The sequence below is a fragment of the Rhipicephalus microplus genome, unplaced genomic scaffold, assembly GCF_043290135.1.
Source record: "Rhipicephalus microplus isolate Deutch F79 unplaced genomic scaffold, USDA_Rmic scaffold_15, whole genome shotgun sequence".
Lineage (NCBI taxonomy): Eukaryota > Metazoa > Arthropoda > Arachnida > Ixodida > Ixodidae > Rhipicephalus > Rhipicephalus microplus.
Genome location: NW_027464588.1, coordinates 1,984,533 through 2,126,451, shown reverse-complemented (window position 1 = coordinate 2,126,451; position 141,919 = coordinate 1,984,533). Strand labels below are relative to the sequence as shown.

At 48.0% G+C, this 141,919-nt stretch overlaps 2 protein-coding genes across 4 annotated transcripts; one reads left to right on the top strand and one right to left on the bottom strand.

The window, feature by feature from the left end:
• Nucleotides 1-24,257: 24,257 nt before the first annotated feature.
• LOC119173747 (cytochrome P450 3A24) lies at nucleotides 24,258-132,551 on the bottom strand. Of its 2 annotated transcripts, none has more exons than XM_075883128.1 (14): nucleotides 132,433-132,551; nucleotides 106,212-106,308; nucleotides 105,082-105,134; nucleotides 103,240-103,336; nucleotides 96,881-97,006; nucleotides 94,248-94,485; nucleotides 92,180-92,304; nucleotides 91,954-92,041; nucleotides 66,837-66,906; nucleotides 52,473-52,581; nucleotides 34,423-34,520; nucleotides 33,410-33,550; nucleotides 27,867-28,029; nucleotides 24,258-25,320 (listed from the first exon to the last, which is right to left on the bottom strand). In XM_075883128.1, exons 1-14 carry the CDS (start codon nucleotides 132,492-132,494, stop codon nucleotides 25,231-25,233), a joined length of 1,557 nt encoding a protein of 518 aa, XP_075739243.1. In that variant the 5' UTR covers nucleotides 132,495-132,551; the 3' UTR covers nucleotides 24,258-25,230. The 2 variants fall into 2 exon arrangements, with proteins under 2 accessions (XP_075739243.1, XP_075739244.1); XM_075883129.1 differs by having other exon boundaries at nucleotides 34,423-34,514.
• LOC142784670 (uncharacterized) lies at nucleotides 97,830-100,281 on the top strand. Of its 2 annotated transcripts, XM_075883126.1 has the most exons (3): nucleotides 97,830-98,030; nucleotides 98,653-98,746; nucleotides 99,142-100,281. In XM_075883126.1, the coding sequence occupies exons 2-3, from the start codon at nucleotides 98,717-98,719 to the stop codon at nucleotides 100,192-100,194; spliced, it is 1,083 nt and encodes a 360-aa protein (XP_075739241.1). In that variant the 5' UTR covers nucleotides 97,830-98,030; nucleotides 98,653-98,716; the 3' UTR covers nucleotides 100,195-100,281. The 2 variants fall into 2 exon arrangements, with proteins under 2 accessions (XP_075739241.1, XP_075739242.1); XM_075883127.1 differs by lacking the exon at nucleotides 97,830-98,030 and having other exon boundaries at nucleotides 98,597-98,746.
• Nucleotides 132,552-141,919: the final 9,368 nt, after the last annotated feature.

Sequence of the window (141,919 nt, the reverse complement as noted above, 5' to 3'; positions counted from 1 at the left end):
ACGTTATGCGGTGGTTAGACTACAAAGGGGACACGTTGCGCGCACAAATATTATCTACAGTTTGTTTATATACTTTAGCTTATTGGCGCAGATGATGTCCTGCCATGAGAAAGGCAAACTGACACTCATTCGTTTTTAGCATGAAGTAAGGAAGTAACAACAAGAGAAAAGGCAGAGAGGTTAACCAAGCAAATGCTGGATTGGTTACCTTAAGCTGGAGAAATGGTACCATGAAATCACAAGAAAAAATATTTACGAATTCCGCAAAAAAAAAATCTTAGATGCCGCAAGTCCCTGGGTCGCTTGGAACTAAACCTGGGACGAACGCTTTTACGAGGCGGTCGCTTTACAAAATGATCTCCAATAATGATGTACCAGTTGAGGTGCCCGGCTGCTCACCCAGAGGTCACGGGTTTGACTTCGGCCACAGCGGTGAAATTTCATTGGAAGCGACGTACTAGAGGCCGTGTACTGCGTGATTGCATACGAAGGAAAATAGAATGCTTTGATTCCTCTTCGTCACGCATGTAAATATATATATTTTAAAAACTGCGCGATCTTATAGAGCATGATAAAGAACACCAGGAGATTGAAATTTCCGGAGCTTTGAACCACGGCGTCCCCCATAATCCAATAGTGATATTACACATTAATATTATTATTACTTTACCAAATGAGCCGGCAAGACCCGGACCAGGACAACTTTATTTGCATGTCTGTTGTATAAAACTTGGTTGTACCGAAGTCAAGGTGTTCGTCCCTGTTGAGAAAGCGCAGGAGCAACGTTTAAGCAGTAGAACATAACGTGACGTTATTCATTCGTCCCTGTCGTGTTCGAGCGCCCAAGAACTGTCACCGGTGACTCGGCTGCGTGAAGCCAACTAATTGATATCTTTGTCACTGCTGAGAAGCTTTCATTGTGAAATTCAAACAGCGTAATATCAAATCCAGACAGTATAAAGAACATACGCACAAAATACGAGTGCATCTCTTGTCTTTTATTCCAATCAATGGCGTTTGTTGTTGGGACGTTTGTATTTTCATCGCGCCTCATCTGCTGACCCGCAGGTCGCGGGTTTGAATCCCGGCTGCGGCGGCTGCATTTCCGATGGAGGCGGAAATGTTGCAGGCCCGTGTGCTCAGATTTGGGTGCACGTTAAAGAACCCCAGGTGGTCGAAATTTCCGGAGCCCTCCACTACGGCGTCTCTCATAATCATATGGTGGTTTTGGGACGTTCAACCCCACATATCAATCAATATTTTCATCGTGCATTCACACCAATTTACCCAGATGTTTCGTTTGGTTAACTTTCAGGTGTTGGCTTTAAAGGCAACATGCAGTAGAAGAGGAGGAATTTGCGCGGGGCCTGAACACCTTTCTCATACGCGTTTTAAATGCGAAGCATTTATTAGCGAACTTCGGCCTCATTGAGCGATCTATCTATCTATCTATCTATCTATCTATCTATCTATCTATCTATCTATCTATCTATCTATCTATCTATCTATCTATCTATCTATCTATCTGTCTGTCTGTCTGTCTGTCTGTCTGTCTGTCTGTCTATCTATCTATCTATCTATCTATCTATCTATCTATCTATCTATCTATCTATCTATCTATCTATCTATCTATCTATCTATCTATCTATCTATCTATCTATCTGTCTGTCTGTCTGTCTGTCTGTCTGTCTGTCTGTCTGTCTGTCTGTCTGTCTGTCTGTCTGTCTGTCTGTCTGTCTGTGACTTTTCGCTCTCCTGGTTCTTTGGATAATGGTATCAATACTACACTTGGTATATGGCATAACATGACTGTATGACGAGCGTATTTGACTAGTCATAACATAAAATACATGACATGTATGTCATGAATGTCATTATTTACATTTCACGGTCTTGCTGGTTTTGCGGTGGTTTTGTTCACATGACATGTTGCAAAACTGGTATAGTACGACATGACTGCATGGCGCACAAAAGCGACAGACCCTAACATGAAGATCATGACATGAGTGTCATGTAACAACATGACTAAATGCCACGCTCATGATGCGCTCGCGGCAATTTCGCTAGCGTCACATATACAAAATTTGGTATCATGGTAGGTGAAGGGGCGACGAAGGTATGTGACTGGTGCAAACATGACAACGATGAGATGCGTGTCATGTAACAAGACTACATGCCACTCTCCTTATGCGCTGGTGGCCGTTTCGCTACCTTCACTTGTACCAAATTTGGTATTACGGGACCTGAATGGATGACGAAGGTATGTGATTGGTGAAAACATGATAACCATGAGATGTAACATGAGATGTAACAACATGACATATATGCTACGCTCAAGATGCGCTCGCGGCCATTTCGCTAGCTTCACATGTACCAAATTAGGTCAGCCATAAACGCCGTTCCCCTGTCTGTTATTAGTACCTCATGTGCGCCATGACGGAGGAGAGTTGATTCGACAAAAAATTTGGCAAGTTCTACGGCTGTGCCGCTCGGAAGGGCCTTAGCTTCAGCGTATCGGGTAAGGTAATCAGTGGCCACTATGATCCACTTGTTACCGGATGTTGACGTGGGAAAAGGTCCAAGCAGGTCCATACCAATCTGTTGGAATGGTCTCGACGGGGGTTCAATTGGCTTGAGAAATCCAGCTGGTTTTGTTGGAGGTCTGTTCCGGCGCTGACATTCACGGCAACTCTTGACGTACCGCGCAACATCTGAGGAGAGGCGAGGCCAGTAGTATCGTTCTTGAATTCTTTGGAGTGTGCGTGTAAAACCGAGGTGGCCTGCAGTGGGTTCGTGATGTAACGCTTGTAAAATTTCTTCTCTGAGGCTGCTTGCAACGACAAGAAGGTAAGCTGCCTCATTCGGTGCGAAGTTCTTTTTAACTACCACCCCGTTTTGCACACAGAAGGAGGATATCCCACGCTTGAACAGTTCAGGCGGTATGGAGGTCTTTCCTTCGATGTAGTTGATCAACTCTTGTAGGATCGGGTCTGAGCGCTGCTGTAATGCAAAGGTGCTGCGGCTGATAGGCCCAAGAAAGGCATCGTCGTCTTCATGGCTTAGTGGTGCGCCGACAGGGGCTCTCGAGAGGCAGTCTGCGTCGGAGTGCTTACGACCAGACGTGTAGACTACCTTCACGTCAAACTCCTGAAGCCATAGGCTCCATCGAGCGAGGCGGCCAGAAAAGTCTTTCAAAGTGGCCAACCAGCACAACGCATGATGGTCCGTTACGACCTTGAAGGGTCTGCCATACAAGTATGGGCGGAATTTTGAGGTGGCCCAGACTATCGCAAGACACTCCTTCTCAGACGTGGAATAGTTCACTTCCGCTTTCGACAGTGAGCGGCGTGCATACGCGATGACGCGCTCGCTGCCCTTGTGCATCTGAACGAGAACGGCACCTAAGCCTATGCTGCTGGCATCTGTATGTATCTCAGTTTCGGCATTTTCATCAAAGTGACCCAGCACAGGCGGCGACTGTAAACGTTGTTGAATTTCTTTGAATGTCTCACGTTGCGCAGCTTTCCATTTGAAAGGGGCGTCCGACTTGGTGAGCTGCGTCAAAGGGTCGGCAATGTGTGAGAAGTTCTTGACGAACCGCCGGTAATAGGCGCACAGTCCTAAGAATCGGCGCACTGTTCCCTTACCTTGCGGCTGAGGAAACTGTGCGATAGCGGCTGTCTTCTTGGGATCTGGTCTGACGCCTTCTTTGCTTATAACATGGCCACGAAACTGTAGTTCTTCAAAGGCTAAATGGCATTTTTCTTGCTTCAGTGTCAGCCCTGATGACGTAATTGTGTCCAGTACTGTCCAGAGCCTTTTCAGGTGGTCGCTAAAGTTGGAGGCGAAGACGACCACATCGTCCAGGTATACGATACATATTTGCCACTTGAGACCTGCCAGTACTGTGTCCATTAGACGCTGGAAGGTTGCTGGAGCGGAACAAAGTCCAAATGGCATCACTTTGAACTCATACAATCCATCCGGCGTGATGAAGGCGGTCTTTTCTCAATCTCTTTCATCAACCTGAATTTGCCAATACCCTGTCTTCAGATCAATGGACCAGAAGTACCTTGCATCACTAAGACGATCTAGGGTATCGTCGATCCTTGGTAAAGGGTACACGTCCTTCTTGGTTATACTATTTAACCATCGGTAATCGACGCAAAATCGAAGACTTCCGTCTTTCTTTTTGACAAGGACGACTGGTGCTGCCCATGGGCTTTTTGATGGCCGAATTACATCGTCGTGTAACATTTCCTCAACTTGCTCTCGGATGGCCTGACGTTCACGTGCCGACACACGATAAGGGCTTTGATGGAGAGGGCGGATGTGTTCTTGTGTTATGATTCGATGCTTTGCTAGAGAAGTGTGTTGGACCTGTGAAGAAGTGGCGAAACAGTCGACATAACGTCGAAGGAGGTTCTGGAGCAGTTGCTGCTTGCATTGAGGCAAGGAAGGGTTAATGTCGAATGACAGTTGCGAGTTGTGGGTCTGTGGGGTGATGGTCGCTGGATTGGTAAGGGCGAGGATGTCACTGAATTCCGCGATTTCATCGAGAAAGGCAATGGTCGTGCTTTTGGTCTGATGACAGTGTTCTTGGCTGAAATTTGTTAGCAGCACTGGGCCCTGTCCATTCCGGAAGTCCGCAATGCCTCTTGCGATTGCGATATCGCGGCCACGCAAAAGCTGTATGTTACCTTCGACGACGCCATGGGCATTTTCGGCAGTACCAGTGGTTACGGGGATTAGGGTCGTTGATCGGGGTGGGACGCTCACGTCATTCTCGAGCACACGGAGGGCTGCGCGATTATGCGGTGCCGAGTATGAATTTATGGCTTCATCCGAGGAAAGTTTGATGGATCTGGACGCCAGGTCAATAACCGCGTGATGTTGAGTCAAGAAGTCCATGCCGATAATGACGTCACGGGAGCACTGTGGGAGCACCAAGAAAGTGGCAAGGTATGTGTGACCATCGAATGTCACCCTTGCAGTACATCGTCCCGATGGGGTGAGGAGGTGGCCTCCCGCTGTGCGGATTTGCGGGCCGTCCCAAGCCGTCTTAACCTTCTTCAGTTGTGCTGTCAATGGCCCGCTGATGACCGAGTAGTCAGCTCCTGTGTCAATGAAGGCAGTTACCGGGTGGCCGTCGATAGATACTTCAAAATCGGTGGCACGTGGGCTGGAGTTGCGCGTTGGTTTTGGGTTCGGGCCACGGCTTCGTCTTGTTGCTTCGTTTTGCTTCGTCTTGCGGCTTGGGTTGTTGTGCGTTGTCGTCGTCGTAGATGATGTGCTGTCGTCATATATGGTCGTCGGTAGAGAGTCGTCGGCTTTTCCTCTTGAAACAACCTCACCTCCAAAGGTTGCTGGTTTTAGTTTCCCCTACGGGGGCTTGGGGACCTTCTTCGTTCGTTGTTGCTGCGGTTCGGTGACGTGAAGCGTGGGGATGGCGATGATGGAGAACGGCTGGACAAGTACTCTGTATGGCGCAAGTAGTCTTCGATTGCCGGAGGTCGTTGTCCAGGGCGTGGCCGTAGTGCCCGAGATGAGAAGCCATCCAGTCCCAGCCGCCTGTAGGGGCAGTGTCGAAAAATGTGGCTGGCCTCACCGCAGTGAAAGCAGAGGGGACGGTCGTCGGGAGTTCTCCAGGTGTCGCATTTTCTTTGGCTCGGGCGTCTTTCGTATGTAGGGTGGGCGGAGAAGGGCGGACGGCTACTTGGGGCTGCAGCGTACCGTCGAGGACTGGGCTCGTTTCGTCGGGGTGGCCTAGTGTTCACTGCAGCGGCGTAAGTCATTGCTTCGGCCTCTGTTCTAGTCGTCGCTGATGAAGAGCCAAGCGCCTGCTGGACTTCATCACGAACTATGTCCAAGAGAGATGCTCCTTGGGGGGGCGGGGAGGGGGGGGGGGTAAGAGGTAGCAATCGGCGTAGTTCTTTTTTAACCACTTCTTGAATAGCTTCCCGCAGATCGTTGGTGGTGAGCCCACCTCGAATCGGTTCCGAGTAGAGCGAGCTGAGCTGAAACGGGCGGTTGTATTGCCGAGTCCGGGCGTCCAGGGTCCTTTCTATGGTGTGCGCTTTTTCAGTAAATTCGGCGACTGTTTTAGGAGGGTTCCTTATGAGACCGGCGAAAAGCGACTCCTTCACCCCTCGCATTAGGCATCCGACCTTTTTGTCTTCGGTCATGTCTTGGTCCGCTCGCCTAAAAAGACGTGCTGGGTATGCACAAAAACGACCTTAAAACATCTACTGCAGAGAACGATGGCGCTGAAGACACAGATACTCGAAGCAGTCGCCGCCTCGGAAACCTGCCACCTTAGCTGGGACCGCTACCGGACCCCACGCGACCACGAAAGGACGCTTCCACAGCCACCATGAGTACGCCGCACCTCCACCAGATGTCACGTAAGAGTGAGGGTAGCCTGAAGACAGGAAACCGGGAGGCTAGTACAAATAGAAGGAGATCCGTTTATTTGGCGGACTTGCGCCCACTAAAGGAAAACACACATCGGCTTAGCGGGTGGCGAACAGCGTGTTCGACGGCCGTCGGGGAAAAGAATGTCCCACTGGATCGCGAGGCGCGTTCACCATCCGAGATACAGTCGCCGTAGCGTCTGGCGCTATCTCGTTATCAACGAATGGTCGACGTGCGGGCCATGATCTTCGCAGATGAACCACTGTGCATCCTGGACCACGATAAGGCCGCGTGCCGGCGGTATCGGCATGCGCAACACTATCCGCAATATGCCTCCAAAACGGTCAACTTACGGACGTCTGTCCAACTCCAAATGTCAATGTATGCCTGAAGTGCGGGGCAAGAGAACCAATGCAAGGACACGGATGCATCCTCAAGTGTGTCATCTGTGACGGTGAACACCCCTTAGGAGATAGTCTGTGCAAGAAAAAACTTAAGAACGTCGCTCCTCCCCAGAAATGGAGGACAGATCAGCCAAAAGACTGGGTTAGCACACCTGAATGTACCAGTGATGCTAAGTCGTCCAAAGAATTCCCTCCACTAAGGCTGGACATGCCTCTATGGTTCACCATGAACCGGCAGGAACAGCGCCAGTCAAGGTCAAGTTCACGATCCCGATCGAGATCCCAGTCAAGGTCACAATCGAGATCTCGTTCAAGGAGTAACAGACAACATCACACTAACATGGCACCTCCAGCCGCTGGGAAATCCAGCTTAAAGAACCAACGAAAGCATCGCGGACCTCCGGCCGAGATGGGTTGCTGCGAGGAATCACAAGACGCCCTAGCCGCCGGCCGGACAAACATAAATCAGGTGAGCTTTGCGGGGGCAGTGTCTTCCAATGCTCTTATAACAGAAAATGCACAATGTAAGAAATCATTGCAAGAAAACAAAAGATTGACTCAAGAGGTCAAACAGCTAAAAAACAAATGGCCGAAGAGTGAAACAACTTACAGGCAGCAATATCTTCATCAAACAGACGGCTAGAGGCTAAAATACGCCCACAAAACCCGACAGAAATAGCTGGAGGATGTAGTCAGAAAACGACATATCAACAGTTAATAAAACCCACCCTTTCGCGGAGCAGCGCGGCGTCGGCTGAAGTTGAGGAAGGGTTGGAGTACGCAGGTACAACCACCCCTATCCCAAGCATGACAGTAAAGAACCACAACCAAATAACGCAGCAAATAACGGCGCAGTAGACGAAAACAGGGAAGGTATAGCTAACGTTATTAAACTGCTAGTCGACTTCATTAATGAGATAAAATCTTTCGTCTACGAGGAATTAAAAACTCAAAGGCAGTACGGGAATGACGCTGTGATCAGCTTGCAAAGGGCGATAAACAAGCGCTCTAGCTCGACCTCCGCTATAAATAGCACACAATCTAAGGAGAATCGCGACGACGCGGAAGCACTCATGCATTAGGGTCAAATATAACTAGAGAATTGTGGAACAATTAGAGATATGGCAGTGTAATTGCCGCACTTTTCACAAACGCGCCGCAGCACTCCAGAGTTATATTATTGTGCACCAATGAAACCCGATGTTATATGTTTGCAAGAAATATGTGCCAGAATAGTGAATCTTCAGGGTTAATATGTTTTTCAGAACCCAAATTATCCCCACGTAGTGCACTGGTGGGCAAGATGATTGCGGCAAAAAATGAGTATTTAGGAACACTACATATCAATCACCAAATTATTAGTTTATTCCCCCAAAAGAGAGGCAAAGCGAACAATATTATAGTGAACCAATACAGTCCTCTAAAAGACAAAAGGCGAAGACTTCAAGAGCTCCTTGCTGAGACGGTTGAAATCGCAGGCAACAAGAAAGGCCTATTGGTTTTGGATGATTTAACGCACCCAGCACCATATGGGGTTACCCAAAAGACTCACCGAAGGGAACGCGTCTCTAACATGCTGCGTTGAGGCTGGGCCTGAGTTTATTAACTCTCCCAATCGCGCCCACGAAAGTGGGCAACAGCGTATGTAGACACACGTTCCTGGACCTCACTTTCACCTTCAAACTCAAAGACGCATCCTGGACAAACCTGGAGGAAAATCTAGGAAGCGACCATTACAATATAAGTGTCTCCATATCGACTGTCGAACTGCGCAGATTGATATGCGACGCGGCGATATCAGATTTGACTGAGTTTAGGAAACGAGATCCTCCACCTGACTCTGTACCGGACTCAATAGGGGCATGGTAGGAGTACATAAAGTCGGTACACGCCATCACTACGATGAAAATAGTCAGAAACGTAGAGACGCCAGTAGTGGACAGCCGTCTGCTACACCTATGGGAGAGCAGGCGCAGCCTACTAAAGCGTTGGAAACGCCAACGCCTGAATAGGACACTAATGCGTAGGATCGCTGCTCTTGCAGAGGAAGCAAACGTCTATGCAACCAAATCGGCTACCGAGAGGTTGGTCAAGTTCTGCATTTCGCTTCAAAACACACTGAGCACCGCGAAAACTTGGTCCATTTTAAGAAATATTCTTGATCCAGACAGGTCCAAATCCACAACAAGCAGAAGACTGCAGAAAATCGCAGAAACATTTCTGGACACGGACGACTACCTCGTGAAAGCCCTCAAGGAGAGATATATTGGTGATAGTCAACCAAGTAATTCGGCTAATCACATGAGTTACAGCGGAGCTAGAAATGAGAAACTAAACGAGCCTATGAGAAAGGAGGAGGTCTTTGCAGCAGCCCAGGCAGACAAGAGGAACACAGCCCCCGGTGCAGACCAAATTACGAATGCGATGATAAGAAACCTTAGCGACAAAGCCATCGAAGGCCTGACGAAATAATTCAATGAACACTATTGGCTTAAAGGGAAGGTCCCTGCAGAATAGAAAACCGCCAAAATTATAACCATTCCGAAACCCCCCCAAAAAAAAACCCCGCCTGCAGGCGCTCAGACCTATATCACTTCCGTTATATATGGGGAAGCTATTCGAACGGGTCGTTCACACTAGACTTCAGAATTTCGTAGAGGACAGAGGGCTGTTTCCGGGAGCTTTTGACAATATCTCTCATGAAGCTATACTCTCAGAGCTAAATATAATTGGTTTCGCGGAAAAGATATATAACAATATAAAGGATTTTCTCACCGATTGGGAGGCGACGATTGGTATCTCAAGCGTTAGGTCTGAGCCATTCCGAATGCCAAACAAGAGAACGCCTCAAGGAGCTATAATATCTCCTCTGTTGTTTAATATCGCCATGCGTCGACTCCCTCGGGCCTTGGATTGTGTACCACAGCTAGGTCATACCCTCTACGCGGACTACATTACTTTGTGGGCCATACGGGAGTCCCTGGCCAGCAAAGAGCAGACTCTGCAAAAGGCGGCACTGGCTGTCGAAAACTTTGCTAGAACAGGCGGTCTCAGCTGCGCACCCGAAAAATCTGAGGTGATCAGAATACACAGCAAACGCAACAAAAGTAATGGAAGAATATAAATTGAAATCGAAAAGCCGAAAATTAAAGAAGTTACCATCGCCCGCATCCTGGGTTTCTGGGTCCAAAAGCAATGGTAGGGCAAATCACACTATCGGTCTTCTTAAATCGGCAACTAAGCAAGTGGCTAGGATGATTCGGAAAGTCACCTTCCACAAAAAAGGCATGAAAGAAAGTGATACTGACCGTTTAGTGCAGGCGCCCCTAATGAGCAAAGTAACATACAGCTCGCCTTTCCACACGCTGAACAAGAGCGAGGAAGAGCACGTAGACTCTATCATCAGAGGGGCTTACAAGGCAGCATTAGGCTTACCGATAAGCACTTCGACATAGAGGCTTCTCGAGATCGGCCCGCATAACACGTACGCTGAACTGAAAGCAGCAACATTCATCTTTCCGCGCAACCGCCTCCGCCAGACGAAGTCGGGAAGAGAGATACTGATGAGTGTGGGTATACCACCGCAACCCCAAAACTTGGACGAGAAGCTGGTAGACGTACCAGACCCAGTCCGACGACATATATCGATCGCCCCTATCCCCAGGAACATGACCAAAGAGCGGCATTACGAAAGGCCAGAGGAGCGTGTAAAATGGATCAGAAAATTAGTCAGAGGCAACGAGAACGTGCTATACGTTGACGCTTCCAAGTATAACTGGAATCGCTGTGTCGTCACAATGGTAAGCAGCGACACGAGAAGCGTAGCGTCCAGCGCATCACTGTACACTACATCGATCACCAAGGCCGAGTGTTTCGCCTTCGCATTGGCGATTAAAAGTCGAAAGCGCAGTGACGGCCAGACGTACATCACCATACTGTGATTTACAAGAGGCATGCCGGCTATTCACGAAAGGCCGCCTTTCATTAAACTTATGCAAATTTTCAGGCGGCGAATTGAGCAACACTTAGAGGTTAGTCTTGTGCCCGGGACATGCAGGCCTACAGGGTGACGAGAGGGCGGACGCTCTAGCTCGAGCGCTCACGAACCGAGCGGAGCAGCAGCCTTTCTCGCTGTCACCACTACCCAGCAACGACGGCTTTCGCGAGGAAGAAGAAAACGACCCGGCTCGGATGGCTCCGCGAGAGCTTCTTGCTCACCAGCGGTGCACGCGGCAGAAATATGGCGCTCCCCACAAATCTCCTAAAGGGGAAGACGCCATAGACCTCCGTAAAATTCAAACAGGAATTTATCCATATTTATTACGACAGCTAAAAATTCATTCAACTTTGTATGGGCGCGATTGTCCGTGGTGTCGCGACTCGCCACCGACTCTTTACGATATCTCGTGGAATTGTGCTAAACGGCCAAATGAACTCCATCGCTTACAGCGTATGTATAGAATGAAAAACTATTTAGGCTGGCGCACACCGGCGACTAGCAGCAGTCGCGCGACCATTTGCGACTGGTCGCAAACAGTCGTGAACGGTCGCAAGCAGTCGCAAAGCGACTGCTTTGGCTAGTCGCTTCCTGACCGATTTTTTAGTCGCGCGACTGCAGTCGCAAAGCTGCTGGAACTAATTAGCGATGCTCAATTTTTGTTGTTTTGTTTTTTTTTCATTGCGCTGGCTTCCTGCCGCCATATGCAAACGAGTGCGTTCCTCTGGGTCTGTGGCACCATGACCACCACGGAATACTTGGCTTGGAGATGGTGGGGTACAGCAGCTCGAGCGAAATGTTGAATTTACGTGGCGGTATTCATAAGAAGGTAAACACCGTCAAAGTAAAGAGAAAATAAATTGTGCACTATCTTTTCCCTGTATTCAGCACCGTTTTATTCTCTTGAACTTGCTTTGACACCGCCTTCAATGCAGCGCGTTTGGAACGCGTTTGTGCCACTAGCCTTGGCAACGACTTAAGACACCGCGTTCGCGACGTGTTTGTGCTGAATTGTAGGCTGTGGCAAGTCAATTTAAATTCAAAGACCGTTTATGAATACGTATGACTCTCGGAAACACTCCTCGTCATCTCAGCGCAGCTCGGGAGGCAGGTGGTTTGCATGGCCGGCCAACTCCCGCGATCGAAAGGACGCTCACAGCCGCTGCCGGCTTTTTTTTTTCTTTGGAGGCATCTGTGATGTCAGCGCTTACACCATGGCACAGCACACCAGCACCATGACAATGTCTTCTTCTTCGCTTGAATCGAACTTGACGCTGTTGGGAACGCTGTGCGAGAACGGACGAAAACAATAAATGCGGCGCGCACGGTTCGCTCCGCTCACTCAGCTGGCAGTGATCAGCTCATCGGCACCGGTCTCTAGGGTTCTCGCTGATAATGAAATCCGGACGTGACTCTCCGCTTTTGCGACTTCCGGTCGCTCGCATGCCGCTTCTGCCGGTGTGAACATCAGTCGCTCTTTGCTCGCCAGTCGCAAATGGTCGCGAGACCACTGCAAGTCGCTGGTGTGCACCAGCCTTTTGGAGCAATGGAAGGCACTCCTCGCTAGCTCCGACCCGGAGGTCCATCTAGCACTCCTGGACCACGTCTGGCAAGCGGCGCAAGCCAGTGCAGCCTTGGACATGGGGCCCCACTCGTCTAGCTCCTAAACCCTCTTTTTTTCAACACAATAAAGTTATTTTTCTCTCTCTTTCTCTAGAGCACTGTACTCGGATTCCTACGATTCTAAATGCAAAACGGCTCATGGTCGAGCTCGATGCTTTCCGTGGCGTGACCATCTTTACTGCGTATGCAAACCCCCTATCTTTCCTCTCCTACGCCCCCCCCCCTTCTCTTGCCTCGCAACGCCGACACAGACGGCGTATGCTAGTCTACGCTCTCCCCCTTCTCTCTCCTTTAAACCCTTGCGTTTCCTATAAATGCACTAGAGGTAACTCAGGCGCTAGTCTTTATTGGAGCTGCAACACACGACGCTTCAACAAGCACGGGAATAATAGGTAGTACATGAATTTGCACGATTTCTGCCTCTGATTGGCTTCGCGTGGCTTGAAGTTGCTTTTGGATAAAATGACAATCAACAAATGTTCAGCAGTTACACTTCACTATCTTAACCTTTCAGGCTTACCAATTGAAATAGGGTCATAAAGTTCAAAAGGCCTCGTTCTTTCCTTCAAAGCAAAACCGTGACACAGCAATAAACAAAATTACAAGTGCGATTTGAGGTTCACAAGTACAAAGACCAGGTAAATCCGAGTACTACCCATTATTACCATGGCCGCTGAAGGATCGAAGCACCAGGGTCCCCCCTAGTTATTTGAAAACTCTATTTTGTAGGCAGCTCTTTCCGAGTCATTTACATATCATAGAGTTTCGTACAATAATACCTAGAGAGAAATCTGGCACTGCGACTGTGTACCCCCATAGGATTTCATCATCATTATCATCATCAGCCTCACTACGTCCACTGCAGGACAAAGGCCTCTCCCATGTTCCACCAGTTAACCCGGTCCTGTGCATGCTGCTGCCAATTTATACGCGCAATATTCTTAATCTCATCTGCCCACCTAAACTTCTGTCTCCCCCTAACTCACTTGCCTTCTCTGGGAATCCAGTTAGTTACCCTTAATTACCAGCAGTTACCCTGTCTACGTGCTACATGCCCGGCCCATGTCCATTTTCTCTTCTTGATTTCAACTATGATATCCTTAACCGCCGTTTGTTTCCTAATACACCTTGCTCTCTTCTTGTCTCTTAAGGTTAAACTTATCTTTTTTTTCCATTGCTCGCTGCGTCGTCCTCAAATTCAGCTGAACCCTTTTTGTAAGTCTCCAGGTTTCTGTTCTGTAGCTAAGTACCGGCAAGATACAGCTGTTATTTACCTTCCTTTTAAGGGATAGTGGCAATCTACCTGGTATAATTTGAGAGTGCTTGCCAAATGTGCTCCACCCTATTCTTATTCTTTTGTTACTTCAATCTCGTGGTACGGCTCCGCAGTTACTACCTGGCCTAAGTAGACATAGTCTTTTACAACTTGAAGTGCTGTATTACCTATCTCGAAGCGCTGCTCTCTTCCGAGGTTGTTGTACATTACTTTAGTTTTCTGCAGATTAATTTTAAAACCTACCTTTCTGCTCTCCTTGTCTAACTCCGTAATCATGAGTTGAAATTCGTCCCCTTAGTTAGTCAGCAATGCAACGTCATCGGCGAAGTGCGGACTCAGGGCGTCGATAAAGTATATATAAACATCCTAGAAGAAATCTACAGAGGATCAACTGCTAGCAAAGTGCTTCATAAAGAAAGCAATAGAATACCGATCGAAAAGGATGTAAGGCACGGGGACACATTCTCCCCATTGCTATTTACCGCATTCTTACAGGAGGTTTTCAGAAGCCTAGAATGGGAACAGTTAGGGATAAGAGGTTATGAGGAGTACCTTGGTAACCCATAGGAATTATGGGGAAAAAAGGCTTCGAACTGGATTGCTTCAGCTTGCGAAATGTCTACGGAACTTTTCCTCTGCAGTTTCAGTTTTGTTTTTCGCAGCTTGGGTAGCGGGGTGCGGTGAAAGGCCTCTTTTGTTCAAAGAAGCTGAAGACCACTCGATATTTTCATTCGCGCTGAGGCTGGAGCTTTACATAATGCATTTGACAGTTTAAGCGAAGCGTCGTCCACTCACCACTGCATATAGATGGAGCGTCTTATGTCAGTGCAGATTATTACATTGAGTAGCACAAAGAGCCACTTGCGACCGTCGGAAAGATAGTTGCGTCAATAAAGAAGTCGTCCCTCAGGCAAAAGGTGCATGCATAGTGGAGGAGAGCACGAGACGGTAAATAAGTGAGAGGATCAGAAAGAATGCCGATGACACCACTGATCTGGGGATCCTTCCGTTGTTTCACCGTAATGTTGAGTAAGGCGGGTGACATAAGTGCTGTCTCCATGGAGGTGAGGCAAGCATCATCATCTCATACGGGTGAGCGAGAAAAGGCGTCAGCGTCCATGATCTTATGACCGGATCTGTAAATAACGCGGATTTCGTACTCCTGAAGTTGGAGCGCCCAGTGGGCAAGTCGTCCCGAAAGATCCGTAAGAGTGGACAGCCAATAAAGGGCGCATTGGTCGGTGACGACGTCAAGTACGTGACCTTACAGGTAAGGGCGAAATTTCCCAAGGACCCAAATAATGGCGAAACACTCTTTCTCGGTCACGGAGTAGTTAGCTTCGATTTTCATCGGAGTTCAGCTTGCGTAGGCGATTGCATAGTCACCCCATCCTGCTTTTCGTTGCTGGGGCACGGCGCCATGTCCAACACCACTGGCACCAATGTAAACCGTTGTCGGTGTGGCAGGATAGAAGTGACACATTATGGGCGGCGAAGTTAGAAGGCGGCGTAATTTGGTAAAAGCGTCGTCGCAGGGTGGTGACCAGGCGGAAATGTCGTATTCGACGCTAAGGTTGGTCGGTGGGGCACATAGGGAGGCGATATTTTGAATAAAGCGCCGTAAGTATGATGACAAGCCGACAAAACTTCAGAGTTGTTTTAGGGTATTTCGCTTGTCGTGGTGTGTTGGGATGTCAAACACCAACTTAGGCAAAACTCGCTCATTCTGTTCAATATGGGCTGAACTTGTTACATTGACTCATGTTTTCAGTGTTTCTAAGTTAGAGCTCCTCTAGGTTTTCCAAGACGCATTGTTTTTGTTATAGGTCGTTCCTGTTGCTTTTTTGCATTATCAAATGTAATATCAAATGTATATGTATATGTAGCCACTTCTGCCTACTTGCATAAAAGTCGGCAGTATTGACTAAATAAATAAATCAATATTATTTCTGTATAATTTCTAATGGAATGTGCCCTATATTATGTGTTGAAGAAGCAGTGCCTTTATGCGTCGCCTCACTGAGCGGCTGTGCAATCAGCGCGCAGAAGTGCTTATTATGAAAGGAGTGGGGAAATACGTATAACTCAGACTGGAACGGATCGAGTTCTTTTCATTGTCAGCCTTCTGTATCTTTTTTTATTGAAATAGAAACTAATTTAAGGAGTTTTTGTCACCGTTACTTGCCGATGGCCACCCCTTTCCACATAATTCGTACAAATAAAACTATGAAAAAACAATAGCATATAAACATATATACAGTCCTACATGGGTGAGAGCAAAAGTTCTCCTATATGGGCAGAACAACCACGTAGACGACACGCTCACTTTTAACTTTTGTCTGCTCAGTATTCGTCACAAATCTTCGTTTCTTCGAAGAACTGTTGCAGCACCTTCATTGATTTGCCGGTTTTGGATGGCCATGGACCTAGTATTTCATTCAACCCGAATGGTCGCTCAGGATCTAACCTATGCAGTTCTTGTTCTAGTCACATTCGGTGTGTGTCGTGTTTCGGACAGTCGAGCAAGAGGCGACAAATATCCTTTTCGTCGTGGCCGCATGAACATGCTACCGATGTTGCACAATGAATTCGAAGTAGGAAGTGCTTTGTGTAAGCATTTCCGAGTCGTAGGCGATGAATTAGTGTGTCGATACGTCTTGGGAGGTCACAGTCTAATTGGTATTCAAGATTGGGATCAACAGAATATAGGATCGATTCCTTTGTTTTGTTTGTGAACCAGGTAGAAAGGCATAATTCACGTTTTCTTGTTCCTAAATTCTATTTGCATCATATTGAGATACCAGAATGAGGCACGTTTGCGTAGAATTATGAGCGGTTTTCGCCTACTCATCCGCCATTTCATTTCCCTTAATTCCGCAGTGACTGGGAACCCACTGAAATGCCACTCGATGATTCGACTTCGTAGCTTCTGAGAGCTCTTTTAGTATAGCGTATACTATACGCACATCAATGTGTCTTGAAGTGGCACTTTCCACACATGCTAGTGCTGCCAGAGAGTCTGTTTTACCACCCATTTTCTTGGTGTCGTTGCCAGTTTAATAAAGCTTATGGCTATCAAAATCGCTAAGAGCTCCGACGTTGTTGAAAAAGAGAGGTGGCCCAACCGACACGCGGAATTCGTGGAATTCCGGAATTATGAATGCTGATGTCACTGTCTCTTTGGTGACGGAGCCGTCAGTGTACACGTGAGTGTATCCTTGGTACCTGTCAAACAGATGATGTCATGCCAAGTGCTGAGCGGCAACGGTTGGCACTTCATGTTTGCTGCGAAGTCCTTTACTGACGTTTCAACAGTTGGTAGCTCAAGCCGCCATGGACGGTAGTTTTGGTCCAGTGGCCAATGTGTCGACACAGGAAGCCGGGAAATGTACTGTTGGTACACATGTTGTATTTGCGCTCCAGCACGGTTCACGATGTTGGATATGAGCAAATGGGAAGGGTGTTGCGTGACTAGATGAAAGAGGTGCCGACATGTCTCCACATTTCTAATTACTATAAAGTTAGGTTCTTTTGCCTCTGCCAGTGTCAAAGAACTTGATGTTACCTGTGGAACCCCCAGACATATGCGTAAGCTTCGTGCTTGTAACAGCTGAAGTCGGTGTAGCGACGTCAGAGGGATGTTGTGGAGAATTGGCGCAGAGTAGGCGATTATCTGTCGGATTAGTGCACAATGGACGTGGAGGAGAGACGCCGATGTACCGCCCCACTTTCTTCCCGCGATGCGACCTATAACATTTATGGTGCTGTTCACTTGATTTTTTAGATCAGCAATATGCTGACTCCATCTGAGTTGGCTATCTAAGGTAACGTCAATGAATCAATGCTTTCGTGCGATTTCGATTCTCTAGCCCTCCACAAAAAGCTTCAAGTTTTTCACTCTTTTTCTCGTGAATGGCAGAACTACAGATTTGGTGTGAGAAATCGGCATGCCTCGCTCTTTAAGGTAATCACTCATTGCGTCTAGTCCTTGTTGAAGCCGATGTTCGATCACTTCCAGTGATTTGTGATACGTTCATATGCATATGTCATCTGCATACATGGATATGTTCAAGGCTTCGGGCAGTACTTCTGGAAGACCTGCCATTGCAGTATTGAAAAGAAGTGGACTTAGAACGCTTCCTTGAGGTACACTTTTGCTCATGTTGAAGCGATCGCTGTCTCCGTGATTTGTTGAAATGTATACTTGTCTGTTACATAGGAAGTTGGCGATCCACCGAAGGATACGACCGTGAACCCCTAGTGATGTAAGCCCGTGCAGCACAGAAAGGTGGCTCACAGAGTCGAACGCCTTTTTATTATCTATGAAGGCCGCAACAGCCATGTTTCCACAGCTCATCTCATGTTCTACAAATGTAACGAGGTCGAGCACGCAGTCCATCGTGCATCGCAGTCGTCTGAAGCCAGCCATCTGTTCTGGAAGTGAGTTGTTAGCTTCACTTCATCACTTTAATCTTCTGTCAACCATTGTTTTTCATTACTTCAGATGCACAGCTAGTGAGGCTGACTGGTCGGAATGAGTCAAGCGAAAACGGCGATTTACCGGGCTTCAGTAGTGGGACGATTCTCGCGACCTTCCAATACATTGGAACGTACGCCTTCGTCCACATGTCGTTATATATCCGTAGAAGAACTGGCATGCCGTTGGGTCCTAGATTTTTCAGAACACTGTACGATACGTTGTCGGTACCGGTTGCCGTTCTTACGCGGGTTAGTGATAGAGCAGTACGCAACTCTAGTAGAGAATACGTGTTGAGCATGTGATAAATTGTATGCATCTTGGATTTGCTGCTCTAGAACTAAGCAGTGCAGCAGTGTTGTGAACCAATTGCCCAGTTCCAGTCAGCAATGTGCAAAACTTATTAGAAACATCACGTTAGGATAACCCAAGAGATATAGCGAATGCTCTGAATGGGTTTCGCTGGGATACTGGATGATTTAGAGCAGTTATTGTTTGCCAGATTTTCGGAAGTGGAGTAAATGGGGTCAATGAATTGCAGAAATTATGCCACTTTTTTCCGACCTAACTTTTGCATGTGTCGGTTAGATTGAATGTGTGTGGCCTGACTCTTCTTATAATCTTCAAGCCTGCCAGTGCGGCGATAGCGACATTCTGCTCGCTTTCTAATAGCTCGTAGGCGCTCATAGTCTGCATCTACACTGGAGTGGCCTGCTGGGACAGCTGTAAACCTTAACGCACGGGAGTAACTGCTTTTAATGCAGGACATACCTGTATCCAATTCATTGACTCCCATCAAGTCACGTCCAGTATGCTCGCGAAATAGTTTCCAGCCAGTTAGCTTTAAAATAAATGTGGTCGTTTGCACTTGCATTCTCGCGTGTTGCATAAGAAATTGGTAATGATCACTCCCTCGTGTTCCGAGGTCTGTACACCAGTTCATATCTCGTGCAATGTTAGAAGAAGCTATAGCCAAATCTAGATGGCATATTTATTACTTCTCAAAAACGTTACTGATCCATCATTCAGTACAACAAGACCACATCGATCAATTGCTTTTTCGAGTGTTCTCCCACGTGAATCGGTATGAGTACTTCCCCACGTGCTATTGTGCGCATTGAAATCTCTACAGATGAGGGCAGGTCCCTGGGCTTTATCTAATAAATGAGCAACAGATGATTCGGAGATGCGTGTCGATGGTTGCAAATAAACACAAATTACGGTGATGGTAAGTTTCTGGAATTGAATTTTGCACCCTACAAATTCTGGCACGTCCGAGTCCGTCGAGTATAAAACAAAAGAGGGTATGTCGTGCCCTACGCATAACAGTGCCCTGCTTAAGCCTGGATTTCTTCTTATTGCATATGTGACATAGTTAGAAGTCCAAAAGTCAGAGTCAACGTTGGTTTCATTTAGACACTGTAGCGCCATCATCACCATCATCATTTCTTCATCACCGCGCCGCGCCTCTCGCGCAGCTGATGCTAGCTCGAGCTGCGCGAGGTTTAGAACGAGCTCACGCACCTGGCGCGTCGGACGTGGACAGCCACCGCGGCTCCTCTTCAGGCGTGCAATAAAGTGGCGACATCAGCACGGCCCCGTCTGCCGCCTTCGACGCCGTCTCACGTCCTCTTCTCTCGCCGCTACATTGGTGACCCGGAGAACACGCCCTTCGCCGAACGGCCCGCTGCCATGTTCCCGCAACTCTGCCCGCCAGTGCCGCCGTTCCAATCGACCTACCCCAAGGTATGGTTCATGCAGCTCGATGCCGTTCTGGCGCTGAATGGCGTCACGGACCAGCTGCTGATGCACGCCATTCTTCTCGACGCCCTTCCGGTAGAGTTGCGCCATCTCGCTGCCACTTCAAGCACCAGCCCGCAGCCTTAGGATGCACTCTGCACTGCGGTGCTCGCCCGCAGCGGCAACACGTACCGTCCGCTTCCGTTTACCCGCACCAGGCAAGTTTCCCCGGCGTCGCAGAGCAAGGTACGAACCGGTCCGCAGCCCTCCATTGACCGCTACCTTGGTACCCCTGCTTCGACTACTTCAACACCTGATCCGGTCGCAGAAACGTCCACTCCTGCACCTGATCACGACCGCGAGGTAGAAGACTCCCCCACTGCGACTGACCTTCCCTCTGAGAGGTACATTCCCTCAGAGCCCCCGTGCGGAGCTTCATCACACGTACCTGCCACCTGCACGTTTTCCACGAAAGCGACGGCACGTGACACCGTGGCCCCACCAGACTCCATGACGACCTCGGCTGGGTCAGCTGACATTCCTGCAGACTCCCCGCCTGTCCCGGCGCCTGTGGAGGCCCGCGGCACCACTCGCACTGTGGACCCAGAGCCCGCTGTGACACTCCACGGCATCAGTTTCCCCTGCACACCGGTGCCTGCTGCTCAAGGCCTCGTGGACTGCCGGCGCCTTCTGACATCATCCTCGATGTGTCCTGCGGGGGCTCGGGCCCCTGGGCATGCACAGCTGGACGTACGTGAGGCTGTGGCGAGGTCAGGGGGTCCCGAGGGCCGTACGCCTGGCTCACCGCGGGTGGAGCACACCGTGCGTGCCCCAACGAATGCGCATAACGGGAAAGCTATACTGAGCAACCAGCTTCCTAAAGTCTGCGCTTTTGGACCTAACGCCATTGGCATTCCACTGAAACACAGCTCTGTTGCGGAAACGGTTGGTCATTTGTAAAGCCACTTTGCTATACAACAATTTTTTGTTGTACTGCTAGAGGCTCTAATGAAAGGACTGCGCTCACCTCTGGTAGGTCATTGGCCTGTGGAAATACATGCAGGATTGCCTTCAAAGCAAGGAAGAGCCTCGACATAACTATATCCACATCACTTGTTTTCGGTGCACGTTGCTGTTGTGCATTTGGCTTTGGCGAGGTGAAAGGTGTAGACACTTGCTTATCCTGAGTGGCTGACGCTTTCGGTGTCCTGCTGTCGCTTTTCTGCCTTTGAACGCTTGGTGATCGTCCTCTACGGTTCGTTTTGGCTGTACTTCAGTTTTTCTGAGCTGAAGCACGCTTGGCTACCGTGGCATACGACAGTGGTGTTGTACTCTTTTGTGATTGTGAAGTCACAGGGAGTGGATGCACAGTTTCAGGATTCGGACAAGGTGATCCCTTTTTTGGAGCTCTTCCAAGCAAAATTTCTTGTCGCTTTAGTCGAGCGGCTGCCTGGTGTTTCGGACAACCAGCATATGGCACTACGTGGTCTCCATTGCAATCGGTGCATTTTGGATGATTCCTTGATGTACATTCTTTGTAATCATGTGCTCCTGCACAGATTTTGCAGCGAAGTTGTCCATAGCACGATTTGGCAACATGTCCATAGCATTGACAGTTCTAACATCATGTAGCGGGCTGTAGGTACTCTTCCACTGGATGACTTCTGAAACCTAGGAGAATACGAGGCGGCAGTGGCTTGTCGGGGGGCAACTCAAGAATTGCACTGCCGAGTAAATGTGGCTCTGCTGAACCATCTTCACAATGGAGCCATTTAGTCTGTCTCCTGACTGAGCCCAGACAATACTCGATGTCCTGAGGTCATCCTGATATGGCACATTCGCCCTCTCACAGTTATCATTGACCTTAGTACTTACTGAGGACGACACAAGCTGGCTTGACCCGGAAACTTTTTTTCGAGTGCTTTCTGAGGACAACAATTGGTCCGGAAATGGTCATGTCAAGGATCTTTTGAAAAACATTACACTGAGCACTTAGATGTATTTCCTCAAAACATTTGTGCACCAAGTAGATGCATTTCATAAGTGTAAAGTTTCTCCCCACATTCGTTTCATACAGTTATAAAGTTATTGTAAATTTTTACCTTGTTTGTTTCTTTTAGTTTGGGCAGAAAACTATCAAATTATGCATTCCGCTTGATGAGACACGCGTAATAAATTGGCTTGGGTATTGAACCTGGAATTGCGAAATGTACATTTGAAACAGTGTGTTCCTAAATGTCGCACCCTAAATTAGTCATTATACGCCACTGTAGCACGTAATAACAAACTAGCAGCTGGCAACCATTGACCATGCGGCACAATTGTGATTAGGCGAGTAGCCAAGCCATTCCAAGCCAACTGACTGTCAAAATGGGGTCTTTCAGGGAAAGTGCTGTGTACTAGTGAAGGTTCGTGTCCTTTGTTGTTTGTGTGCATGGTTAAAAGTGAGATATGTGTGAGAGTGTAAGTCGTAGGTGACGGCAGGAGGTAAATTGCCGTGTTGATGGCTGCACTGGGCTGCTCAACGTTCAGACTGATTTATTGTCATCAGTCAACCGCGGCGAGGTGTGGTTCGAAGCATTCTGGAACACCAGCCAATCGCGATCAGTTGTGCTTTTGAAGCAGCCTGGTCCCACCGTGAAAAGGATCGACTTCTGCATCTGACACATGGCCCGACCTCGGGCAGGTCAAGTGAAAGCCCATGTCGAGTGTACTGGAAGGCTGTCATAGCGGAGCCTCTAACACTAGTGAGTGTATTGGGTACGATACACGTGGTGATGAGGACACTGTGTCAAACTTTTGAGGAAGATTACAAACGTGGTTGATTGAGCTGTGTTGACTGCCTTGATACTGCTTTTCATTTTCAGATTATACGTGGACTCGAATGCCTGACAAAGCTGTCAGTTGTGATTAATTACTGTTAAAGAAATTTCAGTCAACGACTTTGTTTTGTCACCTCTCTGTTCATTGATACAGTATATATACATGAGACCTCACAAGTATTTCTCTTTTGATGTATGAAAATATCATAACAACAAGTAAATCCTATGCAGTATCACTGCCCACAGTACCAAACCGGCCAAGCACTCGTTGTTCGGAAAAGATACTGAAAAAGTCCTGAAGTGTTGCTTTGAGGATGTGCTGTGGTTATTATGTGTATGGACAAAGGGACAGGATTAGTGCCATTCTAGTACCATAAGAGAACATTCTGAGGGCGTCATATTGTCCTCACGGAGGCATACTGAGGACGTCCTGAGGTTGTGTTTGTGTTGTCTGGGAGATAACACCGCTGTCTCTTAAATATTCAAGCAGCCCCGCCGCGGTGGTCTAGTGGCTAAGGTACTCGACTGCTGACCCGCAGGTCGCGGGTTCGATTCCCGGCTGCGGCGGCTGCATTTCCAAAGGAGGCGGAAATGTTGTAGGCCTGTGTGCTCAGATTTGTGTGCACGTTAAAGAACCCCAGGTGGTCAAAATTTCCGGAGCCCTCCACTACGGCGTCTCTCATAATCATATGGTGGTTTTGGGACGTTAAACCCCACAAATCAATCAAATATTCAAGCAGTTGATCTTCACTGTATTGCACTAGTACTTGTCTAATCTTTCCTAGGTTCCTCACGTACGACTGCAGTATATACCGTGCCACTTCAAGACCAGCAACATGTGTTGACTCAAGAAGTCTGGAGGATGCAGTAACTGTAGACACACTTACGGAGAAGTGGCCGTCTATGTTGACACGAAACGACTCCACTTTCTCTTGAGCAGCAGATACTACTTCATTGGCCAGTTTGTTCGGATTGACTTTCCAAAACGAGGTGCTAGGCTCTGTCAGCTTGAAAAGTACGGGTATCCCCGCTGGTCGGGCTTTCTTGTACGTAACTGTTGTGAAAGGCCTGTCTGCTGCTTCTACATCACAGTTCATTTCCGCGGAGTCGATGATTGTTGCATCGCTGTAATCCTCTAGATTATCAGGACGCGCCTTCATCGGAGTAACACACTCGTCGTCGGCGTTAGGTGTCGTCGAGGGGCCGTCACAGTCCTTTTCGGGTCCGCGAAACACGTGATTATCGTGCTGTTCGGACGCATTCATCACTTCGTCTTCATCTGATGGGCGCCGAGAAGAATGGTTGCCACCAGTAGCCGAAGCTTTTGGACGTCGTGGCAGCCTAACATAAGGCTTCGGCGCCTTGAAGAGTGCCGCCTGGTGCACCGCGAAGGTGGTGGCCGAATTTTGGCAGTAAGATGCAGAAGACGAGCAAGAAAACTTACAAAATTGGCGAAAAAACAGCAGCGCTAGGAAACTCACGCCCAGCGATTCTTCACTTCGTCTTCCTTCTCCCTTCTGTGTCTTTATTAGTTTCTTTCTAATGGTACAAGTTAGCGCCATCTACCAGTCCCTTCTGTGTCTTCATTAGTTTCTTTCTAATGGTACAAGTTAGCGCCATATACCGGTGCTAGATGATAGTCGTCAGGACAGATATTGACGACCACGTAACGATCACTACGGTAACAGTGTGGAATTCAGAAACTCAGTTAAACTTCTAAATGTGGTGGAACTAATTAGATGCTGTATATATACTGAGATTTTATGTTACTGCTTCTCTAAAATATGCCTTCATCAGGGAAATGAGGCAGCCCTGTTTGGAAAGCTGGTTTAGAAGTTCCAACCAGGTTGCACCGGTTATTGCGTATCGGCTTTGCACTACGTATGATTGGCACAATGCACATGTCAAAGGTTTCGGATGAAACAGCATTCACTCGAGTTGGGCAGCTTAATTAGTAATGTGAGTTTGAATGCTTACCGTACCTCAACGCGTACTATTCGTTAACAGCGCGGATGCTTTCTAACTAATCATTCTAATAAGTATATTGATTATTACAAGATGATATTTTGTGCAGATGATCTCGATTTCTGTTGTCTGACGTGCTACGTATGCGCACTTCTTTTTGGCTGCAGCGTGTCAAATTATGATATGAGCTACTGCCAAACATGCAATGAAACTCTTTTCCTTTAGTGCAGGTGTAACCACTCACACAAATAGAAGCTTACGGCACATGGTTAAGCAGACGGGCTGGCATTCTAAAACAGTGATAGCGTTGCGTGCGCCGGTTCTTATGTGTTCACGACACACTGTGATAGATAGCACGCTGTAGATGGCAGCCAGAGTGTGTGTATGTATTCCCTCTGTCATTTGTCGTCGTCGCGCCTCACTTCTCAAAATGCAGAACCATTATCCTATCGATATATAATCTTGCTACACGGGTGGTATGATCGTTGAAGAATGTTCGAGTGCAGATGTTGCTATCGGTGGCTGTTGTGGTGGCGGATGATGACCCACGGGCCGTTCTCAGGTGTCGACACCATCGCACGTGAATTTATCTGCATTTCGCCCTGTGAGCAGTAAAAAAAACAAACAGGGTAAAACTGTCAGAACATTGTCTCGCTTGGCTGCAATACACTGAGTTATTAAAGCAAGAGTATAACTTGGGTTATTGAGCGAGCATATCTTCGCTTGAAAGCTATCGCGGGAAAACTCCTGACATTGCCCTAAACGACAACTGTATAAAGCTCTCACATTTACACAGCATAACAAGTGCGTCGTCAAAATTGACACCGTAGGTTTGATTTCGCACTTTACGGCCTCGTTGGGATTGCAACCTAGATATTGCGGGATACCAGAGCCTTCGAGATCGCGTATTTTGCACAGCATTTTTTATTGTCGTGCATGCCGACACTTTTCTAGCCTTTGCTTCTATGATAGCAGTGCTGGGCCTTTTGAAACCTGTTGTCCAGGTAGTTGGAAACTCGTCATGTTGTAAGTACTTTAGCGCGATGTAGGAAGCGCTACAAGCACATCACTCGTTCACACATGCTTCCACTGAAAAACTTCACACCACAAAAGCTCAGCTACTGTTGGTCTGGCGTGAGACACTGGTAAGCAATGATAACGTTTCCAGATTTCCTATACCTAATTATTAAGCTTGTATGAACTTTTTCTCGCAATAAAGGCCTAGTAACATGTGAGCGCAGCTCCAACTTGTTTTCAGACAATCTTTTGTGGTAACTCATTGTTATTTCGTGACGCGGCAAGATGTGATGCTCTCAGTCGTGGACGTGCATGAGCTAAAATTTTGTATTTTTACTTCAATTTTTTCTATGCCTTTACACGTGCTATGTTACATTTCAATATTTATTTAACACAGACATAGCATTCTTTGGGTTAAGGCACGGCTACACGAGAGAACAAAGGAAATGAAAGCAAGTATGAAAAAAATGTTCAAAACTTCTTGGTTGTTCTGACTACGTGCTCCACGTACGGATCCTAAGCAAGGATCATAAGCTCAAACGCAAGTTTGTTCAGATGTTGTTGAATAAGACGCACGACTTCTACAAAAATGCTGAAGTGGCCTCTATGTATCACCAACGGGCAAAGCACTTTCGGTTGTCACTCCCCGTTTGCGGGGATTCCAGGCTCCCCAAATTCCGCATATGCATGCGCATCTTGAAAGATGCAGTAGTAGCACGTCTGTGCAGTTGGTTTGCCTGATTAGAGGGGAGACGCGATGTGCGTCAATAGAAGCATTCGTCACACCTCCTCTTTAGCTCAAACAGCGCAGCCCGTGGCGATTCTCGCTTCGCTGCAATTGTAGCGAGGACACACCGCACATACAGAGCAGTGATTGGCACGTCTTATAGAAAAAAACTTATGCCAAAAAGATCAATGTCTATTGACCTAATGTGGGAATATATGAGGGCACAAGGTAGAAGGAAAAGCAGTTGACAGGAAAGATGCTGTCGAGTGCTTTTCCTACTACCTTGTGCGGTCATATAATTCCACGTTATGCAGCACCAACTGGCCCAGCATTCCACTTTATTGTCTACTGACCTGGTCGTTATTTATGCAAATGAATGGTACAGCTGTTGCGTGATACGTCACTTATGATAGCTGCGACTGCAGTCTGAACGCAGCCTTATTGAAGCGCTACTAAAGCTTATTACTGTTAGAAAGAACCTGTTACGCAAAGCTTCCGTATAAAAATAAGGGAGGCAAAAATAAACAAACGGACGCGCCTCTTTGTATACCAGATCACGTATGTGAGCTACGGCATTAAAACAAGATAATGAGAAAAAGTGGGCAGAAGAGTGTCAATTAAAACTATTGTTCGAGAAAATAACTCTCAGGTCACCGCAGCTATCACTAAGGTTCTCATAACAATAGGCTTGCCTATTTCATCTTTCAGCAGCGCTGTTTGTTTTCCTCTCAGAAAGATATCTTAGCCCGCTGTGCCACTGTAGCAGTTACGAAGCTCAGCTGCTGACCCGAAGGTAGCGCGTTCGATTTCAGACGGACGTGGCGGTCGCATTTTGGTGCAGACTAAATGCTGTACAGCTTCACGTGCACTGTGCAACGTCAGTGAACATTAAAGACCACCAGGTGGTAAAATTTTTGGAGCCTTCTACTGAGGCTTGCCTCAAAACCACATCAGAGCTTGGCACGTAGAACTACAGATGGTATTATTAAGATATTTTTATCCACGCGTAGTCAGTACTTCTCATTATAGTTTTTTTGTGATTGTTGCTGCGTGTGTGTAGTGAGAAACGTGACAAAACCGAGCTTATTCGGGAAGTTCAAAGGATGTGCGAAGACTATTTGTATTTATTAGGCTTAATTTGTCAAGCACCAACGATGATGATGATAACTATGGCGATCGTGATGATGATGATAGAGATGAAGGAGAGAGAGAATCGTAAAGAAGGAAAGGTAGGAAGGCCAATCAGTCGAGGATAACTGGTTTGCTACCCTACATGTTGCACCGCGATGGGGGCTATGGAAAGAAGGAGAGAGACGGACGAAGGTGTTTAATAATGAGGAGGAGAAGAGGGAGGAGAGACACAGAAATATGAAGGAAAAAAAACCACGAAGCGTTGCTTCTCACCATTTGCGAAGGGCCGAGCTCCAGGCGGTACTGGAGCAGCAGCTTCGCCATCGCCAGTTTGAGAATGAGCGTGGCCATGCTTTTGCCGACGCAGTTTCGCGGACCCAAGCCGAAAGGCATATACGCCACCTTTATCAGGTGGGCTTCGTTTTTTGAGCCAAACCTGGAAGCGTCAGACATCAAAACACTGAAGTTTATCGCTGAACGTTGCCGCCCTACGATTGGTCACATTCTAAATATACGTTGACGTCACTAAATATGATATGTGAATGTTGCTAACGTGTTTATTCTTTATGGGCGCGAATTATGGGGTCTCTCGGTAAATTGGTCAAATAATATTTACCGCCAGCAAGTTATTTTTGGTATCCACCATTATTTGTTGTCATTTATGCAACAATTATCACAAATAGTATTTTATGTGCTTTCCTTGGCAGGATTATTCGTTAATTTCAATTATTCTGGCTAACAGAGCAAAACGACCTCTTAATGTTTCTTTCCGCTCATTCGTTCATACATTGAGAGTTTCCTGACAGGTATCATGCCTTTCGGTAGTATGTGAAATACTTGACACGCATATCACGATTAACATGTTTGCATTACATGATACGCATCTCATGATTATCATGTTTGCACCAGTCACATACCTTCGCCCTTCATTCACGTCACGTAACACCAAATTTGGTATATGTGAAGCTAGCGAATCGGCAGCAAGTGCATCATGATTGCAACATGTAGTCCTGTTCTAACATGACACGCATCTCATGACTATAATGTTTGTACCCGTCATATACCTTCGTCATGCATTCAAGTCTCGTAATACCAAATTTGGTATATCTGAAGCTAGCGAAACGACCTCGAGTGCGCCATGAGTGTGGCGTGCAGTCATGACTCATGAATTACATGATATGGATGTCATGATTTTCACTTTAGGGTCTGTCACTTGTGTTCGCCATGCATTAATGTCATACCACACCGGTTTTTCAACTTGTCATGTGAATGAAACCACCGCAAGAGCAGCAAGACCATGAAATGTAAATCATGACATTCATGACATACATATCATTATAATCATCCTATGGCTAGTCAGTTGGGGTCGTCATGCAGTCATTTTACACCATACTAAATTTGGTATCGCTATTATTGCCGAAAGAGCCAGGAGAGCTTCAAGTCGTAGGCGGCTACATGGATGGATGGATGGATGGATGGATGGATGGATGGATGGATGGATGGATGGATGGATGGATGGATGGATGGACGGACGGGCGGACGGACGGACGGACGGATGGATGGATGGATGGATGGATGGATGGATGGATGGATGGATGGATGGATGGATGGATATTGACGGACGGATGGATGAATGAATGAAAATGGACGGCCGGACGGATAGACGGGTGGATGGATATGGACGGACGGACAGATGAATGAATATGGACGGACGGGTGGATACAGACGAACGGACGGATGAATGGACGGTTGGATACGGACGGACGGTTGGATACGGACGGATGGGGGGATACGGATGGACGGGTGGATATGGACGGATGGATGGAAGGATGGGTGGATATGGACGGACGAACGAATGGACGGGTGGATATGGACGGACGAACGGATGGACGGGTGGATATGGACGGACGGATATGGACGGACGGATGGTTGGGTGGGTGGGTCGATGAATGGAGGGTCGAGCGGACGGATGGATGGGTGGGTGGATGGGTCGATGGATTATTGGATATGCTTAATGTCGCCGAAGTTCGCTAAGAAATGCCTCGCATTTAGGATTCCATATTGGCTAACACAAACATTACCTCTCCTCGAGATAGCACGGCCAGGGAAGTAATGGAAGCCTTTTATACCTAGAGCGAAGGTAATGCTTCTGTTAGGCAATTCTCGTTCTCTTTCCTAGATTGTGAAATGAGCATCTCGCGTGACCTATTGTAATCTACAGAGTGTGATAATGCGATGATTATTGATGTGCCGTAATTACTGACAACGAACAAAAGTAAGGTTAGTTGTAAGTTCGCGCTCGTTCATGCCTGCCATTTTCTTGTGATGTAAGTACGCAAGCATAGTTACCAACCAAGTATAAACCAACTCGCCCAGCAGCATGTTTTGTTGAACCATGATTCATGGCGGGGCGGGGTGCATCAGTTTCAAGACATCTGGATGTATTATTGAACATTATTTACTGCACTGAAGCGATCCGCCTTGATGGAACAGTGCTTATGGTGATTGGCTGCTGACCCGAATGTCGTGGGTTTGACCCCGCTCGTGGCGGTCGCGTTTCGATGGAGGCACAATGCCAGATGCTCACGTACTTTGCGATGAAGAGAAATGAACCTTCTTTTGTCCTGGAGAACTGGTCAGACGCGCCCTTAAGAGGGGTCCTCAGTTGCGAAATGATGTGCGAAATGATGCGACTGGTTTGCGTTGGGCGCTCTCTAAAGGTTGTCGTCTCTTGCTTTTCTATGGGCGCCGCCTCCACTTAGCGTGGCCTCTACTGCACATGCTCTTATCAGACTCCTGATTCGGGAAAGCACAAAGGTCACATTGCTCGCTGCCACGGCCACATTTGCGAAAGAAGCACGCTGCTCACATACGAGGAAGCAAGAATTATGACAGTTGTTCGCGCTTGTCTTGTGTATACTTGTGTGTTTGTTTTGTGCGTCTTTTTGTTTGAACAGCGCTCTTTAAGTGTAGAACTGTGACAGTTTTTAGTCCGTGCTCGTCCTGTGTGGGCTAGTTTTGTGCGTGCTTTCTGCTTGGAGTGCGCACTGCAAGTTTAAAGGTGCTTGCGGCTCTTCGCGTGACTTCTCAATTCGTTGCTGTAGCATTCAATCTTTCGCCCTTTAGGCGAAACAATTGACAATAAAAGCTCAACTACCTGTGTGAAGAATCTTTTCACTTTCGTGTTATACCGATGACTAGAAAGAGGGATCAGCAACGTTTTTTTTTTCATCTGAAACGTATAATAAATAAATAAGAAATACGGGGTCTACAGTCACAATGCTTGATATAAAAAAACATTATTTTATTGGGGCTGCCGAGGCAGAATGATCTTAAAACTCGGTTTTAGAAAATAAACAACCAAGGTCAACTCCATATGTTCTGAAAACAGTCACAAACGCAAGCGAACGTACAGTCGTTCACAAACGTTTTCAAACCACGTGAGCGTGTTGTGAAAAACCTCTTCCATCCGTTAATCGAAGGTCTGACTTTGCGGCTCTTCGCGTGACTTCTCAATTCGTTGTTGTAGCATTCAATCTTTCGCCCTTTAGGCGAAACAATTGACAATAAACGCTCAACTACCTGTGTGAAGAATCTTTTCACTTTCCTGTTATACCGATGACTAGAAAGAGGGATCAGCAACGTTTTTTTTTATCTGAAACGTATAATAAATAAATAAGAAATACGGGGTCTACAGTCACAATGCTTGATATAAAAAACATTATTTTATTGGGGCTGCCGAGACAGAATGATCTTAAAACTTGGTTTTAGAAAATAAACAACCAAGGTCAACTCCATATGTTCTGAAAACAGTCACAAACGCAAGCGAACGTACAGTCGTTCACAAACGTTTTCAAACCACGTGAGCGTGTTGTGAAAAACCTCTTCCATCCGTTAATCGAAGGTCTGACTGTTTTCTCACTAGGCATATTTTTTACCACTATTTAACGCCGGGTACTCTTCGACAGCCTCGTCTACGTGCTTCTGTCTCAATCAACATTGCTTATGAGTCGCAATTGTGATTAAATGATATCTACGCAACGGCACACCATTCCAAGCACGCCAACCACTATAAAAGTAGAAGTGTGATGCTCTTATCACAGCCTAGCGCATTGCGTTAAAGTAACGAACGTGGACGCAGAGGTACAAAACTGATATACCAGTGATTAAGAAGAAAGCCTGCTTCCATAGAAGTATTTCGGGCTCTTACGTTTACACATTTTTCAACAAACTTCAGCTCGATGCACCTAGCGCAAATAAGAAGTCAAAACAAACCATTTTTGTGCCTTCAACAATTAGGCAACTTGTTTTTTGAAGGCGCGTTGAGTGTAGAAGCGCGCCCGATCTCGTGTGTTCGCGTGCTGTACGGAGCGGCGGACGATGGCAGCGCCACCCTCAAAGGAGTGGCGAGAGGCATGTACTACACCCGTTGCGAAGGTCGTAAAAAGGGAGCGCGCAGGTGGAGTCTAGCCAGGCCGTGATCATCAACGAATGATTGTTTCCCTCGCCGCGAGATGACGTTAAAAGAAACTGTGGTTGCTCTCACTTCCGCTTAAACGCGTTGCCAGCAGCCGCGAGAGCGTGCAGGCCACGCGTTCCAGTGTTCCTGTCATAAAAATTGACGCTGTACATCTCAACCGTGTCGCGAGAAAAAAAAAGGTTTTTACGTGTATCGTTGCTTGTTTTAGACTATTTCATAATGCCTATCGTAAGTAAAGTTCCGAATGGTATGTACCGTACGTCAAAATTCATTGTACTGCGAGTTAGCAAAATACCCACCGAGAGTTCACAAAGCTCCACACGAAGCAGCACGCTTTTTCGCTGATTCTAATAACGCTCGAGCACTTTGTACTCGTTGTTACGCAGTTTTCATGATGTGACGCATTCATTGCTTTTCTACACTTCCGCTACATGTTTTAACACTACATGTTAAAACATGTACACTACATGTTTCACATGTTTCTACACTACATGTTTCAAACATGTTTCTACACTACATGTTTTAAGTGACTCTGCGAATTAGCTAACACCAGAATGGGGTTTCTTTTTTCGAAGCTGTCTGATTGATTGGCCGACTCTGGGGTCGTTCGACCAGTGGTGTAGCCAGAAGCAAGCTTGCTCAAAACCATTCGCCCACCCCCTCCCAACCAACAAATTTTTCGCCATAAAATATCGAGCTCGAAATGACACCCGATCACATCTGCGTCCCCAGCCACCACTTCACATCTCATTGGCGCCCCTCCTCCTCCTCCTCCCACCAGAAAAACTTTCTGTCTACGCCCCTGCATTTTACTGCTATGCAAACGGCCTGCTTTTGATTCTGTCTCAAACCACGAATTTTATTTGCTGTCATAGGTATAGTTCGCTCATAGACAACGTCAGCGACGTCGGAACAAGATTCTCGGCAGCACCATCTATTTAAAGCTATCGCTTTTGTGTTTCAAGTCTATATTCTCGCTGTCACTGGTACCAATACAGAATTGCCTGTGGCGCATACCCACAAACTATGGGCTGCGGTGTGCGAGTGTGTGCCACGCGTTACAGGTAGAAAGAGTTTCACGATCTATGGAGCAGGATGTGAGTATTATTCTCCTCATAACCTGTGAATCGTGTTCATCATATACTCGTGTCCTGCTCGGCCAGTATTGGCATATGCCAAGAAAACGCGGCCACAAGAGTGTCAAAATGTATGCGGTCAGATATAGTATAAGGTAATGTAAAAAAAAGGACCAAAGCGACTTTGTTTCGCTAACAAATATTAGTTTATTTATTTATTACTTTCGCACAAAACACACACACAAAACACGTTTTCCCACCTTTCAGGGTTGAACTGCAGAGGGTCAGGCCAGAAGCGTGGGTCCCTCTGGATCTGGTATAGCGGCACCATGAAGCACGTCGCGGCCTTGAACTGGGTACCCCTGTACGTGAAGTCTTCTTTGGCTTGCCTCGTCACGAAACTGCGCAATGTTCACGCACAAATTTGTATAGGTACGCATGTCGGTGGATCATTTTTAAAGCGTGCGCCCGCACTTCAGGAGCGAGTACTCTGGTGCCTCTGCTTCGTTTTACGATAGTCATATAAGAATCCTAAAGGAATAATCGCAGCAGAAAATTTGCCGCACAGTTCACGTCGCTTTCGAACGTCGAATAACCTCTACATGTTATTGCCTAGAAAACTGTATCGTGGTACGTTCGTAGGACTCGATTTAACAGTGCTGGCACAGTGCAAAGCACACAAAGCAAGTTTGCGCGACTTTATCTGCTCATTGAAAGTTAAACTCGATGCTTCATTTTTGATGATATTCATAGCCATTGGAAATACTAATACGGCGCAGGGGGTTTGCCCGAAAGTCCATTTTACGAGATCTATTACGCTATCTAATTCGTTCGGGGAAGTTATTCCATCACGAAAGTCTCGCCGAATTTGTCGAAATGAGAAATGTTCGAGCTTGCGAGTGTGTAATGCGAAACTTCTGGTTCCTGATCAAACATAGCGATGAAAAGAATTCCGCATTGATTGCGAATATTTCAACCGAGGCAACAAATAATTTTGAAAGGCCATGGACAAAAAAATTTGGATTTTCTAGCGCAACGCTGCTCTAAAAGTACATAATAAAGGAGAGTGATGAGCCCATTTATTTATTTATTTATTTATTTATTTATTTATTATACCTCATAAGCCCCCTGCAGGAGGCTTTGCATGAGGATTTGGACAAACAACATAAGGTTCAATACACAATGATTCTATGGCATATGAAAATTCATTCGTGTTAGAATGATAGATAACACGAGGGCCTTTTATAAAAGCTCAGAGAAATTAAAAGCTCACGTGAGACCAGGAGGGTAGAGTCGACCCGTTTCCTTGATTACTTGTTCCAGGTAAACCAGTCTTCTTGTAACAGTCTCGAAGTCCAGTTTACCCTGCGCCTGAAACAAAATTACACACAGAAAGCATTTTCTTACCGAGCGTGCTCTCTGATCCTGACAGTCAGAGTAAAATTGTCACGAACGACGTCAAGAACAACTTTACGCATCTTTTGGTGGAACGTGTTCATTATACGTACATGGTATGTGTCCCACCATATACCTGAATTTAAAGGGACACCCTATTTTGGAACCCTTCGAAAGCAGCGAATAAATGAATACTTAATATTTATTTCTTTATTTACTGATATTGTATCTAGGTTTCTGATTGGTGGTGATTATGTTATGCTCATATATGAAAAGTAATGTAGTACTAGCACCTCCTATTAAATGCTAATCTGAATTTCTTGTGGCCAAAGTAGCCACAGCTTTGGCAAAAACGTCTGCATTTTTATGTTTATTGCGCTTTTTTCTAATGAAGATATATAACTAAGGAAGCACTACTGAGCACGGTTATGACTGGCTTTTTTTTCTTTTTTGCAATGTAGACTTGTCGTTGAGGCTTAATATTTTGTGCGTATATGTGTAATAAATGTGCGCCGTTAGGCCTTTGTTGTGTATGAAGTTAAGAGAGTGTAATCTGGAATGTTTTGTTCATGTATGCAACGCGCATAACTTGTCAACCACCTCCTATTTGCGCTGACTCGCGTGCAATGCTTCATATTGAAGAAAAACGATTCAGTTTCGCTGCAAGGGCATTCAGTGCGATAACAACATATTGAAATGTTATAAGTAGTACAGAAAGTAGATAACTCCAGCAGCAGGGGCGAAGGCACTTTTTTTTTTTTTGAGGGGTGGAGGGAGCACCATCTGTAGATGAAATCAAGGCTTCGATGGATGACCGTCTGGTTGGAAAGAAACAGTGAATAAAAAGAATGAAGACGCTCACCAGAACAAAATAAAATAAGAAATTATATATATATATATATATATATATATATATATATATATATATATATATATATATATATATATATATATATATATATATATATATATATATATAAAAGAAGGCATTTCGCCACCCAAAATGGGAACCTTGTTCGCAATAAAAGTGAAAGGTCGAACTTACGCGTTTGAATAGTTTATACACTCTTGATGACCTCCGGCTCCTTCCTACGATGTGCCATAATAGCATCGGTGGGCAAGAAGCCCTTTAGAAATAGCCCTCTCATATTTCACACTTGCCTTACGTTATTTGCCAAAATATATTACAATAAATGTTTTCTTGAGCTACGTAGAAAAGATAACACATTTTTTATTTTACGCGCGCTCCTTTCATCATAAACACTAAAGAGAGATTTTGCTTACCAGTGAAAAACAAAAAAAAACTTGAGAACGTGCTTTCAGTTCCGAAGTTAGAGGAGGAGGAAAAAACCTTTACTGATGCTGGCTGTGCCAGATAGCCCTTATCCCCACCGGGCTGGTTGACATCCCTAGTCCGGGACGTCATTAGTCGAGGCTGCCACCCGAGCCTGCTGGACTAGAGTTCGCTGTTCCTCGAGTGTGGAGCTATTGAGTAGGGTCGTCTCCCAGTCCTCTTTGGTGGGGTTGGGAAAGGGGGTTAATTTTGGGTTCATTTGGCAGGCCCAGACCATATGGTAAGTGTTGGCCACTTCCCCACAGTACTGGCACTGCCCACTTGTTTTTGGGTCGCAATATTTGAGTATGGCTGGACAGAGCAGCGTATTTGTCTGTAGGTGCCGCAGGATGCGCTCCTCCGTTTTCGAGAGTCCCTTCGCTGGTGCGGGATACAAGCGGCGTTGCTCAATGTAGTATTCTTTGATTTCTCGAAACCGTAATAAAGGTGTGGGACGTTCAGGTCTATCAGGGGAATGGGGAGTTTCCCGGGAAGTAAGCACGCAGGCTGCTGCATGTGCAGCCTCGTTACCCTGTAGACCCTGATGTCCCGGAGTCCATATAAGACGTTTTGGGGTAGGATCGCGGTTTCTGATGCTGAATTTTAAAAATCTATTAGTAAATGAAGTGATTTCTCCTGCAAGATAGCTCTCGCAGGCTCTTCGAGAGTCTGTAACTATTTGTTTTGAGTTTGGATGGGATACTGCCAGTGCAATGGCCACCTCCTCCGCCTTACTTTCCGAAGTTAGAAGCTAGTAAATGAGGTGACGGGATGTTTTTTAGGGTAAAACGCTTTCAATCTTGTAGCCGTCTAAAGCGCGTGGCCTAAACACCTTGCATATGCGGGGTACAAATTACTGTACATTAGCTTGAGCGTTATCTTGTTTTTCCTGTTGATATTGTTAAAGTTTTCAGATTCAATCTAGAAGTCAGGTCATCCTGTTCGGTTGCGACGACATGTGCCCCGCCCCAGTTTATCTCGTGATTTGAAGCTTGCGCATGCTCGCCGAGATTGTTTGATGATACCCTCTCAGGTTTTACGTCATCACTGCGCTGCTTCAGCTGGTCGCTCCAAGTTACCGAATTTGCCGTTGTACACACAATGGCAGTTCGCACACAGAACCTCGTAAACAGCACCAGGAAAGTGCTCTTGTTTTTGTAATTGGTCTTTCACATTGACGAAAGTGCTTTTGTACGGCATCTTTGTCTTTTTTTTTTCATTCACCTTCCTGAAATTTATTTTTCGCTCAGTATACTGTGAAAAACATTTGGCGTGGAGGAGGGAGGGGGGGAGGGGCAGAGGTTCAGCGTGCCACCCCCGGGCTACGCCACTGTCCAGCACTTACCCATACTCTAAAATACGGGCGTAAGTCTATAGTTGCAGGAACTGCAGCGGGGGAAGCGACATTTGTGCTTCACCTCACCACTAACTTAGCGGTGAGAAGTAGACTTGTACACGTTACAGCAAATAAGCAACCGACTGCAATAAAATTAGTTTCTTTAAGACCGAATCGACAACAATGGGGATTATTTTCCCGGAAATGTAGCTGAGCCGTTACATAATATAAATAATATCTAGGGTTTTACACCCCACAACTACGGTATGATTGAGGGATGACTTTAGTGGCAGGCTCCGGAAATTTTGACTATCTGTGGTTATTTAACGTGCACTGACATAGCACAGTACGCCGACCTCTACCGTTTCGACTTTATCGAAATGTGACCGTCAAGACCGGGATCGTACCCGTGACCTTTGGGTCAGCAGACAAACACCTTAGCCACTGATATACCATGGTGGATGAGGAGTTACACAATTGTAATTCGTTACTTTTGCGCTACGAACCCACCACGGCTATGTCACTCGGCTGCTGACCCGCACGTCACGGGATGGAATTGCGGCCGCATTTTCGATGGAAGCGAAAATGCCTGATGCCCGTGCGCTTCTATTTTGGTGCACGTTATTTGACCCCAGGTGGTCGAAATTTCCGGAACCCTCCACTATGGCGTCTCTGATGATCATACGGTGATTTTGGAACAATAAACCCATACGATTATTATTCATTTTGCGCTACCTTCATTTGAAAATTTGTTGGCGTAACGCAACAAGACGTGTGTGCTCAAACTACAAAAAACTACAGTGACCTGCATGGCAAGAGAGAAAGTTTTCATAGCTACAGGTATTCCACGACGCTTAGGGACATTAATCCACAGAATTCGATAGGAAGTAGCATACACAAACAGCTTGCTGCACAAGATACATCGATCCTACTCACCGGAATGTAAATGCGGTCATGCAGAAAGAAATGTTCGCCATATTCTTTTTGAATGCGTTAAATACGCGAATCAAAAAGAAAAATTGAGGAACAAATTAGCAAGTTTGGACAGATGGCCCCTCACATTAAAGAAATTACTCGGGCCATGGCCTCAGATACATCTTCAGAAAAAGCCGAACACCTTCCTGGCAGACTTTTTAGTTGAGACCGTACTGGATAAGCGCCTGTGATATTGATTGATTGATTGATATGTGAAGTTTAACGTCCCAAAATTACCATATGATTATGAGAGACGCCGTAGTGGAGGGCTCCGGAAATTTAGACTATCTGGGGTTCTTTAACGTGCACCCAAATCTGAGCACACGGGCCTACAACATTTTCACCTCCATCGAAAATGCAGCCGCCGCAGCTGGGATTCAAACCCGCGACCTGCGGGTCAGCAGCCGAGTACCTTAGCCACTATACCACCGCGGGGGGCCTGTGGTAGACAGCCAGTGATTGATATATATGAAATGTGTTAGGGCATATACTCACAGTAGAAAAGGAAGGTGTGCGTGTAAACAGTTTATGACAGTTTGAAGTGCTGTAAGCAAACTGTGTATTGACATGATATTTCAACTGGTTTCAGTGCGCTATCATGTTTTTATCTTGGATTGTTTATTTTTAGGCACCGCTCAGTATTATTCTTTTTTTTCTTGCTGCAGAACTACGTGATATGGGGTAGCCGAGGCAATGTGAACCTCAACACCTCTCCACAGCAAAACAGTTAGAACAGAACAGAACCGAACAGGGAAGGATGCAGGCTTGCGCGATGGCTGGGAGGCATACTGCGGCTTCCGTGTTATCGTTATACACGTTGGTAACTATTACCGGAAGTTGTTTTTCAAGTTGTCGGTCACCTACTCTCCTAGGTTTTCTCAATAAGAAGGTACACTAAACACTCACTCATTGTATGCGCTAGAGGGTGAGGAGTGTTGAAGCGTAGAAACACCTCACGCACCAACTTGTAGTGGAGAAGTGCTTCAATGATATAGTGTCCACGTCCCCCACAAACCCTTGCGCTTCACTGTTTCTGGCACTCAAAGAGGGCGTTGTAGGGAAAGCCAAGAAAATGCTAAAAAGGTAAAGTCTGTAGGCACCGCCCGACTGGTCTGACAGGACGGGGCTCTCTACAGTGGTCACAAGTTTTAAATGTGAAGCATTTCTTAACGAACCTCAGCGACTTTAAGCGTATCTATCTATCTATCTATCTATCTATCTATCTATCTATCTATCTATCTATCTATCTATCTATCTATCTATCTATCTATCTATCTATCTATCTATCTATCTATCCGCTTACGTTTGGGTGCTCTCATGGTTGGTCACCACCACTTCGCGTTAACCAAAATTAGCATGGAAGAGTAAGATGGTTTGCCGAATATCACACGCTGGTCAAGACATGAATAACATCACAATCCCGTAACGTACGTTGTCAAACACTTCCCGCCAGACAGTGGCACATGGACATGGTCGGGTATGTGCCGCTGAAATGTGGGTATGTGCCATTGGTGATTGACACTTATCTAGCCAGGAACGACAAGAACACACATGGGCAATTTTAACGCACGATTATTAGAAAATACCCGACAGCGGTAGGGTCAGCCCGACGAATGCAAAGAATAAATGTCAGGGTCCCAGCTAGAATCAAATCCAAGCATTGTGCGTGGCAATGAAGCATTTTACCACAGAGCTATGGCAGGTCTGAGAACTACTTTTCGAACAGACGGTAATTTTCGTGAAACGTCAATAGTGGTAGCAGTGCTTCCTACCCAATTTTGTAAACATTACATATGTGTTCCTTTGATACAGCCGTCACGTTGGGTTAACGTCAGTTGTGGTTAGTTGCCGTGCGCTGAAGTTGATTTATGTAGCAGTGTCGAGGGCCAGCACTTCGTATCAGCTTCTCGTGTTGCTAATACGCATGTTCCTGTTGGCATCGTTGCTAAAGTACAACATTCTCCTTCCCTCCACATGCTTCACACAAGATCGATTCCGCGGTACGTGGGATCTGCTGAATTTTTTTTCGGAACGTGAACTGATGCGAAGGACTGGCTGTATGCTGTTTTGAAATAAATAAATGAATGAATAAATAACTAAAACAAGAAATAAATAATGTCATAGATACAGGAATGTTACAATAAAATTCAACTAAACGAGCCAAAACGTTACAGATTCAAATAAGTGATACAAGAAAATGTAATTTATTACAATTACTCACTTATTTATAACACGTTTCAAACAACTCTGGTGACAAGACATCACGGATGCAGGTACGAGTCATTTACTGATTTTTATGAAGATGGTGCACAAGACACGGCTGAACAAGGCCAGTCATGTTAAAGTCACGACTTTCCTCCTCCAGCGCCCTCTTTAGGGACTTTCATGGCCATATCGTGGGACGGCGGACGGCTGGAGCGTTCCCTCGGTGCTTTAGACGCGCTCAGTGATGTTCCGTACTACGCCGAAGAATTCTCATTCAGCGGCAGGGAAATTTTCTATTTCGGCGATTTTCCCCTGCAAACGTTGACGAAATGTTCAGCATATTTCCCTGCACGACAGTACTAATTTCTGCCCCCATCCACGCGCACACATACTATATTTACACGTGTCTGACGTACTGGCGACTTTTGAAATCATGAGTGGCCCCTCCACTTCCGCACAACAGAAGCGTGGATGCATGAAAAGTTTATTATGGTCCTTCGGTGCGTGCGTTTAGCACGCAGCAGGCCACTCCCACGTCGGGACAGAGAGACCTTGCACCTCCACTGCGTCGTGGGCCCAATGAACAGCCCAGAGCTGTGCTTCAAGGTCCGAGCTGCGTAGCGCTTGGTCCCACTCTTCCTTAGTGATCCTGGCCCCCGGTGCCAGAGGGCAACCTCAGAACATGGAGCTAAACTAGCTGTATCGTCACAATAGCCACACACATCGTGAGGGTGTGCGTCCAGAAAGATTTTGTGCAACACCGCAGGGCATAAATATGTGCCCGTCTGAAGCTGCCTGAACGTGATTTCTTGTGCTTTATTGAGTGCTTTGTGTGGTAGTGCCATAGTTCTCTTAATAAACTTATAAATAATAAACTAAAAACAAAATCATGACTTTATTATTTCTCAACTGTTAATACACTGCACATTGTCGGTTTCAAGTGTAACATGAACTAGAAATCACTCTACGTAAATATAAGAAAGAAATCTCACGGGCTATGCCATGCGTGGCGAATGCACGAGAACTGATTACAGCAGGGGATGGTGGTGGTGGTAAAAACACTTATTTCAGAACAAGTTTATTAGAGAGTGCCGACGCAGAAGGGGAAGGCGCACTGTGACCGTCATGAGTCGTCATAAGAGAACTTAGCCATTCTTAAAGTTCCCTACAATATCACGAAGATTCCCCTTTTTCTTTTGGCTCAAAATGAGAGGCGAAAACTTACTGAAGAAGGGAAATTATTTGCACGGAACATCACTGGCACGCGCTTTGTGGATCCCGTGCTGAACCGTTGTATCGTCCGTGACCTCCGACGCCAGTGTAGCTCTAGCCGATCGGTGCAACCCCCCTTGAATTTCTTCGATCATGCCCCCCCTCTCTCCTATCTCTTCTCTCCGCCCTCTTAACTCGTGTACGGCGAGTGCTCCGTCTTCCTTATTTATCACTTTCTACTATTTTTTTAGGGGCGAAGCTTCTTACGCCGAGGGTCGTATGTACCGTTTCGTCGTACAGTAGCCAGTTGCATTTCATTGCATGTCAATAAAAACGGTGTCGCAGCATATTCACAGAGCAAATGAAGATGGGTGGGGCGAAGCGTCCGTCAGTCCGTCCGTCTGACCGCGTCGCCCCACTCATAATTTACCTCGTGAATGTGCAGCGATTATTTCATCCACCATCACCCAGTCCCTACAAGAAACTTATCCGTGTCGCCAACTGGGCAAACAGAAATCTAGCTCTTTTTTTTCTTTTGCTTCAAGGACAACTTATTATTACTACCTTTCCGCTTGAACCGTTTGGTCGGCTGCCCTTGTATTGGTTCGCCCATACATTGAACATAGCACACGCGAAACATTATCGCTCCTGCAACGGTAAAAAGCTTAATCCGTTTTAGGGGCGAAGCTCCTTATAGCGGCACTTATTCGTCTCTCGTAGCCGTTGTAGTGTGTAACAAGTATAACATTTTGACCTCCAAGATAGTGCCGGTGAGAGATTTCTTTTGTGCGTTGTTAAACAATAAAAAATAGTTGTCAATGTACATGCCAATTGCTGCTAATGGGGAATGAGAGACAGGAGCATTCGTATTTTAGTTACCACGCACGCTTTGATCCCCATTAGCAGCCATTGGCATGTACATTGAGCACTATTTGACACGAAAGGGTTGCTACGTTATACTTGCTGGCTGTAACCTCCTTAGTTTTAGAAAGGTTTCGCGAGCGTTGAGCCGCAGGGCCATGAATACAATGAACTAGTATATACCATGAATGAACTCGGGCTGGTTAAAGGTGGGAAGTAGATACGAAGCGCAAGCCGTAAGAAAGTAAAAACCGAGTTCTCCTGTCCCATTTTCCATTAGCAGCCATTGGCATGTACATTGAACACTATCTGACAGGAAAAGGTTGCTACGTTATACTCGCTGGGCGTAACCTCCTTGGTTTTAGAAAGGTTTAGCGAGCGTTGGGCCGCAGTGCCATGAATACAGTGAACTAGTATATACCATGAACTCGAGATGGTTAAAGGTGGGAAGTAGACCCGAAGCGCAAGCCGTAAGAAAGTGTGAGTGGGCCACCTCTCGTTTAGTCCTTAGAATGTCCGCTGGATGGCGGTGCTTCTATATGGGGAATATATGCTGGAAAGATGCGAGATGGTGGTACTTGGAGTGTTGAATAGATGGACGAACGGACACACAGATAGAAGCATGGATAGACGCATCAACGGACGGGTGGATGGACGCATAGACGGTCACACTGACAGACGCATGGACGGATGGAAGCAAGAACGAATGGATGGATGAATGCTTCGCTCCACTCTCCATCATTCACTCCGTGGATATGCTGCCAATTTTTTTAACCTGCACTGCTCTTGTACTGAAAAGAAGCGTAGTTTTCATGCGTCATATTTCCGTTTTATGACACGTTCTTTTCGCCGAAACAAATAATTTGATATAAAAAATATTTTTCTCTAAAACTTTCAAGACCTATTTGTACCCTCTTCAGAAGAGAATATTTTGGCTCAGAACTACACGTACGGCTGCTCAAGCACCACATTGCAGATCTGTGGAGGTCTGCTAGGTGAACTCGTAGCTTTTCTTCATCCACTCCTTTGACAACTCTCTAAATGTAGACGATCTTGGACTCTCGGCTGCTGACCCGCAGGTTCGGCATAGCTCACTGCGGCTTTAGTTGTCGGCTCGGTAGAGTACCTAGTACTCTAAATCGTTCAACACTTGCCCAAACACACTACATAACAAAGTGCGTGTCCCCTCTCCCTACCTCTCCTTCCTACGCTCCTCCTCTTCCACCCCGCAGCACTAAACACTCGTGCCTCCCCTGCACCTAATTCTGTGTGGGTGCAGTGCCAGTATTTCATCATCGTCAACTATACGCTCAGGGAATCGAGAGCACCCCCCTACCTGGCGCCTCGTTCCCCAGCTGCCGCGCGCGCGCCGGCAGCGTAGTCCGGGCGCGCATAAGCGACGGCATCCACCAAGATGGCTGCCAGGTAGCCTCTTGGTCTGGGCCAGTCAACCGTCGGATCCTTCTCGCGCTGGCATGTCCGGGCACGCTACGCTGGCGTGCTGCGCGGGCCTACGGCACAACGCAGCGCCCTTTCCTTTTGGGCACGCGTGACAAATTCCTCTCCTACGAGCTGTGTTGCGTCCGACAATTCGCTCGTCGCGGCAGATGCTCTCAGGCCTTCACGAGGGGTTGACGTGTTGCTAAGCAGGTGGCTTCTCGTTCGTGCGTTCGACTTCGGCCCTTTTGTGGGAGTCGTCGTGCCCTAGGCAAGTGTACTTGCTCGGTCTTGCGGAGTTCCCTATACGGCCTGCAAGGCCGTGAGTGTCGCACTGCGCTGCATCTTGGGTTAATAAACCAGTTGTTGTTATCCTGCCTCATGCGTGGTTTCTGTGCCGTGCCGGAGAAGTCAACGAACCAGGCCGCAGCGTCTTCGCACGCAGCGGCTGTGGAGGACGTCGCATCCCTACACGGTTCGTTGTCCAAGCGGACGCGAGCGACCTGGGTATCGGCGCGGTACTCCTTCAGGAGCACGACAGCGTCCTCCGGCCAGTCACCTTTGCGAGCCGGTCACTTAACGCCGCCGAGCGTAACTATAGCGTCACAGAAAGGGAATGTCTCGCTATAGTTTTTGCTCTCCGGAAGTTCGACTGCTATGTCGATGGCGTGCCATTCGTGGTGGAAACGGACCACATGGAACTCACCTGGCTTAAGCGCTTGCGCGAGCCCTCGGGCCGCCTCGCGCGCTGGGCGTTGACCTTGCAGCGGTACAACTGTGTTGTGCGCTACCGGAAAGTGAGTGCGAACGTCGTGGCAGGCGCTTTGTCGCGTGCCCCCGTTTTGGCGTCCGGCACTTGTGTCCGCCACTTCCGAGAGCAGTCGTATTAAGTAGATTCCGGGCCCTCTGGCTCCAAAGGGTCGAAAGCGCGAAGCTCGATGGCGAAGTGACTTTCGAGTCGATAGCCTCGGGTGAGGACGTATACCTGGTAGACCCTGTCACGTCCGCCGGTATCGTATATAGCAGAGAGGAGCTGCTAAAGGCACAGCAGGACGATTCGTTTTGTCAACACATCGTTGACGAGCTCAAAGAGCTGAGCTCCCAAGTGGAGCGGGGCGGTCAAGCCGCCGGGCGCAAACAGACAGCTGGTATTTCTGTCGGCGCCGAGTGCCGTACACAGGCTGGTATTGCTGCGGGCACGTTGAACTCGTACCTGTTTGATGGCAACGGCGTTCTCCTGCCGTACGTCCCATCTGAAGAAGCTCCCCAAGAGGCTTTCAAGGTGGTGATACCCCACCGTCTAAGGAAATCCACCTTAGGTTATCTCCATGACTCGCGGTCAGCCGGACATGCGAGTGGCCTTAAGGCTTTTCAAAAGTTGTGCCGCTCAACTACCTGGCCTGGCATGAAGCGCGACGCCCTTCACTACGCCCGCTCATGCCGCGTGTGCCAATGCGTGAAGCCTGGCGGGGGCAAGCATCCCGGGCTCATGCAGCCGATCGACAGCCAACAACCTTGGCAAGTCGTGGCCTGCGACATTAAGGGACCTTTCCCAAGAAGCCGGAGAGGCCATGTTTTTCTTTTGGCTGTCACAGATCACTTCGCGAAGTGGGTCGAACTGTTTCCCCTTCGGAAATTAATGACATGCGCAAGCTGGGACAAGTTGACCGAGGTCTTTACCTGCTTTGGCTTTCCGGCGGAGTTGATCACGTACAATGCGTCCTATTTCACGGCCAAGGTGTTTGTGGATGCGTGTGCTGCCTTTGGCATTAAGCACCATAAAACAACCACGTATCACCCACAGACCAACCCGACCGAGCAGATCAAACGTAACCTCAAGCCCTTGCTGACAGCCTTTGCGCAGCAACACAGGGACTGGGATGCCTGTCTCAACGAGATAGGCTTCTCCTTGCGGTCTACGGTCACTCGCTCGACAGGGTACATGCCCGCCTTCCTCAACTTTGGGAGAGAGCTGCGTAACCCCATTTACCGCGTCCTACGGGGCGGTGGCAGTGCAAGCGCCGCGAAAATCAGTCCGTTTGGCTGCGCGGTGGAACTGCGCTCACGGATGGAGGTGGCCCTCGACATGGCACGTTCCAACCTGGCAAAAGCGCGAGCTGGTCAGAAGGCTCAATACGACCGGTCGCATCGGGATGACCGTTACGATGTTGGCGATCTCGTCCTCAAGCGCAATCACGTCTTGAGGGACGCCGCCAAAGGCATCTCGGCCTCCCTTTTGGCCAAATGGTTGGGCCCATACCGAGTGCACACCAAAGTGTCACCCCTGGTAAACAAGCTGGCTGACTCCCAAGGGAGACCAGCTGGCGGTCCAATTAACGTTTCTGAACTCAAATCTTTCGTTGCCGGACGCAACGACTTCGGTGAGGGGGAGGCGGTCACCGAACCGCAGGGAAACCGGGATAAGGCTGGTTCAAAACCACGCCACCGGTACAACCTGCGAAAGCGCACTTAGGCTAATTTTCGTCCCCGGCGTGTAGCGGGACGTTATCCCCTCCATGTAAGGGAGCGGAGATTATAGCTGCTGTGCGAGAGCCCATCCAGCAGCAACAGTAACGGCTACCTGGCGAGCTTTCTCCCTGGTAACACCATTACACGCACTGCGCGCGGAATATCTATCCGGTTCCCAGCGCTCCCGGCTGCTCGAGAGAGAAAAGCCCTTTCCCAGGTGGCTCACTTTCTCACTGGGTACCTTCCGCACAGTCGGCGGGAGAAGTGAAGCGTGCGCCCTATTGGCTCACGCAACCTTCAATCCGACGGAGTAGGCTCTCTTTATTGGGCCAGCCTGTCGCGCCTCTGGGCCGCACCTTCAGTTGCGTTTCTGCTTTTCACCGACACCCCAGCTTTCGTTATGTCCTCCTCGACGACCCGTTCTTCCAAGAAAAAGCCCGGGAGACCAGCCGCACGCTCGGTCGTTCCGCAGGCACCGGCCGCGTCCATGCCGCCTCCGTCGAATGCTACCCGGCCCCGGCTAACAAGAACCCGCCTCGTCATGAAGTCGCTACGTTGACGTTCCAACAAGGCACTGAGGCCCCGGTCGCCTTCGTGCTGACTCGTCGCTGTTCCAAGCAACGCAAAGTCTGGGTGAGGGTTAGACACCGAGTCCGTCTCGCGTCCTTTCTGCGGACGCATCCTTTTGGGCCTGCTCGACGCTTCCGGAGGTGACTCGATGCCACCTGTTCCTGAGGCCTCCTACTGTGACGTTTGCGGTGTCCTGCTGGTGCAAGAGGCTACTTACCTCCGTTCGCGGGTTCACCAAGTGAATACGGCGGTGACCCTGTGGTCCTGTCCACTGCGGCGGTGCCGCGTGGCCCGGGCCTTCCACCGGCCCTGTCGACCAACTCCGTTCAGGCGGTCGTGCTGGTGCTCGTCACGGACTCTTCATTCAAGTCGGCCATCGCGGCTGCAGTGTCTGCCGCCCTCCCGAGGCCCCAGGTTCCTCATGAGACGCCGGCGAACGAAGACACCGGGACCCCCGTCGATCTCGTGGACGGCACTGAGCTGGACCTCAGTTTTTTCGGTGTCGGTGGATGCTTTTATTACGGCGTCTTTAGGGCGGCCTCGGTCTAGGAGGGGGGGTGTGGGAATCGAGAGCGCCCTCCTACCTGGCGCCTCGTTCCCCAGCTGCCGCGCACGCGCTGACAGCGTAGCCCGGGCGCGCATAAGCGCCGGCATCCGCCAAGATGGCTGCCAGGGCGCCTCTTGGTCTGGGCCAGTCAACCGTCGGCTCCTTCCCGCGCTGGTATGTCTGGGCACGCTACGCTGGCGCGCTGCGCGAGCCTACGTCACAACGCAGCGCCAGTTCCCTTTGAGCGCGCGTGACATCCTCCTCTCCTACGAGCTGTGTGGCGCCCGACGATTCACTCGTCGCGGCAGATGCTCTCAGGCCTTCACGAGGGGTTGACGCGCTGCTAAGCAGGCGGCTTCTCGTTCGTGCGTTTGACTTCGGCCCTTGTGCGGGAGTCGTGCCCTAGGCAAGCGTACTTGCTCGGTCTTGCGGAGTTCCCTATACGGCCTGCAAGCCCGTGAGTGTCGCACTGTGCTGCATCTTGGGTTAATAAACCCGTTGTTGTTGTTATCCTGCCTCGTGCATGGTTTCTGCGCCGTGCCGGAAAAAACGACGAACCCGGCCGCGAAGTCTTCGCACGCAGCGGCAGTGGAGGACGTCGCATCCCTACACGGTTGCGCTTAGTAGGCAAGCCTAGTGCAAACCTATCTCCACAACGCGTACTCCGTTTCAAACAAGGCCGGCAAAGAAGAGTTCTTGTTGCAGATGTGTTGTCAGTAAGAAATAGCTTCAATGCCCTTATCACCTCAAACAGAATTATAGATGCCAAGCATCTAACTGTTTGGGGTGGTAAGGACATAGGACACAACCTGGTGTGCGGTGTGCCCACGCTCACTGCGCTGCACGTCTCCTCCCTCTCTCTATCCTCTCCTACGCTCCCCTTTCTCACCTCGCAACGTAGAGTCTCCCAGCGTCTCTCGTCTACGCTCGCTCCCCTCTCTCTCCTCATGCATCCTCCTCCCCACGCGTTCACACCTACAACGTGCATACGCACTCCCTCTCCCTTTTTAAAAAACTAAATATATTTAAGGAGAGGTCGGTGCCAGTGCATCGCACCTGCTACTGCTCTTCTGTTGCACAAAACTTGACAAAGCACATTAGGTAACACACACAAGGCTATACATAGATACATAGCAGATCACCTACGCACTGCGCCTAAGTTTTTCAGTACAGAAATGTGTTCACATTACACAGAAATGTGTCCACACCACACATAATCTGTAAATACACAAGTAATCACGTAAATTGAAATGTCCACATGAGACATGAAAGTTCACAAAGGTGATCATGTCTCTTAAATATTGGACTGTTTTCACAAAAGTTTTCACAAAGATATTGTAGTGAAACGCAAGAATATTGTGAAACATACCGGTAAAAATAACGCTAGTGCGTTTTCTTTTTTGGTTTGGTACTTTTTGGATATCTCTGATTCGTCCAGAAAACGCTTCTGCACGCGCAGCAGTGGCGTGTAGTTTCCTTTTGGCCATGGGCCCAAGATTTTTGCTACCGGTATTGATGGAAGTCCAACGCTGCCTCCTAACGCCGATGCAGGCAGCGTCTGCAAGCGAGTTTCTTCATTGCAAAAACAGACTGATTACGCTTCACAACAGTTCACTGGCCGCACCGTATGTATAGGCCCTTGATTTTTAGCTACAATATAATGTCAGTGCGGAATTTTTCCTGTGAATTGTTAAACAATAAAAATTAGCACTGTACGCGGTAACTAAAATCTGACTGCGGGTCTCTGTGTCCGATCGGAGACTTCTGTTTCTCACTGACCATTAGCAGCGAATAACATCTTTCAGTGAGAAACACCGGTACATCCCTGCGTGCTTGGCGCCTCCCCAGGTTTCTCTCGTGCGCAACGCCGCGGTGAGCGCCAGTGTGAATGCCACCGCCAATGTAAGCATTAGCACTCGCTGCTTCGCATCTATACATGGTTCCCTTTAGGGGGATACGGTGTATATGTTTATTAAAGACGACAGTCTTTCTTGAGACCTTCGATGGAAAAGTCTTGGTCTGTTTCTCTGTATATTTGTCTGTTTGTCCACCGTAACCATACCTCAAACGACACCAAAGGGCCAAGCCCATCCGCAGCACCCACCAATATTGCTCAAGGTTTAGGCGTTCATAGTTGTGCTATTGTCAATTAAAAAGCAATTATTGCGCATATCTGAGGCGCCACAACAACGCTTCGATGTTTTTATGTCTGCCTTTATACTGGAAGAGCCACACACAAGAAACTCTAAGGAACGTAGCGTTTAATCGCGCTGCACTGACAGTTCAACGCGATGCTCAAAAAGGTGCTTCCAACGCTTTGCTACGACGTCACGGTTGTGGCACCTGCCCGTCGCTTTGCGTTCTACACCTTATCACCTCCGAGACTGGCGTGCATCTTTCTACGTGGGCTGCACGCCTTCGTTTTCAAAGATAACTACAAGATGACACTTGTGTCTAACGTGCCTAGATGCGCTCGTTCGCCTCCGCCACACGCTCGCGGCACTCTAACCCTTCCTGCAGAATACCTGCAGAATGGCCTGCAGAATACCATTCACCGATTTTCTTGCACAGAACATCAAATAAACGTTTTGTTCACTGTCTCCAGACGCAAGAATATCGTCTTCCGACGACATTTACAGTGTAACATGTAGATTCGGGACAATTGTTTATTCTTTATTTTGTACTGCGTTAAACCTGCCCCTCTGCTGGGTCAGCCGGACCGCTGAGCCGCTCAGCTATTACTCACTAATAGCGAGCATACTCGTTATTACTCATTATTATTCATTATTGAGCGAGTGCGATATTACTCACAAATAGCGAGTAATAGGTATGTATTATAATAGCAAGTAATAGCTATTACTCACAGATATTGAAATACAAAATCTAGATTGGATCCGACAAAGGGAAACAACGCAGTAGGTAATCATTGTTAACACTGGAACTGCCTCAGACATGCTGGCCCACGTTTCGGTAGGAGGACCTATCATTTTTAAAAGCGCCATGTCATCCTTGGCGTGTTAGTTTTGAAGGGGTCAGTGATCACAGGGGTTAAAATGGATAGTGGTCACAAAGACACGCGCCATCACCAGGAGTTGACGTCATCACTAAACCCTTTAAAGCTAATACGCCAAGGATGACACAGCGCCTTTGAAAAAGATAGGTCCTCCTATCGAAACGTCGGTCAGCCAGTCGGAGGCACTTCCACTGTTAACCCTGATTATCCCCTCACTGATACTGAGTAATATCTCGACTGCTCAGTGGGCCAGCGGACCCAGCGGAGGAGCCGAGGAGGCCGCGGCGCGCAAGACGAAGGGAAAATTAATAGCTCAGTGATTATTTCAGCGGAGTACAATGGAGTATAGATACTGTATATATGCTATACAGTAACTCTACACACCTCTTGACGAGGTTGAAACTACGGTTGATCAAGCAGAAGCTTTGCTTCGAGAAAGCTCGCACGCTGGTCCGCTGCACGCGATCCGCTGAGAGGACGAAATAAGCGGGCGAGTGGCTCGCTCCGTAAATACGCTGGCCATGCCAGCTTGCCGCGTACACGCAGTTGACGCCCCACTCGTTCGCTGGGTCCGCCGTACCACTGAGCCGCTCAGCTAATACTCTGTTGCAGGCGCGAGCATCTGGTTTCGCAGCACTTCGCATATCTGCGCCTGTCATGCGTGTTGGCCGTGGTGCGTGCTGTCTTCGACCTCGAATAGCGCTCAGCTTCGGTGTAAAAGACCATCCCACGTTTTCACTGAGAGACTTCTTAGGATATTATAAAAAAACAGTTGCTGCAGCCTATATGGCGAGTCGATCGGAGTATCCGTGTGCAACAGATGAGCCAACTTTGAAGTTGTCGCCTAGGTGTCTGGAGGTGGTCGACTATAAATAAATTATTTGTTATTTGCGATAAAATTGCAGCGCAAGTGTCTTAGTGTAAGTTGAAACAATTCACGTTTTTTTCGCATGTCCATACAGCTATATATTTTCCACAACCTTACGTGTGTTATTAACTGGTTTCCAATTCAATAACGTACAGTAAGGTTCACTGTTAAAGGGAACACTTGAATGCACGCCATCAATATTCCTGGCCCTTTGAGGGCAAGTGAATAAGGAAACAATCTTCATGCAGCTCATAGTTTGTCAAGACAAGTCAGAACTTGCAACTACTAGTAATAGTATGCTTATTTTAGCCACTATGCTTTCGTAAGATAGCGAAACAAAAACATACTGCTTATGCAGGAGTTCCTTTTAACAGTGGACCTTCCTGTACATTTAGCCGCAGATTTGTCAAAAGGGAAGCGGGGTCGACGTGGTGGATTAAAAATAGAAATTTCATGGACAGTGTCGGATCGAGATGAGCTGTTCGGAGAGTTAGATTGCATTAGCTTTCAAGTCGGAGATATATAAGCTCGTCGGAAACATCAGCAAACGCTTAAATCATTAGCTCGTAATAAACAAGGGAGGCAGAAGGAAGATGACTTACACTGACACAAGCGCTCCTCATTTCTTCGTATATTCCATCCCCTTAAATAACATCACGCATCGTAGTCATAACTCTGCATTCTATACACTCATTTTACGTTTCTATATGGCGCGTGGTGTTAGGCCTGTATACAACCACAATACACCGTGTCATAGCAATCATTGGCTATCGCTCACATCGCATAAGAAACATGGCACTCTTTCTCTACCCATTACCCTTGCCCCACAAAACTTCACTAATCAACATTGCCATTTTCAAGTGTCTTTTAGATTTTCTCCGTTACTTACGTAGTCCGTACTTTAAGTCGCTTATTGTTACTCCCTTCTCAGCCAGCCGCACTCGTCAGGTTGCACTTACCTAATCTTACATATATCTTTAGGTTGCAAACGAGCAATAGGCAAAACGAAAGAATGCCACGAAGTAGAGAAAAAGATGCAAAGAGAGACGCGAGTGCCATAATGGCAGCTAAAATGGCGAGCGCTGGGGTTGTTTGCGCTTACCTGCTCAGAAATAGTGTCGACGACCTCTTGGCGCACCTTTTCCTGGACATCCGGGTACTTGGCTAGTACAAAGGTCAAATAACTGAGCAACGATGCTATTGTTTCGTACCTGCGGCGTAGCATCCGAAGAATACTGCAAACAAAAACTGTCACCCTTTGCAGTGAGAAAAAAAAATAACCCGAATTCCCGACGTATAAAGCGTGTGCCTCACTCACTATGTTGTTCCTTTAACTACAGAGACAGATGCACAGAGCACTCGACGCGTAAAGAAATAAGTGTATTTATTCATTTATTAGTTTAGTGTAATCGGGCACCATTCGCATTGTCTCCAGCCATAGAACGAGAGAAATAACGTTTATGCCAGTAAAAATGGCCTATTCAAACAATCCTATAATGCGTATTCAATGTATGCACGTTTACGAAGTGCCCACTTCGCCATAATTATTTTTTTTTGCAAATTGGCGAAGTACCCGTGCAGTACGGTACTCTGTGATATTGCGAGCACTTGCGCAGCTGCAGAGTTTGTGATAGGTGGGTGGCTTCAGACCAACATACACAATTTATCACTTGGTGTTATTCAACGATTCTCCCACGCATTGTCACATGCCTCAAGGAGACTCTCACCTATTTTCATCACGCAATATAAAACACTGATGTAACTCCGTATGGTAGAAAACCTGCTTGCCACACAGAAGGCGTGGCTTTGGTTCTCACTCAATGCGAATATTTTGTTATTAGTCATTTATTTACCTACAATTATTTCAAGTTTTCGCTCACGCACTACGCTGATTTTCCGCTCACAACCAACGACACCAATGCCTGTGCTGCCACTGGAATTTCTGTGAAACGATCCCTTTACTGCTGTAGCGTTGAAAGAGCGGGTGGGCGTACACGGATTACAGCTTAACACAAGTAACAAATATTACTTCAGAAACACGTGTTATCAGCAATACAACAAAATGACGGTTGCATACATACATACATACATACATACATACATACATACATACATACATACATACATACATACATACATACATACATACATACATACATACATACATACATACATACATACATACATACATACATACATACATACATACATACATACATACTGTGGGCGTTTGTTACATCGTTCTCATCCCTGCATGATCATAATCACCATCATCCACTTGGCTCTTCCTCATGGCCACTCTGTGCCATCATCATCGTCATCATCTGTGTACTGGCTCTGCCCGTACGTTTTGCGAGATTTTTCCTCAAACGAACGCTGTCGCCATCAAGACTACCAAGACCTCATACGTGGTGGAGGTGGATTTTCGGTCCTCTGACCTCCCGCAGCCCGCTCTACCCCCTGGAGCTTCGTTCAGGCCGCCGCTTGCGCCCATAGTCAGACAGCATGTCCCAGACCGAGCCTGCCAGCGCTGATGTCATCAACCACGCAGCACCGGAGCTGCCCCTCCTATTTACAAACACGGACATCAGCGGGAACTCCCGCTCTTTGCTGGTCTTTGTGAAGAAGACGTAGAAGACTGGCTCGATAGCTACGACCGCGTAAGTGTCGCTAATCGGTGGGATGAGGCCACCAAACTGCGTTACATCCTTCTTTATCTGACCGGAGTCGCGAAGACATGGTATTTTAACCACGTCATTGACTTACCCGACTGGGCTACCTTCCAGCAGCAGCTGCGACACGTTTTTGGGACACCAGACATTCGATCCGCCGTCGCGAAGAGGACACTCGATACTCGCCAACAACATCCCGGTGAATCGTTCACTTCATACATCGAGGATGTCCTCGCACTGTGCCGGCGTGTCATACAATCCATGCCGAAATCGGACAAAGTGCGCCACATATTGAAGGGCATTCAGCCTGTTGCCTTTATGCCCTCGCTGTGCAAAACACAGCTACCATCGCTGAGGTCGTGACGACATGCCAGTGCCTTGATGCGCTGGACTCCGTTCGTCTCCAACCGGACATTGACGACCACCCCTCCACGTCTCACGGCCACCTGCGTGACCTCATCTGGGACATTATACGCGAAGAATTGTGGTCTATGGGCTTCATGCCTCCTACGCCACGTCCTATACAGTCTTCGAGAGTGCCCTTGAGTGACATCGTCAGGGAGGAACTTACATCCCTGACCGGCTCTGCACCCGTACAGCCACCTGCTTCACGCCCCATATCCACCTACCCTCAAGTTGCGGCCGTGCCTCCCAGCGACGTACACGCGACATTGCCGCTGCCAACCTACGCGTAGGTTGCGGCCGCTCCCCCGGTGAACTACCCTTCGACGCCCCCTGACCCTGCTTCGGCCAACTTGACCGTGCTATCTCCAGGGGCCCCGAACGCCTTCTACTCCCCACCCTGGCACTCGTCCCGCCCTGCTTGCTACTACTGCGGCTATCGCAGTCACATATCTTGTTTCTGCCGAAAGCGCCAGCAAGATGAGCGTCTGAACGACATGCGTGAACGGGATTTGTACACTGGGGCCTCTTATCAAGGGCGGTGTTATTCGTTCTCCCCGCACCAGTCTCCATCTCATCCGGCATCGACTGCACCGCGGAACAGCCGAAACACGAGACGCCGCTCGCCTTCACCCTTCCGCTGTTCCACTTCTCCATTATGGCCCACCTCATTATTCTCTGATATTCATTAGGAAAACTAAATGATGCATTTTGTGGAAGAAAAACTCCATTCAAAATAAGAACTGAAATTCCTCCCTCAGGGCCATGTAACATTGTTTCTGAGGAAGTGGAAGGAGTGCGAGTCGATGCTTTGGTGGACACAGGTGCGACATTGTCTTTTATACGTGCTGATTTGTGTGAACATTTAAAGAAGGTATTGACGCCTCACGATGGTCCCATGATAGTTGCTGCCCAGGGGAACGTCATTCGCCCTTCCTCGTTTTGTACTGTGCGTGTTTTCATTGACGTCATCCACCATCACGCCCAGTTTGCTATCCTGTCCCGCTGCTCTCACCAACTAATTTAGGGTGGGATGCTTGACGGCGACAATTAGAAGCCACTTCGTCTGGTCGCTGTGAAGGACATCGAGCTGCCGCCACTACAAGAACAAATTGTCAGCATTACGTCCAACGACATATATCCCGGTGATGTATTGGTCTCCCCGTCACCACTTTGCGCTCGTAACATACATACATACATGATGCATACATACATACATACATACATACATACATACATACATACATACATACATACATACATACATACATACATACATACATACATACATACATACATACATACATACATACATACATACATACATACATACATACATACATACATACATACATACATACATACATACATACACACACATACATACATACATGCATACATACATGCATACATACATACATACATACATACATACATACATACATACATACATACATACATACATATTTGCATGCATGCATGCATAAATACATACGTACATACAAACATACATACAAACCTTAAACGCCCGCAAACACCCCATTGTTCCTCATTTGAAATGTAGCAATATGTAAATATATCAGCTTAGTTCGCGCACGGAACATTTGGTTGGCTCTGTGGGAGCTGCTAAATAAAGCAGGCTATTCGGTGTTACGGAGTGCCACATTTTTTGGCGTATGGAATGTGTTGTACAGTAACACGACCTTGCCGCTGCGTGTGCTGTAAGGATTGCTTCTAGAGTTCTCCGTCCCCAATGTCACCAATAACCCAGCTTCTTCGCGGTGTCGTGAACCTCGCCTCCTGGTCCACTGCATGTGACGTTGCCTTCACTACTCTGGGCCGTCTGCTCAACTCCCCACCTATACTTCGCCACTTCGACCCGACGGCTCCTACCGAAGCGCACACCGACGCCAGCGGCGTCGGGCTAGGCGCTGTTTTTGCTCAACAAAAGCCCGGCTATTCAGAATATGTTGTATCTTACGCTAGCCGCACTCTGAAGAAAGCCGAAACTAAGTACAGCGTGCCACAAAAAGAGTGTTTGGCTCTGGTGTGGGCACTTGGAAAGTTCCGGCCGTACTTATACGACCGCCCATTCGATCTAGTAACTGATCACTACGTGCTTTGCTGGCTCTCCACGCTGAAAGACCCTTCTGGCCGCCTTTGATCGATGGGCACTCCACATGCAAAAGTACGTCATTCACGTCGTATACCGCTGCGGACGCAAACACTCTGACGCTGACGCCCTGTCCCGCTCACCTTTACCACCAGATCCGACGTGCGGAAATACTTGCCTCCAGGCCTTGTCACCACTAAATCTTAATTGACTCGACTGCCACCGAACAACGTCGTGACCCGTGGATCGCATCTCTTCTCGAATATCTCTCCTGCACGCTGAACTTTCCAGTATCTCGATCCCTCCGACGTCAAGCTTTCCATTTTGCCATCCGCGATGAACTTCTTCATCGACGCAACTACGCTCCCAATGGCCGCCGGTGGCTACTGGTCATTCCACGCACTTTACGGTCGAAAGTGTGCGCCTCTCTTCACGACGGTCCACAATGTGGCCACGCTGGGTGTTCAAAACATATGAACGCCTTCGCCATCGCTATTACTGGCGCGGCATGTACAATTTTGTACAGGAATTCGTGCAGTGCTGTCCTGACTGCCAGCGACGAAAATCAACACCGGCACACGTGCGATTGGCACATTGCAGCCACTTTCATGCCCTGCCAAGCCATTTCATCGCGTTGACGTTAAACTCTACGGGCCCCTTCCATTGACACGAGATGGCAATCAGTGGATTATAGTGGCGTTCGACCATCTAACACGCTACGCCCAAACAGCCGCTTCTCCGAGCGCTAGCGCTCAGGATGTCGCCTCTTTCATTTTACGTCGCTTTATCCTTCGGCATGGCGCACCTCGAGAGCTCCTTAGTGACAGAGGCCGCGCTTTCCTCTCCGAGGTCGTCGAAGCTCTGCTTTCGGAATGCCACGTCATTCATCAGAAAGCGACAGCATACCAATACCGCAGACTAACGGGGTAACGGAACGGTTTAAGCACACGCTGGGTGATATGCTCTCAATGTACGTGGCATCTGATCATAGCAACTAGGACGGTGTTCTCACATACGGCACAATCGCATATAATACTGCAATACAAATAACCACGGGATTTTCACCTTTCTTTCTTCTTTACCGACGCGAGCCTTCCCATACAATTGATACCCTACTTCCCTACCGTCCTGATGCTTCCAAGTGTCCACCTATCTCCGATGCTGCTCGACAAGCCGAAGAGTGCCGCCAACTCGCCCGTACGTTCACCTCGGACGAGCAGCAATGCCAGAAAGAAAACTGTAGCACCTCCCTTCCGGATTGTACCTATGCCACAGGCTCTCTCGTGTGGCTTGCCAACCCATACCAAACTCCGGGACTCTCATCGAAACTTGTCCCCCGGTACGAGGGGCCTTACACCATTTTAAAGAAAACCTCTCCTGTTAATTTCTTAATTGAGCCAGTTTCCCGATCGGACGACATGCGCCGGCGTGCAGGTGACATCGTCCATGTTTCCCGCCTGAAACCGTATCATGAGCCTCTGCCTGGAACTTCTTAGGTCGCCAGGATGGCTCCTTTTTCAGCAGGGGCGATTGTGAAAAAGAAGCGATGTGCTTGCAGCAAGCAGCATCGCCAACGCCCGGCTCTCTCGGCTCGTGCTTCGGCTTGTTGCTGTGCCGGTCTCAGGACGTTTCTTCACGCTCTCTCGTCGCTGTCTTTAACGGCTACTAAACCTCTTCTCAATGTATATATATATATATATATATATATATATATATATATATATATATATATATATATATATAGATAGATAGAAAGATAGATAGATAGATAGATAGATAGATAGATAGATAGATTGCAACAAGCGAGTTCACGTATAAATACTTGTTAGTAGAATTAGCCGCAACAAGCTGGTGCAGGTAGGAAACCGGCAAGCACGAACCACATGATGGACGTCAACATCTTTCACGCTGGCACAGAGCTGGCGCCACTATGCTCCGGTACAATTACTCCCCGCGCAGAAAAGAGCGAACCTGGCGATGTAAGAAAATGGCACGACAGGGGGGTCGTAACATGGTTTGAGGCATGATGCGTGAACCGTTTCACGCCCACGGCAGTGTTGGTCCGAAGGTGGATCAATGGGCTCAACTTCATAGTTGACGGGAGATGTTTATCGCACCACAAGGTAGGGGCCATGGTAATTCGACGAAAGTTTGGTGAAAGACCGGGAGGGGTAGACGGGATCCGAAGCCAAACAAAATTTCCTGGGTTATAGTGCGCGTTAGGCGCAGAGGCATCGTGGTCAGTTTTCTGGCGCCATTGGTCTTGCGCGTAAATGAGCGAGCGAGTTGACGACACTTTTCGGCATAAGCAGCTTTTCAGAAACAGGCGTCGCTTCAGAAACATAAGGTCTGTAAGAGAGAATGGTGTCCATGGAGCATAATAGTTTACGGCTGTACAGGAGGAAGAAAGGAGAGAAGCCGGTGGTTGTTTGTGGCGCAGAGTTGCTCGCGCACGTTACAAAAGGGAGCACTTGGTCCCAATTAGTGTGGTCGTCAGAAGCGTACATGGCACGCATATCTACAACGGTACGATTAAAGCGTTCTGTCATGCCATTGGTTTGAGGATGGTATGCCGAGGTTTTCCGATGAACAGTGCGACATTCCTTGATCAGCTTGTCGATGGCGTTAGAGAAAAACTCGCGTCCTAGGTCACTCAGTCATTCACAAGGTGCACCATGTCACAAAATTAGATGGTGAAGAAGAAAGGACGCAACGTCTTTCGCAGTGGTAGCAGGCAGCGCAGATGTTTCAGCGTGGCGTGTCAAATGATCGACGGCGACGATAATCCACTGGTTGCCTCGAATATTGTTTGGTAGAGGACCATAAATATCGATTCCGATGTGATTGAGTGGTCTCGCTGGACATGTTACAGGATTCAAAGGGCCAGCAGTTCTGTGAGAAGGCGTTTTGCGGCGTTGACGCGTGGCACATGACCGAACATACTGGCGAACGGGCTGATACATTCCTCGCCAGTAGTATCTTAGACGAAGGCGAGAGTACGTCTTAAATACTCCAGCATGGCCACACTGGTGGTCATCATGAAAGGCAGCGCAGATGTCCGAGCGCAAATGACGGGGATGACAAGGAGGCACCTACGGCCATCCGTCAGGTAATTGCGGCGATACAACAAGCCTTCACGGACAGCAAAGTGTCTTGATTGACGAGAGAGGGAGCGTGAAGTCAATTTTGACGAACTGTGACAGAGGACATCGAGCAGCGAATTGATCCAGGGATCCTTGCGCTGCTCGGCCTGCATGTCGGTCTTGCTCAACGATGACGAATCACAGATGGCAGATGGTAAGCAGGCAAGGTCAGGAGGTAGCGGAGAACGGGATATGGCATCGGCATCTAATTTCCGCGTCCTGGGCGATAAATAACACGGATGCCGTATTCCTGGAGGCGCAAAGCCCAACGAGCGAGGTGGCCAGTAGGGTCTCTCATGGACGCTAGCCAGCATAAGGCATGGTGATCGGTGAGAACTTCAAACTGGCGTCCGTAAAGGTAAGTGCGAAATTTTTCTATAGCCTAAATGATAGCCAAGCACTCCTTTTCCGTGACGGAATAGTTGGACTCTGTCTTCGTTAGGGTACGGCTGGCATAGGCGACAACCTACTCGTCACAGCCATCCTTGCGTTAAGCGAGAATGGCACCGAGGCCGACACCACTAGCATCCGTGTGAACTTCAGTAGGTGCATTGGCATCGAAGTGGCGGAGAACTGGCGGAGACGTGAGTAGCCGGCGCAGCGTCGTGAATGCGTCATTAGAATGCGGATTCCAGCCCAAAAGGCCCGAGCTATACTGGAAAGAAGCTGGGTCAGGGGGGCGATTATAGCTACAAAATTGCGGATGAACGCCGAAAATACGATCAAAAGCCCACGAAGCTACGGAGCTACTTTAGGGTAGTAAGCTTAAGAACTCCGCAACGGCACGCAGTTTGGCAGGGTCTGGTGATATTCTTTCTTTTGAGACGATGTGGCCAAGTATTGCGAGTTTGTGGGCGCCAAAATGACATTTTCTTTAATTTCAATTGCAACCCGGCTGCCGTAAGGCACTGGAGAACTTGTTCCAGACAGAAAAGATGAGTTTCAAAATTTGCAGAGGATACAACTACGTCTTCTAAATAGCAAAGCCAGATGTGCCATTCACGTCTCCTGAGGACACTGCCCATCTTTCTTTCAAAAGTCGCCGGCGCATGGCAAAGACCGAAGGGCATTACATTAAATTCATATAAGCCGTTAGGGGTCACAAAAACCGTTTTTGGATGGTCTGGTTCGGCCATTGGCACTTGCCAATATTCAGAGCACAGATCCAGTGAAGAGAAAAACTCCGAACCTTGAAGGCAATCCAAGGCGTCATCAATGCGTAGCAGAGGATAAACATCCTTGCGTGTGATCTTGTTTAGTCGCCGATAATCTACGCAAAACCTGATGGAGTCATTCTTTTTTCGCACGAGGACCACTGGCGAAGCCCAAGTACTATGTGAGTGTAGAATAACACCACGTTGCAGCATCTCGTCGACGTGTTGAGTGATGACGTCACGCTCAGCCTGCGAGACACGGTAGGGGCGCTGACGAAGTGGATTATGATGACCGGTGTCGATATGGTGAGCGACGACTGACGTGCGTCTTAAGGGAAGTTGTCCGTGGTCGAAGGAGTCGCGGAAACGGTCAAGTAGTTGAACGAGCTGATTGTGCTGGTCTTGCGTAAGGCCGGTGTCTACGCTGCGCAACAGAACGTCTTCGTCAAGTAGTGTGGCTTCGTCAACAGTGAGGACGTGGTGGCAGCTGTGGCAGCATCCACGGACATCGGCGTCGTATCAGAAGGGGCATCGAAAGGAAAGATGTCATCATAAGTGTCAAGACTCCCAATACCTTCGCCATGCAATAAGGTAGCGGGACAAGAGAACGGATTGTACACGTACACGGCACTGGAGCCATCGGCAAGTGTTATGACGGCAAACGGGACGACAAGGTTCCGGTGACGAGCGCATTCTTACGATGGCATAAAGAGGGCAGTTGAATCAGACACGAAGTTGCACAATATAGACACCACGGCGACCGAAAAAGCAGAGATGACGACGTCAGCGGTGACGATAACCTTTTCAAGTTAGCAAGGAAGATCTATGAATATCGTGCTGAACGGAAACAAAACGAGTTCTGCACGAGCGCAGTTGACAACCACATGATCAGCGGAAAGAAAGTTCCATCCCAGGATGTTTTCATGAGACGCATACGGAAGGACGACAAATTCAACGATGTAAAGCACTCCTTGAATCACAACACGAGCAGTGCATGTGGCAGAAAGCCGGACGTGCTGCGAACTCGCTGTCCGTAAGTAAATGTCAACCAGTGGAGCCATCACTTTCTTCAGTTTGCGGCATAACACTTCACTGATTACAGAAATAGTGGCACCTGTGTCGACAAGAGCAGTTGTGGCGAAACCATCCACAAACACGGCAATTTCGTTAGGTGGCAACAGATGAGGCCTTGAAAATTCTGTTGGTTGCGCAGTTCTCGCCTCAGGAACTGCGACTGTTAGCTTTGCTCCTGGGCCTGGTTGGAACGGCGAAGCATGGGAGAAGGAGACCGAAGATGGGGTGAAGGTAATCGACGTGGGCTGAAGTCTCGTCGACGTGAATGGCGGTCAGGTCCATCAGGTGTAACATGTGATTCTGATTGCCGAGGGATGTTGCCGGAATGCTGATCATCATTAAAATAGATTCTGCGGCGACGACAGTAACGCGACATGTCCTGGAATACCGCAGTTGTAGCAGACGGGCCGATTATCCGGAGTACGCCAGGAGTTTACAAGTGGTCGAGGTGGCGAGAAGGGTTGCTTTACCGGATAAACGGAAACTGGCGACCTGTAGTAGTTGGTGACTGGACTGTATGAAGGGAGCAGCGGTTGCGTTGGAGGTCGCCGTACGGCATCTGCTTAAGTCAGCGGTGCAGCACCTGATATTGGGGACGCGGGTGGAGGAAGAGTCTCGGCAACTTGCGTCTGAATAGTCATAAAGAAGTGAAAGGTCCGGTGCTGTGGGGGTCTCGTTTATGGTGGCCTTAAGAGGGAGCTGTCGAGCAAAACTTCCTCCCGGATGTACTGTTAAATTCGAGGCATCACTACGGTATAGTAGGGACCACTGCTTTTGCACTCCAAAGCCGAAATATCCGCTGTTCGCGTATTAGCGCGACATGTGAAAATGCGCTGCTTGTGCAGCTCATCAAAACTTTGACAAAGCTGAATCTTGGCCGTGATGGTCTGTGGGTCTTTGGCCACAAGCGTATGAAAAGTGTCGTCATCAATGCCTTTCATTATATGCTTTATTCTGTCAGCCTCTGTCATCCTCGCATCCACTCGCCTACAGAGGCCGATCACATCCTCAATGTAGCTCGTGAAACTCTCATGATTTCGCTGAAATTGTCCCCGCAGGCAAAGTTCAGCGCGAAGCTTGCGCATAGTTGGACGACCAAAAAATGAGGTCACGGTCTCTTTGAAAACTGACCAGGTGGGAATGTCGGCATGGTGGTAGGTGAACCATAGGTTGGCCGAATCTGTCAGCTAGAAGATGACGTGAGTCGGCTTCGCAGGGTCATCCCACTTGTTAATCACGCTGGCACGCTCGTACTCCGCCAGCCAGTCCTTGACATCGTGATCTTCAATGCCGTTGTAGACTGGTAGGTCACGCAGACGAAGTACACCAGGGTACATGACAGGCGGTGCCGTGGAAGAGGCTTGTGGGGGACCGACGCACTCGGTCATTGCGGAATCAGATGGTAGCTTACGGATGCGGAGCTCCAGGACGTTACCCAGCACGTTTTCACCAAATGCAACGCGCGAGTTCACGTATAAATACTTGTTATTATTCCAGTATTTTGGCGAAGACTCGCGCCACTGAAGCGCGAGTCTTTGCCAAAATGGTACTTTCCGCTATCGTCTCTTTCTGGGCGATTGATTGATTGATATACGGGGTTTAACGTCCCAAAACCACCATATCATTATTCGAGACACCTTTTGGTTTCATCATCTCAACAACCTCCATGTTTAATGTATAGTCACACCACCTATAGATCGTGAAAGTTGCAAATAGCCATTCGTGCGTATGGTTGTTTTGTACGAGCCATAGTCCCTCGCTGTCACTCGCTCACGGTTTAATTCGTACTACGTGCGCATGTTCAGGTCGTTGCTGGCGATGCCTTCCACAGTAGTGGCTATCCGGAATGACCTCGCAGGTGACGCCACTTGGTCGTCGCAGCACTTGATAACGTTCGATGTATCTCCTGAGCAATGTTTTGGATAGTCCTCGTCTTCGTACAGACGCCTGCGCCCATACGATGTCCCCCATTTCATATGTCAGATGCGTATCACCTCCTGACAGGAGGTTTTCAGAGGCCTAGAAAGGGAACAGTTAGAGATAAGAGTTAATGGAGAGAGCGTTAGTAACCAGCGCTTCGCCGATGAAATTGCATTATTGAGTAACTCAGGGAACTAATTGTAACACATTATGGAGTTAGACAAGGAGAGCAGAAAGGTAGGTCTTAAGATTAATTTGCAGAAAACGAAAGTGATTCCCAACAACCTCGGAAGAGAACAGCGCTTCGATATAGGTAATAGTGTACTTGAAGTTGTAAAAGACTATGTCTACTTATGACAAGTAATAACCGTGGTGTCGAGCCACAAGATAGAAGTAACTAGAAGAATAAGAATGGTGTGGAGCATATTTGGCAAGCACTCTCAAACCATGACAGGTAGATTGCCACTATTCCTCACGAGGAAGGTATATAACAGCTGCATCTTGCCGGTACTCAGCTACGGAGCAAAAACCTGGAGACTTAAAAAGAGGGTTCAGCTTAAATTGAGGACGACGCCGCGAGCAATGGAATAGAAAATGGTAGGTGCAACCTTAAGAGACTAGAAACGAGTAGAGTGGATCAGGGAACAAATTGGGGTTAATGATTTTATAGTTGAAATAAAGAAGAGAAAATAGACATGGGCCATGCATGTGGCGCATAGACAGGATAACCGCTGGTCATTAAGGGTAACTAACTGGATTCCCAGAGAAGGCAGGCTGGTTAAGGGGAGACATAAGGTAAGGTGGGCAGATGAGATTAAGAAGTTTGTGGGTGTAAAATGGCAGCAGCAGGCACAGGATCGAGTTGACTGGCGGAACATTGGAGAAGCCTTTGTCCTGCAGTGGACGTAGTCACGCTTATGATGATGTGTATGATGTAAACTATAGCGACTTGCGTCGTACTCTTGCTGTTGATATATTCCCACGTGTGAACTGTTTAAATTCTTCTGCGCATTTGGCGAACTCGTGGGGACTCGTTTCATTGTCATCGAGTTCGTGTGGCAGCATCGTGCGCAACATTGTCCTTACTCTCGTCCGTGAACAAGGCTGAATGGAGTCATCTGTGTGGTATCTTGTTTAACAATCTTATATTCAAACATTATATAAGGTAGAATGTCATTCCATTTTTTGTGCTTGATGTCCACTTACATTGAAAACATGTCTTTCAGGATTGCTCAACCACTAGATCAGGCCATTGTTTGTAGATAGTAGGAAGTCGACTTGCGATGAATAGTACCACTGAGCATTAACACATGATCTGTTATAACAATCGATGGCGCGCCGTCTCTCAACACCATGTTGTCTATGAAGGATCGGGCCACCTAGCTCTTTTGCTGTGCTTCTCTGGATGGCTTATGTTTCGGCGTAGGGAGTAAGGTAGCCGGTCGCCACTATAACCCAGCGTCCACAACCAACACAAAAAATACGAAGTGGAACAAAAATATCTATTCCGATCTGGTCAGATGGCGTTGGCGAAACGTAGACTACTCAGCGTGCGCATGTAGCCTAAATGTCTGAAAGTGACATGGTTGTGGTACACTTACAATACTTCAGAACGAAGACAACTAAGGGTGACAGCCAGTCCCACTGCGGTGTTCTAGTGGCTAAGGTACTCGGCTGCTGACCTGCAGGTCGCGGGATCGTATCCCAGCAGCGATGGCTGCATTTTCGATGGAGGCGAAAATGTTGTAGCCCCATCTGCTCAGATTTGGGTGCACGTTAAAGAACCCCAGGTGGTCAAAATTTCCGGAGTCCTCCACTATGGCGTCTCTCTTAATCATATAATGGTTTTGGGACGTTAAACCCCACATATCAGTCAATCAACAATGCGGCTGTAGCACACACCGCCGTGTGCCACGCGCCGGCCACACACCGCTGGCCAGATCATGGTCGCATCGCGAAGCCTCGCGCTATGAGATTTCCTCCAAGTGTGAAACAGACTGTTAATGCCATCGCTATGAAAAGCAACGCGAACACCAGAATCCGTTGCTTTCAACTGTGTCGAACATCTGCATGCCTCGACTGTGGCAAAGCAGAACTTGTGCTGTAAGCCAGCGTTGCCGTTGCGCTTGAATCCCGCTCCAGCTTGCGCTGAATGGAATAGACTTTTACTGAGCTTAGAGTTTTGTTGTTGTTGTTGTTGTTCCAAATTATCCACCGACGGCGGAGCGTTTTTAGTTGGGGGTAGAACGCTGCGCATTCTGAAAGCCCCTCACGGCCATGTTTCCGGTATCGTGTTGGGGTCTTCACAGAAAGCACTGAGTAATATCTTCCTCTTGCGTTGATCATTTTCGCATCCATTGACGGCGCAGTGCATGGTGCCCAGACTACACCTTGTAAGCTGGAGTGGCGTGAATGGGGTGGCTTTATTTATTTTAATGCCCCAGAGAGGCCTGCTATGTTCACTCGGCGCCAGATGCACACCTCGGAAATTCAGACCCCGATGGCAGTCTGGGTGTGAGATTATGCCACTGGGGGCCTGGACGCTCGGGTGCTTTGGTCATGCGCATTAGCGCACCATTTGGCCTCCCTCAATGTATAAAATTTCGCAGAAAGTCGTGGGTCTCATTTTTTTTCTTAATTACTATTTGTATTCCGAAATGGACATGACAAAAACGGCATGGCTGGCTCACTATATTTTCATCCGTCCTGAATTTTGTGTCGCAAACAACATTTTAGTCTGTGTCCATGTGTACCTGTGTATGCAAATCAAAAGTATTAATAACCTGTATCAAACATGCGACGCAATGCGTCTCCTCCCCTTTTAAAACAGCAATGTTCGAGGCAAACTTGCCACCCACCACCCCTTTTAGGTTGTTAAGAGAGGAGACTGCCCCCACCCCTCCAAGCGCATGCCTTTGGTGACGATTACGTGTGTTCAACTGTCACTGGAATCACTGTGTCGCACTAAAGTGGGCGTGCCGATCTCACCCTGCGACGAATATGGTGGCTGCGAAGTTCACCACTTCCACGGTTGTAAGTGACCTGCTCTTCACTCGCCCTAGTGAGGAGGAGAGTAAAAAAGACAGCATGAGAGAAAATGAAAAAAGACTTGGATAAATGGTTGGTTTGAAAATTGTAATAAAAAATTTGGATCACTTCTTTGCATATTGGATCGAAGCGGTGCAAACAGCGAGCGCGAAGTTGGATGAAGAGAGCCAGCGCGCATTGCATCTGTCTAACTTCGTCCTAACTTGTTTGCGCTGCTTCAATCTAAAACGAAACTGTACCGTGTTGCCCTGTTGTCGATCTTGCTTTGCCAAACGGACTCTTGTAAAACGCGGCCAAACAGCTAGACACGAGAGGGACGCGCGAGCGTCGTCTATGAACTGTGGCTTATTGAAGCGAAGCAGTATTTCAGGAAACATCATAGGCCATTGATAATAATAATAATAATAATAATAATAATAATAATAATAATAATTGGCCGATCCTACGTACACTGGGAATCGATGATATGCGAAGCATGAATAAGAAAGGTTGATATGTCACTTTACAATCAGCACAACGTTACGAGGTGGAGGTAAATGATGCCGTACATGACTTCCGTGTCATGATTATTAGGTTTGGATGTGTCATTTACCTTCTTCATCTATCCACGTCACGTGATACTAAATTTCGTATATGTGGAGCTAGTGAAGCGGCCGCGAGCACGCTATTAGCGTGTTACGTTGTCATGTTCTTACATGACACACGTGTCAGGATTAACATGTTAGCGCCAGGCATATATTTCGCCATCCATTGACATCACGTAACACCAAACTTGGTATATGTGGAGCGAGAAAAACAGCTGAGAGCGCATCATGACGGGCGCATATACTCCAATGTAGCGCTGACGCGTGCGCCCGCTGGGCACAGCGACGCTACGTTATCAAAACGCGAGCACTCTACAGTCTGACGCCAGGCGCGACCAGCACGACCAGCGTCCGTCAGCGTGGCCCGACGGCAACCGGCGCGAAATTCTCGCCGTTGCGTTACTCATCAACACCACCTAGACTATTCACAAGGCCCGTTCATACCCCTCTCTCCAGATGGCATACGTCACGCTAATTGTCTGATGTTATGACCGGCACAGCAAGGAGGTGGCTTGCAAGGGACGCTCATCGGCGTAACGGTCAAACGCTTTCCGCGTCCTGCAGGAACGCGGGAGGCGTCTGTGTGCGCCGCAGGAAATGCACATCAGCGTCGCTGGGACACACAATCGGCGTCTAGCGCGTGCACGGACGGCTATAAAAGGAGCGTGTCGGGAGTGCGCTCTGCTCTCTCCCTGGACTTCGCTGGCCCGCTCGTCTCGAGTGCGCTCTGGGCCCTTGTGATGAAAAGGCGCGTCTGTATGCTCTCGTTTCAATGTACTTCTCTTGCAAATATGTAAATTAAACGCATGTAGTTGTTCGTGAGACGCGTTGCAAGAGTCGTCCTTCGCCGGATCCTAGGTGGCAGCCTCAACCGCTCCCCGGACATATCACCGACTGTCCAGTGGCCGAGGATGCGTCGCTCAGGTGGTGGTGTTGGTCACCCCGCGCACTTTTTTACCCCGAACGGCGGACAAGCCACGACAGGTTTGCCTTTCATCGCTACCTGCTTAGCTGGTTAAACTGCGTTAGGCTTGGTGCTGCATCGCACTGCTCTGAGTCTTCGTCCGTACCCACGTGTCCTATTTTATTGGTGTTGTATTTGTGAGTATGTGATTACACATCGATCAGTGCGACATGGGACGTTGTTGTGTTGTCGGGTGCCGCGGCAATTATGAAAGTGGTCCCAAAGTGCGTGTTTTCGCATTTCGCAGGGATGAAGCTTGGAAGAAGTCTTGGATAAAAGCCATTCCGCGAAAGGATTTCACACCAAGCATACACTCCAAGGTGAGAAACTGCTGAAGTTTGTTGTCTTACCGGCTCTATCGCATTACTGGCGTTCTGGCTCTGTTACTGTTGAACGGAGCGAGTATCTTGAGTGGTGATGGTAGTTTTGTCGCGCTTCGGGTAGGGCAGTGCGGTAAAATAGAACTGAAATACTCAGGCTCGTGTCAAAGTTCCCATTAGCCCGTTTCGTATGAAAGTAATGAAGTCACTGTTATGTTTGGCGCAGGTCTGTGAACTCCACTTCCTCGAGGCTGACTTCATCACAAAGCTGTCACATTTCGACGCAGCGTCGGGACGGACATTGACAGTCGACAGCGAGAGGGTGCGCCTAGTGTCAAATGCTATACCATCGGTGTTTCCAAACTTTCCGTCCTACCTGAGCACGAATCGCAATCGTCGAGAATCTCTGTCTCGAAACGAGCTCGAATCGAAGACGAGGCTTTGAGCAAAGCGATTAGGACTCTATATGCGCAAAAAAAAGCGAAGAGGAAAGAAATGCTGTGTCCTCTTTCGAATACTTAAGAGGCAAGCTTTCTGCTGTATGCAGTAATGATTTCTGGACCATCAAGACCAACGATCGTTGTGTGATGTTTCTCCGCATCAAAGATAATCCTTCACCGCACGTGAGGTTTTCCATCACTGTGCTTGCTGATCTCTCACTTGCAGTCTCAGCAGGTATGATCAAGCTGGCTTCATTACCTTGCGGAGGCGCAGTTCCAGACGCAGTGCGCGACATCCGGACGTTGTCCTCACTGCTCCAGCAGCTGGAAAACCACATGACTGAGATGCCTGAAGTTGCAAGTTCGTCAAAAACAGCGTCAGTGTTGCAGCATATTGGCTCCTTATTGAATGAACTGTCCCAAGACAGTGACACGACCGAAGAACACAGTGCTTTGTTTCGTTTGCTAAATGAGCAAACAACTCTCGCACTCGCTGCCCCCATTCGTCGCTACAGTGCTGAAACATTAGTGTTTTCTAGCATCCTGCACTCCATATCTCCGCACGCCTATATCTTTGCCAGATCAGCGTCGACATTGACTTTACCCCATCCTTCAACCCTGCGCTGCGTTTGTTCCAAGTATAGAGGTGATCCACTGAAGGAGCAAAACGCAGCGAACTTCCTCTCCTACACTCGAGAAAGAGTGAGGTGCATGCAGCCGCACGAAAAGACGGTGACGCTAACGGTTGATGAAATTCATATCATGCCATACTTCGATTATAAAGGGGCAGCATGGTTGGATCTGCAGCCAATTCTCAAGAGGCAGCCACAACAGCTCATGTTTTCATGCTTCAGTCGCTCTTGTCATCAAACAAAGATGTGCTCCACATTCTTCCTGTTGCTAAAATGACCGCCGAAATTCTACATGAGTTCTGCAAGAAAGTAATTTTAGAAGTGGAATCTATGGGCCTCAGGGTCATTGCTGTAATTACCGACAACAATTCCCTCAACCGGAAAATGATGTCGTTTTTCTTACAGAAACAGGAAGTAAGCATTGTATATCCTCATCCAGCCGACAACAATCGGCCTCTGTTTTATGTCGTAGACCCTGTGCACATACTGAAATGCATCAGGAACAACTGGATGAATAAAAAAAAACAAAGGAATATGCTTTTACCTTCCTGAAGTGAGCCTGTCAGGAATATTGCCCGACGGGCCGCCCAGAATGAAAGCAGCATCATTTGAAGCCGTACGGCAGCTGTATGCACTGGAGCAGACATCGCTTCTCAAGCTTGGCTACAAGGTAAATTCCAAGGCAATCAATCCAACACCTATGGCGAGACAAAATGTAAAGTTGGTGTTAAATGTCCTTAATCCGTTTGTATCAAACGCACTTGAGACGCGTGGTGATGCCCTTGAAACCACATGTGCCTGTTCAACAGCTCTCTTCATAAACATCATATCGACGTGGTGGAAAATCGTCAACGTGAAGACCCCTTCGAAAGGTCATTGACTGAACGACAGCCTTCAAATTCCAGTGAATTCTACGGTGGATCAACAGCTGGTTTTCCTTAGTGGCATGGTAGACTGGCTGGATGCTTGGAGCAGCGTCAACATGAGCCGTGGCTGCTTGACAAGGGAAACACATTCTGCGTTGAGACTCACTTGCTACTCCCTTGTTGAGCTGTCACGGTACTGTTTAGAAGAACTGAAGTTCAAGTAGGTCTTGCTGGGAAAATTTCAAACTGACACTCTTGAAGATCGCTTCGGTCGCTACCGTCAGCTTACTGGTGCACAGTATCATGTTTCCGTGAGGCAGCTTCTGGAGTCTGAAAAGAAAATTCGTCTGCAAAAGCTGCTGATGCTTCCGCAGCCAGACATCAGCAGCGAAAGTGACACAGAAGTATCGCAACGTAACTTCTCTGTTCACATCTCAAATGATGAAATTTCCAACCCAAAGCATGAGATGGAGGTCGTTGCTTATATCGCTGGATATTGTGCTCATTCAGCTCTGAAGAAGCTGTCATGCGCATTTTGCAGCAGCGTGCTCGTCCTGGAGAGCAGTAAATTAGATGTGGGAGGTAACACAATGATTGACAACTTGTCAAGAGGAAGCTTAAAGTTTCCGCAGCCATGTACTGTGCACATGGTGCTGGTGACAATGCTTGTTGTCGAAAAGCTCACCAAGGGAGAAAATGCAAAGGCGTTCCTCGCATCGAACAACCAACGTGGCATTGTAAGCTCCATTACCACATCACTGCTAGGAGATGTTGAGCTAGAGACTTGTGAAAATGGCCATACCTCTGAGACTATCGTGCGGCATGTAGTGCGTGTTGCAACAATTGTCGCTCTGAACAACTTTTGTAGACTTCGAAATGACAACATCCAAAGCACCGCACAAAAAAGGCAGCTGACAGAAAAATCAAAACCTTGAACAAGAAATGAGGTAGGATGGTTTTAGCGTTTCGTCCTAATAAAACCACTTCTACAAATGCATTTCTGACTATTACAGTTTGATCACTAAAGTGTAACGGCAGGCGTAAACAAATGCAGACCGCGCAGGAACAAAAAAAGAACAAAAAAAAAGAAACACCGGCTTTCAATAAGTGCCCTCATCAGATATAACGAGAAGGAGTGGCGACGACGGCCGGGGTGCAGGTGGGCAACTAGCGTGACGTCACGCTCTCCCTGGAGGGGCCTTGTCAATAGTCTAGGTGGTGTTGTACTCATACAACACTGCGTCTCCCTCTTTTCGTGACGGAGGGACACCGGACTCGCTGAAACGCGCATGCATCAAAGCACCGCAGCGTGGGGCGTGCCTGCGAGTTTAAATAAATGTTTACTACTACTACTACTACTACTACTACTGCGAGTATATGGATGGACCGGTGCCTGGCGTGGCAACGCTGGCGTGACGCGACAAAATGAACGCCTGCGAGCACGCGCACCGCTTCCCGTCGAAATGTATTAGCACCTTGACTGTGTATGTAGTCATGTTCTCATATGACACGCATTTCATGTTTATCATGTTTGCACCAGTATCATACCTTCGTAATCCACTCACGTCCCGTAATACCCAATTTGGTATAAGTGAAGCCAGAGAAACGGCCACCAGCGCATTATGAGCGTGGAATGTAGTCATGTTGTTACATGACACGCATCTAATGATTACCATGTTTGCACCAGTCGTATGCCTTCGTCAACCATTCACGTACACCATAATGCAATTTTGGTATATGTGACGCTAGCGAAACGGCCACGAGCGCAATATAAGCGTGGCATATAGTCATGTTTTTACATGACATCCATGTCATGATTTTCATGTTAGGGTCTGTCGCTTGTATTCGCCATGCAATCATGTCTTACCATACCAGTTTTGCAACATGCCATGTGAACGAAACTACCGCAAGAGCTTCCGGATCTTGAAATGTAAATAATGACATTTATGACATACATATCATCATTTTCATGTCATGACTAGTCAAATATGTTCTTCATACAGTCATGTTATGCCATACAAAGTTTGGTATTGATACCATTATCGAAACGGCCAGGAGAGCTAAAAGTCGTAGGCGGCTAGATAAATGGATAAATATGCTCAATGTCGCTGAAGTTCACCAAGAGATGCTTCGCATTTAATATTAATAATAATAATTATAGGCGACATCCTGGTCATCTGCTGGCTACCGTAACCACGATAAAAATAGTGTAATCTCAGAACTACGAAACTCACCATGAAACTCCTAACGCGTCACTTAATACTCACTTATCTGTAAAGGCGTAAGAATATTAATTATTGGTTACAGTGAGCAGAGTGACGGTGTGATGCTGCAGTTATATCCGTACAGCCACACATTGTAAGCTTCTTAAATTATTTTTATTGCCTCTCTCTAGATTCGCCGCTAGGGGGCCACGGTGTGCGGACGCGCGTCGCATCGGCTCCGCAGATTTTCAATGGTTTTCGGCGATTTCTTTCCAGCCATTCAGTTCAGAATATTCCCAAGTGACTGCGAAAGTCCTGCGGTCTCTCCCGATACCATTTGTGCAGGTGAGCCCGTGTTTCGGTCACTTTTCGAAGATTGCCCGTACCGCCACGCTGGCACGACACTCAAGCCAGTAGACAAGGCACGCTAGGCCTGACAAGTCGTCGGAGCAAGCGGGTGCCCCATCCGCTGCACCGGCGCCCGAAATGGAATTCGTGCAAGTCGAAGGGGAGGAGATATCGCCGACAGAGTTCGGAAAAGAGCAGGGATGGTGCGAGATCAAACGAAACACCAAGAAGGCGGGTGGAGACGCCGACCCGGCGAAGAACCAGCAAGCAACGCCAGCGTATACCGAGAAGGTGGCGTTTATACAGAAAGCGACGCAGTATGTGCGGAAGATCACCATGACGAGCCGAATTCCCAACCTGCCAACGGATGACTACAAGATCATCGTGCGACCCCGGGATGGCTTCAACGTATCCCACTACCAGAAGGACCGCGTCCACTGCTGCATACGCAACGCCGCAGGGGTGGGGCGCGAGGTAGCCGAGGAGGACAGCGTCTGTCTCAATGAGCGACAAAACGTTATTGTGGTAAGCACGCCGTCAGAAGATCGCGCTAGACGATATGGAGGCATTTGCAAGCTGCGAATTGGCGACCGTGAGTTCGAAGCGAGTGCCTACAGAGCGGCTCCGGAGAACACGTCCAAAGGCCTCATCAGGGGCATATCGCTAGACGAAAAGCCGGCGGACGTCGTGAGATGTCTGGTTAACCACCGCAATCCGAACGTCCTGCATGCCAAGCGCATGGGAAACACGACCAACGTGATAATCCTTTTCGACGGCTACTATGTGCCTCGTTACGTGAACTACGGCGGGATGGTGATAAGGTGCACTCTTTACAAGAAACATATCGATATGTGCTACGAGTGTGGTCGTCTGGGACACAGGGCCGACGTGTGCCCCAACCCGAACGACAAGAAGTGCCGTGGGTGCGGATGCGGTAACCCGCCCGACGATCATCGGTGCGAGCCGGTGTGCCAACTGTGCGGAAAGGGTCACCTCACCGGAGACCGCAAGTGCAAAGCTAAGTACAAGACACCCTACCTAGTCAAGCGCCGACAGTGGGAACGCAGAATGCGCGAGGAGGCTGAGGCCGCCTACAGCAGTAGCAGCACCGTCAACGACAGGGAGGAGGACTACGGACGACGCCACGCACCGAGACGACGTCGCGGCAACAGTCGATCGGCCTCGAGGGAGACCCGCACGCGGAGCCGCACTCACTCCCGTACTCGTTCTCGGGCCCGCTCTCGCAGCGTCTCCCGACCCCGTTCAGCGAAGCCTCACAGCACGTCGACGGCCCGAGCCAACCACACAGCTGCAGCCAAAGGCGGAGGAGAGGTTGACCCCCATAAATTGAGGTGGGTGGACGTCGCCTCCGGACGCGCGCCCAGCGCACCGCTAACGCGAACCGAGACTGCCATTGATAGAAACCCAGATGTAGACAGACGCGGCAGCTCTGCTTACAAACGCAACAGCGACCCAGAAAGTCTAGTGCAGAAACGATTGGATCAATTCGAATCAATAATCCAAGAACTAAAGCAGGAAAATGCAAGGTTAAGAAACGAAATTGCCACGTTTAAGGGGGAGGCCCCGACAGTTCCCTTTCCTCCTCCTCCTCCAATTAAACCCGTCGCAGCCGACGCGGCTGCTAGTACAGCCGAGAGAGTGGAGGAAGCCATGGAGGCTCAAGACGCGCACCCCGCACCCACCAAACGTAAGGCACTTGACGCGAAACAATTCGATGTCAAATCGCAGAAACGCGAGGAGAAACTCCGCGAACGAGTCGATAGACTCGACGACAAGGTAGACGCGATGATGACCCAACACGCGCAGCGAACCGCGCAACTTAACAACGCAATTGCTCAGCAAACCGCACAAACCAAACAGTTGAGCATTGCAATATCTCAGCTCACAAAAATGGTCGCGACGCTGCGAACGCACATAGACAATATCGAAATGCTATTTCCGGGCGCAGTGGGTCGCCCAGTACGAACGACTGGGAAACCGTACTTAAGGCCGTTACCCGACGAAGAGGCGCTGGATCAGCCGGACGGCAAACCATAACACGTACAGTCACCATGGCTCGACACGAAACCACACAAACACAATGCCCACAACAGCATAACACACGGAACACGTTCACTATCTGGCAGTGGAACTGCAGGGGGTACAGGAGGAAACGGGCGCTTCTCCAACAATTCTTACGTAGCCGGCAACGACCGGACGTAATACTATTGCAGGAAACCAATGACCCGGTCAAGCTGGCGGGGTACAAATCTATAGACGAAGCTGTGACCGCGGGAGCCCCACCGGCCGCTGCAACGCTAGTGCGACGCAACCTCACCGTGTCGCAACGTGAACTTATGAACGTTAGCATACCGCATGTATTCATAGAGCTCATTCCGACGAAAGGGCGCGGCCCCAGCCTGTTTGTGCTGAACGTGTATAGCAGACCCAAAGCCAGACACCGCTTTAGCACGTTACTGCGAGAGGCACGCGAGGCAGCTGTCGACGGGCCCTTGCTCATCGCGGGCGACTTCAACGCGCCCCACGCGGCGTGGGGGTACGGCTACGAAACGCCAAAAGGTAAGCGCCTTTGGGACGATGCGCAGAATGAGGGCCTCGAGCTCATCACAGACCCTTCCACGCCTACGCGCAGGGGCAACAGCGTATGTGCAGACACCTCACCCGACCTCACATTTACCAAGAACGTTGCTAGTTCGCGATGGCACAATACACAGGAGGACCTGGGTAGCGATCACTCAGTGATCGAGATCCAGGTCGACGCTGAACCTCACCACCGCGTTCATCGGGAAGGTACCAAGGGCAAGAACCACCAGCTGGTGGATTGGGACGCGTTTCGCAAAGTCCGGAAAGAGCAGAATCGTGGCAGTGCGGCTATTGAGGATATAGATAGCTGGACTGCGACGCTCAAGGGGGATTTAGAAACGGCGACGCGGGAGGTTCCGCCAGAAGCACAGCTCGAAGTGGTAGACAGCAAACTCCTACACATGTGGGAAGCCAAGCGCAGCCTGCAAGACAGGTGGAAGCGTCAACGCCACAATCGAACGCTGCGCAGACGCATAGCACGGCTAAGCAGGGACATGGAAGAGCACGCGTTACAGGTATGCAAAACGCAATGGGAAGAGATCTGCAATGGGATGGAGAACCAGCTGGGACGGGCCAAGACGTGGCATCTCCTCCGGCACCTCTTGGATCCAGAGGAGACGAAAACATCGCATGCACATAAGCTTAACAAGTTGCTGCATGACTACAAAGGCACCCACGCGGACTTTCTAGATGACGTGCGAAGCCGTTTTTTTAAGTCACGTAGCCCCCTCACGCACTCGGCATACGCCTGGGAGGGTGAGGGTAACGCGGAGCTAGACGAGGACTTCAGCGTTGCAGAGGTGAGGGCGGTGCTGCACAGGCTCGACACAAAGTCGGCGCCAGGCCCGGACGGTATAACCAACAAAGCGCTACGTAACTTGGACGATGAGTCGATAGAACAACTGACGGCTTACATGAACGAGTGCTGGAATGCGGGCGCTATACCGAACTCGTGGAAAACGGCACGCATAATTATGATCCCCAAACCGGGCAAACGAGTACAGATTGACAACCTTCGACCGATATCCCTGACGTCCTGCGTTGGTAAGGTCATGGAACATGTGGTTCTCGCTCGCCTTACCAACTACCTCGAGGACCGAAACATGCTCCCACACACGATGCTGGGGTTCCGTCGTAACCTTTCCACGCAGGACGTTATGCTTCAACTCAAGCACGATATCGTAGATGATCCCACACGATCCACCAAAGCGATACTCGGGCTCGACCTCAAAAAGGCATTCGACAACGTTAGCCATGCTGCGATACTTGAAAGTATACGAGCGTTGGGACTGGGCGAGAGAACGTACCACTACGTACGGGATTTTCTTACGGGCCGCCGGGCCCGATTAGCGATCGGCGGACTAGAATCGCAGGACATATACATGGGTTGTACGGGCACGCCGCAGGGCTCCGTAATCTCGCCCATGCTCTTTAACCTCGTGCTTGTCGGATTACCACGAAAACTCGCTGAGATAGAAGGCCTCCACCATAGCTTGTACGCCGATGATATCACCCTCTGGGTTGCCGAGGGAAATGACGGCCACGTAGAGCAAACGCTGCAGGAAGCCGTCGACGTGGTGCAGGACTACCTTCGCGACACTGGCCTCGAATGTTCCGCCGCTAAATCGGAGCTCCTGCTTTATAGACCATCGCGCAGGGGCCGTAAACCCAAGAACGCCGATTCCGCATTCGAGTGCGCATATAGAGAAATTACTGTACGCACATCAGACGGCGCTGTCATCCCACAAGTTAACACCATTAGGGTACCGGGCTTGCGCCTGTCCGCCAACGGCCACAACGGCGAAACCGTTCGCAGACTAGAGGGCGCGGTCAATGAAACAATCCGGTTGCTAAAACGAATAACAAATCGGCATAGCGGAATGAAGGAAAGCAATACCATTCGCCTGGTACATGCTTTCGCTATGAACCATATAACGTACGTCACCTCCTACCTCAAGTGGCAGGCGACTGAACGCACCAAGCTAGATTGTCTCATCCGCAAAGCGTACAAACGCGCAATCGGATTACCGGCCAATACCAGCACGGAAAAATTTCTCGAGCTGGGGTTGCACAATACTCTAGATGAGATAATCGAAGCACACCACATCGCCCAGTACGAACGTCTGGCGAAGACCTGAACTGGTCGACACATCCTCGAGACACTGGGTATCAACTACCATACGCAGCGCAGCGAAAAGGTCGGGATACCCAGACGTATTCGCGAGCGCATCGTCGTTATGCCGTTGCCTAAGAACATGCACCCGACACATCACATCGGTCGGCGCAACAGGCGCGCCCGAGACCTTGAAAAGAAATTCGGCAATAGCAAAGGCACAGTTTACGTGGACGCGGCCCGTTACGACTGCCACCGCGGCTTGCGATCGCGATCACGAATCATGTAGGAACTTGCGTCACGAGTGCGACGATAGGCACGGAAGAGACGGAGGCGGCCGAAGAAGCTGCCATAGCCCTCGCGATAGCCACCACGGACGCCGAGGTGATAATAGGCGACTCGCAGGCGGCGATACGCAACTACGCCAGCGGCCGGATCTCCCGCGAAGCGGCCCGCATTCTCCAAATTCACGAATGCAACATCTGCCGCAAAAACGACAGTTTCCTCGTATGGACCCCCGCCCACACGGACCCTCCGCTTGCGGGCAACGCGACTGCCCACGCCGCGGCTCGAGGACTTACACGCCGAGCTGCGACGCCTGCCGACAGTCCCGATGTCTCACACACTTCGACAGCGATGCGGGAATGGACGGGGGGGGGAGGGGGGGGGATCGCATGACCACTTTCAGAGACATCACGCAACACTACAGACTGAACAGGTGCAAATATCCACCACCCCACGCCAAACTAAACAAGAAACAGCAGGTTGCCTGGAGACAACTACAGACACACACGTACCCGAATCCGGTGATCCTTCGCCTCTGCTACCCAGGAATTTATACGTCCGACGCGTGTAAGGCGTGCGGAGCCAGAGCGACGCTGCAGCACATGCTGTGGAAGTGTACCAGTAACGCGCAGCAGTCCCCTACGAACCCGGTAGACATGGCAGTCTCGAACCGCGAGGCGCGATGGGAGGCGGCTCTGCTCAGCCACGACCTTGCCGATCAACTGTGGGCCTTCCGGCAAGCCCAGGATGCCGCCCGGGTCCAAGGACTCGAGGCCGTCACCTAGGCCGGGGTGCTTGCAGCCCCACCCCGCTCAATGACGCCGGACATGTTCAATAAAGTTTTTACTCACTCACTCACTGCCTCTCTCTATTGACAATCTCAGTTGCGGCGGCTGCATTTTCGATGGAGGCAAAAATGCCGTCACCCTCTCTTCTCAAATTTCGGTTAAAAGAACCCCAGGTGGTTGAAATTTCCGGAGCGCTGCACTACTACGGCGCCTCTCATGATCATACGGCGGTTTAGGGACTTTCAAACCTACATATTCTTATAATCTTTAATTGAATGTTTTTTTTTCTGGAAGGCTGCCCTTAAACGGTCCGTAAACCACCGGCGATATTTTTTCAAGCATTTCAAGTAAGCGCGCCCATCGTGTGCAGAATGCCGTCGCGATCAACTATTCTTCGCATGGCAACACTACGAGCCACCGGCACGCCACAAATTCCAACAAACAATCCCTCCTCCTTTCCGGGTCTTCGTGGCCTCCGCGTGACGCGCCGTGCCACATCTCTGACGCGCCGAGCCGAATATGCTGTGAGTGGTCGAAGAACCTACGACTTGCGGTCAGTCTGCAAGCAGCTGTCCGCACTGATTGTTGTTGTTCGTCATGTGGCCCGCGTGCGTGCAATACGTGCGGGGCAGGGCGTGTCCCTGTACGGGTACATCGCGTTGGCGATCCTTTGAAGGTGTGAGCGCAATGCAGGGTTCATACCGGCACGATTACGGTAGGCACTGTTCACCAGCAAACACGCAGTTTCAACCCAACTGACGGAGACGACAGCTGGACTCGCGGCAACCGGATGTAGAGCGTTTTTCAAGCAGCCCGGCAACGATGACGTGTGCTACGCGAAATTGGGAGGGGATAGACGGGGCGCTCGGCACGAGGCCAAAGTGGCGTGGGAAAGGACAACAGGGTAGGGTAGTGCAGGAGAGGAGAGGGCAAAAGGTGGCTGATCCTGGCAAACAGGTGAAAGGAGAGCAATGGAAAGAGGAACGCGCAGCTGTTGGAAAGAAGAAGGAGGAGAGTTGCGAATGCGTAGTGTAGGTACGGACCAGAGTCGCGGAGTTGCCACTCTAGCATTGGAATGAATCCGGGATCATTCCAGATTTCCGTGATCCCGGAATGGAATGGCATGGTGACAAAGCTTGGAGGAGTGGAATGGAAATAGAATTACATTTAAAAAAAACAGCACATTTTCGTCGAAGTGTAGTTTTTCAAACTTCGAACAATAAAAGTCAGACCCTGAAATTTAAAAAATAAAGCAGTAATTTAAAATGGCTTGGTCAAATACAGTAATTTAAATAGGCCTGGCTGATTACAGGCATGGTACATATGTAAGCAACGCACCTATACCATAATTCTATCCCTATATAGATGTGTTGCTGCGAAGTTTTCCTCTAATCTTCGCGTAACTATGGCTCTATGCCATGATGTCCGTCTTGCAGAACTATGCGGTTGCAGCGTATTCACCTAACACCACGTGATTGTTTCCCCTTGGTGGCGCCTCAGCCGCCTGCTGTCTCCCGATATTTCACTTTGTTCTTGCGTCTACTGTATTCGGTGACTCAGACGCATTTTCAAAAAAGTGCTTCTCTAAGTTGTAAGGCGCATTGACACTGCTACTATGCTTTCTTTACTGCAAGCTTTCGTATGCCAGCTTGTGCACAGTCTCGCCTTATATTACATCCCCCCCCTTTTTTTTTCCTGTCTCCCCTGCCTACACCAATGGGTGCCTTTGCCTGAAAATATCGCAAAGGTGGGTAGGTCAGCACAGAACATACTCGTATACGATGAGCTGTGTTATGTGTGAACTGTGTGCACGATTAACTGTTCTAGCACCTGAACCATACAGAGAGATATAAGATAGGCTTTTGAAAGCATTAGTTCGGGTAGCCAGCCAAAGCAGGTGATCCCGTGTAACCAAGGCAGCACCTCCCCGAATCTCTACGCTACGCTTCACTAAGTCGTCATTTCAGCATTAACGCATTTAAGCTTCAACAACGTTAAGGCATCACTTGTTTAAACTTGCACTTCTCCAAAAAAAGGCCGGCTTATTCACCTAACTGAACACTACCCGTTTACTTGTAAGAAAAATCACTAACCTCTTATTAAGTGAAGGTAGTAAAACGGGTGGGTAAACTTGCTAGCTTGCAAAATAGTTCGTCAATAGTGCTTACAGGAATAATTAATACATTACTACTTTTAGTTAACAAGCGTTTATATGTGCATGTATATTGCTACATCAAGATAAATCAATTACAAAAGTATGTACATGATAATAAGCGAAGTGCAATTGTCCACGTATATGAAGCAGTGGTCACTATAGCTACCTCACGTAACTACCATGGCCAGTACGCATCCCAGCAACATACATAGAGTCATGAACGAATCGCAGACGAAGATATACACGCAAACGCACACATGAAATATCAAGACTGAGCCGGTATAGTGTACTGTAGCAGCAGTTTGAAGGCTGATTATGCTCCTACTTTGAAATAGCACACTGCGTACTGCTTAGCAGCAATATAAATTAGAAAAAAAAATGGGCCGTTTGTACACACGATCGTGTGCCCTTCTATATATGTGTGTCATCACTTAGAAGAAAATTTTCATTCCAAAGTAATCAACAACACTAAGATTGGTGAAATTTTTTTGAGTGTCATAATTACTCCAAGATAGACGGTGGTGTTTACGAAAGATCTCGCAACGTATGTGGCTCAGTAGTTACTTAAGTAAAAAAAAAGCATTCCTGGTTAGCAACGGCAAAAGTTTCTATCTTTGCCAGCTGCTGGCTTTAAATAAAACGACTGCGAAGGTAGTAAAATACACTCGAAACAAGGAAATACATGCGTTGCCAACTGCTTAATAACTTTTTTTTGTTTAGATTGTGCTGACCATGCAGATACCATAGGTGACGAGAGAAGTGCTCCTATCGAAACTATTAGTGGGGTTGTACTGCATGAGACAAGTTGCTATGCTAATATTCCTCGACCGTGGTAAAGTGTTTGCGTAGTTTTGCAGCTATGTATCCGATGACATTGACTATATATTGTTACAGTTGTAATTAGCTAGATAAAGCTATCAAGATCTGCCTTTCCATCGTTGAGGAATTGTAGAAATGTAATTGACATGCTGACCGTTTCCGGAATGGGAATGAATAGAATTAGGGCAAGTTGCAATTCCCCGTAATGGAATTTGAATGGAATGGAGGTGCCTATTGTGCAACACTAGTGTTGACATGGCCGACGCCGCAGGACACATAGAGTTTCCTAAATTAACTATACTCTGGCGCTGCGATCGTTCAGCGACCATGGGAAGGATGAGTATAGTACACGGATTTTGCTAGTCTTTGTGCTTGCAGGTGACGAATCGCAATGGTGGATTCGTTTATTGCTGTGTTTCGGTTGTTTTTTGTTTTGCTTTCGAAGAAAAGAACGAGCCCTTTCAAACTTCGTGACCACATTTTAAATGACAAGCCTAAAAAAGTAAGGTGGTAAAGCGCAACCACTAAACATTTGCTGATTTTTGTTCCGTGAGAAAACAGCTCCGCGCCACACGAAGACACATGGAGCCAGAAGTACAAATATTAGGCAAATTTGTTTACTACCCATCATTAACATCCTCACTGAAGTGCCGAGCGTTGCAGCTCACACAGACACTGGCGCCAGCATTCCTTCTAGTGTATATTTAGGAAACTCTATTTAGGACACATGCCCAGCAAGAGAAGCTTCGCATCTGAAAGGTATATAAATTCAATGTCAATAGGCATTCCCGCAAAATGAGATATAGTGATTGCGAGCAACCAGACCAAGGACAGGCGTGCCTCTTAGTGTTAGAGAAATTTAATCACTCAGGATATCGTACGGTGGATGAATTATTAGAACGTGCGCCTTTAACGTGATGGTTACAGCATCGGTTTTCTGCAGTAGCCAAGCCAACTTGAAATGAAGCCGTTGAAGCATATGTATTTGCGTATTTATTTACTAAGGAGTCATTGGCTTTAACAATCACTATATACGCTGGACCACTCCTAGATGGCGCTGCGATTGCTACAAGAGTAGAGTTACCGCATTCACCCCAAGGGTAAAATACAATAGCTCTATACGAAAGCATTGGTGAAGAAGCGTTGACGCAACACGTTATGCTACGGACGGTCACGAGCGCGATTTTCCGAGGAATATGTAGCCGTAAAATGTACAAGCTTTAAAAACACACTCAAACATAACGAGGGAGACTAAATCACCGCAAGCTATAGCATACAAAGGGCAACGTCAATTTCATGTCTAAAGGCCAGCACAATGCACTAACTCAACTGCCGTGACGGCTCGACATTTGCGCGGCTTGTTGCATTCCATAGTTTCACTCGACATTTTTGCGTCGCGAACACATCTGTGCCGTCATCGGTGTTTTTGTTGCTGCTGTTCTCGCAGTCGACTGTAATTTCGTCTTATTGCCGCGACAAAAACAGGCTCATTGCTGAGAGTGCTCGCCTTCACCTGCACTGGAGGCTTATATGTGTAGTGCTCCTAGCTGCTATGATTTCGGTTCAATTTCCAGCCTCGATAAATATTTCAGTCTGTTAACAATAATGCACGGTTTCCCACTATGATGTGCCTTGTATCTAGAAGAGAGAAAAAGAGGAGGGCGGGAAGGTTAACCGGATGCCGGAATCTAATATACTACCCAACATTGCAGTGGGGAAATACGGGATTAGCTAGGGGAATCGAGGCAGAAATATAAATAACAACAAAGCATGGACGCCCGCACACACGAGAGCGTTCCACTCTGAGTCGTTCAGACAGGCCAGTAGATGGCAGGAAGCTCAATAGCACTTGCACGCTTTTAAATGCAAAGCATTTCTTGGCGAACTTCGGCAACATTGAGCGTATCTATCTATCTATCTATCTATCTATCTATCTATCTATCTATCTATCTATCTATCTATCTATCTATCTATCTATCTATCTATCTATCTATCTATCTATCTATCTATCTATCTAGCCGCTTACGACTTTTTGCTCTCATGGCCGTTTGGATAATGGTATGAATACCAAACTTGGGATGACATAACATGACTGTACGACAAGCATAACTGACTAGTCATAACATGAAAAAACATGACAATCATGACATATATGTCATGAATGTCATGATTTACATTTCATGATCTTGCTGCTCTTTTGGTGGTTTCATTCCCATGACATGTTGCAAAACGGATATGGTATGACATGACTGCATGGCGAACACAAGCCACCAACCTTAACATGAAAATCTTGACATGTGTGTCATGTAACAACATGACTACATGCCACATTCACGAGGTGCTCACGGCCGTTTCGGTAGCTTTGCATATACCAAATTTGGTATGACGGGACAGGAATGGATGACAAAAGTATGTGAGTGGTGCAAACATGATAATCATGAGATGCGTGTCATGTAACAACATGACTACATGCTACGCTCATGATACGCTCGCGGCCATTTCGCTAGCTTCACATGTACCAAATTCGGTATCACGTGACGTGAACAAACGACATAGGTAAATGATATGATGTTCATAACATGCGTGTCATGTAACAACATGGCTACGTCCTACACTGATGATGCGTTCGTGGCCGATTCGCTAGCTTCACACATGCTAAATTTTGTATTACATTACATGAATGAATGACGAAGGTATGTGACTGGTTCAAACTTGATAATGATTAGATGCATGTCATGTAAAAACATGACTACATGCCACACTGAAGGCACCTATACATTTTGACTTGACGCGGCGCGCGTGCGTGCCGGCATTCGTTTCATTGCGTCACGCCGGCAATGCCACACCAGACGCCGATATCCCCCTCGTAGAGATCAGTGGAACTGCTCACTGACCTCCATTGTTGATCTGCCATATACTCGCAGGCGCGTGCTGTGTTGCTTTGACGCATGCGCATTTGAGCGCACTCGGCGTCCCTCCGTCACGAAGAGAGGCAGATGCGGTGCTAAGTAACGTCGTCGGCACGAAATGCAGCATGTCGTATGTTACGCCGGTTGCCACCGGGCCACGCTGACGGACGCTGGTCGCGCCGGTCGCGTTTCGCTAACGTGGCGTCGCTGCGCCCAGACTGCATGCGCGTCTACGATGCGTCGGAGTATATTGGGTCCTTCATGACGCGCTCGCCGCCGTTTCGCCAGCTCCACATGTTTCAAACTTGGCATCACGGGAAGTGAATAAATTACAAAGGTGAAGGAAATGTCCAAACATGATAATCATGGTACAGATGTCGTGTACGGCCTAATTTACCCCCCCCCTCCTCCTCATAACGTTGTGGTGATTTGAAATGGACATATAAACCTTTCTCTTTCATGCCTCGCATTTCATCAATTCCCACTGTACGTGGGTCTGCCTTTTTTTTTGCGATGTTACTGTTATACGCAGACTATGGTTGGTCACTGCCTTTACTCGCACGTATGCGTTTAGCATAAGAATGGTCGAAGACGCCACCCGCGTACACTGCGGAGGTGAAACGAATCGACAGTCCGGATTATTGCGTGTAAACGCGATCTATCTCTAATGCATTCTACAAGTGGGATGAACAACCTCTCTCAGAGGAAACAATACATCACCTTTTTATTACTCGTCGATTGGCTTCTACAACCTATTGTACCTCTAAGTGTTACGCCGCATCAATTTTTCATGTTCTTTTTCCTAACTGGGGGAAAAAACTAACATCGTCAACAAGCTTATTGCGGTGGCATACTTGAGGCTTGCTGCGTCCAGACTGCAGTCAAGCAAAGACAACCAGAGGCTTCAACTCATGATGAACTACAATTTATTTAGAACTATATACGACTCGGCTCTCGTCGGAGCGAGTGGATGCGCGTCGTGTGGGCTCCGGTTTCAACGAATGTTTTGCAATGGAAGTCACCTAGAAGCCCACAAGACTTTGGTACCCGCGTATTCAGCTTGTCATCAGGAATCGCCCGGCACCAAGTTCCAGGTGGGGACTTGAATTTTGACACCTTTACCGACGCATTTTTGTCAACCACGCTAGCGAGAGAGATAGGCTTAACGCCTGCCAAGCCACCGGCAGCGCAGCTGCCAGAGACGCTGCTGCCTAGGCCGGCCTAGCTCTGCGGGCACCAAGAAACGCCGGTCGGCGCGTTTGACGCGTCCGACTTTTTGAGAAGAAATGGAGGTCACTGTGGAGGGAGAACCCATTTCTCGTGAAGAATTTGAAGAAAGTACAGGATGGAGCACCGTAGGATCAAAGAAGTCGACCCGCGGGCAATCACTAGAACCCGGTGCGGATTCTCAACGAGGGAATAACAGCAGGAAACGGCGTGAGCAATGCCTGAGTTAAATAACAAGATCAAGCCGGATGCCTCCTCTGCCTCGAGGTGACTACAAGATCATCATCCGACCTAAAGGCGGCCTTCGACTCACCGATCATGGAGCCGCCCGACTGGCGACTAGCCTTTACCACGCCGCTGAAATTCCGAGAGACGCCCAAGATGAGGACACAATATGCCCAAATTTCCAGCAAAATATCATCGTTGTGAGCCCACCCATCGAGGCGCATGCTGATAGATACCAGAAAATCTCTCGCATTGTGGTCGGCAACAAGACGTACGATACCAGCGCATATGAAGGAGCACCAGACGGTACGTCAAAAGGCGTGATACGTTATATCCCGTTGGAAGATACTGCCCGAGATATTACAGCTAATGTGATTACAACAAAGAACCCTACAGCCATCGCTTCAAAACGCCTCAGCAACACAACGACGGTGATCGTACTGTTTGCTGGTCTTCGCGTGCCAACATACGTTCGATACGGTGGGGCCATGTTGCAGTGCTTCCTTTACCGCAAACAGATAGAGACGTGTTACCAATGCGGTCGCCTGGGGCACCGCGCAGATGTATTCCCGAACCCGAAAGACCACGTGTGCCGTGACAGTGGTACGACCAACCCCCCCCCCTCGCAAGATCACCAATGCCAGCCCACTTGTCAACTATGCGGCGGTGACCACCAGACGGCCGAGAAGGCGTGCAGGGCACGTTACAAGACGCCGTACCTGGTGAAACGCCGGCGATGGGAGCGACAACAACAATATGAAGACTGCCAAACGAAGCCGACGCCTGTCGACAACAGCCTCGAGCAGAGGGACACTACCCCTACCCGGAAGCCTGGAAAGAAAGCCTGGTCGAGATCTCGGTCGCGGTCTCGGTCGCGGTCTCGCCCCCGGCCCCGCCCCCGGCCCCGCTCCCGGCCCCGCTCCCGGCCCCGCTCCCGGCCCCGCTCCCGGCCCCGCTCCCGGCCCCGCTCCCGGCGCCACTCCCGGTCGCAGTCACCATCTCGGAGCCGTACACCTGGACCTGGCGCAACCTTCAAGGTGGGCTGGGTAGACGTAGTCAAAGGGGCGCACTCGGGGTCTGAGGAGGCCGCTTCTCAAGGCAAACTTGATAAATTAGAGGCTGAAATAGCACAGCTAAAGCAGATGTTAGCACAATGTAACCAGAAAATGACAGCTTTAGGAGAGGAAAACAGGACCCTCAAGGAGGAGTTACACCACTATAAAACAACAAAACATGCTCCACCAGTAGAACCACCGCTCTCAGCTGTTACACCCAGTGAAAAAATGGAGGAAGGTACAACACCACCACCTCCCAAGCGCAGAGCCAAAACCCAGGCCAATGAATACAAACCCGCACGCGTGACGACCGAGAATAAAGTCCTGAAGGAAGTTCAGCAATCAGTCAAATAATTAAATGAGTGGATGATCAACGCATCCCGACTGATCTCAGCCCTTACTGACCGCGAAGAGACTATAGCTAAAATTACCCAGCAACAAAACGAACACCTACCACAGCGACTCATCGCTGTGGAGGCTAGAATCACCCCTCTGCCACCTAGCGGACCGGACCCCACAGGGAATGTAAAGCAACTTTCCTCGTCGGCATTCAGTGTGATACAGCCGGCGACATTCCTACCCCCTGCATCTCATCATATAGCTAGAAATCACGCCTACACAATTTGGCAATGGAATTGTAGAAGCTACGCGAATAAGCAAGCAAATCTTAACCAATAACTTAAGGGGAAAGTTAAGCCCGATATCATTTTATTGCAGGAGACACATTGTCTCGCTAAATTGGCAGGCTACCGCTCCATCGGACATGCCAACGGGGAGACGACTGTCCTTACCACCCTAGTTAGACGAAACCATACGTTCACGCAACACGACACGAAAATTACCAATATAGACAATATATTTATTGAACTCGTTCCGCAACGCAAGACACAGGAAAGTCTTTTTATACTAAACATATACAGCAACCCTAAACAAAAGAAGCACAAATTTCTCACACTCTTTAAACGCGCCCTCAACATCACTGGCCAAAATTCCATCTTAATAGCGGGGGACTTCAACGCACCACACACTGCCTGGGGATACTCTTATGTGTTTCCTAAAGGTAGGGCCCTCTGGTTTGACTCGCAGCAAGAGGGATTAACTCTCATCACCAACCCTAGCACACCCACACGTGCGGGCATTAGCTCCACTAAAGACACAACGCCTGATCTGACGTTCACGAGAAACACATCAGCAGCCACCTGGAAAAATACCCTAGAGGACCTGGGTAGCGATCACTACATCATCGAGGTACATGTTCAAGGTGGGCCACGTAAACCCACGGGAAAAGTGCTAAAGTTGGTAGACTGGACCCAGATCCGCAAATCACGTGAGAACCAGGTCCAACCCATCAGCGACATAGAGGGCTGGATACACACGCTTAAACAGGATATTAATGATGCCACCCGAATCGTACCTCCCGAGGCACACCTCGAAGAGATCGATAGCCGGCTCCTCCACATGTGGGAGGCAAAGCAATCGCTCCAAAAGAGGTGGAAGACACAGAAACACAACAGAAACCTCAGGAAACGCATAGCACTCCTCAACACAGAGATAAAGATGTATGCAACACAGCTAAGCCGGCAACACTGGGATGAAACCTGCGATGCGATGGACAGGCAGCTAAGTCTTAGTAAAACTTGGCATTTTCTACGGTTCCTGCTCGACCCAGAAGACAGCGAAACCGCCCAACGACAAACCATCAACAAACTAATACATGCTTACAAGGGCACCGACGAGGAGTTTCTTAGGGAGGTAGAGCTCAAATATATCTCTCAGGCTCCTATTCAGCAGCATCCAGATTATACGGGCCAGATCAACACTACTCTAGACGAAGAATTCACCGAAGCAGATATCCGTGCCGCCCTACAAAAACTTAACACCAAATCTGCACCAGGTCCGGATAACATCACGAATAAGATGATACGCAATTTGGACGATGAGTCGATCACGCATATCACAGACTATATTAATAACTGCTGGAACACCAGAATCTTGCCCCCGCATTGGAAAATGGCCAAGGTGATTCTGATTCCGAAACCAGGCAAACCACTGAATATTGGCAATCTTAGGCCCATCTCCTTAACATCTTGCATAGGCAAATTGATGGAACACGCTTTCCTTGCTAAACTGACAAATTACCTCGAAGACAATGATTTTTTCCCACACACTATGATTGGCTTCCGCAGGCATCTTTCAACGCAGGATGCCATGTTGCAGCTTAAGCATCACATCATAGACAGTACGGGACGCTCCACTAAGGGCATACTTGGTCTTGATCTGAAGAAGGCTTTTGACTCTGTCACGCATAGCACCATTCTAAATCAGGTCAATACCCTAAACTTGGGGCTTCGCACGTACAACTATATTAGGGCATTTCTTACGGGCAGAACGGCCACGATCACTGTGGGAGCACTCAGGTCGTCCGAAATAACCATAGGAAGTGCGGGCACCCCGCAGGGTTCCGTGATATCTCCCATGTTGTTTAACCTCACCCTCATTGGTCTTCTTTCAAAACTTCAAACCATCCAAGGACTTCATCACACCATTTACGCCAACGACATCACCCTCTGGGTGTGCGACGGTAGGGACGGTTCCATTGAAGAGAGATTACAGGAGAGGATTGACACAGTCGAACGGTATTTACAAGGAACTGGACTATCCTGCTCGGCGGAGAAATCTGAGCTACTGCTATATCGCCCTACACTTAGAGGTCGGCCATCCAAACAACATCCCCAAGCGCAGGCACCCGCTGATATAAAACTGACTACAAGCGATGGTCACGCCATACCAACCGTGGACAAAATCAGAGTGCTAAGTTTGATCATAGAAAGTAAGGGTACCAACGGAGAGACAGTTCGCAACATTGAAGCCAGAGTGTCTAACACGATGCGCCTCATTAGGCGCATTACCAATAAACACAAAGGCATGAAAGAGGCCAGCATCATCCGTTTGATCTAAGCGTTTGTTCTAACTCACATCACCTATACGGCGGCATACCACCGATGGTTCACCGCGAAAAAGTCAAAACTCAACAGCCTAATTAGGAAAATTTACAAACAAGCGCTAGGTTTGCCTCAAAACACCAGCACCGAACTACTCCTTCAACTTGGTTTACACAATACCCTTGAGGAACTTATTGAGGCGCAACAAATCTCCCGATTCGAGCGTTTAGCCAAGACTAAGCCAGGCCGCCAGATTCTATGTAATCTCGGTATTACTTACCACACTCAGCACAGAGACAAACACGACATACTACGCACTATTTGTGCTAAGCTAACAGTACCACCCATACTAAGAAACATGCACCCTGAACACAACAAGGGCAGACGTGTCAGTAGAGCCAGGACCATGTCAAAGATGTTTGGGCGCAACCATGAGGCAGTCTTTGTCGACGCAGCACGCTACCAGGAACGTCACCACTTCGTGGCTGCTGTCGTAGACCACACACAACAATGCGAAAGCAGCGCTTCAATCATCACACGGAACATAGAAACGGCAGAGGAAGTGGCTATCGCGATGGCCATAGCCCACACTAATGCATCATGCGTAATCAGCGACTCGCAGACAGCCGTTCGAAACTACACCAGCGGCAGAATCTCCCCCGAGGCATTGCGGATTCTTAATACAGGCAAAATTCATGAGGCGGACAAATACGTACACATCTTGTGGTTCCCTGCCCACACACCACTAGGTAACGCGGAGGCCAATCCGAATGAAGTGGCGCACAACGTTGCTCGAGGTCTTACGTTCCGAGTCACGTCAGACGAAGCGGCCACCCAAACGGACCTTTCTGCGCCGGTGTGGGAATGGGACGATCGGCTCAATAAATTTAATGACATAATTAAACACCATCAACTGCAAAGGCGGGAGTACCCTCCGCCTCACTCCAAGCTAAATCGGACCCAGTCCGTTCATTGGCGACAGCTACAAACACGCACATACACGAACCCTGTCATCATGCACCACATATATCCCGACGTCTATAATTCTAATCTATGCCAGTACTGTACCACCAGAGCCACTCTCGACCATATCCTATGGGAATGTCCAGCATTAGTCAGAAATTCTGGGGTCGCGGCCTCCAATGAAGACCTTCGGGCGCGCTGGCGGACTGCGCTGCTCAGTTCGGGCCTGGACAGACAACTTTAGGCGATCCATCAGGCCAAGGAAGCTGCCGGGAGACACGGTCCCTCCGTTGGCCCCTAGGTGGGAGCCCATCCCAGCAATCTGCCGGAAATTAATAAAGTCTATCTCTCTATATACGACTCGTACGGCCGGGCTGACCCAGGAGAATAGAACAGCGAGGCCAATACCATAGCCACGGGCAGCAGCAATCAGCCAGCGCTTGGGGCAGGATCTTTTTTTTGCAGGGAAAGCACATCTTTACTACACAGCGTGCAAGCTGGCGCTTTTGAGGCACGCAAGTTGACCAGGCGCGCCACCACTGCGCGACACGTAGCACTATCGCTAGATAGTCGCTGGGCGTGGTTCCTACTGATATTGACGACATAAAGCTCACCGTTTTTCTGCCAGGCATCCTTGTCTGCCATATCGATCCCGCCGTACTCCACATCGAGCAGGTGTTGCAGAATATCGGGTCTTCGATACTGTACGGTGGAGAAAGGGAAGAACTAAGCAGGGCAGCATATCAAATACTCTGTCGATTTAAAAAGAAACGAAACGAGCAGGGAAACAAGGACACTAGAAACTCCTAGTGCGTGCGTACTAAAATTCGCACCACTCACCAACGGGTCCATTTTTCTGATTTCGATTATCTTCGCCATCTGCCGAGTGACCTTGTCGAGGTTCGCAGCAATCAGAGAAATCCAACTCAGAGGTCTGATCAGACTCCCGAAACACGTGGTGCTCTCTGCCCATATATGAAACGAGAAAGGAATATCGTGAATAATATGTCCGCGTCCGCATTGATCTAGGTTGGGTTAAAAAATAGCATATATATATGGATATATATATATATATATATATATATATATATATATATATATATATATATATATATATAAAGCGGGAGAATGACTCACCTTCGCTCGTTCGCCATTGTACATGATAAGTTTCTTTGGGGAATAAACGCGAAACACTTACACCTATGCTGCCCGTCCGATTTGGTTTCAATGGTTAAAGGAGCTGTGGTACTCCTCGCAACATCAAAAAGTAATGAATGGAAAGGAAATGTTTCAATAAGAAGGAAGTCTCTGTGCCAGCTATAGGTCCGAAGAGCACCGACTCCTTGCACAAGATGATAATCACGGTGTAGCGCAAAGACATGATTAATAAACATGATTATTAGCGAGCAGCAACGAGCCCGGGAAGAAGTCCATCTGCAGAGAATTTCTTGCTGAAGATAGTTTTATAGGAAATGCGTAGATGTTTTTTATAGTGCTGATGAAAAGATGCAAAAGCAGAGAACACGGTGAAAAAAAACTGAGCAGATGGCGCATGAACCACGTACGCGATGTATATTTTTCCATTTACCCGTAACTGCAAACACTTGTCGCTGGACGGCACTATACAGTTTCCGGAGCACCATTGATCTCTACCGAAGTGCTTTTCACTTGTTAATGTTGATATGGTTGATAGGATATCGGGAAAGCTCACGATAGTTCATAATGTTTGCATTAAGGTTTGCTTGGACACTGACATCCAAGTTTTCACCTCATTATTTCCCTGTTTCCCGGGCTCCTCCATACAGATGTAGAGAGGAGGAGGGAGAGAATAAGTACAAGAGATAAAGCAAGGAATCAGTCGTAAACAATCCATGGAGAGCAAAGCAGTTGTTGTATCATCTATGACAGGAACTCTTTTACAGGCATTAGCTATAGACTCAGCTTTGAAGCAGTATACATTGCACACAAATACGGCACATGAGATTGTCGCACGTACGCAGTGCCGTGCGCGTATCACGTGGTCTCTTTGTGATTCATGTTCACGCGCGTTGTGATCGTAGGGCCGCGCCCCGCTAAACTCTCCCAAGCCCCTATTCCAAAAGCTCACCTTGGTCGCCCAAAGAAAATAGTTAGCTATTATCGAGCGTGACTAGCTTACACTAAGATAGGCCTTTACAGAACATTTTTCTGGGCTGTAGCTTTGGTGCGTTGTTAGAGAGGAAATAAATTGCCAATGAGATACACGCAAAAAGTGACGACACAGACAGGAGCTCTGCGCCTAAATCACGTGTCACAGATAAAAATACAATTAAAGACCAATTTCACGAATTTCTCAATTTAACAAGTAAATTTGCATCCCTCCGCAGAAGCCCATAAGCCTGGTTTTTTTTTTAATAACTCTCGAAAACGAATGAAACCTTGCCGCCAAGCCCCATTTAGCAAAGCATGCATTCCGGGAAAAAAAGATACATAGAAAAGAACTTTTGTTCTCCATATTGAGTGTCTAGAATGATTCGTGGTGGGCTGCGCCCGTAGAAATGGTAAAACCTAGAAATCAGACGCATTCTGTTTTTGGCTCTTAAGAATGTACAAATGGAAACTCCACGGAACGGCAGGCTGCGCATTTCTTCCCCGATTTCGGGTCTATTCCACGAGATGGCAAAAGCGCGCATTAACTCTCACCTGACCACATAAAAAAACGCGCATGTTAGAGGTTATGGTAAATACCCGGACGTGGTAGCTTTTGTGAGTGTCTGTTGCGCAATATCACATTTCGAATGTACGAAAAATACAGTTCTCGATTTCACAAATTTTCCAGTTTAGCAAAGTAATGCGCGAGTCCCTGTGTCACCTCTAGCGTTGCGTATAACGCACTCTCGTATTCTAGAGTGGTTCATTGTCGACTCACGCGCAATCATGTGCAGCGGACCCGTCATAAGCTTGAGACAGGCATTGCGGGCGTCGGTGGAAACCGAATGGCCGGGACTTCCGGGGACTCTGCCGTCGATGCCGAACGATACGTGTACCACCAAGTGCAAGGAAAGCTCCTCGAACATGGGCAACATGTTGACCTCTCTACCCAATCGGGCCGCCTCCTCCAGAGTCTCTACCAGGCCGGTGACGTACTTGTTGATGAGGGGCATCATCTGCGAAATCGTGAATGATAAGCGTCAGATGTATAACAAGCAGTTGAGTACAACACAGAATTTCACACTTCAGAGCCAATGCGCGCCTTGACAGAGAGCTTATAGCTTCAGTAAAACTTGCTGCTGGGTGAGTAGGTTCATGCTTTAGGGTAAGCTGGTGTATGCAAATAGGGACAAGGACACAGAAAGACTGGACAGGGCAGGCACGAACTTTTATTTGACTTTCATATTTCGTCCCCCCTCAAATATATACTCATAAAAGGGGAGTATATATACATGAAAGGTGACAAAAAAATAAAGATAGTTGAAAGCTTGTGCCTGTTCCTGAGTAGTCTTTCTGTGTCCTACTCTTTATTTGCGCACAACACTTTACCTTGTCGCCTATAGCTTGCAGAAGATTCAATCACGCTGCGCATTGACGTCACTTTTGTCGGTCGACAACTTCTATATTCTTCAACATTTGATTCTTATTATTATGCATTAAATTTATGTTCATTTAGGTGTCATTAAAGTTTAATTGATATTCATAGAAGTTTCGTTCTTTATTGAAGTTACTGTACCACCGCAAGGGTGTCCCTATGAATGCGACTGCAAAAAAAAATATCTGAATGTTATAAGTAAGACTAACAGCTAACTCTTTCATCATTGAACAAGGCGCAAATGAATAAAATGTCTGCATTTGAAAAGACAGTGGCTACTGGCGCTTCAGCGAAGTCAGCTTCGTGCTGTCAGTCTCCTGATCATAAACGTGCTGTCAGTCTCCTGATCATAAAGTCAGACTTGCTCGAACAAAATTATAAGCGACGTGTACTGATCCAAGCACGCATGTATCTACAGCCCAGCCTGCTATTTAAAAACCTCGATTGCTCGAACAAGTGCTGAAAACGTAAGAAGGGTTTGATGAAACAGGCTGGTGGGCTACTTGTGATTGGAGGTCTAGAGTTCTAGCGTAAGGAAACACGAGGGTACAAAGAAGACGCCAGAGCAGCACTTCTCTGACTTCTAAATCTTAGTTTCATTTCTTCCACGCTCTACTGCTGGAGTAACTTCTCATGCTGTTTAGCTGGTTCATGCCCTCGTTTCGCTATTGAAGCAGAGTGACCAATATTTGAAGTCCAGTGATAGGACCGTCAGGCTAGACTTGCCGGTACTCACGTAGGAGTAGCTAGGTGGCGCAGGGCAGCCACAGTGCCTGCAATGGACTGTAACAAAGTTGTACTCACTCACTCACACATTCACTCACTCACTCACTCACTACTCGCGTCTTCTTTGCGGCCTCGCGTTTTCTTGAGTCAAAGAATACGTTAGGAAGAACCGTCACGTTATCCTGATAGCATCGACAAGTCAATATACTCTTGCGTCACCCTTCCCGAGCAGTGCGCAATGCTTCCTGGGTAAGAGTGGGCCCCCGCAGCACTCGCACCAGCCATAAAAAAAGCGAGCCGACCTAGAGTAGCACGTACTTCTCAAGTGACCAGAACCTCGAAAACGGATCATGACGCTCCCTCCAAGCTTGTTTCTTTTTCCTTCCTGCGTGGTGCGTAGTCTGCCGCAGCCACACAGCCGACCCTCTGATAATGATGACGACTATGGCTATGAAGTTTAACATCACCCAGAAAGCATGCGTGCCTGCTTTCATTCATTAGACTTCACATTAATGAAAACCTGCAGATAACGCGGATAATGAAGAAATGTATGGGGCATGTTAATTGGGCTGCCTTAAGTGTGTTGTAGTAATTGTCATTTAGATGGAACGAAAGTAAAGTGAACGAAAATACAACTTGCCCGCGGCTGGAACTGAACCCGCTACCTCAGCATACCGCACCCTATGCTTTACCAATTGAGCCCTTTTATGTCGTGCTTATATGCATGCGAACCCTACAAGTGTTAGACAGCGCCACTCGCAGCCATGACGGTGAGAGAGAAAGACTATTTTTGGGCCATCTGGCGTCATCACGTGATCCTTTACGAGGAGACTGCTGAAAAATAAGCCATCGCATGCTACCAAGGTAACAAGTCGCAGAGAACGAGAGCATCGCTATCAATGAGTGAAAGAAGGGATTTACCCTTCTTTTTTACTTGTACTTTTGCCTCCTTCCCATATATATAAAAATTACTGCAATAATTGTGCACTTAAAACAATTCTGTTAACGTCTCATATGTCCTCGTTTTCTTCATTGTCTTCTACTTTTAATCATGCAGTGTCAAAAAAAAAAAGACAAAAGGTCATGAGTCCTCGAGATTTTGTTTTTTTCTTACACTAGCATTTATGGAAACATTCAGAGCTGTAAATGCTTGCAGAGAACCTCGACATGCATAGTGACAGGTACGAACTGTAGCAAGTATATTTGTCTATACATAAACCGAATTTAGAGCCTACGGTTAGGGTACCTACCAACTTCAACTTTCCCGGGCTGAATGCGCCAGCTACGGCTTTTCTGGTACTTCTCCATTTCCAGCCTTCGACGTGTATGATAGAATCACACATAATGGGATGCAGCTTTTCTATCATCATTGTCTCCTGGCAGGGAAAAGTAAAGGAGAGAATCATCAGGTGTAGTCTATCACTGAGTACCTGCACCACTGAATATAAGTAGAGTAGATGCTCGTAGCTTGTGGATAAACCTATAGGGTTTCGTAAAATTATGGGAAGCTCTATGGCCGAACCTACACCGTGTAATGAACCAAGAACAGGGTAGCTTTTATATATACGATATCAGTTATTTAAGAAAACGGGAAGCTAATAGAAATGTGTCAAAGTTTGCAACTAATCAGATGAAATAAATAGCAGCATACACAATGAAACGAAGAGGCTGATTGTCCTCTTCGTCATCATTTTCTTCGCCCCCAGAACACTTGCGGTGATTTGTCCAGTGTAGGATGAAGTTACTCTGATAGGGAGAGAACAAGTCCAGAGGGGCCTTCTCAGAATCAACGAGCTTGTATTCAAGTTCAGGCGTCAATCAGTTAGATTGACAGACGCCCGCGGTAGAGATCGTGTCCGCCCAGCATTTTTGCGCTATCAGAGAAGCATTTCTCACGCCGCAACGCCAGCGAGGAGCATTTCACCTATCAGCTTTATCGCGCAGGCTATGTACACAAGTACGCAGAAATAAAATTTATGTCATCACGTGGCTAACACGCATCGCATTCAATTTTACCGCGCTTACGACGTATCCACTCACAGCCGCGTTGTCACCTAGGGTTCCTCGATGCGCGCTCTCCCCTCCGCCGCCTTGGAGGGTGGAGTCATTCTGTGAGGGGGTGAATGCCGCCTTCCGATCGGCGGCCGCCATTCGGCTCCCCCCCGCCTCGCTAGAGTGTGCTAGCCCCGTCGCGTCTGGTTTGTGTGAGACAGGTGCGCGGCGTTTTATAGCGTTTTCTCGGGCAAAATGCCCGGGTGTTGCGTGCCACAGTGCACAAACCACTCGCGAAATGGCTATAGGATGTTCAGATTTCCGAAAGATCCGAAAAGGCGACTCCTGTGGCTGGTAAAGATCAAGCGCGACAAGTGGCAACCCACGGACCGTTCGTGTTTGAGCAGCGTAAGTTATGCCATTTCAGCATTTTTGATCGCGATCGAGCCTGATGTGATTGACTCCCTTATATGCAAGCTGCAGAAGGACTGTAGTCGATGAGGGTTGCAACGTGGGCTTGTTGGTTACTCATGTGAAAGGCTTTTGGTGCAGAAGGACGCCAATGACTGTTCAGAAATCTGACCCCGATCGGGCTTAATCGCTATCACCAGTGCACCGGGTGCAATACTCGTTCATTTGCATGCTATGTACATGCGTATTGTTCATTTTGGATAGCACAAAATGCGTTGTTCTTGATCGCTTGTTGTACACGAGCTGCAATTGCGCAGAGATGTGCGCTTACGTTGTCGCTTGTTGCTACCGGCGCCTTCAACAATTTGTTTTTGTAACATCACATTGAAAGCACGCATCCCGTCAGTTCATTATCAAAGAATATTTTCTCACTGTCCCTGTTTTTCAGAAAGAAATTGACAATTTTTCCTTCTTTATTATTAACTCCAACTACAACAGCCCCTAAAATTCCCTTATCACTCTTTACGCATGTCCCTGAAAGTGTTGGCTGTTGTGGTCTGCTTAGAAGGTTTTTGTGAAGATCTTTGAGACCTGATCATCGCGTGTTTCCGCGCTGCAGGGACATTTCGAAGAAACCGCATTTGAGCAGAACCGTGCGGACGGCTGGAAAAAATTGAAGCCGAATGCTCTGCCAACAATCTTTTCGTTCAGAGGTAGGAATCCACTTATTTTCGCGTTAACGGAAGTTTGCGAGTTTGCTTCCTAATTTTGTTCCTTGTTCCAATCTTAGTCAGTTCCACGTTTAGCACTGTTATTGCCGGCCTTCTTAAGAGTCACATGGAGGGTCTAACCAGGTGTTTCTTTAAAAACAGAAAAAAAACGCACATTACAGAAAAACGCTCTTAATACCTTCGGTCAATGAAATCGCTCGTTTCCTTCATTTTTATCGAGAGGTGAATTAACCGCACCTGCCATCCAGAAGCAGGATAATGACAACTTCGCACTTTGTTTATTTTTATTTCTATGCGTAGCGACGCTCAGAGCATGTTCGTTCATAATGATAAAAGAATCTGCCAGCTGATATGCAACATATGTGTGTTTTTTTTAGCGATGCCTAAGCACAGGAAGTCACCAAAAGAAAGGTTTTTACCACAAGGGACGCCTGCGGCCGCAGAAGAAAGTTGTTCTCTGCACAGTCAACCCCATGCACTTAGTTGTCGCACATCCGTCTGTCGCACTTAGTTGTCGAGACATGGCAAAGTACCACGAGGCCCTGGAAACGTTGCGCTTGACATTGGAGACAATACAAGGCATGCAGATGGGAAGTACATCCCAGTGGAAGCCCTCACAGGCTGGTCTCATGGTTGCAACGACAGTGGTCCTTCGTTTGCAAAATATTTTACTGAAATTGGATGGCTACAAGTTCTTGCTCACTGGGAGACTACTTCAGGACTGCCTGGAGAATCTTTTTTCTGTCGTGCGCCAAAGGAAACCCGTCCCTAACGCGTACGACATGAAATGCGCTTTAAAGCTTGTGTGCGTCAGCCAGTTTTTGCACACGCCAGCGAACTCTAGTTATGAGAATGACGACTCTGAGTACCTGGTTGACATGATTTCCCAAGGGAAAAGAGAGTGTCGAGGAGATGATGAAGAGGAAATTGATGATGGGGAAATTCTTTTCATTGAAGCGTTGACTTTAAAAGAGTGCAGCATTTTACACCATATAGGTGGATTCCTTGTGAAAAGAATATTGAAGAAAACGGACTGCAAGCAGTGCAGGGCTGCAATGCAAGGCTCGGCGAACCATGAACACGCATATTTAACTGCACTAAAGGAGTATGTTCAGGATGGTGAGAACTTGTGTTATCCGAGCGGTGAGGTTATGAGCTCGCTCATATCTTGTGAAAAACACTTTAAAGGGATCACATCCTGGACAGACAACCTGTTCACCCTGAAGTCCCCTCTCAAAGCTGTAACTGAATATTTAATCAAGAGGACCAAGTGCAGTGTGCAGGCATGCCAGCAACACAAGGGTTCTCTGGAAAAAATGTTGATATCCAGTTATGCACGAGTAAGGCTTCGCATTCACCTGCGCCAGCTCGAAACAGCGAGAACCAGTGGGAGTGGAAGCAAGACATGCGCTGCGGTTAACTTGCAGTGAGTTGTAGCACTTGTTTTTGAAATATATTAAAGTTATCGATGAAATAAACAAGCTATGGCATCAGAAATTGCCGTATATTGAACGCAATTTGCTTTCTTATTGTTGAGAAGCCGTGTGGTCGCTTCATTTTAACGATATCGACGAACGCTTTATTACAGTTACTAATTTATAATATATTCCAGCGGAAAATACGCTAAACCTGGTTTGATAGTCAGTGTCTGCGTGCGAGTCATGATTTAATGCATAAAAGCCGTATGTAGAGCCCCAAATAGTATATGTATTGAACAATTTTTTTGCCCATCTGCTATTTACAGTAAGGTAAAAAAGATGAAAACAAAATTCAGAATACTGTGCGTTGCAGGGTGCGGTCCGTAAATGGAGTATCTGATGAATAATTCGAAAACTAGATCTGAAAATATGGTGTGCAATCACAGTTTTTCTCTTTTCTCGTGAGAGCACGTTTTTTTTTAATTCTTTTTTTGACCGGCAAGCAAACTGTTTTTACACTTTTGTGAAAGGCACAAAACACACAGACACAATGAAAGGTTATGGGACTTGCGTGCGTGTGTTTCGCATCTTTAACCAGTATAAATAGTTACCGACTAGCCCAAGAAGATGCTATCTGAAGATGTTAACGTGGCTGGCGTGGACGGTAGTATTCTGCTGCGAACAGCTCCAGCTGCTAATGTCGCTTTAAAAATAAAAATTAGAGAATAGAAATCTGAGACCTTGACACTCCCGATGCGAAAACTTTGTATTGTCATGTTGCTTGAGTACCACTCGTTTTGACACAACGAACTCTGCATGCAGCCGCGCGACGCCCGTTGGCTGCCTATCGTGGCTATAGGTGGCCTGCGGAGAGGGCATTCTAATGGCGGACGCCGTAGCAGACGACGCTGTTGTCTCCACCCTGCAAGGGGGCGCGCGCATCGAGGTACCCTATTGTCACCTCGATGCCAGCGCCTCGAGTGGCATCCTGTCCTTACATTTCTTGTAACATTTGACAGAAGTGAAACGAGCAGCACGACAGTGCTGCGTGTGCACCCTTGCTGCCTTCGAAAGTGGAAATTTTCATGCCGCAGGTGGAACGAAAGAACCTGCCCCAAAAAGGACAAACGCCCACGAACCCGCCTGTAGGAGGCACGTGTTCAGTTGGCAAAAAGATGGCGCGAAAATCAAACTGACGTTCCCGCACAGCTGAAACGTTGGCTAAATGGTGGAGCTGATGTGTACGCACGGGGTGTTTCTTTGATAACCACCGCAAATGCCCAACATGTATTTCTGACGCCACGCGCGTTTTTGTAGCCATTTTTATCATACGCTGCTATCACGCGTACCACACTGTCTTGATGCCATGGCTGCCGCAGAGCGTGCTCGCAGCAAACTAGTCTGCCCGAGAAGCTCGGGCCATCCTGCATAGCACCCCTGGTCGCCTTTCTCTCCTCCTTTCCCGCCTAGTCACCATAAATTTTCTTTTCCACCGCCTTGCTTCAGTAGGCGGTTTTTCAACCCACTTGAACGTGTGTTCAAGCCCCACCTCGCCAAGAATAACCCATTCATTTTATTCTACATCTTTCTTTCCTTCTTTCTCTCTTTCTTTCTTTCTTTCTTTTCTTGTTCTTTCTCGTTTTTTCTTCCTTTCTTTCATTCTCTCGCTATACTCGTCCTCTTGCGGTCAGAGTTCTTGTACCCACGCCGGAGCAGCTGTCGCCCGTGTTCCGAGAGCGAAGAAGGGAACGAATACGACGCTGATGAAGAAGATGAAGAGAGCACGTGCCGGGCCGGGATGATGATGTTTCCTGTTCACCAGTCTTGAAAAAATAATGAGATTAAGCACATGCACTGTTATAACTTATATAAAAAGGACGTAATTGAATGAACTAAGGGAGGTGTATGATAGAGGTGATATTGTGGTATATCATACGTTTAAATTGGATTCCTACGGTTCGCAAAAATTGGCGTGAACAGATATTACATTTTATAAGCCCATCTGATGGGGTTCGCTGTGGCACCTGACGGATAATATCTCAACCAAATGTTTTTTTATGCGTGGCTTCGACAGCACACGAAGCATGAACTCCAAAACCGTGTCTAAAGGAAGTGAAACCTTAGTGCAAATGCCACTCTCAGACCTCAAAGCCTTGCATTACGGTCGCTTTAGGACTTCTAGTTAACTTTTTTTTACTGTTTTAGTCTAATTTCATTCTAGTCTCATGTAACGTTGAGAGAAATTTGTACGCATATATTTGGTCCTTTTATGAACGTTAGAGCGTTGTATTGATATTTATGAGGCTAAAGAAACACAGTAGCGGCAAGTTGAGAAAACGCTTCGATTTTTACCAACCAGCTAAAAGAGTTTTTACCTTTGCCTTGACTAAGGTTTGGTCCATGTCATGGAAGTGTGTCGGGTTGTGCCTGCGTGTCGACTGCTCACGTTGATAATCAGACGTCATCCCGTTAAAACCCGTTAAAACAGCTTCAACGGTTGGGGCGAAGGCGAATAGCCCGTCAGAGCCACGTATATGCAACCAGAATAACTGCAAAATACCATCACTCTGTTGAAATGGTCTGTTATACTGAATAAACAAAAAACCAGGCACTCGACTTGTAGCGGTCCTGTAGTGGTCCCGGAAAGTCATTATATTTCTTTTTACCTGGACAAAGTAAGTGTCTGCTTTATTCCGCGAATGCGTAACCCTCGCCTAATGGCTTTTCGTCGAACCTTGCACTGTATGCTGTATTGTACAACAGCTAAAAATTAGCGCTGTTTGCACTAAGCTGCGCAAGACTGCGTCGAAGCACAGCTGATCAGCTTCTCTTGATAACCGCCTGTACCGAATTCTTGCGTGGTCATTGTGCGCATGCCGGTTCATGAAGACGATAATTTTTTACCTAAACGACAATGCACAACCTTCTATCTATAACATACGCACACGACCATCAGCGCTCAGCCGTAAAAACCAAGTTCTAATTTAGGCGTAGCCGTGTTTCCTATAATTTACAATATGGAAATAATTTTTCGACAAGAAAGCATTGTCTACTTACCCCTCGGCCAGTAAAATTCGAGAAGTTTCTCACGTAAACTTCCTCTATCAGCTCCAAGTCCTGAGTGACGACGAAGGGCACATCTCCGTTGTAAAACCTGCAATCAGGTACGACATACTTTCTGTGTCTAGCTGCGCGAATGCGACATCGGGGGACAGAAGGGTAGACAAAGTTTGAACTTGGCAGTAAATAACCACGAATGAATTTTTTCGCCCAGGATATTTATAACTGGAGCCGGCAACATGCGTGTCTTCTACAATTTGTCTAAAAGATGGCTCCCGCATGCGACGCATTGTGTTAAAAAATAGGCATCTTTTCAGACTTTGCATTTTCTCCTTTACTCTTGATGGGCTTAGATAAACAAAAGTATACCAAAGAAACTGCCAACATTTAACTTATTTATTGATGCAAGCCTGCACTGAAGCTAGCATTCTGCGTATGCAGGGTCTTTAAAGTAATGTGGCCAAAGTTCCTGAAAATTGAAAAAAATGCGATATTTTTGCGCTGTTTTCTTAATTTATCTTTCTGCATCGGTGGACATTTTAACATGAATGAATACATAAAATGTGGCAGTATTTAAACAAATAGACTGACTTTTTCTTCACTAAGTAGAGACAAGTGATTGGGTCCATGAGATATTCGGAGCATTTCCTGCGAAACGCCTATCGCCCTTTCGAGATTATCAAAAAGTTGCGGATAGAAATTTTCAGACAGTTATGAAATCCGAGCGCAGAAAAGCACAAACTGCTTCACTAATAGGGACCCTCTCCCCTTTTTTTTTAATTTGTACAATCTTCAGACACATTCCGAATGAACGAGCGTCGATACGTTGATATACCAACCACGAAATATACTTCGCTTCAGGCTTGTGCGGGCTGCGCTTGTAATTATGGGAAGTACAGCTTAAATTGGTTAACAGATACAGAAGGACTAACACCACTATAATCGTTCTACGAAACTGTGGCGTCATTCTATAGTCATCGGCTACTTGCGCTCATCAGTGCTTCTGTTTCAGTTTCTCCGGTGAATTTCGTATGAGCTCCGTATTCAATGTGCTCCGCATATACCTCGTTTTTTTTTTTTTAATCGCAGAAACTTGAGTTGGTTTGAATTAACCGCCAACTCTCTTCAAAGTGACATCAAGGTGCGAACGGTGGTATTGCAAAGGCAGTAATTTGTATGAAATTTGTTTCACCTTGCCGAAAACACGAATAACATCGATAAAATTTAACGCAATGAACGTTTCTACGCTTTTCACTATATTTACTTCTCAGCGTGTTTGTGTGTGTGTTTGTGTGTGTGTGTGTGGAAAATCTTGGAGCGTAACGTCAAAAAATAAGAAACAAGCTGTTCTGTAAGTTTTCTGCAAATTATGATTTTTGAATTTCTGGAGCTTGTGCGCAGCACAACGGCGAAAGAAAATTCAGTAGGGAAAGTTGTGTGTTTCTTTCTGTGATTGCTTTTAAGGGATTTTTGTTAACATTTTTATTTTTATTTATTTATTTCTTTTTACCTAAATAAATAAAGAATAGGAGTGGACACGTGTTTTTAATACTTTGAGAAGTTTACAATTTTGGCAAACACTTCCGTAGCCCCAGCTTTTTAGGTGGTTTGTGAAGCTCAGCTGACCCTCACGTGCCCCGAATCATCTTTTTTGCCTAAAACATCTTAAAAACAATATAGTTGAACATAATGACTATGCATCTACAATTATTTTCATCTCTTGTGAGAAATGGTTATTCCATGAACGCCATGACTCTGACAGTTTCCGTAGAGTGATCCTGCAAACACATATCTATTGAATGAAGCAGCCCCCTTCAAGTTAGTGAATGTCATGCTTACCCAAATATGTCCCCATATTTTTCTATCCATCTTCCAATAACCTTGTATATATCCTGTGAAAGAATGGAGAGAAAACATTAAAGGAAATTTCGAAACCCGACGTGTATTTCAAAAGGCCGCAGATTTCACTGCTCCGGCACTGCAATCGACGAATTCCCCAAATTGTGATAAACAGTGAAGTACTGACAATGAATTTTTCGAATAACAAATGCTCTCATTTCATATTTTTATTTGGCAATTTCATTAGGATATACTAAAAGCGCCTAGGTATGTGACGCTCTGTGAATTAGCGCCTCGTTGGTGCCTTACATACGGTTCCCTCGTATACATCTATATTACAGAGCCACACTGGAACACGACTGCAGCAAAACGCTGGTCAGTCCAATCACAAAGGTAAATTAAGTTTGAAGACGGATCCACAAGGACGAGGAAACTGAGCACACGCTTCATGTGTCCGTATTAATTTTCAGCTCATTTCACTTTCCTATACTGCAAGACGACAGCCTGACAGTCTGTCCTTCCTAAAGTAGATCTGTTCTGGTATAGCATGTTATCTTATGGCACATATAAACCGAACTGTGACCGTTAATCACGCTGCTGCAGCCGATAAGTTTCGAGGCCCGTTTGTGAATGTAGAGGAATCCTAAAGAAACAATACTACGTACCCGCAAAAGATCACATCAAGGCGGACTTTCATTTATCACCCGTTTTTTTTTTTTCACAGAATGAAGTCCGCTTGATAATTCTTTTTGTACTTGTGGTTTTTGTTTTTGTAGAAGACGTGCGATACGAGGAAAAACGCACGAAGAAATGTCGAGACAGTGACCACTCTTGCGTACGAATGCAAGAGCACGGGTAGTTACACCGCGCATTCAGGAAAATTCAAGATTTTGATTATTATTGAGCAAGAAATTGTGGTTATTACAAAGAAATGAGTCAAGCGTCAGTGAAAAATAAATAACAATCAAAAACCGAACACCTGCACTTTCCTGCAATTCATCAGCTCATACAATAATTTTATATTTGCATACTTGGAGTAATAGGCTAACGAGCTCACAGAAATTCAGCAGAAGAACTTTTGAGTCATGAGCGTTAAAGGGGCGATACTATTTCTCCCGCCATGCTCTCACCGTAGAGTGGTATTCTAGAAGGTTGCCCCATATCAGGTTTGGCTTCGGTCCCGCAACGCCGATTCTCTTGAAGTACGAAAAGTGCCACCACCGCCACCTGAAAAGAGAGATGAGGAGGAAGGTCAGGAGGTTAACCACTGCGGGAGGGGGTAAAATGAGTGAGAGAAAGGGAGAGACGGAAAACTCAAGTGCACGCAACACACAAACACACACACACACACACACACACACACATACACACACACACACACACACACGCGCGCGCGCACGCGTTCTGGCTACAATCGTTCAAAAAATGCCGGTCAACGCCAAAAAGCGTAGCGCTGGTGGTGGTGAAAACATTTAATAACCATTAAATGGTTACAGAGAGGTGATTGGGTTGGGGCCTTATTGGCCTCCTACCCTCACAGCACTAGGTGGAACCCCTATTCCGGGGCTCCATTGGCAAGCAACGCCGCCCGCGCACGTTGAACCAGAGCCTCTTGGGCCTTCAGGTCTTGACAGCCGAGCAGGGCCGCCTCCCAGTCCTCTCTCGTGGGATTGGGGTTGGGGGGGATAGATGGATTAGACTGGCACGCCCAGACGATGTGAAAGGTGTCAGCCACCTCACCACAGAACTGGCACGTGCCATCAAAGGATGAATTGAAATGTTTTAGCACCGCCGGGCACAGTACACTATTGGTAAACAGTTTTAAAAGGAGGCGCTCGTCAGCGCGATGCAGTCCCTTACAAGGGTCTGGATAGCGCCGGTGCTCCTCCTTGTAGTAATTGGTAATATCTTTGAATGAAAGGGCCGAATTGTCTGATTGCGAGTAGGCTTCCAAAGACAGGGAGATAGCCCGGGAAGAGAGTGCGCGGGCGGCCTGATCGGCCTGTTCGTTACCCCTGAGTCCTTGGTGACCGGGTGCCCAAACCAGATTTCGCGGAGTTGGATTAACGTATCGGCAGCTAGGTTCCAGTATGCGCTGAGCAAGCGGTGAAGCCCACCCTAGCTGATAGTTCCGACAGGCCCCTCGTGAGTCGGTGATGATATGTTTAGAAGAGGGATAGGTGAGAGCCAGAGCGATGGCAACCTCCTCCGCGTGTGTTGCGCTGTAGGCTTTGAAAGTGAGCCCGTTTACGGTGTTTGCGTTGTGTATGACTGCGGCAGTATACCACCCCCCATGGTGCGGGCCGGCAACGTCCACGTAGCACACGTGTTCCTCTTGACCAAAGTGTCGCTGCAACGCTTCCGCGCGCGCCTGGCGGCGACCACTGTGGTTTTCTTTGGACATGTTGCGGGGAAGGGGTCGGACCCGGAGGGCGCGTCTCCAAGGTTCTGGCACTCTCACCCTTTCCTCAATATAGTAATCGTGTTTGATGTGTATTCGGTCCAAGAGGCGGCGACCGGAATGGGTCTGTGCAAGGCGCGTGTATTGGTTAACGAGGTGGGCTTCTCGAAGTTCCCGGTAGGTATTCACCACGCCTAGGGCCAGAAGTCTCTGGTTGGACGTGGTGATAGGGAGGTCGAGAGCCCGCTTGATAACTTTACGGTGGATGACCTCGAGTTGATCATCCTCGTGTTTGCGTAGGTGCAAGTAGGGAGTCGAGTAGAGTATTCTACTCGTTACGAAAGCATGGGCAAGCCGCATTGCATCCCTGCTTCGTAATCCGCCCCGCTTGTTGGAGACCCGGCGGACCATACGGCCCACCTGGTCTCCCACCGTGCGAAGTTTGGCTATTGTGGTGTCGGCCTTGCGTTGGTGGTGTATGAAGAGGCCAAGGACGCGGATCTCCTTGGCCTCACGGATCGGTCCCGAGGGAAGACTGATATGGAGCTGAGTTGTGTCCTGAGGGGAGGGACGTACGTGCACAAATTCTGACTTAGCCGGGGCACACTGGAGCCCGCAGTAGGTTGCGTAGTCGTCGACTACAGTCGCTGCTGCTTGCAGGCATGACTCCATGTGACCCAGGTTACCTTGCGTGGCCCAGATCGTGATATCATCCGCGTAAAGAGCGTGATGTATCCCTGGTAAAGAAGCCAATTTGGGGGGAAGATGAAGCATGGCTATATTAAATAGGAGAGGAGAGAGGACCGCGCCTTGAGGAGTTCCCCTCGAGCCGATGGCGTAAGGCCCATGTTCCTCATCTTGTATGCGTATGTAGGCTCGACGGTCTGTAAGAAACTGTCTAACATAATTGAATGTTTTATAACCACAGTTGGTCTGACTGAGGTGGTCAAGGATTACCTCATGCTTCACGTTGTCGAATGCTCCTTTAAGATCCAAGGCCAGGACTACCTTGTCATTGTGGGGGCATTCAACAGGATCTAATATGTCATGGTGGAGCTGTAGAAGTATATCCTGGGCTGACTTCTGAGGGCGGAATCCAAACATGGTGTCCGCAAAAGTGTGCTGTGTTTCTAGAAACTCGGAGAGTCTGTCGCGCACCATCGTTTCCATCAGCTTGCCGACACAAGACGTGAGGGAGATGGGGCGAAGGTTCTCCACGTCAATAGGTTTACCTGCCTTCGGGATGAAGGTCACGAGAGCTGATTTCCATTCAAGAGGGAGAGGAGTTTCTCCGTCCCAAATGCTATTGATGTATTTGAGGAGCGTGGCGTAGGCTGCGTCGGGAAGATTGGCCAACAGTTTGACCGTAACCTGGTCACGCCCTGGTGCAGTGCCACGCTTCATCTTGCGTAAGGCCGCCTGGAGGTCATGGAGCTGGAACGGGGTGTCCAACTGCGTGTTCTTTTTGCCTGCGTAAGAGTATGCGGCCGTCCGGGGGTCCTTGGTGGTGCACAGGTATCGGTCCCTGAGCGTGTTTGCCAGCTGTGTTGTCGTTCCTGTAAAGTTGTGCATGACCTTATGTAAGTGACGTTGAGTTTCCGTGCGTGTTTGTGTTGGATCGATGAGAGCGCGAAACAGTCGCCACGTGTTGCGACCAGACATCTGGCGTGCAGCCGTGTTGCACCTGTCCACCCAGTTAGTGTCGGCTAGCTGAGCAGCATATTCCGCAGCTTGCTCCGTGAGTTCTAGGATGCGTTTCTTGGGGCGTCTGTTATGTTTCTGTTTTTTCCATCGTTTGGTGAGGCTGCGGCGGGCCTGCCAAAGATGGAGGAGGTGGTTGTCCACGTCCGTTTGAGTTTCCGTGAGCTGTATCAGCTGTTCGTGTTGTTTCAGTGTAGACGTCAGTGATTTAGACCAGGTGTCGTATCCCGACTGGAGAGGGTCTACAATAGGTAGAGTGGTGCGGAAAGTTGTCCAGTCTGGGATACGAGCTTGTGTAAGTGGGCGTTTTAAGGGACGCATGTACACAGTTGTGTTTAATACACAATGATCACTACCGAGAGTGTCCTGTGTGTTCAGCCAGTCGGCATGGCGTATGTTGCGTGTAATTGTGAGGTCCGGGCAAGTATCTCGTTGAACAGAGTTGCCTACACGTGTTGGGCTGGCGGGATCAGTGTGGAGGGTGAGTCCAAGTGTAGAAAGAAGTTCCGCAAGCTTCCTTCCACGCGTGTCCTCTCGTGGGTAACCCCATAACCTGCTTGGGGCATTGAAGTCGCCGACGATCAGGAGGGGGTCCCGTCCTGCCACCTGCATAGCTTGTGTGAAAGTTTCGCTGAACGTGACGTTCTTAAGCTTTGGGGGACAGTAAATGTTTAAAATATGAACAGGTGGGTCAGATCGCCTTATAGGCAGCACCGACACCATTGTGTATGGGAAAGGCGGTGTTGTGGGGAGTGTGACTTCCTGGGCGGTATATTGCTTGTGAACAAGTATACATGTCTCCGGGTTGTGTTGAAATGTAGTGTAATTTGTGAGTTTGACGTCCGAGCCGGGTTCCTGAAGGGCAACCACGGCAACAAGGAACTCAAAGGTCTCAAGATAGAGGCGGAAATGAGCCCGCTTCTTGTGGTTCTTGAGACCTCTGCAGTTCCACTGTGTTAGTAACAACGGCTGAGTTGCTCTGGCTCGCGACCTAGGGTTGGAGGCCATGTTCGGAGATAGAGGGTGGGGTTGTGTTGTTAAGATTACTCAGTTCACCAGCACCCTGTGCTGACGTACTGGAGTCTTCAGAAAAGTCCGACTCATCTGGAGTCACTCTGTTAAATTTTGAGGGGCGATTAACGTCCCTAATTGGCCCTACGCGCTTGAGGACGCGTGGATTGTCTTGTATCCACTTTTGGATAATGTGAGTTACTGTTTGTGTCACCTGTGCGATGACAGTCTCCATATGACGCGCGATGGTGTCGTGGATAATTTTGGGGAGGTCGGCCAATTGTGTTTCTATTGCATTCACCTGGGTCTCCAGGGCCGCGACGCGACTGTCTACAGTAGTAGGAATCTCCCTGTCTGTTATATTTTCCTCTTCGTCGCTCAACGAGGGTTTAGTAGTGAGATTGGTTTTGAGCGAGTCAAGTTCGCTGGCTAGTTTTTCATTCTGAGATCGCAAAAGGGCGAGCTCATGCCTGAGTTTTTGTGTTTCGGTAGTGCTTGTGGCAGAAGGAGGTGGAGAGGAGAGAGAGGAGGGAGAGGAGGCGACCTCCACCCAACTGCCCACCTTGGGTTGGTTGCGTGCAGCGTTGCCAGATGGAGCGCCGAGAGCTGGAGATTCCGCCGCGCCAGGTGGTAGCGTTGCCGTTGCTGCTTTGCCAGGAATTGGCACTTTGCCAGTTGACCGGTGCTTTGGTTTTGTTGGGGTCCCCGATGTCCTGGACCCTTGTTGCTGAAGCCTGATGAATTTTTCAGTGCATTCGCGGGAGCTGGTGAGGTGCGGACCCCCGCAAACTATGCACGTTGGGTTGCATTCGTGGGGGGCCATCCCCTCAGGACCAGCGCCCACGTTTTGGCCACAAAGGCTGCATCTTTCGGTGACCGGGTTGGGACAGATATCCGCCCGGTGCCCCAGTGCACCACAGCGGTAGCACGCTGGCACTGTCTTCTTGTACTCCCTGACGGGAGTCAGTTCTGCGTTATAGTGGACGAAACGCGGAACCTTCCTTCCCGCGAAAGTCAACACAGCTACGTTGGAGTTCCCCAGCTTGCGCGCATAGACTAGTTCACCGCCACGCCACTGCACACTATGTTTCAGAGACGCACTGGTTTCGAGGTTGTGCACAGAAATCACGCCGCGACACACATCACCGGTGAGCTTGAGGTGACCGCGAAGCGGCAGCGGTCCTTTGCTGGTGTTGATTTGAAAGTCCGACAGCAGTTTCTGAGCCACCTCGTTATTCTGCGTGCCACAGATGATGATGTTTTGCTCCCAATTGGGAGAAATGCTGATGTCATTCATGTGCTGCCTTCCGATGAGTTGGGAAATGGCAGCGCCGAGTTCACCTTGTTGAAACGCTGCCTTGAGGGCTACTGTGATGCGTGGCTTGAGCACGATCACGTAGTCGCCAGGATTCATCCTGACCGTTGGTTTCGGCGTCCACTTGGAGACTGGTGAAGTCTTTTGTGGAGCTTTAGGAGATGGAGCACGAGCGTCTCCAGTGGCTGAATTGTTGAGCGTAGCGCTCGCGGGGCCTTCTTCTTTGACTTTACCTGCTAACGATTGTGTAAAATTCTTTCCGCGACGTAGGTATACTGGAGATATTTTTTGTGACTGCATACACTACAGTGCACAGTGACAATATCTTGCAACGTGCTCAACTAATTAGATAAAGAATTAAGAGAGCTTTAGAGATAGCCGAATAGGCTAACCATATTGTCTCTTTATGGTGCATTCAGACGACGGACCAAATCCGGATTTGTCGTGGACGCGGACAGCTAATCCGCGGATGGTCCGCCTGCAGGTGCATCCACACGACGGACGGTGTCCTAGGGGAAAACAGCCGGATTACCCTCGACAGCAGATTCGGCGGTCACCTGCGCCCGCTGGCAGCAGACCAGTTTGAGAGTATTCAACATGGATGCCCGCAAGAAGCGAAGCTTGGCTGCGATGTCTGTCGTGTTGTGACAAATGAACGAGTAGTGTTATTCTTTCAGGAGAAAAGGGAGTTGCTATCAGGATATTCTTTCAACTACATTATTCCCCACTTGTAGAACTTCTAAACGTGTCTCCCGCCTTTTTTTTTTTAGAAGCGGCACGTCGCCGGTTGCAAAAGTTGGAATATTTCACCACCATGACGGCTAAGAATCTCGCGTGTTAAGCAACGGCGGCGACATTTCCCGAACCACCAAAAGTGATTTCTGCATATTTATTCACCCGAGAACAAAGTCTCCGTAAACTAAGTAAACAATGCTCAAGCGTAGATGATGCCGACCAGTCATGCAGCTGTCCGCGAGCCATGGAGGACATGCCGCGAGCAGACGAAAAGTGTACTGGTTGCCACCGACCCCAAGCTATTCCGCTGAAGTACCGGCTCTCCCCCGCCAGAATCCCGATGTGAGAAACAGGTTGGGCTCATCCGTCCGCGAGCCGCGCGGACGAGGGGAATCGCTGATGTGAGGTCACGTGACGCGCCGTCCGTCCCGCCACATCGCGATTCGATCCGTCGTCTGAATACACCATTAGTGTTTCTTTATTGTCTGTCCGGCGGGTGTATGACTAATTTCGAGAAGTTAACGTATATATGAACTAATTAAGGCTACTATATTTTCATTCATTCATTCATTTTTATTTCCTTAAGGACCCCACTCGGGGGTATTACATAAGGGGTGGATACACAGGAAAAGAGAACAATTGAACACGTTAGTTTTCGCAGCATAGGTTATTTGTAAGATTTGTCGCGAAGGATGATGGGCAGGTGGTTGAAGCAATGGAGCAGGGAAGGTCGTTCCAATCGTTGATGGCGCGGGGAAAAAAGAAGCGGAAAAAGCGGCAGTTCTGTTACGATAACGGGACACTTGAAGTGGATGGCTTGTGCGGTGTGAGATGTATGTCGGGGGGAGGATGTAAGGAGCTGCATTGAGAGAAGAATGAAAAAATTTATGAAAGAGGGAAAGGGTGGCGATACGGCGGCGAACAGAGAGGGGTGATAAACCGGATTGTGCTTTCAAGGATGAAATACTGATGTCGTATGAGTACTGGGAGTGAATGAATCTAGCGGCGCGATTTTGGACAGATTCGAGGTCGTTAATGAGGTATGTTTGGGGCGGGTTCCATATGGGGGAGGCATATTCGAGTTTCGATCTGACGAGGAACTGATATGCTAGCAACTTCACATGTTTTGGTGCATGACGTAGGTGACGCTTCAAGAAGCCCAGAGTTTTATTTGCCGATGAAATGACGTTAGTAATATGCGCATTCCAAGTGAGATATATATATATATATATATATATATATATATATCCATGTCAATGCTGAACAATCACTCTCGAGCCATGCAGCCAAAAAGTAAAAACGTGCTAACGTTTCAGACTTTGGTGACCACCTCCTTTTTGTAACGAGCTAATCAAGCACTTTTATCTAGGATGCAGGGTCTTTCCCCTTCCTCACACCAAACAATATAGGAGCTCGTGCGATTACGTCTAACCCCTACAAGCAACAACCCATCGGAAGCCGCTATTAATTACTAAGGTTATCTGGAGTTCGCGTTAAAGGATTAATTACTAAGGTTATCTGGAGTCCGCGTTAAAGGAGCCCAGGTGTTCGAAATTTCCGGAGCCCTCCACTACCGCGTCTGTCATAATCATATGGTGGTTTCGGGACGTTTATTCCCACATATCAAACAATCCATCTATCTATCTATCAAGGTTATCTGGAGTTCTCTGTTTCTACGACATGCATCAAATGCAACGACACCGTAGATCTACGTCTTATAGTCTGCCGTTGCTCCGCGTTACGCTGCAACGAATAAGACAACCCTGAAGAACGTTTGGGTTCAACTCATTCTCAGGCTGGAGGGACAGCTATGGGCGACAAGCGCATTATGCGCTTATTATTTGCACAACGTCGAAGCGGCCCTCTGTGAGCTAGGAAATTACCCCGACCTAATAGACCTCCACAACATTCTTCCAACTATCCATTCATTAAATACTTATTTTAATTAAATATTTCAGTAGCTTTTTGCCAGACTGTTCACCGATTCCAAAAGTTGACACATGTATTGAGTGATTCTGTATTAATTTAACCAATATGTAGCGTCACTTATACATGTACTGCTATGTGGCTGTGAACATGTCATATAATACGACATTCATATTGCGACGGGCTTCTTCTGCGCGGCAGAGCGTCTCGGCTGTCGAGGTTTCCATGTCTAGTGTAAAAGGTAGTATAGTGTCGAGACAAAATCGTGGGGAGCGAGCGTACAGCAGGTAAAATGGAGAGTAACCTGTAGTCTCATGCTTCGCGGTATTATACGCGTACGTGATGTAAGGTAGCACATCCTCCCAGTTTTGTGCTTAGAATCGACATAAATAGACAGCATGTTCATGAGAGTCCGGTTCGTGCGCTCTACAAGATCATTGGTCTGCGGGTGATATGGTGTGGCATGGCGGAAATTGCAGGCAGACAGACGCAGGATCTCTTCAACGACGTCGGCAACGAACTGACGTCCGTGGTCGCTAATGACAACGCGTGGAGGACCATGGCGGAGAATTATACAGCGAAGCAAAAACTGCGACACGTGCATGGCCGTTGCAGCAGGTATTGCAGCAGTTTCTGCGTAGTGCGTTAGGTGGTCAACACAGACGACGACCCATCGATTGTTACTGCTCGATCGTGGAAATGGACTGAGCAGATCGACACCAACAGTCTCGAAGGGAGAGTTAGGAGGTGGAACAGGATGGAGAAGTCCTGGCGGCGTAGCCGTGGGACGTTTGTGTCGTTGGCATTGTTCGCATCCAGCAACGTATTTTTCTGTGTCGTGTCGCATCTTGGGCCAATAGAACCTTTGCTGGATTCGTTGAAGCGTTCTGGCGAAGCCCATGTGGCCGCAGGTTGCGTCGTTGTGTAAGGACCGAAAGACCGTAAAGTGAGCCCGTAGAGTGCATGGAACAACTAGAAGCAGACGGGCGCCTTGTCCGGAATAATTCTTCTTGTAAAGGACGCCGTCATGAACCTCAAAAGAGCTTGGGTTTGCGTGTTCATTTGCGGAGGCGAACAGAGAATCTAAGGAGCGGTCCTCTTGTTGGGCAGTCCGGAAAGTCGCGAGATCAGGGAACTCAGAGGCAATAGCGCCGATATACTGGTCGAAGTTGTCAGCGTCGCACTCCGTCGTCGGTAGAGGAAGGCGCGATAGGCAGTCGGCGTCTGCGTGCCGGTTACCGCTCTTGTAGCGTACTGTGAAGTCGAAATCCTGTAAGCGCAAAGCCCATAGCGCCAGTCGTCCAGATGGGTCTCGGAGGCCTACCAACCAGCATAGAGAATGATGGTCGGTGATCACCGAGAAGCGATGGCCGTAGATGTATGGGCGAAACTTGTGCACGGCGAAAACAACTTCGAGGCACTCCTGTTCTGTGACTGTGTAATTTCGTTCTGCTTTGCTCAACGAACGACTCGCGTAAGCGACCACGTGTTCAGCATTGTCATGGCGCTGAACGAGCACTGCACCAAGGCCGATTCCGCTGGCATCTGTGCGAATTTCTGTTTCAGCAGAAGGATCGAAATGTCGTAGTACCGGTCCTGAAGTCAGTATGAACCGAAGCTGCTTAAAGGCTGCTTCGCAATCCGGTGTCCAGTGAAAAGGGACATCCTTTTGCAGCAAGTCAGTCAGTGGTTGTGCTTTATCAGCGAAATTCGGAACAAATCGACGAAAGTAATAACACAGGCCCAGGAAGCTACGCAACTCCCTGGGGGACTGCGGCTGCTTGAAGTTGCTGACAGCGGCGACTTTCTGCGGGTCCGGTCTCACGCCATTTTTATCCACCAGGTGTCCCAGAACCAAGGTTTCACGTTCTCCAAAGCGACATTTTTTGAGTTCAGTGTAAGCGCAGCTTCCTCGAGACAGGTTGGAACGAGGTCAAGGCGATGATTATGTTCTTCAAATGTTCGGCCAAAAATCACCACATCGTCCAAGTAACACAGGCAAATTTCCCATTTGAGGCCCCGTAAAACGGTGTCCATATATCTTTCAAATGTGGCGGGGGCATTACACAAGCCGAATGGCATAACATTAAACTCAAACAGACTGTCGGGTGTAACAAAGGCCGTCTTTTCTTTGTCAGCCGGATCCATGGGGATCTGCCAATACCCGGATCGCAAGTCCACCGATGAAAAATAGGACGCTGAATGCAGGCAGTCGATGACATCATCGATGCGAGGAAGCGGGTACACGTCCTTCTTAGTTATAGAGTTGAGACGTCGGTAGTCAACGCAGAACCTCCAGGACCCATTTTTTTCTTGACCAAGATAACAGGCGCGGCCCAGGGACTTGACGATTCTTGAATTACGCCAGAGGTTAGCATCTCGCTGACTTGCTCTGAAATTACCTTGTGCTCTGACACGGAAGCTCGATAACGTTTCTGTCTGAGGGGGTGCGCAGATCCGGTGTCGATCTTGTGACGAGTGCGTGTGCTGGGCGTCTGAGGTCTATGCGACTTGCGTGCAAAATCAAATACTTTAGCGTGCCTGGCCAGCAGTGTAACCAACACTTTGCGCTTATGCGAGGGACTAGACTTGCTAACCATCTTGTAAAATTCGTATTCCGTGCCAGATACATCAGCATAGTCCAAATTTGCCGCATTGCTGAGAGCTCCTATGCAGATACTGCACTGCCCTTCAAACATGGCAAGGCGCATTCCCTCTGGTAGTACAACAGACTCGGATGAGCAGTTAACTACCCATAATTTAGTTTTTCCCTCGGTGAGAGACACAACGCAGCGCGGCAGAAAGATGTTTTTCTTCATGCAAGGCAAAGGCAACGGCTCAATCACAATATCAGGAGAACTGAAACTCGGGTCGGCATTCGAAGCAGCAACGGGCACGCTGGCAGTAGACCATGCCGGTAGAATAGTGTCTTTAACTACAACGAGTTTGTCGTCTCCGCTAGGCTGAGGCTGCTGGGCGAGGGCGGACAACAGAACCTCGCCTGTCCCGCAGTCGACAGTCGCACGGCACTCTTGCAAGAAGTCAATTCCAAGGATAACGTCATGCGTGGAATGAGCGAGCACTGCGAATTCTGCCTTGAACGCTTTACCAGCAACACGAACAGACACAGTGCACACACCTACTGGACACAAAGCCGTGCCGCTGACTACTCGAAAAGTAGAAGATTTATCCCAATAAAACATAACCTTGCGGCCAAGTCTCTCCTTGAAAACTAAACTCATTACAGAAACTGTTGCACCGGTGTCTACCAGAGCCATCGTGGGAACATCGTCAATGAATACATGAACCTTGTTGTGAAGCATGTGAACTAATGGAGGCATACTTGTGTGCAAAACAGTACGTCAAGCGACCTCGCCTCCATCGGCCGCGCCGGCTAGTTTCCCGGTGGCGGAGAGGAAAGCCGCGGCCGGGGACAGGGAGATGGGGACCGTCGCTGGCGCGTGGTAGGTGGCGTCAAGCTCCTCACAGAAGCAGGCGAGTCACTGCGGATGTTTGGCCGGTGCCCATGCTTCTGGGCAGTTGAATCCGAAGGCCAGTAGGCATAATAGGGCTGTTGACTTTGCCGTGAAAGCATCGCTGGTCGGTCAAAAAACGTCGTGCGTGGGCGACGTCGCGATGGGCAAAACCGGGCGATATGTCCGCGAACACCGCACTGGTAGCACACGGGGCGTTCCCGAGGCACATTGAATGCTGCGGTGTGGAGACGATTCTCAGGGAACTGTTGCCACTCGGACACAAACGGAGGCGGTTGGCTGTCGTAGCTATAACTGCTGCGGGGAGCATAAGACGACTCGACGTAAGTAGCCTGTGGTGGCGGAGCCCTCAGCCGTGGACTGCGGGTGGAGTAACTGCGCTCGTCGAAACTCGCAGCATTGATGCTTGGGGATAGTGTATCACACTGCGGGTCTCCAGCTTGCATGGGAACAGAGACATGGCGACGCAGTTCCTCCCGTACAATCTGACGAATGGTGGAGGAAAGGTCGGCAGGTAGAGAATTCTGGCAGACATCGACGGTGGCAACAGTCGTGACGTTGGCCAGATGTCCGAACTTCGATGTGATGCGACGAGTTTTAAGAGCCTCGAAGGTTCGGCAGTGGTTAATCACGTCGGCTACGCATTCCAGGCTCTCCTTGCCAATGAGGAAGTGGTAGACGTCATCGGCGATGCCCTTGAGTATATGGCCCACTTTGTCTTCTTTCGTCATGTGGGCATCCACCGACTTGCACAACTTCAGAATCTCTTGAATGTAGGTTCGGCATGTCTCACCGGTGACTTGAGCCCTCTGCGACAACGTCTGCTCGGCACGTTTCTTCTTCGTTGCTGGGTCTCCAAAGCAGTTCTTAATTTCCTCCACAAACTGGTCCCAGGTTGTGAATGTGTCTTCATGGTTCTCAAACCATACCAGTGCCGTGAAATCGAGGAAGAGCCCCACGTGAAACAGCTGCCTAGCCGCATTCCAACCGTTCGAACGGCTCACCCGCTGATAGTGGCTTAGCCATTCGTCCACGTCATCGCCCGGTTTCCCTGTGAAGGTTCGCGGCTCCCTGTAGTGGTAGGGCGACGTCCTTGCGGCTGGTTGCTGGTTGTCTCCGTCCGAGCTCATTTCTTGAGGTAATGGTGCCAAACCCGCTAGTCGACGGCTGCGGCGAAGCTCGTGTAGCGGTTCCGTCGTTAGGGGACGGTGCCTCTCCGGTATCACTTGGTAGTAGCTAGCTTACCCAGCACCTTCCACCACAATTGTGACGATGGAACGCGTTTATTTACAATATGGGTAATGCAGAGGTGTAGCTCAGCCAAGGATCCACAGCGTCGCTCGCGAGCCAGTGGAGTCTCTTTCTCCTCTTCGTCGAATCTTCGCTAGCACGTTTCAATATTCTTGTAGCGGAGGTATTATAAAAACTTTTGAAGGTACATTGCAACACTTTTTGAGCATGGTCAACAAACGCTGCCGAGAGGTAGTTGAGGCTTGGTGTGATACTTGGCGTGAGAATACTCACGGCAAGTATTATAGCGTCGCACGTGACCTGAAATTTACAATAAATCCTCAAATTCTGCTAAAACTGAAAAATTTACCCCGATTGTCAGCCATTGACTGATTTGAGCATGGCCCGCTCGGTCGTTACTCGTGCTTCCGCGGAAGGCCGCGACTCGTCCGCGCCTGTGCGCACAATCGCATGGTAAAGCCACGTAAACGAAGATAAAACAAAAAAGAAGTTCAAGATCACGAAACGTGAGTCAAGTTTTTTTATCATGCTATTCCTCCGTGGTTAGCGTCCAGCGCTTGCGGCGGGACGAGAGAAGAGATAATGCAACTGCAGCGTGCGACAAATCTTTGTAACCACGCTCTTACTGGACGGATTCTGTAAGCTTTTGCTGTGATGAATTCGTGAGGCAGAACTGAATTAATTTCATGGCTAGTTAAAAAAGTGTCACAGGGCCCCTTTATGTATCATCGTTCGCACAGCTACCAAATACTTCAAGTGCTTTTCATGCCACTGAGCCGATCCGGGAGTCCATAATCATTTTCTTGGTCTTGGAAATTACAAAAATTCTTTTTAGTTGATACAATAGTAAAATTGTTGGGCTCGAACTTCGTGCGTTCCCCGAATACCTTATGTTACCCACCCCGCGGCCGGCGACCCCTCGCCAACAAGGAAGCAGGGCCACCGGAATGCGGGACGATGACTGTCTGCTGGCCACAAAGGACGCGACAACTCCCGTGCCGTTGTCGGGCTCAATTATGGCACCTTACAGGAGACCAAGCCAGGCTGCAGGTGGCCGGTACACGTGGAAGGTACACGTACGCGTCCGCCGGACAATCAAAATCAGCGGAGGCGACGGCATTGGCGCAGGAGCCAATTGTATTGATGGCCTGTCAACCCGGCATCGCGGGAACTTACTCGGAGGCGCTTTTCCACGACCTGGCAACGCCCGTCGTTGATCATTCCGGGAACCGGTGTGAAAGAAACCTGAGCGACGGCTGAGAACCGATGAGTGGGCAAGAGGCGGTGGGTCTTCGAGGTGGTGGCGAGGAGAGACACATCTGTGCGTTTTGATTGGACTGTAAGAGTGGTTGAATTGGGAGACAGGGGATAAAACCAGGGGTGCAGGAACAGTGAGGAGAGAAGAGAAACGAATAAACGTCTCTATATCCAGGTGATGTCGGAGCGGTCGTTTCCTCAAAGTGCCAGCAGATGAAAAGTTCTCGTCTTCGGCTTCCTTGGCGGCAGTAGCAAATGTCGCGCAACAAGCGAGAGGCGAGTGGAAAGAACCAAACGGAACGTAACTGGCGCATTCGAGCAGGATCGGCATGGCTGAACTGAGGAGGACAGCGGGGAGCGACATCGGCCGAGACTGACGACAACCACCTTCAACTGACTACCACGCTGCGGGATCAATGAAGCAAGGCTAGTCCACCGGATTCCGAGGAGGAAGAGCGCACCGCAAGGCTACTTCAGACGGGTACCTCTTGATTTTCTGTTGGGCGCAGGCGATGACAAAGCATTACAACTTGCGAGACAGAGAAAGGGACAACTCGGAAATGAACGGGGACGGGGCAGGAAACTTGCAGGCGTTGGGAGTCGCCGACAGCGGCACGGGGGGTCATGGTAGTGGCACGTCAGATACGGCGTCGGAACAGCAGCTAGCGCTGCTCCAGCTTCAATTAAAAATTGCTGAGGCGGAAATGGAGAAGCAGCGCTTGATGCTGGAAAGCCAGAGGCTACGAGCCCATAATGGGGCAGAGTCCAACGAGAGCGATGACAGCGTAGCGCTTGGCGGAAGGTCACAGGAAGACAGGCGACTGAAATTTGCAAGCTTGTTAAAAGGTGTACTGGCACCAATGCCGAACCAAGAGGCACTTGTGCCAATGTGGTTCGAGGATGTTGAGGCAACGCTCGAGTCGTATGACGTTCCGAGCGAATAGTGGGCCGGGCTAGTTTTGCCACAGTTGAGTGAAAGGGCACGCGGGCTGCTGTGCAGGCTTACAGCAGAGGAGCGCAAAGCTTATGTTAAGCTCAAGTCAAGCATTTTGGAGGGTCTCAGGCTTTCGGCGGCGGAGTACAAGAGGCTGTTTGCGGGATCGAAAAAGGGAGAAAGGGAGTCTTGGGATCAGTTTGCCGTACGCCTTGAGAATTATTTCGACTATTATGTCCAGAGTTCAAAGGTAGGCACGTTCGAGGAACTCAAGCAGCTAGTCGTCGCGGATCGCTTGAAAGAATGTTTGAGCCCGGAAGCGAGAGCGCATGTCATTTGTAATCAACAGGAGTACTTTTTGCAGCACAGTGGCGTGGCTAGGCTCGCGGAGAGATTCGAGGAGAGCGAAAAGTGCAAGGCAGCACAAAAGAAGGCAAATGTAAAGGAGTGGCAAAAGAAAGCTAAAACAGCGGTAGATACACCCACGGAAGGAAAAGGGAAAAGGCGATGTTTCGAGTGTAAGGGTGCCGACCACATTGCCAGGAATTTCCCCAATAAGGGCTCAGGTGCAAGGCAAGGCACTAGGCCAGCAGGACAAGAAAACGGTCCAGTAGTCGCGAGGGTGACGGCTTCTGCATTCGGGTCAGAAATAGCAATGACAGACAGGTTGCGGCAGCGTAAAGAGCAGAAACAACCCTCACTGGAAACTGTAACGCTTAAGAGTTCAGGTCGATCATTAAACGCTGTGGTAGACTCAGGAGCGGAGGTGAGCGTCATCAGAAAGGCAGTGGTACCTCAGTACGATGGTACGGGTTCGCAGATAAAGTTGACGGGAGCGTTCGGGCAACAGGTAACCACTGAGTTGGCTTTTGTGCCGCTCATAGCTACTGAAGGAAGTCCTTACGTGATGTCCGAGGCGGTGCAGTCGGCCGTGCTTTGTGCAATCACAGATAAGCTGCTAGACGGCACGGACGCGCTGATCACGCCCAACGATTACGCACAGCTTCTCGAGGAAAGGGTTAAACGTGACATAGTGTCAGACGAGTGTTCAGCAGTCGAGGAGACCGAAGCTATTGTAGAGCTGTCGGATGAGGCATGCGAGGGGCAACGGGCGATGGCAGGCGTCATAACCGCGGAGAGCAACAGCGAAGGTTCCGAGCCGGTCAAAAGCAAACGACAGGAGTTTCGTGAGGCTCAGGAAGCAGACCCGGCTTTGCGAGATGCTTGGGCGCAGGCAAAGGCCGGAACGCATGGTACGCTAGTTCAAGACGAGCTATTGTATCATCAGGAACACCTCGCGGGTCGCATTTGCAAACAGCTAGTGCTACCATCGCACAGGCACAAAGAAGTGCTGAAAATGGCTCACGATTCACCATGGGCAGGTCATTTAAGAGAGCGGAAAACACTACAACGAGTGAAAAGCTCATTTTACTGGCCGCAGATGTCACGAGATGTAAAGGAGTACGTAGGACGCTATAACTTGAGGGCCACAGACAAACAGTTTGTCACAGGGGACCAAGTACTATGGCTCGAGAAGGAAGGAGAGGGGAAGCTAGTGGCGAAGTGGAAGGGACCGATCACAGTGGTCGAGAAACTGCGACCGTACAGTTATTTAGTTGAGCTCGAGGACGGTTCACGCAGAACCATTCACGCTAACAAGCTTCGCGCATATGACTCCCGAGTAACTGCAGTAGGAGTGATATTCGAAGGCGATCAGGAATTTGGAGAGGTTCCGGTCCCACCATGCGGGCTAGAGGCGCAAGCGACGCTGCAGCTTGATGAGGTAGCACACCTGGAGCCCACACAGAGAGAACAGCTGCGAGACTTAATCGCGAGGCACCCGAGGGTACTCGCAAACAAACCCGGCACCTGCAAAGTGGGAATCCATAAAATACGAATCAAAGCAGGAGAGCAACCGAGACGCGCATACCCTTACAGAGTGCCGGTGGCGCTGGTGAACGAAGTAGAGAGGCAGGGAAATGAGCTCCAGCAGTGGGTATTGATATACCCGGTGGAAAGTCCGCACGCGTATCCACTGGTCTGCGTATCAAAGAAGGACGGTGGCATCCGCATTTGTTGCGATTACAGGAGACTTAACGAAATAACAGAGACAGACGCATTTCCCATGAGCGTGGCGACTGATCTGTTATACCAAGTAGCGAAGGCTAACTACATAACTCTGCTAGACATGTTCAGGGTTTACTGGCAAATACCGCTCGACAAAGACGCGCAGGTTTGTACTGCTTTTGCCACTCCTTCAGGCCAGTACGCATGGAGAGTGATGCCCTTCGGGTTAAAGAATGCCGCCAGTACCTATCAGAGGGTCATCAATAGTGTACTGGCTCCGCATAGACCTTATGCTTGCGCTTACATTGACGATGTAGCGATATACTCCGAGAACTGGAACGAGCACCTGGAACATTTAGACAAGGTGCTTGTGTCCCTAGCGAAGGCAGGGTGGACGCTCAACGTAAGCAAATATCGGTTTGCACAACAAGAAGTAAAATTCTTGGGGCATATTGTGGGATCAGGCAAGCACGGGGCCAATCCAGAGGTCAGGGCGATAAAGGAGATCCCGGCTCCCGAAACAAAGGGACAGCTTCGTAGTTTCTTAGGGCTAGCCAACTATTATAGGGACTACGCGCCCGAGTACTCCAAAGTCGTTATGCCTCTGACTAACCTAACTGGCCGACGTATTCCGCAGAAATTACCTTGGAATACGGAGGCGCAGGAAGCTTTTGACAAGGTGAAAAACTATCTAGTGCAGGCGTCGGCGTGGCAGGCACCAGACCCGGGGAAAGAATTTATCCTCGCCACAGATGCATCCGATTACGCCATGGGTGCGTGCCTGGCACAGCAGGATCTGGTGGGCAAGGAGCGCCCTATCGCTTTTCTGAGCAAGAAGCTTAGCCCGGCTCAGACCCGATGGGCCACAATAGAAAAGGAAGCTTATGCAATCATTTGTGCACTGGGGAAGTTGGATGCTTGGCTGTTTGGCGCTAAAATCAAGGTGATTACCGATCATAACCCACTCAAATTTCTGACTCTAACCACTCCGCAGAGCACTAGGCTGACACGCTGGGCGTTGGCACTACAGAATTATAACCTGGAAATTGAACACAAAAAGGGGTGTCTAAACGCTAATGCCGACGCAATGTCGCGGTTAGTGACTCCTAACGATGACGCAGAAAAGGGACGGCGAGTTAAGGGGGGTGTATGCTTTGTTAGCACGTGCGCGCGACGGAGTCAACGAGGTACGAGTGACAGTTGGTGCCTCACGTGTCGAGCCAGTGAACATGTGTGCATATGTGGTTGTGTTTGTGTCGCATGTCATAGATACAGTGCAACACAGTTGGAGGGGAGGTGTTGGGCTCGAACTTCGTGCGTTCCCCGAATACCTTACGTTACCCACCCCGCGGCCGGCGACCCCTCGCCAACAAGGAAGCAGGGCCACCGGAATGCGGGACGATGACTGTCTGCTGGCCACAAAGGACGCGACAACTCCCGTGCCGCTGTCGGGCTCAATTATGGCACCTTACAGGAGACCAAGCCAGGCTGCAGGTGGCCGGTACACGTGGAAGGTACACGTACGCGTCCGCCAGACAATCAAAATCAGCGGAGGCGACGGCATTGGCGCAGGGGCCAATTGTATTGATGGCCTGTCAACCCGGCATCGCGGGAACTTACTCGGAGGCGCTTTTCCACGACCTGGCAACGCCCGTCGTTGATCAATCCGGGAACCGGTGTGAAAGAAACCTGAGCGACGGCGGAGAACCGATGAGTGGGCAAGAGGCGGGGTCTTCGAGGTGGTGGCGAGGAGAGACACATCTGTGCGTTTTGATTGGACTGTAAGAGTAGTTGAATGGGGAGACAGGGGATAAAACCAGGGGTGCAGGGACGGTGAGGAGAGAAGAGAAACGAATAAACGTCTCTATATCCAGGTGATGTCGGAGCGGTCGTTTCATCAAGGTGCCAGCAGATGAAAAGTTCTCGTCTTCGGCTTCCTTGGCGGCAGCAGCAAATGTCGCGCAACAAGCGAGAGGCGAGTAAAAAGAACCAAACGGAACGTAACTAAAATTAAATAATGTTTCCCCTGGAGTTGTTTTCAAGTAAACTTCTATAAAATATTATTATAATACTTTTTTGAGCGTATTGGTTCGTACTCTTGAATATAATATTGTTGTTGCGATAGTAAATATGTGGACAGTCTCGGCTGGATTTCGCCGCTGACGTCGTCGTGGGCGTCGGCGTCATGTATCGAACACACGCACACACACACACGCACGCACACGCGCACACACACACGCACACACACACACACGCGCGCGCACGCACGAACACACGCTCGCACACACACACACATGCTCGCACGCACAAACACACGCACATGCATAGACACACGTACGTACGCACACACACATACACGCACGCACACACACACGCACGCACGCGCACACACACACGCACACATACGCACACACACACGCACACACACACACACACTATATATATATATATATATATATATATATATATATATATATATATATATATATATATATATATATATATGTATGTATGTATGTATATGAAAACGCAAGAAAGAAAAACTCCTAAGCATTTCCCCGAGGGTGAACATGGAACACTATTATATTTATTAATCACACTATGGTGTCTTTATGGTGTAATGGTTCCTGGAAATCGCAATTTGATCACACGGGGGAGTTTACCTTAACTCACTGGCGAATGCCAACGGATTTTAACTTTACTGCCCCTCACGACCCGCCTCGGCGGGAGACTGAGAGAGAAGGTGGGCGCGAGAGAGAGAGGGGTGTGCGCGCAGCTGCAGCGAGCGAGGAGAGCGGAGGAGCGAGCGAAGGGGGAGGGGGTATAAGGCGCGTTACTGACACCGGTATCAGCCTCGCGTCCGTGGCTTATTCGGTAGAGCGTCGCGCTGCGGCCCGCCAAGTCCTCTTCCTTTTAAAGATAGAGAGAAGACTGCGGACGCCGCCGACGGCTGTGGATGGTTTGGGGTCACTTATAAAGTGTATTCACACTTTAAAAAAATTCAGAAGAAGGACTCCAGCCTACGTAATCGAATGTGGGAACTCTGCGTCGTGAATTCGAGGCGTTAACCACTGTGCCACTGAGGGGTACCTCCTCCAACCTTCACACGGCATGCTTTTTACATCTACCACTTACCGCTGTTGGCAGGCATCTCGGAGAGAGGTAGGGAGGGAAGAAATATCGTGTTTTCAGCATTATCAGCAAGATGGCGCAATAAGTGCGTAGTGGCTCTCATCTCTCACGCGTACTTTGGCCCGTGAAGGGGAGGGGAGTGGAGGAGATAGAAACTCTCATTTCTCGCACGCCCTCATCTCACAGTGAAGAGGATCATACGTCTCGGCTGGCGTTGGGCTTGCACTGGAAGGATTTTGTTGTAGTTACGGGGCGCACAAAGGTCACTGCAATCGTTGCACAGCCTCCATTTGCGAAAAGGGCGCGGTTCTCAGACACAGTGAAGTAACAACTAAAACGCTTATTCGCGTTCATCTGTGTACCTGTCAGTAATTTTCGTGCGTCGTTCGTGCGTGAGAAACGCGGGGCACGTTCCCATCTGCTCATCATTCTGCGCGTGACCTTCTAATTTGTTTCTATCGCGTTCATTGCTTCGCCTTTGCGGCAGAGCTGTGGCTTTCTTTAGCTAAAAAAAAATGGCCGCATATCCACGGAGTGAATGATGGAGGGTGGGGCGAAGCATCCATCCGTCGAATCGTTCTTGCTTCCATCCGTCCATGCGTCTGTCTGTGTGACCGTCCATGCGTGCATCCGCCTGTCCGTGCGTGTATCTGTTCTTGCGCTTGCACGTCCATCTGTGCGTCCGTCCCTGCGTTCGTCCATGCATCCGCCCCTGCGTCCGTCCATGCGTCCATCCGTCCATGCAGCCATCCGAGCGTCCGTCCATGCATCTGTCTGTGTGTCCGTTCATCCATCTAATCAACACTCCAAGTAGCACCATCTCGCATCTTTTCATCACATATTCCGCATAGAAGCACCGCCATCCAGCGGACATTCCAAGGACTAAACAAGAGGTGGCACACGCACACTTTCTTACGGCTTGCGCTTCGTGCGTACTTATCACCTTTAACCACCTCGAGTTCATGGTATATACTAGTTCACTGTATTCATGACACTGCGGCCCAACGCTCGCTAAATCTTTCTAAAACCAAGGAAGTTATGCCCAGCGAGTATAACGTAGCAACCCTTTCTTGTCAGATAGTGCTCAATGTACATGCCAATGGCTGTAAGGGGGAATGAGAGAAAGGAGAATTCGGCTTTTAGTGAACGCGCACGCTGCGAATTTTTCGTTGTTCAACATCGCACAGAAGAAATCTCTCACCGGCACCACCTTGGTGGTCAAAATGTAAGATTTGTTACACACTACGACTACTACTACAACCACGAGGAACAAACGAGTGCCACTACTAAGGAGCTTCGCCCCTAAAACAAGAGACACAAAAAAGCACATTGACGTTTAGTCGTTTTATTTTCTTGCGTCCCGTTTTCAAGTGCTCATATTTATTCCAATCTACACAAGGTCTCTTAGTGTACGCCAAACTATGAGCTGGCTCCTAAAAATCTGGGATTGTTCACAAAGTTCTCTGCGCCTATGGCGACAGAGTACTCGTTTAATGCACGGTAGAACTCGCAAGTCCCGTGGAACCTATCCTGCTTCGGGATACGTATTCCACATACACCATCACTGAAAATTGAGGGGATGGCGGGCTCCAGCGCTGTTACGACAATTTCTGACAGCAAGCTTATAAACGTGCAATTACCAGGGAAATTTCGCAGTTAGCTGGTGTTCTTGCTCTTTTTTTGTGTTTGTTAATAAAATACATTCACACGAAAGAATAATCGTTTTCGGTCCATTGTACTATTATTGCTATCGCCGAATGCAGCCACGTAAACCCATTTGATTCATGACCGCGTGTTGCAACTACCAGCTCTTTCAAGATGCTTTAAACATATAAACTAGAATCGTCAGAGTAATAAGTAAATATAAAGAAAATAATGACTGGGACTGGGACAGTAAAAGGGGCAATTTCGAAGTAGGTGACCTCGTAAAAAGTGCAATCGAATGCAACATTCTTACAAATTTATTCTAAAATGTTCCTCAGTATGCTGGCTTGCGCCTCACAAACCAAAAGTGTATGCAGATGTCGTCACAACTGCAGATCATATGATTTAGAAACGGGTGCAGTTTCTGTACGAAACTGACAAGAGCGACATAGATGTTCTAGAACTGTCCGCACTGTATTTGGTGAATTCTGTAAAAAATATATATGCACCCACGCCCCTCTCTGTCATCAGAATTGGTATAACGTGAAAGGGAAACGTGCCTTCACAAAAGTAGTTGCTTATTTACACTGCATTGATGTATTAGAGCTACTACAACGTCTATTAGGTTGGCACATATATAGCACCGCTTGATGTTGACCCACCCACTTCGACCTTTGCGGCTGCTGAAGTAACGAACATATACCCGGACACCAAATATGGTGAATCCTGCGCAAATATGACAGCAACAAGCACATAATAAACTAAATCCCCGTGCGCACTGCATGAAAGCATCGCGAAATGCGAAGGAAACGGCTTTGGAACTCTCTCTCCCGGCTGTGATTCTATACAAGGTAAGCGCGAAACCTGGTGCGACAGCCAGGAGGGTGTTGGAAAGCAATACTTTAATATGGGTGAATGCTGTAAAGGAGCCTTATTAGAGCCGCCTCTTTACGGTGTGTGAAAACTTTGACAATACTACACTTCTGTTGTAGAGGTGTCGAATGGGACGGTAATAGCATTGCCTGGGGTAATAGCGAAAGCAAAAAATAACTTGACTTTTCCGTTTCTATACACTCACTATACTAATGTATAAGTGTGAATAAGTTAGCTTTTTGGTGGTAAAGAATTCACAGAGCTTCGATATACGTAACTACTCACGATTGACAAATATATAGAGACAAACTGACAAAGAAAGCCTGACCATTAACAATGTTGCTATGAGTGATGTATTGAATACGTGAAATATATAGACCAACCTCTCCCTCACTTTTTCTTTGTTTATTGCACTGCAAAGACAAGTGGAGCATTATTTCCGCATTTTTTAGCTGTCTGCCAGGTGCAGAATCAGGGAGTCTGTCTACTCATGATTTGATGGCATGGTATTTTTTCGCCCGTATGAACGAAGCATCTGTTCCAGTACATTCCTACGGGACCCTAAAGCTTCGCCTTTAAGAGTCCAACGCGATAGTGATATTCGGTTCCCAGTGCGTACTTCTGACATTCAGTGCATGGAACCTTTTCGAAATTGCTATGCACCCCCTATACGTGGCCTTAAGGGAAGAGGCACAGTAGCATGTGCGACTTGTGTAGTGGGTTACCGGCTTTCAACCACGAAGTCATTATGACAATCACATTTTCTGACGCCCGATGGCAATGGGCGCTTGTAGCACGCATTGTTATTGCAATGGTTCATGTTGTATTCTGAAGCATGTATACAGGATGCATGTGCTTGTGAAGCCCGAAAGCTACTTTCACGGCCTTTCCAAGCACAGGAAGTTATTTTCACTTTATTCACAAGCACAGGCAGGATTGTGTGGTAGATTACCCGCTTGCCACACAAATTACCCGGGTACGATCTTCACTCTGACCCAAGATTTTTATTATTTATTCTATTTCCATCGTTCTTAATTTTTGAGTCACGCATAAGGTAACGATTTTTTGCTCAGAACGGTTGACGCCGACTCCAACGCCGGAATTTGTGCGAAACGAATTCTTTCACGCTATCGCGTTAATGAGAGAAAATGACAACGAATATGGGTAAAGGAGAAGGCGAAGGAGGGACGTACAGAAACGTATCGACATTACTGAATGTAACATAATCAAATGTGAAACCTGAGTTGGTTGGTTGAGATAGCTGCACTCAAGAGCAATTCCAGTGCTCACAAATTTCTCCACACGTAATAATGCAATATTAGTTGGGGTTTAGCGCCCTAATACCACAATACGATTTTGAGGCATGCCGTACTAGAGGGCTGCCGAGATTTCGGCCACCTTGGGTTTCTTCACGGGCCTCAAGAACTTTCACCGGTATCGAAAATTTGGCCACCACTGCCAGGACTGCAATCATTAAATCACCGTGGTGGGTCATTCCTCAAGCGTGGCTGTGTTTGTTTCTATAGCACACGAAGTAACAAAAGCTGCAGCGCAGTCAATTCGCCAAGTGTGGAAAGCATTGTGGAAAGTAATACAATCTAAAGCACAGGTAATTCAACAAAGCTTTGTGACCACTACCACTGTTTCTGTTTTTATGTGTCCTTTTTCGTCAATCTGTTCTCTTTTTAAAACACTGCTGAATGACAGGCACGGATGGAACAAAGCTGTTTTAACAAGACTGTTTGCTGGCCTAGTTGATATTTAGTTAAGTGCATATTTCAGCCGCGAAATAAACGCACAAAAATTGGAAACACACGACGACAGGATCTTCACAGTATTCTCATCGCAATTTTTTTACCAGTTCTTCATCATGTGATGAATGATGCGTCTTGACTTTTTTAGCATCTTTTCGGCTATACATGCAACATGCAACATGATACTTCAGGTGAACAATGCGAAGTCAGCCATACAATGTCAATCGCAGCATACTTCGCAGGCGAGCACTGTCTCCACTGGACGGAGCAACATAACCAGAAGGGCAACTCACTTCAGGTGGCGTAGGTTCCCCTCAGGCAAAAAACGTACGGTTCTTCTACGTTTTGTTTTAATGGCTAAACTATGATTGATATCCTTGGCCACCTATTCGCCCATTCACAGTGCATTGTGGTCAAACAGCTTTACTTGGTCTTCTAAGCCATCTCTGCACACGTAATCTCCTCATATAGCGTAAAGATCTCCTCGTAGAGGGATGACGGAATGTTAAGTGTGTCGCGAAGCATTGAGATGAGTATAAAGTAAAGCACCCTAAAACCCGATTACCCTAAAAGTAACAAGAGCCCACAGTGAAGAACAGGGTTGAAGACACTCAATAACACAGCGCTGAACTTACAACTTCGTCAACTACGAACAGTAATATATCCTATGAGCGTAACACATGACTAACATAATTTTTGTCATGTAGACATATAGAGATAATTGTTGGTGTTTTACGTCCCAGAGCTATGATTACGAGGGGGCTGTAGTGGGGGGCTGTAAAAACTTACCCTCAGGTATTCCTAATTATGCGCCTAAATGCAAGCACATAAGCCTCTAATGCTTGAGCTCTATCGAAATGAGGCCGCTATGGCCGAGATTCACAATAGCGACCTTCTCGCCAACAGTCGAGAGCCATGGCCACACCCTCGTGGGTGCATGTGGTGGGCACATTTAGGCATCGTTTCCCCTTGTACATATTCTTCGTCGGTATGTATTATAACTTGATTCGCGGCTTTATTTGCTCATAAAAAATTTTTCTCGCTTTTATACGGTTTCATATGTTTTCTGTCCGCAATGTTGCATCAACAAGCCCGAATCATCGGTATGCATACGGTATGCATTGAGACCCGCACATGCGTTACATAAACCACCAAACTTTTTTGTGGGTGAAGCTCCATAAGATCTAGCTCTGTCAGCCGTTTTGGACATGGTATAGAAGCATTGCTGTAGTCTAAACATGTATGAGTCATAAGAAAGTTTTGCGATAGACTACAAGCTAACTATCAGGTAAGAGATCACAGTTCCTCGGCAAACATAACCTATTGAGAAGAGCATTGATGAATCGATCTCTACTAAAATGTGCCTAGATGTCGAGGCTTCTCTAGAAAATTTGTAATACAAAGGCACACGTCGAGCGCTATACGTCCCAAAAAATAAGACAGTTTGGAATTATATTTTGCCACCAGTAAACGATTGGTAATTGAATTCCCTTTCGAGGCATAGCCTCCACTCCAAAATTTCTGCTAAATTTTGCCTGAACTGCTAAGATGACTGGGAGGTGAAATGAATTTGAATTTTTATATATACGTTATGTCCCTCAGTTCACAATATATGGGGCAACGATAGGGTTATGTGCAGTTATTCACTGATACAATATTCAGATATTCCCTCGTCATGAATCACTTTGTGAAGATGCGCGGATTTTTTTTCCTTTCTCCCTGCCCTCCAAGACTAAGACCTCGCAAGGTGTAAATACACGCTCACGCCACCCCACCACACCTTTACAAGAGCATCACAGAGTGGCATGATTAACTCTTGCTGAATACAGTTGCGTCACAGGAAAATCATAGCTCACGTAAAGAGAGCGGCCAGCAGGACCGTCAGGAGAAAAAGCAATGTCACCGCCACGGACACCATATTCGCTAGAAGCCGCGTGGGTAGGGTTGCGTTCAATCGGTGCAAAAGGACAGCGTGTTTTCGGCTGCGCGAGCAAGCACCCGCGGATCACTGGGAAAGCCAGCTGCCTCGTTTTTGGTGACGTCTATGAGAGACAGAAGGACGATTGCGCATCTAGTCCGGTGTATGGCAGCTGTCGCGTGTGTTGCACTCTCGGGTCTTCAAACCAATGACTTCCAAAGCATGAACGAATACGTCTTTGCATTTATCATCGATGTCATGCTCCTCAAAAACATTTGACAGGGCAAAAAAAAACAAACGAAAACGCTGATCCTGTACTGAGCACCGACGAGCTTCTTCCTTTAATAACACGTAATGACTCTCCGTCGTCTTTTTGTTTGATGTCACAGTTTTTTTTTTTATATATCGAAGAGTACATTCGCATGAACCACGTTTGCCATACCACCCGCCCAAGCAATCGGAGGTCCCAAATTCTTTTTTCGCATATATAGGAACGACGATAATGGGGACGTAATATGGATAGAATCTTCAATACCACTGAGATATGGCATTGACGGAATATTGACCTAGCTGGAGCAGCCGTCGTTTAACGTTTTGGGTTAGGAAAAAAAATTAGATTATTCAGAGAGTGCGAACAGGTGCTAACGAGAGTCATGTCTCGATGATGAGTGCTATTCCAAAATGATAAAGCCAGAAGATGCTATATAACTTGTGAATGGCTGCTTAGTTCACAGTTCTGTAAAGTTAGTAGCAAATATTTTTGTTTTCGGATCTTCATCACAGTCTATATTGCACGTTCCTTTTCTCAAGTTTTGTTGTCGCCCCAGTACACTACGTAATTCTCAGCGCAAACTGCGCCTGCAGTCTTCGAGAAGCTCCAGGACTGTAGTAGGTCAATTTTATAAGATCACGCCCACTCCGTGAACTATACAGATCATTCTGGTGCTACGTCACCGCTAGCGATAACGCTAGAACATTCCACGGCAAGTGTATAAATGACAACGCGCTTCGCCGCTTGTCAGTTGATTGACGGCTGATGATCCGTTCGCCGCTATCAAAGCAGGTTTGCTACTGTGATCCGACTTTCCGTTTACCGGGCACAGTTCCGCTCAAATAAACAGTTTAACCTTCAATGTACTATCTCTTTCTTTGTCGACGTCACGACCCTGTCACGATATTCATGGTAGAAGCGAAAATATGTTTCCTGTGTGTACACGCATTTGGTACTTCATAACGTCGCTGTAAAAATTAAAAAAGTTGATATGTAATGGCCTGTAACTATTCCATCTGTGATGTTGCTCTTATTTGATAATAAAGAACACAAGATGGTTCATTTATAAAAACTGTTCATTCGTATGGTGTTTATAAATACTACGAAAAAAAAGACTTAGGTGTTCCTCAGTGAACATAAAATATTTACACACTCAAAAATAAATTACTTTTCAAAACCAAGAAAGGTAAGCATGCATGCTTAATAGACGCTGTTATTATATACTTACTTCGCACGCTTACTTAGCGATGAAGCGCAGTAAGGCCCCATCTGCTCGTTTGTTAGCACAGCCCACTCGTCTATCACCAGCGGTATCCAGAGGCTCTAAAAGCACAAAAAAATGCTGATTGAGTTGGCGTGTTATCACCTCACTCTTTCCGTAGCATTCTTCCGCTGCTTTCACAAATATTTCGCAAGTCAGCAATGTCAAGCAACAACCCTTTGCATGCTGTCTGGAGAAATAAAAAAACCACAAATACAAAGCGGAAGAACCATGTGGCTTCAGTACGGTTTGGTGACGTATACGTGAACATATTGGCGGTCTCAGATTGGTGATACAATATTTATGCTATTAAGCTACTATCAGTTACAACCTATGAGTAAATGCAAGTTCCACACCCACAGGTCCTGTCCTTCGCGTGTGACACAGTCGTGCTGAGCTAGTGTGCACTGCGTGTTTTGTCAATAATGTAAGTACTGTGCATACTTAACATTGAATGTACGTCGCTACATAAAAAAACATTCAGGTTTTGCTGAACAGTGATGTCATATAATGACTTGACAAGAACTTTATTCATTATTGCGAAAAAATTGATCAAAAGAGCTCAAGGGCTCCCATGAAATCAGTGGCTCCACCCAGCAGTGATGTCATATTCTCCGACGAATTTCGCCAGTACCTTCAGTATTTCGTCCAAAAAGCAATATTGATGAAAAATAACTGATAATAATGCCAGTGAAAACATGGAAGATGGTATTTCCTGAAATGTTTATACAAATGTAAAGAAAGTGAAGTGCACAAAAAGCTAACTTCACGGTGAGTTTGCACACTCACCACCATAGGCGTTACTAGGTGACTTCCAGTTGTCCAGATCTCAGGACCTACCCAGGCGATCCTCACTTTCTTTAACTTTTTAGCGAACCTTGCACTGATGACAAAATCGTCGGCACCAGTGGCGACGAGAGCTGTAACACTGTGACCGTCGATGAGAACGTCGAGGCTGACAGTTCGTCGTCTCGCGTTGCTGTAAGAACGTGGCGTCGGGTCACGGCTGCGTCGGTTTGTTCCGCTGCTTCCATGGTGCGTCATCATGTCGTCTTCTCTACGTAAGGTTTCATCGTCAACGCTCTGTCTGGGTCACATCATGTTCTTCAGGTTTACATACATTATTAAGTGGCGAAGTTTTCTAACTTCGGCCTTCGTGCTTGGCTAGAGTGAATGAACAAGAATAAATGTCCGGCAGTTTTCCTCGGGCATAGACGGCACAGTTTGTGATCGTCTATTTATGAAACCCGGATGATGCGATGCTTTTCAAATAATATTGTGGTGTGGCGATGACATGGTATTTCTCAAGCTAGGCGCTTTCTTTGGCAAGATGATAAGTTTGCTGATATTCCCTGTTGGCCATTCAAGAGAGGCATTATTCAGTAGAAAAAAAAACACCATTTGTCACCACCAAACCACCAAATTTATCATTTATTCTTGCTAATAAAAGTTTACGCTTAAGTCATACCATAATACGCCACAATCTCTGACGGGGCGGCAAACTTGCGCGTGAACTTAAAGGCGGAGAAGCCATCTGAATTTTTTTTTTTTTGTGTCTGTTTTCACTTACCAGGCGCCTTCCCACCACAAGAGTCGTGCTTTCGGCATTGTGAAAGTTTAACATGTGAACACGAGAAACACCTCTCTTTTTTTCTTTGGGGATCATTTTCAAGGACTGCAGGTCTTGTTGAAGTTAGCGCCATTGAAACCTCTTGTGTCCACACACATGCCTCACACGAAGGATATAGGTGGGAATCACACATGCGACGTAGATATAGGTGGAAGCCTCATTTTGTTGTTTTGTTATCGTAAAATGGCTTCATTGGTGATCACATTATGTACGCAAAGTGTCTGCACAATCTTGTCTGACACAGACAAGCCACCAAGCCACATCGATGTGTTAATGGGTAATCTTCACTGAACCGGGATATCCATTTTCTAAAGCGGGAATATTGTCTCACGAACATTTTCAAGGCAAAACCAATGTTTTCCTTCTCAATTTATTCATTTGTTTATTTGTTTTATTTGATTTATTTGTTCATATGCTTATCATGCATTGACGGTCCTCAACTCAGAATGTATCTTACGCGGAACCAGGATATCGTTCTTAAAGTGTAGTTAAGTGTGCAGTTAGGATGGCTCGGGGCAAGCGATTGGTGCTTGTTGAAACACGTAACCAGTTGTTCGCACTTGCGCAACGGTTCCAACTGAAACATGTGTATTAGCAACACCAGAAGCTGATATGCGGCGCTGATGCTCGCGAGTATGCTGGCCGTGGGCACTGCTAGATAACTCAACTTCAGCACATGACAACTTACAACAATAGATGTTAACCCGACGTGACGGTTGTATTATAGGAGTATATATGTAATGTTTATAATATTGCGTAGGCAGCACTGCAACCACTATTTCCGTTTCAGGAAGATTAGCTTCTATTTGAAACGTAGTTACGACTCTTGGAGTAGCTCTGAGGCAAAATTCTTCATTGCCGTGGGGATAGGGTTTGATTTCAGCTGAGACCCTGACATGTCTTCATTGCATTCGTAGGGTCGACGCTACTGAAGTCGAGTATTTCCTAACTCTCGCGCGTTAAAATTTCCCATGTGTGTCCTCGTCGCTCCTCGGTGGACACTAAGTGTGAACCACCTGTGGCACATACCCGCATACGAGCGGACAGTGGCACATACCTGCCTGTGGGTATGTGCCACTGTCTGGCGGGAAGTGTTTGACAACGTACGCGACAAAATTGTGACGTTATTCATGCCTTGACCGGCGCGTCATATTTTGTCAAATCATCTTACCCTCCCCGACTAAATTTGGTTTCCGCCAAGTTAAGGGGGTGACCACGGGAGCACCCAAACGTAAGCGGCTGGATAGATAGATAGATAGATAGATAGATAGATAGATAGATAGATAGATAGATAGATAGATAGATAGATAGATAGATAGATAGATAGATAGATAGATAGATAGATAGATAGATAGATAGATAGATAGATAAATAGATAGATACGCTGAAGTTCGCTAAGAAATGCTTCACATTTAAAAGATAATTTATCTATCTATCTATCTATCCACATATAAAGCACAGGCTGCACATCCATATCGCGCGGCAAAACACTCGCGTTAACCTAATACACCGGCACGCACACGTCTGCTCCGGGAGAAACGCATTCACGCCACTGCGAAGTTTCTCGTACAGCTGTGCATGAAAGCGGTGCAGACCAGAGAGAGAGAGAGAAAAAGGAATGCAAAGAAAGGGCAGGGTGGCTAACCAGGTTGTACCTGGTTTGCTTCCCTAAATGGGTAAGGGGGAATGGTGAGGAAAAGAATAAACATACCAAGGAGGAAAAAGAAACCACAAGCGCGCACACATGTCCATGATCACCACGTACACTTGGACAGTCACAACTGGGAAGATTTGGAGAACAGTTCCTCTGCGGGTGTCTAAAAGTAGACTGGAATCTTCAAGAGAAGCTTGCAAGGAATGGCTTTAAGGATTACAGAACTTTCCGTGCATATTGAGCTCATAGAGTTGTTACTCCATTCAGGATAGCGTGTGTTGTACTCATGAGAGACCTCAGCACAGTAAGAGCTTGACGGTTTTCATACTGGAAATGCTCTGTGGGTGACGATGTGCACTGCAGGACATTCTGCACCAGCTCTTCATGGGTGCGTCGTAGTGGCAGTGAGGGCCACACCACCTCCGCTACTGATTTTAACTTTTAAAATGAATTATTAAATGAAAGCTATAATAAAAAAAGGACAACTCATGGCAGTTGCTGGGGATGCGGTGGGAAAAAGATGAGAAACCTCATTTCGTGCCTGCGCCATAGTCAGCCGAGCTCTCCTACTTTACTCGATGGAGATAATTTCGGCTATCATATATTGCAAACGCTTTCTGTGCTTCAAGACTTGACTGCATTAAATTTTGCCGACCTGTCATGTCGGTATACACACAAAGAGATTGCCAAGTATGGCTACATGGCGAGGCGGACATTCCCAATGCCACATTCAAAACTCAATAGAGCCCAGGCCATCTCATTGCGCTAACTTTAATTCCATTCGTGCCCGTCTTTAGCATACCTAAATGCAAGTTATCCTCACAAATTCCCTGATGCCACCTGCGCCGCTTGCGGGCAGAGCGCTACATTAGCACACATGCTCTGGGAGATACATAGATAGATCGCTTGGACCGACTTATAGCAAAGCCGAATGGGATGCGCTTCTGCGCAGCCCAGAACTTCAGGACCAAAGCCTGGCCGTCCAGTGTGCCCAGGACAGGGCCATTAGACTAGACCTTCTGGTCCCCATGTGGGAGTAGGCGGGTGACGCGTGGCAACCTCAGCGTCTGCACTAAACCATAATAAAGTTTTTCTCACTCACTCACTCACTCACTCACGTTGGTATGCAGCGGATGTCCAATGTATCGTTTGCCTTTTCCGAAAGCTAAGCTGTACATTTCCGAATGAGATGTTTTTGTCCACCGCCATGGCCTAGAGGTTGTGGTGTTCAACTTCTGACCCTAAGGCTGCTGGTGCGACCTGTTCACGCCGCTTGCATCTCGATGGAGGCGAAATATAAGAGGCCTCTGTAGCGTACTATGTCAGTGAGTAATTACCCGATTAACATGAACGTTTAGGCATCATATCGGCAATACTTAGTAATGGACACCACATCGTCAAAATTCCTGCAGCCCTCCACTACAGATTACCTCATAATCATATCGTGGTTTCGGTACGTTAGGGCCCAGATATTATTATTGAAGAGATGTTCTGCATCTACGAGATGCACTTCTCAAAGCAAGACCATGAGAGCACTGGCTTGCACTGACGATACTCCAACATGTCGGTGTGCACCCATAATGGGACGCCAAATTTGTTGTCAAGTTAATGCTATTCAGCGTCGAGTTACGATGATGTTACGATGATTTTGTCATCATAGGTCGGCAAAAGAAGTTGAGCTCACTTATGATATCTTAACAATAGAATATCTTGCACTTAGCGCTTATTCGGACTCACCAGAATTTTTCTCAACCAAACTCAGACTCAGCAAAATTTTCGTCAACCTCACTCAATCTGATGCAAGCTCACCAAAATATTAGCAAACTGGTTCATCAGATTTGGGTGCAGGTTAAAAAACCCAGGTAGTCGAAATTTCCGGAGTCCTGCACAACCGCGTCTCTCATAATCATATGATGGTTTTGGGACGTTAAACCTCACATTACAATACAGCAAACTCGTCCAAACTCTGACAACAGCTCACTCTGAATTTGAGTCGTCACGAATCGTACGAACAACTTGCGCGGGAGACAAGACAAATGCTGCACTACGCGATAGAAAAAGAACATAGCATTGGGTTCCAGTGAATACCAAGGCACTGTGATACCCCGGCAACGACCACGCCAATGAAGCTGCCAGAAAAGGACATGTAGGCACAAACTTTGTGTATATACATTTATCTACTATTGACGCGGCGCTCTAGAAGTTGCAGTAATCACAGTTCACACATTATCGACTGTGTTCGCTTGACCTATCTGTACAACTTCGGCTACGTTCTGGTCTTTTCCGGGAGGAAGGTGCATGGTCGTGCCACCTGCATCTGGGTGTAGCTTTCACCATTGCCAACTCATTTAGGATTGGGATGGCCGACAGCGCGGAGTGCGACGACTGCGCCCTCGATGAGACCATTGAGCAAATTGTCTGTTACTGCTCGACATACGCAATCAAGAGGCTTCAACTCCGCACTATCCTACATTTCACTGTCGAGAGAGCACTGTGACAATCATCGTTCCGAAAGGCAACGAAAGCGCCGCTGCGTTTTCTCAAGAGCACTGGTCTGATTCGTCGTTTGTAATGCCAAACGTGAAGCTGTGATGCTGGCTTGAACAGTTACTTTTCTCTCCTTCCCTATAACTGTCCTTCCCTCTCCCCCTTTTTTCTATACAGGGTAGTCTACCGGAGCTCAGGCCTGGTTAAACTACCTGTTTTTAAAGACGATAGTCTTTCTTGTGGACCTTCGATAGAAAAATTTTGGTCTGTCTGTCTGTCTGTCTGTCTGTCTTTCTGTCTTTCTGTCTGTCTGTCTGTCTGTCTGTCTGTCTGTTTTTCCGCCCTTACGATACCTCAAACGGCCGACCCCATCTGCAGCACCCACCTATATTGTTCATGATCTAGTGTTCATATTTGTGCGATTGTAAACTAAAAAACAATTATTGCGCATACCTGAGGTACCATAACAACACTTCGATGTTTTGTATGTGTGTCTTTATACTAGAGAAGGCACACGCAAGTAATTCTATGGACTGTAGCGTTAAACACCCTGCGTTGACAGTGCAATGCAGTGCTCAAAAAGGCAAGTAATACCAACGCTTTGCTAAAACGACACGGTGGTGGCACTTGTCCGTTGCCTTGCGTTCTACACCTCATCGCCTCCGGGAATGGTACACATCTTTCTCCGCAAGCGCGCATGCCTTCCTTCGTTTTCAAAGATAACTGCCAGATGGCGCTCGTGTCTAATGTGTCTCGATGCGCTCGTTCGCCTCCGCTGCATGCTCGAGGCACTTTAACGCAGCGCCTCCAGAATACCATTCACCGATTTTTCACGCAAAAATCAAATAAATGTTTTGTTCACTCTCTCCAGATGCAAGACAATCGTCTTTTGACGGCATTTGCAATGTAACATGCAGATCTGGGGCCAATTTTTTTCTTAATCTATCTATCTATCTACCTATCTATCTATCTGTCTGTCTGTCTGTCTGTCTGTCTGTCTGTCTGTCTGTCTGTCTGTCTGTCTGTCTGTCTGTCTGTCTGTCTGTCTGTCTGTCTGTCTGTCTGTCTGTCTGTCTGTCTGTCTGTTTAGTCGCCTACGGCTTTTAGCTCTCCTGCCCATCTCGATAGTTGTATCAATACCAAACTTGGTATGGCATAGCATGACTGTATGACGAGCATAACTAAATAGTCATAACATGAAAATCATGGCATGTATTTCATGAATGTTATGATTTACAATTCATGGTCTTGCTGCACTTGTGGTGGTTTCGTTCACATAACATTTTGAAAAACTGGTTTGCTATTACATGATTGCATAGCGATCATAAGACATGACATAAGTGCATGAAGGTACATGACTGGTGGGAACATGATAATCATGAGATGCATGTCATGTATTAACATGACTACATGCCACGTTCATGACATGTTCGCGGCCGTTTCGCTAGCTTCACATATACCGAATTTGGTAATACGTGACGTGAATGGATGACGAAGGTAAATGACACGTCCAAACATGATAATCATGACATGCGTGTCATGTAAACATGACTACATGCTACGCTCATAGCGTGCTCACAGCTGTTTCACTAGCTCCATATATACCCAATTTGTTATCACGTGGCGTGAATAGGCGACGAAGGTAAATGACACGCCTAAACACAATAATCATGATATGCGTGTCATGGGAAACCTGATTACATGCTACGCTCATAGCGTGCTCGTGGCCGTTTCACTAGCTTCGCAAATACCAAATTTGGTATCAAGTGACGTGAATAGACGACGAAGATAATTGGCACGTCCAAACATAGTGATCATGATATGCGTGTCATGTAAAACATGACTACATGCTATGCTCATAGCATGCTCACAACCGATTCGCCCGCTTCACATAACCAAACTTGGTGCCCAGTGACGTGAATAGACGACGAATGTAAATGACGCGTCCAAACATGATAATCATGATATGCATTTACTTGACTACATGCTACGTCCATAGCGTGCTCACGACCGTGTCGCTAGCCCCCTATATACAAAATTTGTTGTCACCTGACGTGAGTAGACGACAAAGATAAATGACACATACAAACGTAATAATCATGCCACAGAAGTAATGTACGCC

Excerpts from the sequence above, each read along its gene's own strand:
- LOC142784670 (XM_075883126.1), top strand. The coding sequence starts at position 98,717 with ATGCTCTGCCAACAATCTTTTCGTTCAGAG. Across the intron at positions 98,747-99,141 it reads AACAATCTTTTCGTTCAGAG|CGATGCCTAAGCACAGGAAG; the intron begins GTAGGAATCCAC and ends TGTTTTTTTTAG.
- LOC119173747 (XM_075883128.1), bottom strand. The coding sequence starts at position 132,494 with ATGGTGTCCGTGGCGGTGACATTGCTTTTTCTCCTGACGGTCCTGCTG. Across the intron at positions 33,551-34,422 it reads CTCTACCCTCCTGGTCTCAC|TTTCGTGACGAGGCAAGCCA; the intron begins GTGAGCTTTTAA and ends AACATTGCGCAG. Across the intron at positions 25,321-27,866 it reads AGCTCGGCCCTTCGCAAATG|GGCGAAATGCAGATAAATTC; the intron begins GTGAGAAGCAAC and ends TACTGCTCACAG.